General features: G+C 48.2%; 3 protein-coding genes across 3 annotated transcripts; all 3 read left to right on the plus strand.

The window, feature by feature from the left end:
• Window positions 1–2737: 2737 nt before the first annotated feature.
• LOC309347176 (maestro heat-like repeat family member 5) lies at window positions 2738–90885 on the plus strand (the record flags this gene model as incomplete). Its single annotated transcript, XM_081871514.1, has 11 exons — window positions 2738–2801; window positions 5877–6016; window positions 8259–8285; window positions 10406–10522; window positions 11892–12002; window positions 14686–14826; window positions 15952–16071; window positions 17802–17897; window positions 18650–18754; window positions 34611–34802; window positions 90727–90885. Exons 2-11 carry the CDS (start codon window positions 5921–5923, stop codon window positions 90883–90885), a joined length of 1164 nt encoding a protein of 387 aa, XP_081727640.1. The 5' UTR covers window positions 2738–2801; window positions 5877–5920.
• LOC309346395 (maestro heat-like repeat-containing protein family member 7) lies at window positions 34878–39171 on the plus strand. Its single transcript, XM_081870105.1, has 3 exons — window positions 34878–35754; window positions 36821–36970; window positions 38618–39171. The coding sequence occupies exons 1-3, from the start codon at window positions 35677–35679 to the stop codon at window positions 38774–38776; spliced, it is 387 nt and encodes a 128-aa protein (XP_081726231.1). The 5' UTR covers window positions 34878–35676; the 3' UTR covers window positions 38777–39171.
• A 35407-nt stretch (window positions 90886–126292) lies between the features above and the next one.
• On the plus strand, window positions 126293–135704 carry LOC309346319 (uncharacterized protein). Its single transcript, XM_081869944.1, has 5 exons — window positions 126293–126356; window positions 129432–129571; window positions 131814–131840; window positions 133955–134071; window positions 135441–135704. Exons 2-5 carry the CDS (start codon window positions 129476–129478, stop codon window positions 135561–135563), a joined length of 363 nt encoding a protein of 120 aa, XP_081726070.1. The 5' UTR covers window positions 126293–126356; window positions 129432–129475; the 3' UTR covers window positions 135564–135704.
• Window positions 135705–138104: the final 2400 nt, after the last annotated feature.

A 138104-nucleotide genomic window follows, 5' to 3' on the forward strand; every position in this document is an offset into this window, starting at 1 on the left:
ACCCTTTTTGTCTGGGATGCGGTACAGGCCGTGATTTGGGCTGACTTCCCAGAGACATCACATGAGCGGTGTGAGTTGTTCAACCACATTTTAAATGACACACAGCATTACCAAACCAATAAACAGAATATCCAGTCAATCTTCAGTACCTATAAAAGAACTTCAGGGATAGGACCAGAAGCATTAGCCTCATCCTTAGGATCAGAAGCTGAGGCTCCCACTGATGAGTTGTTGTTTTCAACACAACAAAAGGGATAGAGTTTCACTCCTGCATCTGCTGGAGAACCGCCCCCCCTTCCAACTAACTGAAAGTACAACCTGGGAATATACACAGAAGCCCAAATGATTATTTGGAGGCGGAACAGGTACTGCTCGAAGCTGATGGGGTGCGGCTCTTCCCATGCGCCGGCTTCTTGAAAGCGGATCGGTGTCCTGAAGCGACTGTCTGTTGTCCATGCCTTCCCCTTTCTCCGGGGGGGGGGGGGAGAAGCCAGGGAGTGAAGGAGGTGAGGACAGGTGACCCCCCTAGGCCCAAAGTCACCCCAGGCCTCAAAACCAAATTTCCCCTTTCTCTCGTCTACAACAGCTTTTCTCTGCTGTTCTCTGCTTTCTCACAAGATGCTGCTGCATAAGCAAAAGGTTATTTTTTATCAGTACAAGAAGCCTTCAAAAAGCTAATGAATAGGCTCTGTCAATGCCAGGAATAAGCAGGTCTGGGAACTGAGTCTTATCTCATCCAGTTGCAACACATCTTGGACACGCTGAACGCAAGGCTTCTCAACCCCCTTGGCTTCTCATCCCCCTTTCCTGGGAAGGGCGCCAAGAGTCCCAAGAGTCCCAGGACAGGAGCTTTCTGTTCATGCTCAGGGAAACTCATGAGGCAGGACTCCTGAGGAGGGGGAGAAGGGGGAGGGAACTGGAGGGGAATATATGCTCTGTGCAAATGGCTGTGAACTTGTGCTTGTTTGTGAAGTTATCACACTAGCTCCTTCTACCAAGCCCAGATGATAGAAATAAAGCTCTTTCTCTGAAATTATCCCTTGAGTGCCTGTTTGACTCCCCTTTCCCTCTCCCGGGTGCAATGCTCTTCCCATCCGAGGGCAAAGCCTGAAGAGGCTACAGGAGTTGTGGCATCCTCAGGCACAGAGGTTTTCCAGGTAGCTAGTCCCAGGGTCCACTTCTGCAGGCAGCGCGCCTCCACCCGCACACAAGACAAGCCGCCTGCAGGAGTCGACTCCTGCAAAGTGGCCCAGCAAGGGGAGATCCTTCCAGCAAGGTTTCAGGGCAGACCTTCAGCCAGACCTAGTCTGTCTTGGGATCCACCCATAATGAGAAAACGAAAACAAAACTGTTCACACAAAAGGCAGGCCTTACATCCAGGCTTTTACTGACCGTACATTAAAATACCTTTTCACAAGAGATATAAAACACAGCACCCAAAATTAGGAAGAGATAACCAGGCTGGAATAGTAGATCATGTCAGATCATTTTCCTCCACAAATTTTACAATATTCTTCTGCTGTATCCACTTCCTCCCCCCTTGGATCTACATGAGCTTGCTATTTCCAGGTCTGTCAAATATTTGGTCATCCTTCTCACTCTGAGTAAAAAGACTTCCTCATTTCAATGTTTACAAATAAAAATACAATACCAAATACTTTGAATCATTCCCAGATTCTGTCAATATCCAGGATAATATTTCCCAATTGCTAAATTTCCAGCAATCAAAACTGGAATATCATATTCCAGTCTTAATAGATTACCTAAAAATGACACTTGTTATCCAGAGATTCTATTTATTTTTAAAAAATAATTTTGTATTGATTTTTCCATGGATTCTACTTCTAACAATATATCTTTAACAATTTTTCATATTTCGACCCTCCTCCCCTGGACTTCCCTCGTACTCACATTTTGTTTTATTTCCCTATTGTTCACATTGCGTATTTGATGTTTCCCCAAAATTTCCTCAATACATATAGTCTTATTTTTTGTTGTAGACAGTTGTGATTGTTCACTGCCAATGAGTCCATTTCTTTATGTTGCCTCTTCATATTGTAAATGGTTCCCATTCTCTTTTAAAGTCTTTGTTGTCCTTTTCATGTAATTTTTCTGTTAGTTTTGCCAGTTCTGCATATTCCATAAGTTTCCCTTGCCATTGTTCTTTCGTTGGTATTTCTTCTGTCTTCCAAATTTGTGTTAATTAAATTCTTGCCGCTGTTGTTGCATGCATAAATAATTTCCAATTTTCTTTTTTTACATCTTGGTCTAAAATTCCTAGAAGGAATGCTTCTGGTTTCTTAACAAAAGTCTTTTTAAACAGTTTTTTCAATTCATTATATATCATTTCCCAATAATTCCTAATCTTTTTGCATCTTGCAGGATGGCTTTTTTTCTAAAAAGAAAAAAGAAGAACAAGATCTATCCCTCATATGAGGACGAGGCCCCTGCCCTACTGCCGGCATTGGCAAAGCCTTCAACATCAGCCACAGAGGGCAGGAGGAGAAATCAAAAGATCTACCCCTCATATGAGGAAGAGGCCCCTGCCCTACTGCCGGCATTGGCAAAGCCTTCAACATCAGCCACAGAGGGCAGGAGGAGAAATCAAAAGATCTACCCCTCATATGAGGAAGAGGCCCCTGCCCTACTGCCGGCATTGGCAAAGCCTACCCCATCAGCGGCAGAGGCCATACCGGCAGAGGCCAGACCCCTAGTCTTGCCAGGGCTGGTGAAGCAAGACCCAAGCCAGCAGCGGCCCTCAAAAAAGAAGAGCCTTGAGGACTCTGGGCCAGCGTTCCCAGGTGAGTAGGCAGAACCAGATCCCTCTTGGGTTGTTCCCCTTGGTCTTAGACCTGGTGTTTACCTCTACGGATGTTGGTGATCTGACACTAACTAAAAGCGAAACAAAAGAAGTGCCATGGTCAGATCACTTCCTGGTGCAACTGGACTTCTCCGCGACCCTTCCCCTCTGCAGGGAGGTGGGACCGATTCGGATGGTCCGCCCCTGCTACTTAATGGATCCAACTGGTTTCCAGAGAGCGGTAGGGGATGTTTTATCCCAAGTTGGTGGCCTCTCGGCTGATTCCCTGGTGGCCCGTTGGAATGCGGAGTTAACCAGGGCTATTGACTGTCTGGCTCCGAAGCGCCCTCTCTGATTGCAGAGCCTGGACAGCCCCGTGGTTTTCCCCAGAGCTGAGGGCGAATCGTTGAGACGGCTAGAGCGCCGGTGGCGGAAAACTCACTCTGAATCAGACTGGACACGGGCTAGAGCTCAACGTCGAGCCTACCAAGTGGCAATGCAGAAAACAGCAGCGGGAGACTTTTTCAGGTGGTTCACAATCTATCAGAACCACTTGCACCACCAGGGCCTGGTAGGGACCCCAAGATCTCCTGCAGTGCTTTTGCAAAGTTTTTTGCAGATAAAGTCGCTCAGATTCAGAAGGAGGTAGACTCCACCGTGGGAGCAGGGACAGGGCGGGAGAGTAGCACTGTCTAGTTCTGTCTAGTGCTGTTACATGGGATCAATTCCAATCTGTTACCTCCGAGGATGTGGACAGGCTGCTTGGACAAGTGAAACCAACCACCTGTCTCCTTGATCCTTGCCCATCCTGGCTGATAAAAACGAGCCGGGAAAGGCTGGGCGATGGGCTCTGCGGGGTAGTGAATGCTTCTCTCTGTGAGGCAGCCTTCCCAGACCCACTGAAAGAGGCGGTCATTAAACCACTTCTTAAAAAAACTTTTTTAGACCCAGCCAATTTGGCCAACTATCGCCCAGTCTCAAATTTACCATTCTTGGGCAAGGTGGTTAAGCGGGTGGTTGCCGAACATCTCCAAGCATGCCTGGAGGATACAGACCATTTGGATCCCTTCCAATCGGGATTCAGGCCTCACCATGGGACTGAAACTGCCTTGGTCGCACTGGTTGATGATCTCCGGCAGGCTAGGGACAAAGGTGAGAGCTGTTTCCTAGTTCTGCTGGATCTCTCAGCGGCCTTTGACACCATCGACCATAACATCCTTCTGGACCGTCTAGAGGGGCTGGGAGCTGGGGGCACTGTTATACGGTGCTTCCGCTCCTTTCTCCTGGGCCGTGCCCAGAAAGTGGTGTTGGGGAATGAGCGTTCAGACCCCTGGGCTCTCACGTGTGGGGTGCCTCAGGGTTCCGTCCTCTCCCCCATGCTTTTTAATATCTATATGAAGCCACTGGGAGAGATCATCAGGGGGTTTGGGCTGGGTGTTCATCAGTATGCAGATGACACCCAGCTTTACCTCGCCTTTAAATCAGAACCAGTGAAGGCGGTGAAGGTCCTGTGTGAGTGCCTGGAGGCGGTTGGAGGATGGATGGTGGCTAACAGATTGAGGTTGAATCCTGACAAGACTGAAGTCCTGTTTTGGGGGGACAGGGGGCTGGCGGGTGTGGGGGATTCCCTGGTCCTGAATGGGGTAACTGTGCCCCTGCGCAGCCTGGGAGTCACTTTGGACTCACAGCTGTCCATGGAGGCACAGGTTACTTCTGTATCCATAGCAGCTGTCTACCAACTCCACCTGGTATGCAGGATGAGACCCTCCCTGCCTGCAGACTGTCTCACCAGAGTGGTGCATGCTCTAGTTATCTCCCGCTTGGACTACTGCAACGCACTCTACGTGGGGCTACGTTTGACGGTGACCCAGAAACTGCCATTAATCCAGAATGCGGCAGCTAGACTGGTGACTGGGAGCGGCCGCCGGGACCAAATAACACTGGTTCTGAGAGATCTGCATTGGCTCCCAGTACGTTTCCGAGCACAATTCAAAGTGTTAAAGCCCTAAACGTCCTCGGTCCAGTATACCTGAAGGAGCCTCTCCACCCCCATCATTCAGCCAGGACACTGAGATCCAGCACCGAGGGCCTTCTGGCGGTTCCCTCATTGCGAGAAGTAAGGTTACAGGGAACCAGACAGAGGGCCTTCTCGGTAGTGGCGCCCACCCTGTGGAATACCCTCCCTTCAGATGTGAAGGAAATAAGTAGCTACCCTATCTTTAAAAGACATCTGAAGGCAGCCCTGTTTAGGGAAGTTTTTAACATTTAACGCTGTATTGTTTTTAATACTTGATTGGCAGCCGCCCAGAGTGGCTGGGGAAACTCAGCCAGATGGGCGGAGTATAAATAATAAATTATTATTATTATGATACAAGGTCAGGGTCTCTCTTGGTTTCCTTGATGTCTGGGTGGAAGTCCCCCCCCCCATCCCACCCCTCCTTGTTCAGAGGCGTGTAACATGGAGCAGGGACTTCCGGGTGGCTGCCCCTGTTCTGCATTGTTGGGGGTTGGACTGGGTGACCCCGCAGGTCCCCTCAGACGCTACAGTTCTATGATCCCTGTTCAGATATGGCATGCACCCGCTCATTGCAACAGGCGAGAAGCCACCTGAGAAAGAACTTGCCGTCTTTTCTCATGTATAAGACGAGGTTTTTTACCCCCCAAATCAAGTGTCAAATTGGGGCTCCTCTTCTACAGGGGGAGTGCTGAGGGGGGACGGGCGCTTGATTGTAGCCGCCAGGAAGAGATTCCCAGCTATGATTTCTTTGCTGTGGAAAGGGCTGTTGTCAACTGGCAGACGATAGGTGACTTGGTGGTTGATGCCTGCCTGCAATTGTGCAATTTGATTAATGGCTCCCTCCCCCCCAAAAAAGCTCAACCACTCTGGGCAACCCCTCCCCAAAAAAGCTTAGCAAGTCTTGGCAATCTGCCCCCGTTTTCTAAATTTTGAGTGCCCAGAAATAGGGGGCGTCTTATACATGGGGGCGTGTTATACATGGAAAAACACGGTACCTTTCCCTCTCATCCGCCTCATTTACTCACCTCTCTCTCTCTCTCTCTCTCTTTCTTTCTGAAGAACTCTCTGATGAAAACTTAGAGTACTTGTTGGTGGGTAAGAAAATGCTGGGAGGAAGAACCGTCAGAGAAGCTTTGGAGATGATGGATGAAAAGGAGATTTTGGAGACCATCCTCCAACACCTCCAGCCACCTCCCCAGGTGTGTGTGATGCAGGGTGGATTTGATTGAAATCAAATCGATTTAAAGCATCTTTTTACATTCTTGCTTGTATAATCTTAATATTTACAACCAGATGAAGGTTTCATTTTGGGAATAATAAATTTCCAGAGTAGTTTTTACTACTGATTTGGTTATACTGTTAGGAATGCATAGACACATAATTATGAAATTATTGTGGGGTATAATAAGTTAACTGCATACAGACGCTTCAGGTTACATACGCTTCAGGTTACAGACTCCGCTAACCCAGAAATAGTACCTCGGGTTAAGAACTGCCATCGGCTCAGGGGCGAGAGGGGAAAAGCCGGGTGGATTTCAGAGAGCCCCCAAAGATCGTGGGAAGCAGCACTTCCTCAGCGGAGGAAGGAGAGGAGATGCAGGGGTTGGAGGAGGCAAGGCGGTGCCAGGACACCTTGCCTGAGCAAAGCGGGGAGGAGGGGGGTCCCCCATTACCCAAGCCTTCCTTGCGCAGTAGGTTTCCGCGCAGAGAGGGGAGGCGCAGACTGGGCGCCAAGAAATTACTCTGCTGGGGAAGGTTGAAGGGCCGCCCACTCTCAGATTCTGCCCGTGAATGAGCAAGACATGGAATAGAGGTGCTCTGCATTCTGAAGGTTTTGATCACTAAGAAGAAAGCTGGAAAACCGACTCTTGAGCCATATTTCCTGATTGCTGTCAAGCAACCAACCGGTACCTCTAACAGTGGTGCTTCATGTTAAGAACAGTTTCAGGTTAAGAACGGACCTCCGGAAAGAATTACGTTCTTAACCTGAGCTACCACTGTATATTTGGACAACTTTTCTGCTGTACCTTATTGGAAGAAAAATAACCATTTTCTTAATTAGAATTTAAACAATTTATTTAACTAAAACAATAACATTATAGCATATATATCCATGTTTGTTAACTGATGTGGTTAACTTTTTTTAAAAAAATTCTTAGAATGAATTTTAGCATATATGAAAAACTTAAAATAAATCCTTACTTCCCAGTGAATAGCCGTTGGACTATAATGCAACTTAAAAAGAAAATATATTTTGGAAGATTTTTCCTCCAAAAGCATTTTATTTTAGAAATCCAAATTAATTTTTTAAAAAATGTGATTTAAATCAAAGAAATCCATTTTTAAAAAAGGGGGTCATTGATTTTTAGCCACCCTGGTCTGATGTTGCGCAGCGTGAACCAGGATTCCCCAACCTGGTGCCCTCTAAATGTTCTGGACCATATGCTGCCTGGGGCTGGTGGGAGCATGTAGAAGGGGAACTGCCATGAACTATCACAGGCAAAGGCAAACCCAGCCCTCCAGCTGTTTTGGGACTACAGCTCCCATCATCCCTAGCAAACAGGACCAGCGGGTCAGGGGTGATGGGCATTGGAGTCCCCAAACAGCTGGAGGGCCGTGTTTGCCTCCGCCTGAACTATTGGGAGCCCAGCTTGGAGGAAGGTCCTATTTGCAGATGCAAGAGACGACTTTCTCCTGGTGGGGCTTGAAAAGAGGACCAGGCAAATTTGGGGAAGCAGAGAAGGCGATCAGTGCAGCATCTGTAGACCGGAAGAAGAACCAATCCATGAACTTGATTTGGTGGGATGACTTGGACCCCAGGAAATGTTGCATGTTTTTTTCTTTAACTTTTGCAACTGATCGTTCCCGATATCTTGGAACGTTTGAGAATCCGATATTGTGCAGTAAAAGTTTTTGTGACTGTATTGTGCCTGATATGGCCAATATTTCCTCTTCGCTCTCAAGAGCAGTTAATTTGCCAGGCCTGGGCATTTGGCAGAGCAGGCAAGCAAATACTTTCTGCAACAGAAAATTTAATAAATAATCATACTGGGAGTGGTATTGTCTGTTTGTTATTATGGTATGTATTTTTGAGTTTTTATATTGTAAACCGGCCAGTGATCTTCGGATGAAGGGCAGTACAGAAATTTAATAAATAATAGTAATAGCCACAATGCCTAGATTCTGTTTGTTCATGGCAAGAAACAAAGTGCTTTAAATGAATGGTGTGTCTCCCAGTCCAGAGGATTTATTGAATCTTCTTTGGAGTGTTACTTTAAAAAAGAAGAAGAATTGATTGCAATAGATTTTACTCCAAATGATTTTTGCAAGAAGTCTATTTCTAGGCATGTGGGGTTTTTTTAGAGAAGACAAGTGGCAGATAGATGGCAACTGTTCTCTAGACAAGAAACATGACACTTTTCTTCATTTTATTCCCAGCAGAAGACATCCAAGCCTGGACACAACAAGGTAAGTCCTTGCCGCGAATTCCTCGCGGCACTTTTAGCGGAATGCTCAGAGTCCCAGGTTCTTTAGTGCAGTATTTATTATTGTGAGCTCAATATATATACAAATATCTACAGAAGCAGTTCATCTAATCAGACAGAGTACCTGCACCTTGAGGCAAAAGAAGACTCCACACTCATCTACACCACTCCACCACTATTGGACAGGCTTCCCTTTTAAACCGGTGACAGCCAATCACATTACTGCTGCGTCATTCTGACCCAGCACTTCCACAGAGAGTATTGGATCTGTAGCCTTATTGGAGTTCACTGATTGGGTCTGCGTTGCTCCGGGACAGGAGGAAGGAAGCCAAATGACACCAAGGTTGATTCAAAGAAGAAAGAGTTTATTCTGCTCTCCGGATAGCAGAAGGTACTTGCGTGATCAAGTCCACAGCAAGTCCAAAGGAATTTTAGGTGGTTCACCGGGGAGTCCCCCGGTGTCTTCCGACACCGGTACGTTCTCCTGGTCAGTGTTATCAGCAAGCCAGATGTCTCTCGCACATGGACAGCTTGAGCGCATCCCACGCCTCACTTGCTGTCACCTTATCAGCTACGTAGACTAGCTGGCTGTCGTCCATTCCAAGGATGATCATAGCCAAGGCTTTCTCATCCTTTTCATCCTCCTCAGGGGGCTGCGGTGGATCTTCCACCACTTTCCACAGGCCCTCACGCTTGAGGAAGTGTTGCATGCGGACTGACCAGATGCTGTAGTTCATGGCCGTCAGCTTCTCCAGCAGCACGCCAGCTCTGGACTGCTCCATTGCTGCAGCTCCCCTCCAGCACCCACGGCTAGATAACAGCCACCTGTACTCATGCGCAGCAGAAGTGTGCTGGGCCCATAACCCTGTCACGAATTCCTCGCAGCGCTTTTAGCAGAAAGCTCAGAGTCCTAGGTTCTTTAGTGCAGTATTTATTATTGTGAGCTAAATATATATACAAATATCTACAAAAGCAGTTCATCTAATCAGACAGAGTACCTGCGCCTTGAGGCAAAAGAAGACTCCACACTCATCTACACCACTCCACCACTATTGGACAGGCTTCCCTTTTAAACCGGTGACAGCCAACCACATTACTGTGGAGGGAGGCTGGGGACACCTGTAAGAGGCTGCAGGTGCAGGTATTAGTCCTCTAAAAAAGTGGGAAGAGCCTAGGGTCAGCGTATCTAGGACAAAAGTGTGTCATGAGAATGAAAGATGAGGCTGCTGGGTTAGACCAGCATCCTTATCTCACAGTGGCCAACCAGATGCCCATGGGAAACTGGAAAGCAGAATTCGAACACAGAGCACTCTCCCCTTCCTGTGGTTTCCAGCAACTGGTATTCAGAAGCATTCCTGCCTCCAACAGTGGAGGCAGAGCAATTAGGACATGCTGAACTTGTCAACTTTCAAATTCCCCAAATGAGGAGTACTAAAGAGTTGTAATAGGGACGCGGGTGGTGCTGTGGGTTAAACCACTGTGCCGTTTGGGCTTGCCGATTGGAAGGTCGGCGGTTCGAATCCCTGCGATGGGGTGAGCTCCCGTTGTTCGGCCCACCTAGCAGTTCAAAAGCACATAGTGCAAGTAAATAAAATAATAATAATAATAATAATAATAATAATAATAATAATAATAATAATAATTTATTTATATCCCACCCTCCCCAGCTGAAGCCAGTACTGCTCCGGCTGGAAGGTAAACGGCATTTCCGTGTGCTGCTCTGGTTTCGCCAGAAGCGGCTTAGTCATGCTGGCCACATGACCTGGAAAAACTGTCTGTGGAAGCGGACAAATGCCGGCTGCCTCGGCCTTAAAGCGAGATGAGCTTTAAGCCCAGAGTCGTTTGCGACTGGACTTAATTGTCAGGGGTCCCTTTACCTTTACCTTTAAAGAGTTGTAACGTGACTTGGGAATTCAGAAGATGTGTAAAATTGCATACAAATCATTAAAACAATTGCCTAGTACTTGCAATCTATTATTATTATTTAGTATTACCCGACATTTTCAGACGGTAAAATTGAATTTTTTTGGTTTTCCAAAAGCAGTTGATGTAGCTGGTGGGGTCTCCTCCCTGTGACTCACCCAAACCTTCCCCAACCCTTAGAACGCCCTCTATAGATACTATGGACTCAAGCTGCGGGATTCCAGGAGCGCAGAGACAGTCCACCAGTACCTGCACTTACTCCTGAGGTTGCCTCTCGAAGAGGAAGCAGACAGAGAGGTGAGTGAATGTGTGGGATGTCAGGGGGGAGGAGAGCCAGCGGGACTGGGACTGCGCTCACACGGAGACTGTCCTGGAAGAGCCTCCTCCTTCTGAACCCTCTTGATTCAAGCGCCTCCCCAGGCTGCTCCCCAGTGTCCCACCACCACAATCCAGGGTCCCCCACTCTTACTCATCCAGCCAGTCCCTGACATTACCCCACCAGCCCTCTGTCCTGATTTCCGGATTGGTCTCTGCTCATGACCTTCCTCCCTCCAAAGATTTTGTACCCACCCACTCACCCCCTCAAAGCCTCTTACAGGAGCAACTGCTTTTCAGCATTCAACATATCTGGGCAGATTTGTTTAGTTTTGGGTTAGATCAGAGCAGCCAGCAAGTGGCCCTCAATGCCTTTCTTGGCAGCCCTCAGCAAGCTTGGAGGCACCCCTACACACCTGTAGGCCTTGCACTGCCTTCCCAAAGCTGGGTAAGGAGGTGCTGGGCTTGGGGAAGGAGGCAGGTGTGATCTGTCAGGGTCCTAGGGTCCTCAGTTAGCTCTTTCCCACCTTTGGCAAGAAGGTGGGAAGGCTCTAGGTCCCGCCAGAGCCTCGTGCCTCCTTCCCAAAACCCAGCGCCTCACCTGCCTACCTTTGGGAAGGCAGCATGCGGGCCGGGGCGTGTGTGTCAAATTTTGGCCTTGCTCCCCTCTCCCACACGACAAGTCAGTGTGCGGCCCACAGGTTCTGTGCTGAACTACTCTTGTGGCCCACTTGGTATGAGAAACTGGAGCACCCTGGTTTAGATGGTGCATATTCCTGCTCTGGCGCCTTTGGGTGAGCGGTGGATTACAAATACTTCCAGGGAATAAATGATGCATTTTAATGTAGTTGAGTATTTAATGAAGCCAAGAACTGTATCACAAGATTTGAAAATGTCAGAATGCAAGGCATCCTTGCGTTGCAAGCTGCACGAGTCTGGGAGGTGTGGTCTGGTCAGTTCACATCAGAATCCACAGAAATATCGTTCTTCAAACCACCCCTATTATTATCCGGGATGAAAGGATCTCTTCAAATTGGTTCTCTAAGTGTCTCATTTCTCCATTCTTAAATTTGGTTCCCCACATTTCACAGGAATCTGCTTACAGAATCACATTTATCCTCCATCCCTCATGATCAGCTTAGCTTAATGGTTGCCATCAATTTCATTTTAATTGATTTTATTTAATTTTTATAATGAAATGTTTTTAGAATGTTGTACTATTTAATTGTTGTTAGCCGCCCTGAGCCCAGCTTTGGCTGGGGAGGGCGGGATATAAATAAGATTTATTATTATTATTATCACTAATTGCAATCAAGAAAATGACATGTTTGACGTGCCTCATTCTCCCTAGGGAATTTCTGAGGCTATCGGTGTGGCTTCAAGCACCCATATTTCACAGGTGCTGATGGCAGTGCGGGACTTCGGCCACGCAGCCATTGCAAGGAATACTGAGACGTCTGAGGTAAGGGTGTGAAGTGAGGAAGGAGCGTAGCAAGAGTGTAGGTCAGCCATCCCCAGCCTGGTGCCCCTTCCCCATCCGTGTGTTTTGAATTGGAACTCCCATCAGCCCCTGACAGCATGGCCAATGGTTAGACGAAGATCCTGGCGGATTGGATCCTTAGCGGCTCTTTACATCCACACCAAAGCATGTTGGAAAAGAACGAATCCTGCCCCATTTCCAAACATGCTCTTTTTCAAGGGATGGGATCCTTACCATTCCAAAAAGGCAATTGGATCTGCTCTCAGTATGGAAGCCAGACAGCTTCCTCTGTGGGTATGTCTCAGTCATCCTTCTGAAGTGGGCTCCAGCAGTCCTGTCTCTGTGGCTCCAGATCCTAGATCTGATCTGATCCCTTGGCTCAGTCAGTCAGTCAAACAAACAGATTCGTTAGAAACCATTGGTCACCCCCCAAAGTACACTGACCCCTGTTTTTAGGTTGGTTGTCAGATGGTTGGTTGGCATTTCTTCAATAGTGGAAGCTAATGGGGACCCCCAAGGGTCATCTAGTCCAACCCCCTCCAATGCAGGAATCTTAAGCATCCCTGGGAGATGGCCATCCAACCTCCAACGAAGGAGAGTCCACAACCTCCCAAGGGAGAGTGTTCTGCTGTCAGAAAGCTTTGAATGAAGAACCTCTTAGAGTTTGGAAGAGGGGACACCTCTCCAACTGAGGGGAGGGAGCAGAACCCAAGAGAGAAGGCAGGCGGCAGGCTGGGAGAGGCAGAGAGAAAGAGGGGAGAGGTTTCAGCTGCACCCCCTGCCCAATTTGCTCTCGTGCAAGGGTTCTTTTGCCTTACGGGAGTGCCTGCTGGCCCCATTCAACTATGTTCTAGAGTAGACCCACTGAATTTAATGAAGATGACGAGGCCCATTCATTTCGACAGGTCTACTTGAAGCAAAGCATAGTTGAGTGTCGCTCTCTGTGTTCACCTCCATATATTTGTCAATTAAGCGAATTATTACAAAGGCATGTGAGGAGAATCAGAACTTACAGGGTTAAACAGTTCTGTGTGACGTCTCACATTCTGAGGCGTGGTTATGTTCACATACGGGAATCTTTCTTTGTGTGTGAGTTTCCTTTCATTTTTGGCTGAGAGGCGAAAGGATGTCTGCTCTTTCGCCGGGCTGATTTATGATGTTTTTCTACTCATTAAAAGACTGTTGGAGTTTAGCAAGAAGCCTGCATTCAGTCTGATTTATTATCCACACACAAGGCAACAGTTTCTGCCGCTGCAAAACTCTGCTAAGGACTATGCTAAGAGAGCTAAGGGAGCTCAAGTTTTCTATCGGCACAGACGTCCATCGGCGCAGCAGAAGTGTACTGGGCGCCATCTTATCTCACAAGGCATAGTAACTGTGTGCGGATCTAACAGTTCCATAACCTGAGGGGGCCTTGGGGTCATGTGCCCCCGACTCTCCAATTCTCCAACCCAGCTGGAAGGAGATCAGATCCTTTTCCTTCCACTTTCAGTTAACTTCCCTCAAGCTTCCCTCAAGGGAGCAGGAGCCGATGAGTCCAAGGCTCATTCACACAATAATAAACCATAGTTTATCACAGAGGTAACCAAAATGGTGCCCTTCAGATGCTACAGACTGCAACTCCCATCCCTCCTGACCTCTGGCCATGCTGGCTGAGGCTGATGGGAGCTAGAGGCCAACCTATGTTGATGCCCTCTGGTTTATTGTTACATCTGAACGCAGCCCTGAACTCTCTTGTGCTCTGCCATCCAAGAGAAATGAAACCCAGGAGTGTGGTACCTCTGGATTTTTGCTGTGAGTTGGTAAATGACCAAGGAAATTTCCCAACCCTCACTATGGAGAAGATGAGCAGATCCACCTGGTTCATTTTAATTTTTAAAAAGCAGCTCCCATGGAAAAGAGCACCAGTGGTCAGTCTACCCTACACTGTCCTGCACTTTCTCCCTGGTTGACTGACCGAACCCAAAGAGAACACCTTCATGGTTCCTCATCATCCTGGGGGAAAAGTGACCAGTGGGGTGTCACAGGGTTCTGTCCTGGCCCGTTGTTGTTCCACTTTTTTAAAAATAAAAGACTTGGATGAAGGAATTGAGGGGATGCTCATCAAATTTGCAGATGACACCAAACTGGGAAGGGTAGCCAATGCCACAGAAGACAGAATCGGGATTCAAGATAACCTTAACAGATTGGAGAACTGGGCCCAAACTAACAAAATGAAATTCAATAGGGTCAAATGTCAGGCTCTATATTTAGGCAGGAAGAACCCGATGCACATATATAGGGTGGGGGAGCCCTGGCTTGCCAGCAGTTTGAGTTTCCTGGAGGAAAAAAAATACAAAATTTGTAAGTCTGCACAACAAGTTGTTGTTGCTTAGTCGTTTAGTCGTGTCCGACTCTTCGTGACCCCCTGGACCAGAGCACGCCAGGCACTCCTGTCTTCCACTGCCTCCCGCAGCTTGGTCAAACTCATGCTGGTAGCTTCAAGAACGCTGTCCAGCCATCTCGTCCTCTGTTGTCCCCTTCTCCTTGTGCCCTCCACCTTTCGCACAACAACTTACTGACTACTAATATTTTCCCAGCTGCTAAAAGGTCCCAACTAAATGGTGATTTGTCTCCAATTGCACTTAAGGTTCCCAAACTCACTTTCCCCATCCTTTCCCTCCAGAATACTAGCGAGACGAATGCCAGTATCACCGTCATCCTTTGCTGTGGTCAAATGGCATCCGGGGCACGGCAGGATGACCTCCCCCTTTTTATAGACCTCATCACAGAGGAGCTCCTCTTCCAATTCCAGAACAGCAGGAAGGTATGGCTCTGATTATCACACGGACTCCTGTTGTTTGTTCTCTCAGCTATACCATACTTTTCCGTGTATAAGACGAGGGTTTTTATTATTATTATTAAAAAATGATGTTTAAAAATGAGGGTCATCTTATACACAGAGAGTGCATTGGGGGGACGTGGGTTTGGTTGCCGCTGCAAGCCGGAGATAGTCAACAGCTATTGTGTGCGTTATTGGTGGCTGCAGCAAGGGGTGGTGTTGATTGGCTGTCGCTGCGGAAATTGGGAAGGCGATTGGCGGTTTCTGCCGGCGAGGGACAGACAATAGGTGGGTTTTGCGACATGTGTGAGTGGCAGCATAGGTTCAGCGGGTGAGCAATTTTTGGAATCCCCTCCCCCAAATAGCTGAACAACTGTGGGTAATCCTACCCCCGAAAAGCTCAGCAACTCTGGGCAATCCTTCCCCCATTTTCTTAATTTGGAGTCCCCCAAAATAGGGGGTGTCTTATACTCGAAAAAATATGGTATATTCTGCCTTTCTCCTGTCATACGTCTCCAGGAGGTGTGCAACCATTTCCCCCGTGGTCACCATCCAGGCACTGAGCAGACCTCCTGAGCTCCATCAAGGTCCTTGCACCACATGCCTTCAGACTGTGCCCTAGGGCAGGGTTTTTGGCTTCATCCACCGAAGGGTTGTAGACTGGGGTGTATACTGGCTCCACACTTAGGACCAGATGGGGCATTACAGCGGTACCTTGGTTCTCAAACTTAATCCATTCTGAAACCAAAGCGTTCCAAACCAAGGCATGCTTTCCCATAGAAAGTAATGCAAAATGGATTAATCTGTTCCAGACTTTTTTTAAAGAAACCCTAAAACAGCAATTTAACATGAATTTAACTATCTAACAAGACCACTTCTGGGTTAGGGTTAATTTTTGGATTGGTATCTGAAGAAGTGTGCATGCACACGAAAGCTCATACCTAGAACTAACTTAGTTGGTCTTTAAGGTGCTACTGGAAGGAATTTTTTGTTTTTGGATTGGGTTAGTGTTAGGGTAAGGATTAGAATTAGGATTAGGGTCAGTGTGGCTTTATGTTTCCTTGTGATTTTGATTCAAACTCAATTTTATAAAATCCCTTCTCCTTTCAGAATGAGGCTTTGAAGAAGAGCTTTATGAAGGCAGCAACTCTAACAACCAAGGCGCTTGTGCAATCGAATGTGGGATATGTCACCTTCCCCCACAAAGACGAGCTCACCTTCTGCATCACAGTGAGTAAAAAGAAAAAGAAAAAAAGAGGGGGAATCTCCTGGGGTTTCTTTTCAGAGCGTTTTTTCTTAAAAATAGCTGTGTAGGTCTAGCTCTGGGTTGCATGTTCTGATCATCTGGCCCCAAACCATTTCTGGGTGGTCACGTTCTGCTCCAACTCAAGTTTCCAAACCCACTTGAAAGGCAGCCCTACATTGTGGCAACCTCAGTAGGATGTCACCAGTGCCTAAGTAAAAGAGGCTAGGTTCTCCCAGGAGGAGAGGGCTGTCAATGGCTCCCAGCCATGATTGCTATGTTCTACCTCCACAGAGGAAGGAAGCAATGTTTCTGAATATAGTTGCTGGAAGCCACAGGCGGGGAGAGGGCTCTTGGGCTCATGGTCTGCTCCCTGGTTTCTCACAGACGTCTGGTTGGCCACTGTGAGAATGCTGTGAGGATGCTGGACTAGATGGGCCCTTGGCCTGGTCCAGAAGGCTGATCTTATGCTGTTCTTATGCGGTAGAGCTCTGCCCAGGAGAAAAAGGGATCTTATTCCCAGATCCAGGAAGCCCACTCTCCTCCCCTAGGAGGACCCACTTGCCAATTGCAAAGAAGTTGTCAAGTGGGCTGGATAGAGAGCACAACTCAGGGCTTGGTGTGGTGGTGGCAGGGATGGCGCCTCCAGTTCCCTGACATGCTGTGTGCTTCCCCACCACAGGAGGTCATCAAAGAGGAGCCAATGGCATCACTCACCATCTTACAGCCCGCAATGGAAACGATCATTCGCATGACGTAAGTACGGCCAGACACAGTACATATTTCTTCACCAGGTTTATGGACTGCTGGGTGCTGATCCTTTTCTCTCCCCTTCTTTCTCTTTTCAGTGCCTTGAGACCACGCATGGACCCCCTGCTCCGGTCTCAGCTGCTACAAAAAACCACCAGGAAGGTCTTCCAATTGCCATCATTGCAGGTTACGAAGGTCAAAGCCGGGAGCTCCGTGCCGGCAACACAGAGCCAGGTGACTGGACCTTCTGCTTCTGGAGGAAAATGGGGTTGCCAGGTTAAAGGATTTGAGGGCAAAGAGTCTGAGCCGTGTAAGCTGCAAAGAATGCTGCCCGAGACACTTGACCCATCACAATGATGTAACAGCCAGAGACTTGGGGTGTATATTTTTGATTTTAATCCTGTTTCCATATTTATTGCATTTCACCTTTGGCTAGAATGCATCCACGAATGATTCCTGCATGCCTGCATTTTGTGACTCTCATGCCTCCCTCCTACGCTGCATTTATTTTTATTTGTTTGCTTGTTTGTTTATATGCTGCCCATCTGACTGGGTTACTCTAGCCACTCTGGGCGGCTTCCAACAAATTAAAACACAGCCAGACATCAAATATTTAAAACTTCCCTATGCAGGGCTGCCTTCAGATGTCTTCAGATGGAAGTATAATGATGTATCTCTCTGACATCTGATAGGAGGGTGTTCCATGGGGTGGGCCCCACCACCAAGAAGGCCCTCTGCCTTGGAACACCCCAAGGAAGTTGAGCCCAGTGTGGAGTCCTGTATCTTTATATCGCATGACCTGTAACCTTATATACATCAAGAAACGTTTGATGTTTATGACTCTTTGTGTGCCTTGCTTGAACCCCTGCATAAGCTTTGTTACGAATTTGGACTAGAAGGCTCCAGAGCATATGGGATTTCCATGGGGGTCTTCAGCTTCTAACTGCTTTTGCTTCTCTCCTTCCAGGACTGTTATCACGAAACTATCGACATCTGGCTCAACATGCTCACCAGCTTGCTGTCGGAGGCCCCCTCTCTGGAGACGCTGCAGAAGATATTAGTGGTAAGGGAGTCCCCAAGGTGTCAGAGCAGGGGTAGCAGCAGCTCCCATGCCGGAGGACAGACCCTCTTGAAATGATTGCACGGGGGGCATCTGTGGCCAACTCGCTGGTTGTGGGTGCTGATGGTCAAGTGGGCCTCTGTTCTGCTAGCAATGCTTGTGCAAGGCACACAAGATATGTCCTCTGCTGATGGCCTGTGGGGAAGGGCCGTGGCTTGGGGCAGAGCATCTGTCTTGCATGCCCAAGGTCCCCGGTTCAGTCCTCAGCACTCCAGGTGGGGCTGTGAAAAGGCTCTCTGTCTGAAAGGCCAAAGGGCCAACTGCCAGTCCTCATTACCTGTGGATCAATGGCTGGGCTTGGTCTAAGGATGCTTCCTGCATTCCATTGCTATGGCTGTGGTGAGGTGTATGTTGTATTGTTGTAATTATCACACACACAAACACACCAATGACAGATTGCAGGGCAGTTCACAACATAAAAATACAAAATCAGAACAGAAAATGCATGATAAAGCAAAAGCAACCCAAGAGCCAATTAATATCTAATTCTACTAAGCTGCCTCGAGTCCCTGTCTGGGAAAAAGGTGGGCTATTATTATTATTATTATTAATAATAATAAACAAATTGCAGCAAACTTTCTCCTTTACAAAACAACCCCCTTTTGCAATTTGTCCCCTCTATGAAGCTTTGTGAATTTGCAAACCTGGATTAAGGGTTGTCCTTCCATGTGATGACGATGATTTCTCTCCCGCAGCACACAAATGGCTGGATTGACTCCACAAAAATCAGTGAGAGGCAAAGAGCAGTCAAGACCACCAACGTACTCCTGAAATATGTCTCCGAGCATTTGGACTTTGATGTGAGTGACCAAGGCTTAATGCTGCAATTTCAAATCGTATTGCGTTGGAAAGTTCAGGTGTGAACTAGATGAAAGCTGTATGGCATGGCCATTCCAGGGGAAGGTGCCAGCCAGTGCTATTTTTCTAGAAAAAGAGGTGCCAGGACTCACCATGAACTCACCACCCTTGTTCTCTTATAATGGCAATAGTGCCCACCTGAGAGGTGCCAGTGTTAGCTTTTTGCAGTATAGTAGCACTGCAGAGAGCTTGCTGGGGAGACAATGCATAAAAAGGGACTCAAAAATAACTTAAACAAGATTTTAATAACAAAAACAAAAACTCCTTATACACTAAATACACCAACAACAAACCAGACCCAACCACCAACCCATCCCCCAGGGTAATGGGAAAGCTAGGTGCTGCTCCTTATATACTACACCCAAATGCTGACACAGCTTAATCAATACAACTCAGCACCTGCTATGTTTCACAGCTGTAAAGCTGGGTCTCGTTATTTTGCTCTGGCCCCTTAAAGACATACACAACTGAGACCTGGGAGAGGAGACGGTGGAAGAAGATTGGAAGAAATTTAAGATTTACCTACAAAAATATTGTAAATTGTATGAATGTTAAGAAGGATGCTAGAGTATAAACAACTTGGCACCATTGAGTTCAAGGAAGGGAATTATGAAGATAAGATAAATTTAAGAAATGATAAAAATTTTGGAATATGTTGGTTATATCTAAACTTTTTAAGATTCGAATAAAATGATAGTTAAAATTAGAGGTATAACATTGAAAATTAGTTATGAAGACTAAAAACAAGGGGACAAATTTGCTGAATAAAATTATAACTAAGAACGCAGGAGCGGGAGATGTGAGGGAGTCCAAAGCAGTGAAAAGATCTATGTTAAGAGATGTGATATTGTATTGTTTTATTGGAATTGTGATTTACAAAAAATTGTTAATAAAAAATATTTTTTTAAAAAAAAAAGACATACACAACTGGTGGAACAATGATGAACCTTTACATTTAAAGAAACCATTCAACATTTCCCCTGCGGTTCATCATTGTGGAACAAAAACATAAAGCATATTTTGTACATGTCTTTCATGTGTAACCTTTGGAAGTGCTTTAGTAAAAATGTCTGCAATTTGATTGTCACCTGGAACATATTGAAATACAATCATTTCATCAGCAATTAGTTTCTTTACAAACTGTAAACGTAACCTTAAGACTCTAGTGTGCTGCGTATTGGTCTCTGAAAACAGGATAGCGAGTCCACTCTGGGAATCAAGGTAAACTCTTACTAGTAGTGTTACTTTCATCTGTAGGTCTGCAAATACTTGCAGATACCATTCCACATCACAAGTGGCCTGAACGCATGCACATAATTCACTCTCTGTTGTGGAGAGACAAATAATGGTTTGTGTCTGGGACTTCCATTCAAATGGACAACCTTTATAACAAAACACCATACCAGACACACCCCTGCAATTATTTTGTTCCACTGCATGAGATGCATCGCAGAAAATTTCAAAACCTTTGTCAATACATGATGTAAACTGCAACCTAGAATGTTTGGTATGTTTAAAGTACATTAAAACTCTCTTAAGAGCAGAGAAACATTGCGTAGTGGGCTTTTCCACAAATTTTGCCAGAAAGTGAAAAGCATAAGTTATATCTGGTCTTGAGATTCTTTGAATGAAATTTAGCTTGCCTATAGCAGAACGATACAAAGTTTTGTTAGGAAATGGCTTATCTTCACCTGTAAAGGTGAAACCACATACCATAGGCGTTTCCTTCCCATTTGCATTTTCTTAAACCCATTTTGAATCAATAAGTCTCATTTCTGGGGTTTGTGGTACAAGAGACCAGGTGTTATGCTCTTTTAAAGAAGCTATCTCAGAGTTGATAGCTTTATACCAATTTACTTGGTGCTTAGGTAAATTCTGAACATCATCGTAGCTTTTTGGCTCAAAAACCGCCTTATTGGCATACACAGTATTTAAAAGTTCATCTGCAAAACGTTGTGGCTTCTGTCTCTTTCTATCTGAACGTCTCAGTCCGGAAGGAGAGTCAGACTCCTCAGACTTAATGGGACTAAGTAAACTACTAGTTTCAGGTTGTAAATCATCATTGTCAGACTGAAGAGGTGCCTGTAGGCTAAGATCACGGTCAGAAAACTCAAGAGAATCTAACCTCCCCTCGGGTGCCTGTGACTTTAAATCATCAAACAAATTATCAGATTCAACAGGCTTTTTGTCTTGTTCCATTAATTCAGAAGCACCATTTCCTGCTGCTGCTGCTGCTGCTGCTTCCTCTTCTTCCTCAGTATCATTTATACCGTTAGTATCTTGGAAAACAGCAACGCCATTCCAATTTACAGTTTGTATCATGCTTCTGGTAATATGAAATTTGCCAGTTGCTGGTATGTAAATTCTGTACGCCCCCTTCTGGTAGCCCATTAATTTTCTCAGAACACTACACTCACCCAATTTCTGCTTAGCGGGATAATGCATAATTACATCTGAATCCCAAATGCGTAGGTATTTCAGATTAGGGCGTTTTTTAAACAGCTTCTCATAGGGGGTGACATCTAAACCAGAATGATAACTGCAATTTCTAACGTAACAAAAGGCATTGAGCGCTTCAGCCCAAAAGACTTTGGGCAGATTAGCATCGTACAGATAAGTTTTAACCCCTGCCTGCAGGTCATGCTGCACAACTTCAACAAGCCCATTTTGCCAGGGACTTCAGGGGCAAGATAACTCGTGAGTAGGCCCCTGTGCCTCAGAAGAAAATTCCCCGCCCCGGTCAGAAAACAGATACTTAATTTGTTTGTTAAAATGCATTTTTTACCCAGTTGCAAAAAGCTCTGTATTTCTCAAATGCTTGGGACTTCTCAGCTATTGCATAAGTCCAACAATATCTACTATACTGGTCTATCAGGGTAAGCCAGTACTTAGAACCTCCTAATGATGGTGGGAGTGGCCCAACTAAATCACAATGTACATGCTCAAATGGCTCAGTTATTTTCCTATCTGAGCACCTACCCTTGCGTGCAACCTTAATCTTATTCTTGCAACAGGATAGACATTGCATAAAGAATTTACATGGTTTTAAGTTTAGGCCATTAACAATATTCTTTGTCTTAATCACATCAGCAAAATTCAGGTGTCCCAGAATTCTGTGTGCTTCATGGACACACCCGGAATGTGGCCTTACACTCCTCAACCCCTGGCTTGACTGTGCTGCTCTGCAATTTATAGGCGATTGGGAGTAGGTGTGAAAATACAGTCTATATAATCAGAGTCCCGGGCATACAATAGACATTTGTTCCCATTGAAAAACTCACACATTGACTTTAAGAAACGCACAGTTATGCCTTGACGAGCAAAACTTCTTACTGACAATAAATTGTCCACTGACGGGCAGTAAATGCAGTTCGCTATCGTAATGTTTAAAGAGTCAAGTTTAATAGTACCCCTGCCAAGCGACTGCAAGACTTGTGAATTGGCTAAATGTACATTACCAATTTCCTCTTCGAAAGAAATAAACAAGCTTCGATTGTTGCAAATGTGCTGAGATGCTCCTGAGTCCACAATAAAAAACTTCCACTTGGCACCTTTAATTCTTTTACGATCTGTAGTCCGAGCATGAAAAGCTCGCGGCTCGTTTCTGTCTTTACGGTACAATGTCGGCTGCTGGGCTGATGACTGTGACTGACGAACAGAAACAGACTTGGGAGTACTTTGCTTTCTTTTGGATCTGCAGTCCTTTGCAAAATGTCCCTGCTTATTGCAGAACCAACAACGCTTTGCAGCTTTAAATGCAGTCGTATCAACACAAGTTTGCATATGGCGTTCCTCATTGTTTCTGGAAATAGGAGTGCTTATGGCACAAGCCTCCCTTCTATCCAACTCGCCCATTAATCGTGCCGTTATTTTTTTTAAATAATTTTTTATTAAGATTTTAAAGGTTACAAAAAAATAAGAAAAAATACAGTCAAAAAAGAAAATAAGAATAAAAAAAATACATATATCAAAATACAGAAAAAAGAAAGATAAAAAACAAAGGTAAAAAGAAAAAAAAGAAAAAAAGCAAATCAAACCTTTAACTCGCTTAGTTGCAATCACTTATTTCCTTGACTTCCTCGTGCCTCCCATTTTTGTATTCTAATTCTGTTAGATATTCTAGCAAATCCTTCCAACCTTGTTTTTATCCTAATAGTTTATCTTAACATACTATACTTCCCCTCTTTATATTTTAATTCATATAAATATTTCAACACATCCTTGATCTTAATTTTATCCTCATATCTTATCTTAATATACTGTAATTTTCCATTCTTTCCTTCACCAAGTTATCATCCACTTTAACTTTGTTTAATCTTATTTCCCATTAAAACTTATATATCTGTACTTATTCTTAAGACATTTCCCCTAAGGTCAAAGAAAAAATTCAATTCCGCGATTTTCCCATCTCTCATTTTAAAAAAAACAAATTTATATTATATATACTTTAGATTCCCAATTTTCTTTCACCAAATCCCCTCCCCGGTTTCAGCCCCTCAATAGTTCCATTAATCTCAGAAAACCATCAGCCCGGAGATCTTAAATCCGAGGCTCTTAAGTCTGTCCCCTCTGCCAGTCTTTTTGATAGTCTTTAATGTTGAAAATCAGATCTTGGGGAAGCCCCAACCCAACAGTCATCATATTACTTCCTGCCAAACTTCCATAGTTAAAAGTAGGGCCTATAAAGTATTCCAAATCTTGTTTCACACTCTTTTCAAATCCAAAGGCCCCCAAAGCTCCAATCTTCCAATCTCCACCTGGCTCGGATTTATATTCCAAAGGTCATTTGATCTCCACATAGGGTGATCTCTCCATCTTTCATCTTCCAGGCCAAACCAGGCTTCCATCTCCAAATATTTACTTCTCCTAGTTGTCATCATGTAGGGCCTCAAGTAGTAATCCACTATTGGCCTCTGTAGGGTTACGGCTCCCCCTTTCCTCACTTTGCTCACAACAAGATTCTCCTTTTCAAATGTTTCAATTTGTTCAGTTGAAAGAGGTTCCTGTGCTTGGTTCTTGTCCACTTCTTTGCCAAAACCTACTTTTGTTTCCAAGATTACCACGTTAGTAGCCATAACATTTATCTGGTCTTGCAGCTTTCCCAAGAGATAAAATGTCCTGTTCAGTTCACACTCGATTTCCTTCCTAACAGCCATACTTAAATAGTCCAAGGTCAAAAACTAGTTTCTCAAGGCTTTTATCTTTAGCTGCATCCTTACGACAATAACCCAAAGCTCCCTCTAGAGGGATTCAAATTCTTTTTCACTCCTTCCAGCACAGACCCAAAGGTCCCATACATTGAATTATAACAGTTCCTTTCTTCCTTTTAAACATAAAGTTGTAACAAAAACAGGCAGTAGAAACAAAGTCCTTCTTTTGTATCCTAACAGCTAACTTGACAGCTGTCAAATCACTGTCAACGGGCTCACACAGACCACTCCCGGGTCTGGGGATGTGGCACTTCAATTTCACGGATTTTAACCTTCTCCTGCAGGTTCCCCTGCTTTCAAAAAAGATATTGATGATAGTTTCAATCAATGGAATTTAGGTCCTTTACACAAAACTCTCCACGACCTTAGTTAACTGGTTCTTTGCTTCAGTTTATTTACAGAAAGGGGAGGCGGACTTCCTGTTTGGACCTTCCCTGATCGGTACCAATTATTTTTTTTTAAAAAAAAAAACTTTAAATACTTTAGAATTCCAATTTCCGTTCTACTCACGGGTTGTTGTTTAAAATCCATTTGTCCACAAGAAAAAGTCAGCGCGCTCTGGCAACGGCTACGCGGCTTCACTCCGTAAAAATAGCGGTCGATTCAAAACACCGCGCTGCTCACCCCACGTCACTTCGGAACCCCCGAAAAGGGGTTTCCCTGTGGGTAGGGGAGCGCTCCTGGTGTCAACCGAATCCCACGTTCCCAGGCTTCATCCACCTGGGATTTCTAAAGGGTCTCCGCCTTCGCCGCGGCGGTACGACCCGAATTCCACGGAGCGGGTTCCTCTCAGTCAGAGGAATGCTGCCATTGTCGATGGCGCTAACCCGGAAGTCCGCTAATCATGCCGTTACCCCTTCCACGGTTAATTGTGCTGGTGGAACGGCAGATATCTGGCTAGCTACACCATCAAAGTCCTCATTAAGGGAAGAAAGAATGATAAAAACATACTGAATATAAGGTATCTCCATGTCCCTTCGAATTAATTCGCAGTGTATTGCCTCCAGACGTCTCAAGTGTGCTGCCAAATCACTACCAGGCTGCAACTTGGTCTGGTACAGCTGCTTGAAAAACGTCAATGCAGACACTGACTCTTTTCTAATATGCACTGCTGCAAGACTGTCCCACATTTCTTTGGCAGTTTTCTTATTTCTTATATAGACTACTTGCTGGTCACTGACTGCCAAATTAATTATTGCCCTGGCTTTTGCATCTCCTTTCGACCAAGCATTAGTTACAGGGTCAGGAGGGTCATCAGTTACATAGGTCCATACTTCTCTAGAGGTCAAAAGCGCCTCCACCCGAAAAGACCATAAACTATAGTTCTCATCTGTTAGCTGTGGGAACACCAGAGCCTTCTCAGCTTCTGGAACCCGGTCAACCATTCTGGAACTCTTCCAGACCCACAGAAACTACACTAGCAGGAGAAGGAGTTTTCAAAGCTTTCTCAGAGTCCAAAATAAGGCAGTCATCCACTCAGCAGCTGGGCCCATAACCAAAGATGTTAGCTATTTGCAGTATAGTAGCACTGCAGAGAGCTTGCTGGGGAGACCATGCATTAAAAAAGGACTCAAAAATAACTTAAACAAGGTTTTAATAACAAAAACAAAAACACTAAATACATCAACAACAAACCAGACCCAACCACCAACCAATCCCCCAGGGTAATGGGAGAGCTAGGTGCTGCTCCTTATATACTACACCCAAATGCTGACACAGCCATTCAACATTCAACCATTCAACATTCAACCATTCAACAGCCAGAACTGAGTTCCAGTGAGTTCTGGCTGGGGAAAAAGCCCTGGGGCAAGCCTAGGGTGGGCCACCTAAGCACAGCTCTCTTGCCCTGTGCCCCTCTGCCACCTTTGCCGACTGAGAGCCAGTGTGGTGTAGTGGTTAAGAGTGGTAGTCTCCTAATCTGGGGAACCGGGTTCACGTCTCCGCTCCTCCACATGCAGCTGCTGGGTGACCTTGGGCCAGTCACACTTCTTTGAAGTCTCTCAGCCCCAGTCACCTCACAGAGTGTTTGTTGTGGGGGAGGAAGGGAAAGGAGAATGTTAGCCGCTTTGAGACTCCTTAAAGGGAGAAAAAGGCGGGATATCAAATCCAAACTCTTGGGGACTTTCGGGTTAGCGCCATCGGTAATGGCGGAATCCTTCTGACTAGGAGGATCTGCCTCGAGGAAATCGGGTCTGTACCGCTACGGCGAAGTGGAGACCCTTCAAAAATCACAGGCGGGAGAAGCCTGTGAGCGTGGGATTCGGTGGGCAACTTTTGGGCCCCCCCAATTCGCAGGGAATACCGATTACGGTTCCGGAGCGAAGCAGGGTGAGCGGCACGGTGCTGTGAATCAACTGCTTTTTCCTTGGAGCGAAGCCGCACAGCCGTTACCGGAGAGCGCTGACTTCTTCCTGTGACAATTCGACCTCAAAAGCAACTACCCGTGAATAGGAAAAATTGGAAGTATAAAAGGATGAAAAAGACTTAATTTGGCACCGATGCGGGGAGGTTTAAACAGGAAGTCCGCCTTCCGCTTTTGTAAATAGATCAAAGCAAAGAGACTACAAGCTAAAGTTTTGGAAATCCGACTGGAAAGGATTAATTTCCTAACACAAAAAGTATCAACCCCCCCCCCAGGAAGCAGGGGAAGGAGGGGGGAGTTTTGGACTATATATACCTGCAAGAGAGAGGGAAAGAAGTTAAAATCCACCGCTCAAAACTTGGGAACGGGCTGCCAATAGACAAAGACTGTTGTGCTTTGAACTGCGTATTAACTGTGAATAGACGACTTGCTGACAGCTAGCTCAGCAAGAGAGATACATTGTGGTTAGTTGTCCTCTTCTGCTCTTAAAAAGGAGGGAAAGTAACTGGAAAGTAACAAAAAATTGGAAGTGTTTATTTTTTTTATTTGAGTTTAAAAGGTGTCATTTTGGACTATTGCAACTGTTTCCACCTAGAGGAAGTTTCTGAAATCGATACTAGGGGAATTTTCCACTTGCAAAGAGAAACTGTGTAGTGTTATGGCACATGGGAAAGAAAAAGTAGACTCGTCATTCCCAGACAAAACAACAAGGTCTGGGAAGATTTGGCAGTGAAGACCATCAGCCGTTGGTCTCCCTACCCCATCTGCGACTGTACCAACACAATCTAAGCCTAGTGGAATGTCATCAGAAGATGTTTTAGTGATTGCACTGGCCAAGATTAATGAATCTTTGGAGCAACTTAATAAGAGGGTCGAAGAGACAAATAAGACGGTTGAAGAGACAAAGATGACAGTGGACGAGGCAAAAGTGAAGGTAGACGCAGCAACCACTAAAATTGACTTAAATACAGAAAGCTTAAATAGCTTGGGACAAAAGGTGAACACTAATACAGAATCTATTCAGAAATTGTTGCAGGAATCTACTTTGATCCGACAGACTGCAGATGAAGCTAAGGAAAAAGCTGCTGCTGTGGAATTTAAGATAACACAATTGGAAACAGAGAAAGTCCCAGATCTACAGAGGCAAATTGAGGACCATAAATTGACACTTTCTATGATTGAACTTAAGGAAAAACAGACGAATTTAAGGATTAGAGCTGTACCTGAATTAGAGAAGGGCAGTTTGATAGAATTTGCAGAGTTCTGGAAGTTGGATTTGAAACAAGAAGAATTCAAAATCGTGAGGGCCTTCAGACTTGGAAGAGGAGGAAACAAGAATAAAATAAGGGACTGTCTGATTACTCTCCGATCTAAAGAAGAGAGAGATAAAATTTTGGGTCTGTACTTTCAGAATTCTTTGACAATTCTGCAGTCAAGAGTGGAAATCTTTAAAGATATACCGAAACATCTGTAATGGTTATAAGGGGTTACTTGTGCGTAAGTTGCCGTCACTTTTGGCTAGATTGCCTGGCTAACCATGCTTTTGGCTGAAAGCCCTCACTCCGTGGCCGTTCAGTCGCTTGCAGAATCCGTCAGTGGGCGTTTCTTGAACCTCTTCCAGCATAAGAGCTGTTTGACGCCAAGTCTCCGCCTATCTCCCTGCGTGGGACTCTTCTGTGCAAGGAAGGAGTGGGCAGAGGCGTGCCCGTGCTCTCTCCACTGGTCTCAGATGAAGGGTCCCGGAGACCTCTCTCTGAATCCTCCATCTCCCTCCCTTCTCTATTGGTGTTACGTTGAATTCCTTCCCTCCTGCTGGTCCCCTCTCCTGCATCGCTTTGGAGCCCAGCCTCCACCTCACGCTCCAATGTCAGGTCCCTGACAACATCTTTTGGATCCTAGGTCCAACTTTGGAGATTTGGTTGCCCTGTTGAGAAGGAACAAAATCATCTTCAGGTGGGAATTTCCCCAAGGCCTATTCTTTAGCTTTAAAGGAAGAAAGATAAAGATAAGATCAGTGGAGGAAAAAGATAAGTTTTGGGGAAACCATGGAGAAGATCTGCAGAAAGAACTTGGAAAAGAGCCAGGAGTTTTGGACAGAAGTTCACCAAAAAGAGGGAAATCAACACCACTGACAGAAATAGATAAAGTACTAAGTGCTGTTGGAGGAGAAGCAGAGTAACTACATCATGGCACTGCAAGTATTAAGCTGGAATGTGAATGGACTCAACTCCCCGGAAAAAAGGCGAGAGTCTTTCATTTATTAAAAAAAGAACAATTGGATTTGATTTGTCTACAAGAAACACATGTGATAAGGCTACACAGGAAGATATTGAGCAATAAAAGATTGGGACATGAATTTATTTCATCAGACAAAGTTAAGAAAAGAGGAGTAATACTTTATGCAAAATGAAATTGATGAATCAGGAAATAGAATGGAAGATCAAACAGATGAGACCGAAGACATTTGAATCGGCAAATAAATGTGGGAAACTGCTGGCTTGGCAAATGAAAAAAAGACAAAAACTTAATACTATTACTAATTTGGAAGTGGAGGGAAAGAATATACAGAATCCAGTGGAGATCAGGAAGTGCTTTCAGAGGTATTTAAACATCTATATACACAGGAGACTCAGAAAGAAATGGACATTGATCGATTTTTGAAAATAAATGGATTACAAAAAATCTCTCAAGAAAATAAGCTAATGTTGAATTATAAAATAACAGAACAGGAGGTAGAAGGAGCCATTCAGAACATGCAATTGGGCAAATCCCCAGGGCTGGATGGTTTCACTTCAAGATATTATAGATCCTTGAAAGAATGGCTAGTACAGCCTTTAAAGGAAGTTTGCAATGAAATACTGGAAGGGAAAAAGGCACCAGAGTCGTGGAAGGAAGCTTATATTACACTTATACCGAAAACAGAGTCTGAGAAGACACAGCTTAAGAACTACCGCCCCATATCTTTGCTCAATGTGGATTACAAAATTTTTGCTGATATTATGGCTAAAAGACTAAAAAAAGGTACTAGTAGAAGAAATCCATAAAGATCAAGTGGGCTTTCTCCCGGGGAGACACTTGTCTGACAATACGAGGAATATAATTAACATTTTAGAAAAATTACAAGTGAATATTAACACCAAAGCAGTTTTGATATTTGTGGACGCGGAGAAAGCCTTTGACAATATTTCTTGGAGTTTCATGAAGAAAAATTTACAGGGAATGGGGGTAGGTCAAGGTTTTGAAAATGGTATAGGTGCAATCTATTCAGAACAAAAAGCTAAATTAATTGTAAACAATGTAGTCACAGAGGAGTTTAAGATTGAGAAAGGAACACAACAAGGTTGCCCAATCTCTCCATTGCTTTTTATATCGGTCCTGGAGGTTCTGCTTAATATGATTAGAAAGGACCAATTGATTAAAGGTATACAAGTCAGAGCTAAACAGTACAAATTGAAAGCATTTGCTGATGATTTGGTATTGACACTACAGGAGCCAGAATCTAGTACCAAAAGAGTATTGGAATTGATTCAAGAATTTGGTCATGTTAATAATAATAATAATAATAATAATAATAATAATAATAATTTATTATTTATACCCCGCCCATCTGGCTGGGCCTCCCCAGCCACTCCGGGCGGCTTCCATAAAAACCAAAAATACAGTAAAATATCACACGTTAAAAACTTCCCTGAACAGGGCTGCCTTAAGATGTCTTCTGAATGTCAGGTAGTTGTTTATCGCTTTGACATCTGCTGGAAGGGCGTTCCACAGGGCGGGGGCCACTACCGAGAAGGCCCTCTGCCTGGTTCCCTGTAGCTTTGCTTCTCGCAATGAGGGAACCGCCAGAAGGCCCTCGGCGCTGGACCTCAGCGTCCGGGCAGAATGATGGGGGTGGAGACGCTCCTTCAGGTATACTGGACCGAGGCCGTTTAGGGCTTTAAAGGTCAGCACCAACACTTTGAATTGTGCTTGGAAACATACTGGGAGCCAATGTAGGTCTTTCAAGACCGGTGTTATATGGTCTCGGCGGCCGCTCCCAGTCACCAGTCTAGCTGCCGCATTCTGGATTAGTTGTAGTTTCCGAGTCACCTTCAAAGGTAGCCCCACGTAGAGTGCATTGCAGTAGTCCAAGCGGGAGATAACCAGAGCATGCACCACTCTGGCGAGGCAGTCCGCAGGCAGATAGGGTCTCAGCCTGCGTACCAGATGGAGCTGGTACACAGCTGCCCTGGACACAGATTTAACCTGTGCCTCCATGGACAGCTGTGAGTCCAAAATGACTCCCAGGCTGCGCACCTGGTCCTTCAGGGGCACAATTACCCCATTCAGGACCAGGGAATCCTCCACACCTGCCCGCCTCCTGTCCCCCAAAAACAGTACTTCTGTCTTGTCAGGATTCAACCTCAATCTGTTAGCCGCCATCCATCCTCCAACCGCCTCCAGACACTCACACAGGACCTTCACCGCCCTCACTGGTTCTGATTTAAAAGAGAGGTAGAGCTGGGTATCATCCGCATACTGATGAACACCCAGCCCAAACCTCCTGATGATCTCTCCCAGCGGCTGCATGTAAATGTTGAAAAGCATGGGGGAGAGGACAGAACCCTGAGGCACCCCACAAGTGAGAGCCCAGGGGTCTGAACACTCATCCCCCCCCACCACTTTCTGAACACGGCCCAGGAGGAAGGAGCGGAACCACTGTATGACAGTGCCCCCAGCTCCCAGCCCCTCAAGACGGTCCAGAAGGATGTTATGGTCGATGGTATCAAACGCCGCTGAGAGATCCAGCAGAACTAGGAAACAGCTCTCACCTTTGTCCCTAGCCCGCCGGAGATCATCAACCAGTGCGACCAAGGCAGTTTCAGTCCCATGATGAGGCCTGAATCCCGACTGGAAGGGATCCAAATGGTCCGCTTCTTCCAGGCGTGCCTGGAGTTGTTCGGCAACCGCTCGCAGGATTTAAGTTGAATAAGTTGAAAACTAAGGTTTTAGAGAAAAATCTAACAGTGATTGAGAGAGAGAAGTTTCAGAAGGAGACAGGATTAACATTGGTTAAGAAAGTGAAATACTTAGGGGTTAACATGACTGCTAAGAATGTGAATTTATTTAAAGATAATTATGAAAAATGTTGGACGGAAGTGAAAAAGGATCTAGAAATATGGACAAATTTGAAGTTATCATTGCTAGGCTGAATTGCTGCGATAAAAATGAATGTATTGCCAAGGATGGTGTTTTTGTTTCAAACACTGCAAATTTTGGACAAAATGGATTGTTTCAAGAAGTGGCAGAAAGATATCTCTAGATTTGTCTGGCAGGGCAAGAAATTTAAGATACTAACTGATGCTAAAGAAAGAGGTGGTTTTGCCCTGCCAGACCTTAAGCTTTATTATGAATCAGCCGCATTTTGTTGGCTGAGAGAATGGCTGCTTCTTGAAAACATAGACATTTTGGACCTAGAAGGTTTTAATAATGTATTTGGGTGGCATGCATATCTGTGGTATGACAAGGTCAAAGCACATAAAGCGTTTAAAAACCATATTGTCAGGAAAGCACTGTTTAATGTCTGGATAAGATATAAGGATTTGCTTGAAAACAAAACTCCAAGGTGGTTGTCACCAATGGAAGCAAAGGCTCAGAAAAAGCTCAATATGGAGGCCAATTGGCCGAAATATTGGGAAATTTTGGAACAAGAAGGGGACAGATTAAAACTGCAGAGTTTTGAAAAACTAAAAAACAAAGTACGAGACTGGCTTCATTATTACCAAATAATGGAGGCTTACAATTTGGATAAGAAAATTGGCTTTCTGGTGGAAAAATCAAAATTGGAAACAGAACTGTTAGATCCTAAAACTAAGAATTTGTCAAGAATGTATAACTTGCTGTTGAAATGGAATACTCAGGATGAAATGAAATCTGCTATGATTAAATGGGCACAAGATGTTGGACATAACATTATGATGGCTGCCTGGGAACAGTTATGGACCACAGGCATGAAATTCACGGCATGTAATGCCCTAAGAGAAAACATAATGAAAATGATTTACAGGTGGTACATGACACCAGTCAAGCTTGCAAAAATTTATCATTTGCCCGATAATAAATGTTGGAAATGTAAAGAGACTGAGGGTACATTTTTTCACCTTTGGTGGACATGCCCAAGGATTAAGACTTTCTGGGAGATGATCTATAATGAAATGAAAAGGTATTTAAGTATACCTTTCAGAAGAAACCAGAGGCCTTTCTCCTGGGCATGGTTGGCCAATTGGTGTCAAAGAAGGATAGAACTTTCTTTATGTATGCCACAACAGCAGCAAGAATACTCATTGCAAAATATTGGAAGACACAAGGTCTACCCACCTGGGAAGAATGGCAGATGAAGGTGATGGACTATATGGAACTGGCAGAAATGACTGGCAGAATCCGAGACCAAGGAGAAGAGTTGGTGGAAGAAGATTGGAAGAAATTTAAAGTTTATCTACAGAAACATTGTAAAATTAAGGAATGTTAGAAGGATGTTGGAATGAAGTTATGTGGTTTTAGCAGAAATGATATAAAGGTCTAAGTAAAAATGGATTGTTAATTGGTGAAAGAAGAGAATGTAAAATTATAGTATGTTAAGATAAATTATTAGGATAAAAACGAAGATGGAAAGGATTTGCTGAAATATCTAATTGAACTAGAATACAAAAAAGGGAGGTGTGAGGAAGTCAAGGAAATAAGTAAAGGAAAGAAAGTTATTGTCAGAGCTGCCCGAGGTCCCAGCTCACAAAGGACCAACGCCAGTTCGTTGTTATATACAAAAGTCTTTATTGAAGTTCAGTTTCGATTTCAAAGCCGCGGCGCGTAGCTCTACGTCTCAAACTCTAGACCGCTGAAGCTCCGTCTGAATCTCCTTCCCCCCGACACCAGTTTAAGACTCTAGCCTTGCTCCACCTCTTCCTTTGCTCTTTTCTCCTCTGGGCCCGCCTGTCCGCTGGGGTCTCGCCCTTTCTAGACTCTTCTGACGCTGAGTCCCCTGAGTCTTCCCCCTCCCTCCGGCGAGCTTTAGGACCTGGTTCCCAATCCGGGTTTCCTGCTGTTCCGCGCGCCTGTACATTCGCACTTGGCGCGCGCGCCCAGCCGGCAACCTTCCTCCTGACCGTTACACTGCTCCTGTCACTGCTTCCCCCTTCGGAGAGGCTAGCTGGACCTGACTTCCCCTCCGTTCCCTCACTCTGCGATAGAGGCGTGGCCAGCCCTGATTCATCTTCTCTCCCTGCTGGAGGAGAAGCTGGCCCTGATACATGGGACTCTTTCCCCAAACCACGCTCTGGTGGAGGAGCTGGTCCTGATCTCCCGCTGCTGCTTTGGGAGTCCCCGCTGGCCCCTTGCTTCTGGTGTGTCCCCCCTGGGACCCCCCTTGCACTGGCCATCGGCGCCCCCCTCTGGGAATCTTCTGATTCGCTGGAGAAGCTCATGGAATCTCTCGGGCCACTTTCATACTCCCCTACGCTGCCCTCCGATTCTTCCCCTTCGCTCTCCATTTCCTCTCTCCCCTGTGCCTCTGCTCCTGAGCCCCTGACAGTTATTGTGGTAGTGTAATGGTTAGGAGAAAGGTCACTGGGTTGGCGCGAGAAGCAAGTTCAAATGTACAGGAGCGCGGGACAGCAGAGAGTGAGGATTGGGAACCGGGTCCTAAAGCACGCCGGAGGCAGGGGGAGGAGCTAAGCGACTCAGCGTCGGAAGAGTCCAGAAAGGGCAATGCCCCAGCGGGCAGGAGGACCCAGAGGAGAAGAGTGCAGCGCAGGAGGTGGAGCAGTGCTAGGATCTTAAACTGGTGTGGAAGGGGCGGAGACTCAGACGGGACTTCGCCGATCTAGAGTCTAGACGTAGGGCTGCACGCCCTGGCTTTGAAATGGAAATTAAACTTCAATAAAGACTTTTGTACATAACATCAGCCTGGCGTTGGTCCTCTGTGAGCTGGGACCTAGAGGCAGCTCTGACAGTTATGTAAAGGTTTGATTTGTTTTTTTTAATTGTCTGTTTTGTTTTTGTTTTTTGATTAAATTGATATTTGTTTATCTTTTTTTTCTAACCTTTAAAATCTTAATAAAAATCCATTAAAAAATAAATAAATCAAATCCAAACTCTTCTTCTTCTTCTTCTGAAAGCATGCCAGACAGTTTTCTCTTGCTGGGCTCTGTGGGACAAGGGCTGACTGTGCATCTCTCTCTCTCCACTTCTTAGGTATCCCAGGATTTCCCCCTTCTTGGACAGCTGGTGGCGCTCTTGTCCCTTCACCTCGCAGACAACGTGAAGGAGATTGGCCTGCAGTCAGCAGAGGCCTTGTACCATCTCCATTACATCATGATAGCCAAAATGGGTGAGGGGGATGCTGGGAAATGGCTGGTTTCTTGTAAGCCGCAGGGTGGGAGATCTGTAGCCCTCCAGAGGCTGCTCCAACTCCCATCATCCCTGAGTGTTGCCCATGCTGGCTGCTGCTGGGGTTGATCAGGGAGTTCAGGAGGGCCAGAATTGTGCTAGCACTGGCCTAACGCCAACACCCCGTTGGCCAGAGATGAGAGGGCAGTCTTGGGGGAGGAATTCACTGCTGATGTTCATCAGAAAAGCCTTCTGGACCTGACCAGTGGCCCAGCCCAGTCCAGCATCCTGTTCCCACAGGGGTTGATCAGATGCTTGTGGGAATCCAGCAAGCAGAATTCAAGCTCTTTCTACTCCTGTACTTTGCTGCCTCTGACCATGGAGGCAGAGCATAGCCATCCTGGCTAATAGCCATGGGTAGCCTTCTCTTCCATGAATTTGCCTCATCTTCTTTGAAAGCCATCTTGGTCCGTGGCCATCAGTGCCTCCTGTGGCAGGGAGTTCCAGAGTTTAGCTGTGCATTGCAAGAAGAAGGACCATCCTGAAACTTCAGTTTCATTGGAGGTCCAGTTGTTCTCATGTTATGAGGGCAAGAGAGAAAGCTTTCTCTCTCCACTTTCTCCAAGCCATACATTGTGTCTCCTCTTCCTCGCCGTTTTTCTAAACGGAACCGCCCCCCAAATGCTGCAACCAGCATTTGCTCCACAAGCACCCCAGTCCTTTTGGTTGCCCCCTTCTGAACCTTTTTTCCAATTCCGAATTATAATTTTTGAGGTGAAACCAATAATTGTTTTTGTTGGTCCCAGCGGGAAAACTGGAGGTTTTGAGCAGGGAGCACTAATGCTGGGTTCTTTTGCATGCATATTCCAAAACCCGACCCTGCTTAGGTAAGGAACTGGAGAAGAGGAGGAATAAAAATAAGAAAGGCAACATGGTCAGATGGGTCCGAGAAGACTTCTTCATCCCTGGGCCCTCTCTCTTCCACTACAACATCGCAAAAGTGGCCAAGGTAGGGGTGGCCTTTTGTACTCTTTATTGCTAAGACCGCAGCCACTCCCAGTTAGCAAAGATTTGCTCACTCGGGCCAACGGGGCCCTGCCCCACCAACTTCAGCCTGCCCTCAGGCAGCCCACGCCTTCTAGGGATGAGGGAGAGATTCAGAGCAGTTCACACTGGAAGCCAAAGCTATCAGATCAAGGCTTTCAGAAACAACAGGAGAACTGAAACACAACCCGCCTTTGAAATTCACATGTCCTTGAATTTCGCAATGCCAAACAGTGTGTAAAAAAATCCATGCGTGAGCTATTAGTGTAAATAACATTCAGAAATGCATTGTATTAGAATAAATTGCTCAAAGACAAGTGCCCGGTAGCCTAAACTGCATGCAGAATTCTACTTATTGAAATTCTACCAGGTGCTGGGAGACCTAGGGTTCAGATCCCCACTCACGAGTCAGTCACAGTCTCTCAGTCTAACCTACCTCATGAGACTAAAACGGGGAGGAGAGAGAACCATGCATTGCCACCTTGGGCTCCTCAGGGCGGAAAAAGAATAGGAAAAGTTGACTCATTCGATGCATCTTTCACAAGGCACTGCCAAGCCAATGGACTATGCCAACCTTGTGGTGGGTGTTTTTGTTGTATATTAAGAACAAAACACACAGCCGGCAGGTTCCCACCCAGTCTGTTAGGCATTGGTTATATAACGGATAGACACTATTATTCACCCTCTCTGTTCCTGGAGGGATTTTTTTTTTAAATTTTCTAGTCTGATTTTAGATTGAACCTCTTCATGTTCCAATGTCATAACCAATTTAAGATGTGGATCGAAAATAGCAAGGCGTCACCTGACTTTTAGTTTGGTTTGTTGTAAAATCTTTCAGCTACTTAAATAAACACATAAATAGAATCACCAAATTGTAGAGTTGGAAGGGACGTGGGGGTCACTTAGTTCAACCCTCTCAAGGCAGAGTGGAGATGTCTTTCACTTGGTTTGTGAAGGCACCCTTGGACTACTGAAACGTGGTCAGAGTGTGGAGCAGAAGAAAACTCCCTCTTCTTTCTTCTTTGTGCCAGGCTTTTGGGGAGCACCTCACGCCCAGCCAGATCAACGAAGTCGTGTTGAAGGCGATTGACAACCTGACAGTGGAAGACAGAGCCGTCTCTCAGGCTGCAGGAAAGCTCCTGAGGTCCTTCCTTGAGGAATGCGGCATGGAAATGGAGGACGTAAGGCTCAAAACGGAGGCAGGGGGAGCAGGTTTCCTCTAAATCAAACATTCTCTTCGGACTTAGAATTAGCTTGTTTCTGGGAAGTAAGAAGGCATTGTGTGGGAAGTAAGAAGAGCCAGTGTGGTGTAGTGGTTAAGAGTGGTAGACTCGTAATCTGGGGAACCGGGTTCGCGTCTCCGCTCCTCCACATGCAGCTGCTGGGTGACCTTGGGCCAGTTACACTTCTTTGAAGTCTCTCAGCCCCACTCACCTCGCAGAGTGTTTGTTGTGGGGGAGTTACAGATAGGTAGCCGTGTTGGTCTGCCATAGTCAAAACAAAAAATTCCTTCCAGTAGCACCTTAAAGACCAACTAAGTTAGTTCTAGGTATGAGCTTTTGTGTGCATGCACACTTCTTCAAATACACTGAAACAGAAGTCACCAGACCCTTTTATATAGTGAGAAGGTGGGGATGGGTATTACTCAGAAGGGTGGTGGGAATGGGTGATTGGCAGATAGCTGTGATGAGCCTGTTGACGACTCTTAACGACTGCAATAGGTCTTACAGGAAAAAGCAAGGGGTGAGAAGGTGAAAAATGGCTTTGTCATGTATAATGAGATAAGAATCCAATGTCTTTGTTCAGACCAGGTCTCTCCATGGTTTTAAGTTTGGTAATAAGTTGCAATTCAGCAGCTTCTCTTTCCAGTCTCTTTCCTGCTTTTTCCTGTAAGACCTATTGCAGTCGTTAAGAGTCGTCAACAAGAAGAGAACCCAAAATGAAAAAAAGGATAAAATCTTGGAAAAAATAAAGGAAGGAGAGAAGAAGCTGAGAGCAAAACCAAAATCACAGGAGATCCTGAAAGAGATAAAGTTATATCAAGTACAATATATGAAATTGATGAACCAGGAAATAGAATGGAAGATTACAAAATTTTTGCAGATATTTTGGCTAAAAGATTAAAAAGGGTGTTAGTAGAAGAAATTCATAAAGACCAAGCGGGCTTTCTCCCGGGCAGACATTTGTCTGATAATACGAGGAATATAATTTATATTCTAGAAAAATTACAAGTGAATATCAATACTAAGGCAGTTTTGATTTTTGTGGATGCAGAGAAGGCCTTTGACAACATTTCTTGGAGTTTTATGAAGAAGAATCTACAGGGGATGGGGGTAGGTCAAGGTTTTGAAAATGGTATAGGTGCAATTTATTCAGAACAAAAGGCAAAATTAATTGTGAACAATGCAGTGACAGAAGAGTTTAAGATTGAGAAAGGAACACGACAAGGTTGCCCAATCTCTCCATTGCTTTTTATATCGGTCCTGGAGGTTTTGTTAAATATGATCAGAAAGGACCAATTGGTTAAAGGCATACAAGTGGGTGCTAAACAGTACAAACTGAAAGCATTTGCTGACGATTTAGTATTGACTTTGCAGGAGCCAGAATCTAGTACCAAAAGGGTACTGGAATTGATTCAAAACAAAGATCACCACAAACAAACAACCACACCCTAGGCCAACCCCAACCTCTCTCACCACCAAAGGAACACAAGTGAACGGCAGAGAACCGGCACGAGTAACGCTGACACCAAACCCTACATACATTAAGCAAAATAGAAACAGGTTCACCACACTTTCTCATCCTGGTCTTCTTTTATCTTCTTCCAGCTGCCTATGGTTGTGAAGGAGATTTACAACCGTCTCCACCAGATCCCCGACACCCGCACTAAGGAAGTGACACTTTCGGCTCTTGTCAGCCTAGCCACCAAGCGCATGCAGCCGGTCGTAGACAGCCTGTTGGACTGTTCGATGGAGTGTGATGAGTAAGTTTTTGTGATGTGAAAATGGGGAGGGGTAGATTTAAGGGGTTTCTTAATTTATATTTATTTATATTGAATTTCGTACTTGCAAAAAATTGTGCTCCGAGTTGTGGTTTCTTTCTTTGCTAATGTATGTGCAATATAAAGAAAATATCAAAGGCCTGACTTTTTTTAAGAAAAGGAAAAGGGAAAAATTCTGTTTTGAAAAATTGCAGAAGTGCCACGGTGATCTGGAAGGCCTTGGTCGCTGATCAGTATTCCAGCGTCAAGCTGCTGAGACCTCTCCTGAAAAGGCTGCAGGATGAAGACCCCAAAGCGGAAGTCACTTCCAGGCGACGCAGCACTTCTCAAATGCCAATGGCGGTACGAAACCACTCAGTTTCTCTCTCCTGGATTGTTTTGAATGGGAGCTGGATGGGGCTGGGGGCTTCTTGCTGGGAGGGGGGTGCATCTTAATAAGTGGTCCATCCTGTGAGCACCTGCTTTGTATGCAGAAGGGCCCCAGCATCTCCATGTCGGGGAGTTCCTTGCCTGAAACCCTGGACAGCCACTGCTAGTCAGTGTAGACAACACTGAGGGAAATGGACCGGGGCTCTGAGTCGCGTCTGAGTCTGAGATCTTGATCTGACGATGACCTCTGCTGAATGCCGTTCTCCTGTCCTTGTCCCTCCAGGCTACCAACGCTCTGTGTCATATCCTGTCGTTCCCTGAGGCTGCAGGTATCCTGAAGAGCATGTTCCACCACCTGCTGTTTGCACTTAGCACTCAGATCTGTTTTGTCCATGAGGCGAGAAGAAGAGGTTCGAGGGCGGCAAGTCTAATCCCGGAGCCCTCTTCGCATCTCGATCCACTGATGTAAGGGACCTGCTAATGCATTTGGGGGGGGGGCCTCCCTTCTCTCTCTGACCCATAGTGGTGATGGCTCAGCTCTCCCCCAAGAGATAGGCTTCATTTGGACATGGAGGTTCTGCTTAGGTTAGATAGCTAGGAGACCCAGGCTTCCCCAACCCCTGTGCTCTTCAGTCACTTTGGACCACAACTCCCACCAGCCCCAGCCAGCACAACGGGGCTGAAGATGGGAGTTATTGTAGCCCAAAACATCTGAAGGACACTAGGATGGGAGAGGATGTTGGAGACTCTCCCGCACGATGGGCTGATTTGGGTGTGGTGGGACTCACGTGTCATGAAACCTTAAGTCTCCATCACAGCCGAAAGGTTGCCGCTTGTGCTGGAAACATGGGGGAGGCTGCAGGGGGTGATGGTTGGGGTTGGACTGCAAGATGTCAAGGACCTAAAACTCCCCAGATGAACCTACCCAGACCTTGCGCTCATCATCGGAAGCCCCTCTTCACATGCCTCCTCCACACAAGAAGGGGCCTTTTCTGTGGTGGCTCCCCATTAGTGGGTTGCTCTCCCCAGGGAGGCTTGCCTGGTGCCTTTAGATGCCAGGCAAAAATGGTCCTCTTCAATCAGGCCATTGGCTGATTAACCTCCTATGCCCTTTCAACTGTGTTTGTTAGAGGGAGAGGAGTTATTGGTTTGCTTTGGTTCTTGTTTTTATTCTGTATTTTGTGCTTTTTAACTTGCATTTTTATGTTGTGAACTGCCCGGAGATCTACGGGTGAAGGGCAGTATACAAATTTTTAAAATATAATATTCTTAATTCCTTCACTTGACTCAGGACCGCTGTGCAGGCCCTGAAACAACTGATTGGGCGTGTTGAATACCTTGACGATTTTGAGGTTTTGGGGTTGCAAAGCTGCTGGGATATGCTGTCAAGTCCAGAAAGCTTTTTCAAAGGCATTCGTCTTCTGGCAAGGTAAGAAGGTGAAAAGGACTGGCAGGTGAGGCATGAAGAGCAAGGCCTGCTTTCTGGGGAAATGGGGATAAACTTCTTATTTATTTCAGAAAATGTACCATATTGTTCACTCTATAAGACACACTTTCCCCCTCCTAAAAAGTAAGGGGAAATGTGTGTGCATCTTAGGGAGCGAATGCAGGCGGGAGGCTCTGCTCAGCGTTCAAGTAACCTGGTGGTGGTTGTTGTTGTGCAGGAACGCTGGGTGGTTCTTCCTGCCAGCTTCAGACTTGTGAATACTTTGTCTCTTACTCTTATGTTTCAGGACTTTGTTCACCTCCTCAACAGAACAGTATAATAGGATTGCCCGATTGGCACGGAAATATATGTGCTGTCCGAACAACAAGAAGAAAGCCATTGGCATGGCGTTTTACTTGGAGGTAGGAACTGGAAACAGGGAATGCCTGTTCTAATGTTTCTAATGGTTTCTTTATTCCTCACAATTTAACTGTCAAATGTTCTTTAGTATTTACACATTTTTTATTTAATTGTACAACTTCAACTGCATTCACTGCTATCATGTCTAATATATATGGACAGTGTTTTTTTGATAGAAGATGAATGTATACATAATAAAAGATGCACTTACAGTGGCTTTGCTCCAACTTAGGGGATGTCCGACTCTGATACAGACACTTCCATGACCTAGCGCGCAAGTTACTGCAGGCAGCAATCATACAGGTATTCCGTTAATGGATGAGCAAGTCTTCACCTTTGGAAGGCTAAGATTTTTCTTAAAATTACATTTTTATATGTACTATTGGAAACACCTTAAAGCTGGTATAAGTTCATATGTATTTATTTTTGCCTGCTTTAAAGATTGATTTTTGTATGTCTGCTGGTTTATTATATATCTTTTTTTCTCTTTGTTCCGCTATGTATCGGGGTGGGGAGACATAATAACAACAACAACAACAACAACAACAACAACAATAATAATTCTTTGCTCGTCCAAATAAGCTTTTTTCATATATTTATTGAGGCCACTAAGTCTTTGAACTGAAGAGATTTCTCCAGTTTCAAGCGTCATCTCATGCTCTTTATGAGCCAAGTCCAAACCCTCCTGCAGTTCAGACCCAGCTTAGGATGTGTTTGGTTCAGCATGATTCCAACCAGCTCATACTCTTTCCTTCCCTTTCCAACCAAAATGTACCTGACTGTGAGAGCAGAGGTGAGTTAGATTGGGAGGGCCATGCCCAGCCCTAGAGGTTGGAAGGCGGGGTCCAGGCCCACCAGAAACCAGCAGAGAACTCCATAGTTCCAAATGGAAGCACCAGCCTAGCTTCTGCTGCAGCCACGTTGGGATGAGAAGGGGCAGGAGGGGTCATGCGTGGTGGGTGCTTCTTGCTGGAGACCATTGATTTGAAGTGAGCTGCTTTGGGGGCCAACCTGAATCAATCCCAAAATAACCCGTTCAAGAGGTGCTTTTTAGAAACTGAGCTCACACTAAAACTGTAAAACCATGAAAATATATGCTTATGAAATACATGATATTTGTTGTCTGATAAGGGGGGGGGGCAGCAGCTCTATACCTTCCATGGGTCACAACAAGCCTGGGGGTCAAAACAAAGCACCACCATCTCAGGTGAATATCAGGATTGAGTCCATTGCTCAACTTTATCTGGTGTCACTTAGGCTCTGCCAGTGAGACCACTTGTGCTGCTGCTGCTGCCGCTGCCCTGTCTGGCTGTCAAAGCCTCAACGACCTGCGCTGCTGCTGCAGCACATTCTGACGGGCAAAGCCTCGATGACCTGCGCTGCTGCCGCTGCCCTGTCTGGCTGTCAAAGCCTCGACGACCTGCGCTGCTGCCTCTTCCTTTTCTGGCTGTCAAAGCCTCGAAGATCTGAGCTGCTGCCGCAGCCCCTTCTGGCTGTCAAAGCCTCGAAAATCTGCGCTGCTGCCTCTGCCTCTTCTGGCTGTCAAAGCCTCGACGACCTGCACTGCTGCCTCTTTCGTTTCTGGCTGTCAAAGACTCGACGACCTGCGCAATAGCCGCTGCCCCTTCTGGCTGTCAAAGCCTCAACGATCTGCGCTGCTGCCTCTTCCTTTTCTGGCTGTCAAAGCCCCGATGACCTGTGCTGCTGCCGCTGCCCCTTCTGGCTGTCAAAGCCTCGACGATCTGCGCTGCTGCTGCAGCACATTCTGACGGTCAAAGCCTTGACGACCTGTGCTGCTGCCGCTGCGCCTTCTGGCTGTCAAAGCCTCAACAATCTGCGCTGCTGCCTCTGCCTCATCTGGCTGTCAAAGCCTTGACAACCTGCGCTGCTGACGCTTCTGGCTGTAAAAGCCTCGACGACCTGCTGCCGCTGCCCCTGCTAGCTGTCAAAGCCTCGACGATTGGTGCTGCTGCCTCTGCCTCTTCTGGCTGTCAAAGCCTCGACAACCTGCACTGCTGCCTCCGCCTCTTCTGGCTGTCAAAGCCTTGACGACCTGCGCTGCTGACACTGATGCTTCTGGCTGTCAAAGCCTCGACGACCTGCGCTGGTGCCGCTGCCCCTTCTGGCTGTTAAAGCCTCGACGACCTGTGCTGCTGCCTCTGCCTCTTCTGGCTGTCAAAGCCTTGATGACCTGCACTGCTGCCTCTGCCTCTTCTGGGTGTCAAAGCCTCGACAACCTGCACTGCTGCCTCCGCTTCTTCTGGCTGTCAAAGCCTTGACGACCTGCGCTGCTGACACTGATGCTTCTGGCTGTCAAGGCCTCGACGACCTGCGCTGGTGCCGCTGCCCCTTCTGGCTGTTAAAGCCTCGACGACCTGTGCTGCTGCCTCTGCCTCTCCTGGCTGTCAACGCCTTGACGACCTGTGTTGCTGCCGCTGCCCCTTCTGGCTGTCAATGCCTCAACGATCTACGCTGCTGCCTCTGCCTCTTCCGGCTGTCAAAGCCTCGATGACCTGCACTGCTGCCTCCGCCTCCTCTGGCTGTCAAAGCCTTGACAACCTGCGCTGCTGACGCTTCTGGCTGTCAAAGCCTCAACGATCTGCGCTGCTGCCTCTGCCTCTTCTGGCTGTCAAAGCCTCGACAATCTGTGCTGCTGCCTCTGCCTCTTCTGGCTGTCAAAGCCTGGACGACCTGCACTGCTGCCTCTTCCTTTTCTGGCTGTCAAAGCCTCGACGACCTGCGCTGCTGCCTCTTCCTTTTCTTGTTGTCAAAGCCTCGAAGACCTCGGCTGCTGCCGCAGCCCCTTCTGGCTGCCAAAACCTCAACGATCTGCGCTGCTGCCACAGCCCCTTCTGGCTGTCAAAGCCTCAACGATATGCGCTGCTGCCTCTGCCTCTTCTGGCTGTCAAAGCCTCGACGACCTGTGCTGCTGCCTCTTCCTTTTCTGGCTGTCAAAGTCTCGACAACCTGCTCTGCTGCCGCTGCCCCTTCTGGCTGTCAATGCCTCAACGATATGCGCTGCTGCCTCTGCCTCTTCTGGCTGTCAAAGTCTCGATGAGCTGAACTGCTGCCTCCGCGTCTTCTGGCTGTCAAAGACTCGACAACCTGCGCTGCTGCTGCTGCCCATTCTGGCTGTCAAAGCCTCAGCGACCTGCGCTGCTGCCTCCGCCTATTCTGGCTGTCAAAGCCTCGACGACCTGCACTGCTGCCGCAGCCCCTTCTTGTTGTCAAAGCCTCGACAACCTGTGCTGCCGCCTCTGCCCCTTCTGGCTGTCAAAGCCTCGACAACCTGTGCTGCTGCCTCGGCTTCTTCTGGAAGTCAGAGATTCGATGACCTTTGCTGCTGCCACTGCCCCGTCTGGCTGTCAAAGCCTCAACGACCTGCTCTGCTGCCGCTGCCCCTTCTGGCTGTCAAAGACTCGACGACCTGTGCTGCTGCCTCTGTCGCTTCTGGCTGTCAAAGCCTCAACGATCATCGCTGCTGCCTCTGCCTCTTCTGGCTGTCAAAGCCTCGACGACCTGCACTGCTGCCTATTCCTTTTCTGGCTGTCAAAGCATCAACGATCTGCGCTGCTGCCACAGACCCTCCTGGCTGTCAAAGCCTCAAGGTCCTGCACTGCTGCCTCTTCTTTTTCTGGCTGACAAAGCCTCGATGACCTGCGCTGCTAACGCTTCTGGCTGTCAAATCCTCGACGACCTGCTGCCGCTGCCCCTTCTGGCTGTCAAAGCCTCGACGATCTGCGCTGCTACCTCTGCTGCTTCTGGCTGTCAAAGCCTCGACGATCTGCGCTGCTGCCTCTGCCTCTTCTGGCTGTCAAAGCCTCAAGGTCCTGCACTGCTGCCTCTTCTTTTTCTGGCTGTCAAAGCCTCAATGACCTGCGCTGCTGCCTCTTCCTTTTCTTGTTGTCAAAGCCTCAATGACCTGCGCTGCTGCTGCAGCCGCTTCTGGCTGTCAAAGCCTCAACGATCTGCGCTGCTGCCACAGCCTCTTCTGGCTGTCAAAGCCTCAACGATATGCGCTGCTGTCTGCCTCTTCTGGCTGTCAAAGCCTCGACGACCTGCACTGCTGCCTCCGCCTCCTCTGGCTGTCAAAGCCTTGACAACCTGCGCTGCTGACGCTTCTGGCTGTCAAAGCCTCAACGATCTGCGCTGCTGCCTCTGCCTCTTCTGGCTGTCAAAGCCTCGACAATCTGTGCTGCTGCCTCTGCCTCTTCTGGCTGTCAAAGCCTGGACGACCTGCACTGCTGCCTCTTCCTTTTCTGGCTGTCAAAGCCTCGACGACCTGCGCTGCTGCCTCTTCCTTTTCTTGTTGTCAAAGCCTCGAAGACCTCGGCTGCTGCCGCAGCCCCTTCTGGCTGCCAAAGCCTCAACGATCTGCGCTGCTGCCACAGCCCCTTCTGGCTGTCAAAGCCTCAACGATATGCGCTGCTGCCTCTGCCTCTTCTGGCTGTCAAAGCCTCGACGACCTGTGCTGCTGCCTCTTCCTTTTCTGGCTGTCAAAGTCTCGACAACCTGCTCTGCTGCCGCTGCCCCTTCTGGCTGTCAATGCCTCAACGATATGCGCTGCTGCCTCTGCCTCTTCTGGCTGTCAAAGTCTCGATGAGCTGAACTGCTGCCTCCGCGTCTTCTGGCTGTCAAAGACTCGACAACCTGCGCTGCTGCTGCTGCCCATTCTGGCTGTCAAAGCCTCAGCGACCTGCGCTGCTGCCTCCGCCTATTCTGGCTGTCAAAGCCTCGACGACCTGCACTGCTGCCGCAGCCCCTTCTTGTTGTCAAAGCCTCGACAACCTGTGCTGCCGCCTCTGCCCCTTCTGGCTGTCAAAGCCTCGACAACCTGTGCTGCTGCCTCGGCTTCTTCTGGAAGTCAGAGATTCGATGACCTTTGCTGCTGCCGCTGCCCCGTCTGGCTGTCAAAGCCTCAACGACCTGCTCTGCTGCCGCTGCCCCTTCTGGCTGTCAAAGACTCGACGACCTGTGCTGCTGCCTCTGTCGCTTCTGGCTGTCAAAGCCTCAACGATCATCGCTGCTGCCTCTGCCTCTTCTGGCTGTCAAAGCCTCGACGACCTGCACTGCTGCCTATTCCTTTTCTGGCTGTCAAAGCATCAACGATCTGCGCTGCTGCCACAGACCCTCCTGGCTGTCAAAGCCTCAAGGTCCTGCACTGCTGCCTCTTCTTTTTCTGGCTGACAAAGCCTCGATGACCTGCGCTGCTAACGCTTCTGGCTGTCAAATCCTCGACGACCTGCTGCCGCTGCCCCTTCTGGCTGTCAAAGCCTCGACGATCTGCGCTGCTACCTCTGCCTCTTCTGGCTGTCAAAGCCTCAAGGTCCTGCACTGCTGCCTCTTCTTTTTCTGGCTGTCAAAGCCTCAATGACCTGCGCTGCTGCCTCTTCCTTTTCTTGTTGTCAAAGCCTCAATGACCTGCGCTGCTGCTGCAGCCGCTTCTGGCTGTCAAAGCCTCAACGATCTGCGCTGCTGCCACAGCCTCTTCTGGCTGTCAAAGCCTCAACGATATGCGCTGCTGTCTGCCTCTTCTGGCTGTCAAAGCCTCGACGACCTGCACTGCTGCCGCAGCCCCTTCTGGCTGTCAAAGCCTCGACAACCTGTGCTGCCGCCTCTGCCCCTTCTGGCTGTCAAAGCCTCGACAACCTGTGCTGCTGCCTCTGGTTCTTCTGGAAGTCAGAGACTCGATGACCTTTGCTGCTGCCGCTGCCCCGTCTGGCTGTCAAAGCCTCAACGACCTGCTCTTCTGCCACAGCCCCTTCTGGCTGTCAAAGCCTCGATGACCTGCACTGCTGCCTCCGCCTCTTCTGGCTGTCGAAGCCTTGACAACCTGCGCTGCTGACGCTTCTGGCTGTCAAAGCCTTGACGACCTGCTGCTGCTGCCCTTTCTGGCTGTCAACGCCTCATCGATCTGCGCTGCTACCTCTGCCACTTCTGGCTGTCAAAGCCTCGACGACCTGCGCTGCTGCCTCTTCCTTTTCTTGTTGTCAAAGCCTCGATGACCTGCGCTGCTACCGCAGCCCCTTCTGGCTGTCAAAGCCTCAACGATCTGCACTGCTGCCACAGCCTCTTCTGGCTGTCAAAGCCTCAACGTTATGCGCTGCTGTCTCTGCCTCTTCTGGCTGTCAAAGCCTTGATGTCCCGTGCTGCTGCCGCTGCCCCTTCTGGCTTTCAAAGCCTCAACGATCTGCGCTACTGCCGCTGCCCCTTCTGGCTGTCAAAGCCTCAACTTCCTGCGCTGCTGCCACTGCCCCTTCTGCCTGTCAAAGCCTCGACGATCTGCACTGCTGCCTCTGCCTCTTCTAGCTGTCAAAGCCTCGACAACCTGTGCTGCTGCCTCTTCCTTTTCTGGCTGTCATGGCCTTGATGACCTGCGCTGCTGCTTCTTCCTTTTCTTGTTGTCAAAGCCTCGATGACCTGCGCTGCTAACGCAGCCCCTTCTGGCTGTCAAAGCCTCAACGATCTGCACTGCTGCCACAGCCTCTTCTGGCTGTCAAAGCCTCAACGTTATGCGCTGCTGTCTCTGCCTCTTCTGGCTGTCAAAGCCTTGACGTCCCGTGCTGCTGCCGCTGCCCCTTCTGGCTTTCAAAGCCTCAACGATCTGCGCTACTGCCGCTGCCCCTTCTGGCTGTCAAAGCCTCAACTTCCTGCGCTGCTGCCACTGCCCCTTCTGCCTGTCAAAGCCTCGACGATCTGCACTGCTGCCTCTGCCTCTTCTGGCTGTCAAGCCTCGACGATATGCGCTGCTGCCTCTGCCTCTTCTGGCTGTCAAAGCCTCGATGTCCTGCGTTTCTTCCGCTGCCCCTTCTGGCTGTTAAAGCCTCAACGATATGCGCTGCTGCCGCTGCCTCTTCTGGCTGTCAAATCCTTAATGAACTGTGCTGCTGCCTATGCCTCTTCTGGCTGTTAAAGCCTCGACGACCTGTGCTGCTGAGTCTGCCTCTTCTGGCTGTCAAAGCCTCGATGACCTGCACTGCTGCCTCTGCCTCTTCTGGGTGTCAAAGCCTCGACAACCTGCACTGCTGCCTCCGCCTCTTCTGGCTTTCAAAGCCTTGACGAACTGCGCTGCTGACACTGATGCTTCTGGCTGTCAAGGCCTCGACGACCAGCGCTGGTGCCACTGCCCCTTCTGGCTGTTAAAGCCTCGACGACCTGTTCTGCTGCTTCTGACTCTCCTGGCTGTCAACGCCTTGACGACCTGTGCTGCTGCCGCTGCCCCTTCTGGCTGTCAATGCCTCAACGATCTACGCTGCTGCCTCTGCCTCTTCTGGCTGTCAAAGCCTCGATGACCTGCACTGCTGCCTCCGCCTCCTCTGGCTGTCAAAGCCTTGACAACCTGCGCTGCTGACGCTTCTGGCTCTCAAAGCCTCAACGATCTGCGCTGCTGCCTCTGCCTCTTCTGGCTGTCAAAGCCTCGACAATCTGTGCTGCTGTGTCTGCCTCTTCTGGCTGTCAAAGCCTGGACGACCTGCACTGCTGCCTCTTCCTTTTCTGGCTGTCAAAGCCTCGACGACCTGCGCTGCTGCCTCTTCCTTTTCTTCTTGTCAAAGCCTCGAAGACCTGCGCTGCTGCCGCAGCCCCTTCTGGCTGTCAAAGCCTCAACGATCTGCGCTGCTCCAAAGCCTCTTCTGGCTGTCAAAGCCTCAACGATATGCGCTGCTGCCTCGGCCTCTTCCGGCTGTCAAAGCCTCGACGAACTGTGCTGCTGCCTCTTCCTTTTCTGGCTGTCAAAGTCTCGACAACCTGCTCTGCTGCTGCTGCCCATTCTGGCTGTCAAAGCCTCAACGATATGCGCTGCTGCCGCTGCCCCTTCTGGCTGTCAAAGTCTCAACAATCAGCGCTGCTGCCTCTGCCTCTTCTGGCTGTCAAAGTCTCGATGAGCTGAACTGCTGCCTCCGCCTCTTCTGGCTGTCAAAGACTCGACAACCTGCTCTGCTGCCTCCGCCTCTTCTGGCTGTCAAAGCCTTGACGACCTGCGCTGCTGACACTGATGCTTCTGGCTGTCAAGGCCTCGACGACCTGCGCTACTGCCGCTGCCCCTTCTGGCTGTCAAAGACTCGACGACCTGTGCATCTGCCTCTGTCGCTTCTGGCTGTCAAAGCCTCAACGATCATCGCTGCTGTATCTGCCTCTTCTGGCTGTCAAAGTCTCGATGAGCTGAACTGCTGCCTCCGCCTCTTCTGGCTGTCAAAGACTCGACAACCTGCGCTGCTGCTGCTGCCCATTCTGGCTGTCAAAGCCTCAGCGACCTGCACTTCTGCCTCTGCCTCTTCTGGCTGTCGAAGCCTTGACAACCTGCGCTGCTAACGCTTCTGGCTGTCAAAGCCTCGACGACCTGCTACCTCTGCTGCTTCTGGCTGTCAAAGCCTCGACGATCTGCGCTGCTGCCTCTGCTGCTTCTGGCTGTCAAAGCCTCGACGATCTGCGCTGCTGCCTCTGCCTCTTCTGGCTGTCAAAGCCTAGACAATCTGTGCTGCTGCCTCTTCTTTTTCTGGCTGTCAAAGCCTCGATGACCTGCGCTGCTGCCTCTTCCTTTTCTTGTTGTCAAAGCCTCAATGACCTGCGCTGCTGCCGCAGCCGCTTCTGGCTGTCAAAGCCTCAACGATCTGCGCTGCTGCCACAGCCTCTTCTGGCTGTCAAAGCCTCAACGATATGCGCTGCTGTCTGCCTCTTCTGGCTGTCAAAGCCTCGACGACCTGCACTGCTGCCGCAGCCCCTTCTGGCTGTCAAAGCCTCGACAACCTGTGCTGCCGCCTCTGCCCCTTCTGGCTGTCAAAGCCTCGACAACCTGTGCTGCTGCCTCTGGTTCTTCTGGAAGTCAGAGACTCGATGACCTTTGCTGCTGCCGCTGCCCCGTCTGGCTGTCAAAGCCTCAACGATCTGCGCTGCTGCCACAGCCTCTTCTGGCTGTCAAAGCCTCAACGATATGCGCTGCTGTCTGCCTCTTCTGGCTGTCAAAGCCTCGACGATCTTCGCTGCCGCTGCTGCCCCTTCTGGCTGTCAAGCCTCGACGATATGCGCTGCTGCCTCTTCCTCTTCTGGCTGTCAAAGCCTTAATGAACTGTGCTGCTGCCTTTGCCTTTTCTGGCTGTCAAAGGGTTGACGACCTGCGCTGCCGCCGCTGCCCCTTCTGGCTGTCAAAGCCTCGACGGCCTGCACTGCTGCCGCTGCCTCTTCTGGCTGTCAAAGCCTTAATGAACTGTGCTGCTGCCTATGCCTCTTCTGGCTGTCAAAGGGTCGACAACCTGCGCTGCTGCCGCTGCCCCTTCTGGCTGTCAAAGCCTCGACGGCCTGCACTGCTGCCGCTGCCCCTTCTGGCTGTCAAAGCCTCGAAGTCCTGCGCTGCCGCCGCAGCCCCTTCTGACTGGGAATCTGGAGACCCATTAAAAATCACAGGCGGGTGAAGCCTGTGAACATGGGATTCGGCGGGCACCCTTTGCACCTCCCCTACCCGTGGGGAAACCCGGTTTCAGGTATCCGGAGCGACGTGGGGTGAGCGGCACGGTGCTTAGATTCGACTGCTTCTTCCACGGAGCGAAGCCGCTATGCTGTTGCCGGAGAGCGCTGACTTTTTTCTTGTGGACAATTTGACTTTAAAGCAACTACCCATGAGTAGAGCTGAAGCAGGAGAATTGAATTTTTAAACGTCTAATTTGGTATCGAAACGGGGAGGTTCAACACAGGAAGTCCGCCTTCCCCTTTTGTAACTAGACTGAAGCAACGAGGCTGCAAGCTGAAGTCTTTGAAAGCCTATTGTAAAGGACTAAATTTCCATTGGTAAAAAACATTAAACCCCCCTTGGAGGCCGGAGAAGGGGGGAGGGAGTTTTGGACGGAGCATGTCTGCAGGAGAGAGCGAAGAGAGTTAAAATACCACTGCTCCGACCCTGGAAACGGGCTGGTAGCAGGACTGACGTTCATTGACAGTGATTAGAATGTTCATTGACAGCTAGCTAAATAAGAGAAATACATTGTTTCCACTGTCTCTGTCTGCTCTTAAAAAGGAGTAAAAGTAACTGAAAATTGAAACTAACTTCATTGTTTGAACTGTGTTTAAAAGGGGACATTACGGATTAATATAAATAGAAACTGTTTCCCCCTAGAGGAAGCTTTTGAAACTGTTACAAGTGCTGGGCTGGGGGAATTTCCAGCTGCAAGATAAAAAACTGTGTGACTCTGGGACTGACCTTGAATCTTTTAAGTGTTATGGCAAATGGAAAGGAAAAAACAGACCAGTCAATTCCTGAAAAAACATTAAGGTCTGGGAAGACTTTGCAGCAACCCAGGAGAGCCTCAACATCAGCCCCCCTGCCTCTTCAGCTGCTGTACCAGCATACTCAAAATCAAGAGGAATGTCAACAGAAGAGGCCTTAGCGGTTGCATTAAGCAAGATAAATGATTCATTGTAACAGCTTAACAAGAAAGTGGATGTGGCAACCACTAAAATTGATTTAGTATAAATAATCTGGGTCAAAAGGTGAATACCAGTACAGAAACCATTCAGAAATTGATACAGGAATCTACTTTGATACAGCAGACTGCGGAGGAAGCCAGGGAAAAAGCTGTTGCTGTGGAATGTAAAGTAACACAACTGGAGAGAGAGAGAGTCCCAGCCCTACAGAGGCAACTTGATGACCATAAGTTGAAGCTTGCTATGATTGAACTTAAAGAAAAACAGACAAATCTGAGGATCAGAGCTTTACCTGAATTGGAGAAGGAAAGTTTGATCAGAGCTTTACCTGAATTGGAGAAGGAAAGTTTGATAGACTTTCTCACGCAGGAATTTGCCAACTTTTGGGACTTGGACTTGGGCCGAGAAGAGTTTAGAATTGTGAAGGCCTTCAGACTTGGAAGAGGAGGGAAAAAAGAGAAGAATAGAATAAGAGATTGCTTGATTACCCTCCAAATCAAAGAAGAGAGAGACAGAATATTGGGTTGGCACTACCAGAAGAACTTAGAAGTACAACAGTCAAGAGTGGAAATTTTTTAAGACATCCCGAAATATCTCTTGGATCTTAGGCCTAACTACAGAGACTTGGTTGCCCTGCTGAGAAGGAATAAAATCATCTTTAGGTGGGAGTTTCCCCAAGGTCTATCTTTCAGTTTCAAAGGAAGGAAAATAAAAATAAGATCAGTAGAAGATAAAGTAAAGTTTTGTATAAATACGAAGAAGATCTGCAGAAGGAACTTGGAAAAGGGCCACGAGCATCGGATAGAAGATCACCAGATAGAGGACTAGAGCAAAGAGCATCGGATCACCAAATAGAGGAATATTGGATATATCAGCATTACCCTTTGGATTGGATCCCCCAGTGAACGTGTCACCAACACCACCAACAGAAGAGCAAGCATTGGGCGCAGTTGGAGGAATATCAGTGTAATTACATCATGGCGTTGCAAGTTTTGAGCTGGAATGTAAATGGACTGAACTCCCCAGAAAAAAGGCGGAGAGTCTCATTTATTGAAAAAAGAACAATTGGACTTGAACTGTTTACAAGAAACACATGTGATAAGGCTACACAGGAAGATATTGAGTAATAAAAGATTGGGCCATGAATTTATCTCATCAGATAAAGTTTAAAAAAGAGGAGTGGTCCTTTATGCAAAGGAGAGCCTATCACCGAAATTTATATTCAAAGATGACCAAGGAAGATTTGTTGCAATTGAAATTCAATCACAAGGAGAGCAGTTCTTGATAGTAGGCATCTATGCACCAAATGAAGGAAAATCGGAGTTCTTTAAGAAGTTACATGAGACTCTGATGGATTATATGGACTATAATATGATTTTGATGGGAGATATGAATGGAGTGGTGTCTACAAATATGGACAAGGCACAGAGACAGGTAGTCACTAAAGATGGTAGACTACCAAAAACCTTTTTTGACATGACTGAAAATATGGACTTAGTTGACATTTGGAGAATGAAGAGTCCTCGGGGAAGAGAGGGAACTTTCTTCTCTGAGGCTAAAATGACATGGACAAGAATTGACCAAATTTGGATAACTAGAGGACTGGTTCCGAAGACTAGCAAAGTGGAGATTTGCCCCAAAACTTGTTCTGACCATAATGCTGTGAAGATGGAAATTAAATTGACGCCAATTGGTTCCTTTAGATGGAGGATGAACGATACATTGTTCAGGAATGAAGAAGTGACCAAGAAGGCCCAAAAAAGTCTGAGAGACTATTTTGAGATAAATATGACTACTACAGTGGAAAAAAAGAATAATTTGGGACGCAAGTAAAGCGGTTATGAGAGGATTTTTAATACAACAGAATGCAGTTAAGAAGAGAACTCAAAATGAAAAAAAGGATAAAATCCTGGAGAAAATAAAGGAAGGAGAGAAGAAACTGAGAGCAAAACCAAAGTCACAGGAGATCCTGAAAGAGATAAAGTTATACCAAGTACAATATACGAAGCTGATGAATCAGGAAATAGAATGGAAGATTAAACAGATGAGGCAAAAGACATTTGAATCGGCAAATAAGTGTGGAAAATTGTTGGCCTGGCAAATGAAAAAAAGACAAAAACTTAATACTATTACTAATTTGGAAGTGGAAGGAAAGAATATACAGAACCCAGTGGAGATTAGGAAGTGTTTTCAGAGGTATTTTAAACAACTTTATACACAGGAGAAGCAGAAAGAAATGGATATTGATCGATTTTTGAAAATAAATGGACTACATAAAATCTCTCAGGAAAGCCAGCTAATGTTGAATTACAAAATAACAGATCAGGAAGTGGAAGGGGCCATCCAGAACATGCAATTAGGTAAATCTCCAGGACTGGATGGTTTGACTTCAAGATATTACAGACCTTTGAAAGAATGGTTAATACAACCATTGAAGGAAGTCTGTAATGAAATATTGGAGGGGAAAAGGGCACCAGAGTCGTGGAAGGAAGCTTATATTACACTTATACCGAAAACAGAGACTGAAAAGACACAGCTTAAGAATTACCGCCCCATATTGCTGCTTAATGTGGATTACAATTTTTTTGCAGATATTTTGGCTAAAAGATTAAAAAAGGTGTTCTCCCGGGCAGACATTTGTCTGATAATACGAGGAATATAATTAATATTCTAGAAAAATTACAAGTGAATATCAATACTAAGGCAGTTTTGATTTTTGTAGATGCAGAGAAGGCCTTTGACAACATTTATTGTTTTATGAAGAAGAATCAACAGGGGATGGGGGTAGGTCAAGGTTTTGAAAATGGTATAGGTGCAATTTATTCAGAACAAAAGGCAAAATTAATTGTGAACAATGTAGTGACAGAAGAGTTTAGGATTGAGAAAGGGACACGACAAGGCTGCCCAATTTCTCCATTGCTCTTTATATCGGTCCTTGAGGTTTTGGTAAATATGATTAGAAAGGACCAAGAGGTTAAAGGTATACAACTGGGATCTAAACAGTACTAAACAGTACAAACTGAAAGCATTTGCTGATGATTTAGTATTGACTTTACAGGAGCCAGAATCTAGTACTAAAAGAGTACTGGAACTGATTCAAGAATTCAGACAGGTAGCAGGTTTTAAGTTGAACAAGATGAAAACTAAGGTTTTAGAGAAAAACTTAACTGTGAATGAGAGAGAGAAGTTTCAGGAGGAGACAGGACTAACATTGGTTAAGAAAGTGAAATATTTAGGGGTTAACATGACTGCTAAGAATGTGAACTTATTTAAGGATAATTATGAAAAATGTTGGATTGAAGTGAAAAGGGACTTAGAAATATGGTCAAATTTGAAGTTATCATTGTTAGGCCGAATTGCTGTGATAAAAATGAATGTATTGCCAAGTTGTTTTTGTTTCAAACATTGCAAATTCTGGACAAGATGGATTGTTTCAAGAAGTGGCAGAAAGATATTTCTAGATTTGTCTGGCAGGGCAAGAAGCCTAGAATAAAATTTAAGATATTAACTGATGCTAAAGAAAGAGGTGGATTTGCCCTGCCAGACCTTAAACTTTACTATGAATCAGCTGCTTTTTGCTGGCTGAGAGAATGGCTGCTTCTTGAAAACACTGACATGCTGGATCTAGAAGGTTTCAATAATGCATTTGGTTGGCATGCATATTTGTGGTATGATAAGGTAAAAGCACATAAAGCGTTTAAAAACCATATTGTTAGAAAAGCACTGTTCAATGATTGGATAAGATATAAGGATTTGTTAGAAAAGAAAACCCCAAGATGGTTGTCACCAATAGAAGCGAAGGCACAGAAAAAACTCAATATGGAGGACAAATGGCCGAAATATTGGGAAATTTTGGAACAAGATGGTGACAGAATAAAATTGCAGAGCTTTGAAAAATTGAAAAATAAAGTGCGAGATTGGCTCCATTATTACCAAATAATGGAGGCATAAAATTTGGACAAAAAAGTTGGCTTCCAGGTGGAAAAATCAAAATTGGAAACAGAATTATTAGATCCAAAAACTAAGCATTTGTCAAGAATGTATAACTTGTTGCTGAAATGGAACACTCAGGATGAAACGGTGAAATCTGCTATGATTAAATGGGCAAAAGATGTTGGACATAACATAATGATGGCTGACTGGGAACAGTTATGGACCACAGGTATGAAATTTACGACATGTAATGCCCTAAGAGAGAATTTAATGAAAATGATTTACAGGTGGTACATGACACCAGTCAAGCTTACAAAAAATTATCATTTACCCGACGATAAATGTTGGAAATGTAATGAGACTGATGGTACATTCTTTCACCTTTGGTGGACATGCCCAAGGATTAAGACATTCTGGGTAATGATTTATAATGAAATGAAAAAGGTATTCAAATATACCTTCCTGAAGAAACCAGAGGCCTTTCTCCTGGGCATGGTTGGCCAATTGGTGCCAAAGAAGGATAGAACATTTTTAATGTATGCAACAACAGCAGCAAGAATACTCATCGCAAAGTATTGGAAGACACAAGATTTACCCACCCGGGAAGAATGGCAGATGAAGTTGATGGACTACATGGAATTGGTGGAAATGACTGGCAGAATCCGAGACCAGGGAGAAGAGTCGGTGGAAGAAGACTGGAAAAAGTTTAAAGACTATTTACAGAAATCCTGTAAAATTAATGAATGTTAGGAAAATGTTGGAATGAAGTTATATGGCTTTAGTAGAAATGTTATAAGGAACTAAGTACAAATAGATTATTAGTGTATTAAAGGGAAAAATAAGGTTAGAATATGTTAAGATAATTACAGGACAGAAAACAGAGGAAGATGGAAAGGAATTGCTGAAACAATTAACAGAAGTGGAATACAAAAAGGGAGGTGCGAGGAGGTCGCGGAAATAAGTGAATGAAAGATAAGATACTGAATTTGTTTGATGTGTTTTAAATTGTGTTTGTTTGTTTTTTAGTTTAGTGTGTTACTGTTATGTAGTGTTTTTGTATTGTATTGTATTTTTTTTTATTGTATTGTATTGTTTTTTTATTTGTAGTGTTTAAATTGTTGGAAAAGTAATAAATATTATTTATTTTTTTAAAAAAAGAAAAAAAACACTGACGTGTTGGATCTAGAAGGTTTCAATAATGTTTTTGGTTGGCATGCATATTTGTGGTATGATAAGGTAAAAGCACACAAAGCTTTTAAAAATCATATTGTTAGAAAAGCATTGTTTGATGTTTAGATAAGATATAAGGATTTGTTAGAAAAGAAAACCCCAAGATGGTTGTCACCAATGGAAGCGAAGGCACAGAAAAAAACTCAATATGGAGGACAAATGGCCGAAATATTGGGAAATTTTGGAACAAGATGGAGACAGAATAAAATTGCAGAGTTTTGAAAAATTGAAAAATAAAGTGCGAGATTGGCTCCATTATTATCAAATCATAGAGGCATACAATTTGGACAAAAAAGTTGGCTTCCAGGTGGAAAAATCAAAATTGGAAACAGAATTGTTAGACTCAAAAATCAAGAATTTGTCAAGAATGTATAACTTGCTGTTGAAATGGAACACTCAGGATGAAATGGTGAAATCTGATATCATTAAATGGGCACAAGATGTTGGACACAACATAATGATGGCTGACTGGGAACAGTTATGGACCACAGGCATGAAATTCACGGCATGTAATGCCCTAAGAGAAAACTTAATGAAAATGATTTACAGGTGGTACATGACACCAGTCAAGCTTACAAAAAATTATCATTTACCCGACGATAAATGTTGGAAATGTAATGAGACTGATGGTACATTCTTTCACCTTTGGTGGACATGCCCAAGGATTAAGACATTCTGGGTAATGATTTATAATGAAATGAAAAAGGTATTCAAATATACCTTCCTGAAGAAACCAGAGGCCTTTCTCCTGGGCATGGTCGGCCAATAGGTGCCAAAGAAGGATAGAACATTTTTAATGTATGCAACAACAGCAGCAAGAATACACATCGCAAAGTATTGGAAGACACAAGATTTACCCACCCGGGAAAAATGGCAGATGAAGTTGATGGACCACATGGAACGGGCGGAAATGACTGGCAGAATCCGAGACCAGGGAGAAGAGTTGGTGGAAGAAGACTGGAAAAGGTTTAAAGATTATTTACGGAAATATTGTGAAATTAATGAATGTTAGAAAAATGTTGGAATGAAGTTATATGGCTTTAGTAGAAATGTTATAAGGAATTAAGTATAAACGGATTAATAGAGTATTAAAGGAAAAAATAAGGTTAGAATGTGTTAAGATAATTATAGGATAGAAAACAGAGGAAGATGGAAAGGAATTGCTGAAACAATTAATAGAAGTGGAATACAAAAAGGGAGGTGTGAGGAGGTCGCGGAAATAAGTGAATGAAAGATAAGATACTGAAATTATTTGATGTGTTTTAAACTGTTTTTGTTTTGTTTTGTTAGTTTAATGTGTTAGTGTTATGTAGTGTTTTTGTATTGTATTGTATTGTTTTTCTGTTTTGTAGTGTTTAAATTGTTGGAAAAGTAATAAATATTATATTTTTAAAAAATGAAGAAAGTAGGAAAAACCACTGGGGCGGTAAGATACAATCTAAATCAAATCCCTTATGAATACACAGTGGAAGTGAGGAACAGGTTTAAGGATTTAGATTTGCTGGACAGAGTGCCTGAAGAACTATAGATGGAGGCTCGCAACATTATACAGGAGGCAGCAACGAAAAACATCCCAATGAAAAGGAAATGCAAGAAAGCAAAGTGGCTGTCCAACAAGGCCTTACAAATAGTGGGGGAGAGAAGGCAAGCAAAATGTGAGGGAGATAGTGAAAGATACAGGAAATTGAATGCAGATTTCCAAAAAATAGCAAAGAGAGACAAAAAGGCCTTCTTAAATGAGCAATGCAAAGAAATAGAGGAAAACAACAGAATGGGAAGAACCAGAGATTTGTTCAAGAAAACTGGAGATATGAAAGTAACATTTCGTCCAAAGATTACCATAATAAAGGACAAAAGTGGTAAGGATGCTAGCAAGGTTATGCTTAAAATTCTACAAGGAAGACTCCCAGAAGTGCAGGCTGGATTTAGAAGAGGTAGAGGAACCAAAGACCCAGTTTCAAACATGCGCTGGATTATGAAGAAAGCTAGAGAGTTCCAGAAAGACATCTACTTCTGCTTCATTGACTATGCAAAAGCCTTTGACTGTGTTGACCACAGCAAACTATGGCAAGTTCTTAAAGAAATGGGAGTGCCTGATCACCTCATCTATCTCCTGAGAAATCTCAATTGGTTCAAAATTGGGAAAGGAGTACGACAAGGCTGTATATTGTCTCCCTGCTTATTTAACTTATATGCAGAATTCATCATGTGAAAGGCTGGGCTGGATGAATACCTAGCCGGAATTAAGATTGCCGGAAGAAATATCAACAACCTCAGATATGCAGATGAAACAACACTGATGGCAGAAAGTGTGCAGGAATTAAAGAACCTTTTAATGAGGGTGAAAGAGGAGAGCGCAAAATATGGTCTGAAGCTCAACATCAAAAAAACGAAGATCATGGCCACTGGGCCCATCACCTCCTGGCAAATAGAAGGGGAAGAAATGGAGGCAGTGAGAGATTTTACTTTCTTGGGCTCCATGGTGACAGCAGCCATGAAATTAAAAGCTGGAGAAAGATGGGGAAAGATGGAGGATGCAAGGAGAAGGGGACAACAGGACGAGATGGTGGGACAGTGTTCTTGAAGCTATGATCATGCGGGAGGCAGTGGAAGACAGGAGGGCCTGGCGTGCTCTGCTCCATAGGGTCACGAAGAGTAGGACATGACTAAATGACTAAACAACAAAAATCCATTAGTCTTCAAAGCAGGGGTTGCGAATCTTTGGCTTGTGAGCCAAATTTCAGCCAGCACAGGTCTCAATTTGACATGTAAGGCTCTTTTTTCCAAACCACAAACCTGTCCTATAATATGCGACATCAGGTGTGCGGCAAAGGCAGCAGCACAGGTTGTCGAGTCTTTGACAGCCAGAAGAGGCAGAGGCAGCAGCACAGGTTGTTGAGGCCTTGATAGCCAGAAGGGGCAGTCGCAGCAGCACATGTCGTTGAGGCTTTGACAGCCAGTAGGGCAGTCGCAGCAGCACAGCTCGTTGAGGCTTTGACAGCCAGAAGGGTCAGAGGCAGCAGCGCAGGTAGTCAAGACTTTGACAGCCAGAAGAGGAAGAGGCAGCAGCGCAGGTCATCGAGGCTTTGACACCCAGAAGAAGCAGAGGCAGCTGCGCAGGTCGTCGAGGCTTTCACAGCCAGCAGACGCAGAGGCAGCAGCACAGGTCGTCGAGGCTTTGACAGCCAGAAGTGGCAGTTGCAGCAGCGCAGCTTGTCAAGTCTTTGACAAGCAGAAGAGGCAGAGGCAGCAGCAGAGGTCGTCGAGGCTTTGACAGCCAGAAGTGGCAGAGGCAGCAGCGCACGTTGTCGAAACTTTGACAGCCAGAAGTGGCAGTCGCAGCAGCACAGGTTGTCGAGGCTTTGACAAGCAGAAGAGGCAGAGGCAGCAGCACAGGTTGTCGACTTTTTGCCAGCCAGAAGAGGCAGAGGAAGCACCACAGGCCATCAAGGCTTTGACAGCCAGAAGACGCAGACGCAGCAGCACAGGTCATCGAGGCTTTGACAGTCAGAAGGGGCTGCGGCAGCAGCACAGGTCATGCAAGCTTTTAAAGCCAGAAGAAGTAGAGGCAGCAGCACAGGTTGTCGAGTCTTTGACAGTCAGAAGAGGCATAGCAGCAGCACAGGTCGTTGAGTCTTTGACAGCCAGAAGGGGCTGTGGCAGAGGCAGCAGCACAGGTCGTCGAGGGATTGACAGCCAGAAGGGGCGGTCGCAGCAGTGCAGGTTGTCGAGTCTTTGACAGCCAGAAGTGGCAGAGGCAGCAGCACAGGTCGTCGAGACTTTGACAGCCAGAAGGGGCAGTCGCAGGAGCGCAGGTTGTCGAGTCTTCGACAGCCAGAAGAGGCAGCGGCAGCAGCTCAGGTCTTGGAGCCTTTGACAGTCAGAAGTGGCTGCGGCAGCAGCACAGGTCATCGAGGCTTTGACAGCCAGAAGGGGCTGTGGCAGCAGCGCACGTACTCGTGGCTTTGAAAGCCAGAAGAGGCAGAGGCAGCAGTGCAGGTCGTTGAGGCTTTGACAGCCAGAAGAGGCAGCGGCAGCAGCACAGGTCGTTGAGGCTTTGACAGCCAGTAGAGGCAGAGGCAGCAGCACAGGTTGTCGAGTCTTTGACAGCCAGAAGAGGCAGAGGCAGCAGCACAGGTTATCGAGGCTTTGACACCCAAAAGAAGCAGAGGCAGCTGCGCAGGTCGTCGAGGCTTTGACAGCCAGAAGAGGCAAGAGGCAGCAGCACTGGTCGTCGAGGCTTTGACAGCCAGAAGTAGCAGTCGCAGCAGCGCAGTTTGTCGAGTCTTTGACAAGCAGAAGAGGCAGAGGCAGCAGAACAGGTCGTCGAGGCTTTGACAGCCAGAAGAAGCAGAGGCAGCAGCACAGGTTGTCGAGTTTTTGACAGCCAGAAGAGACAGAGGCAGCAGCGCAGGCCATCGAGGCTTTGACAGCCAGAAGAGGCAGAGGCAGCAGCGCAGGTCATCGATGCTTTGACAGCCAGAAGGGGCTGCGGCAGCAGCGCAGGTCATCGAGGCTTTGACAGCCAGATTGGGCTGCAGGAACAGCACAGGTCATGCAGGCTTTTAAAGCCAGAAGAAGCAGAGAAACAGGTTGTCGAGTCTTTGACAGCCAGAAGAGGCAGAGGCAGCAGCACAGGTTGTTGAGGCTTTGATAGCCAGACGGGGCAGTCGCAGCCGCACATGTCGTTGAGGCTTTGATAGCCAGAAGGGCAGTCGCAGCAGCACAGCTCGTTGAGGCTTTGACAGCCAGAAGGGGCAGAGGCAGCAGCGCAGGTTGTCGAGTCTTTGACAGCCAGAAGAGGAAGAGGCAGCAGCGCAGGTCATCGAGGCTTTGACACCGAGAAGAAGCAGAGGCAGCTGCGCAGGTCGTCGAGGCTTTCACAGCCAGCAGACGCAGAGGCAGCAGCACAGGTCGTCGAGGCTTTGACAGCCAGAAGTGGTAGTCGCAGCAGCGCAGCTTGTCAAGTCTTTGACAAGCAGAAGAGGCAGAGGCAGCAGCACATGTCGTCGAGGCTATGACAGCCAGAAGAAGCAGAGGCAGCAGCACAGGTTGTCGAGTCTTTGACAGCTAGAAGTGGCAGAGGCAGCAGCGCACGTTGTCGAAACTTTGACAGCCAGAAGTGGCAGTCGCAGCAGCGCAGGTCGTCGAGGATTTGACAGCCAAAAGTGGCAGTCGCAGCAGTGCAGGTTGTCGAGTCTTTGACAAGCAGAAGAGGCAGAGGCAGCAGCACAGGTTGTCCACTTTTTGCCAGCCAGAAGAGACAGAGGAAGCACCACAGGCCATCAAGGCTTTGACAGCCAGAAGAGGCAGAGGCAGCAGCGCAGGTCATCGAGGCTTTGACAGTCAGAAGGGGCTGCGGCAGCAGCACAGGTCATGCAAGCTTTTAAAGCCAGAAGAAGTAGAGGCAGCAGCACAGGTTGTCGAGTCTTTGACAGCCAGAAGAGGCTGTGGCAGAGGCAGCATCACAGGTCGTCGAGGGCTTGACAGCCAGAAGGGGTGGTCGCAGCAGTGCAGGTTGTCGAGTCTTTGACAGCCAGAAGTGGCAGAGGCAGCAGCACAGGTCGTCGAGGCTTTGATAGCCAGACGGGGCAGTCGCAGCAGCACATGTCGTGAGTCTTTGACAGCCAGAAGGGGCAGTCGCAGCTGCGCAGGGCTTCGAGGCTTTGACAGCCAGAAGGGGCAGAGGCAGCAGCGCAGGTTGTCGAGTCTTTGACAGCCAGAAGAGGAAGAGGCAGCAGCGCAGGTCATAAAGGCTTTGACAGCCAGAAGAGGCAGAGGCAGCAGCGCAGGTCATCGCGGCTTTGACACCCAGAAGAAGCAGAGACAGCTGCGCAGGTCGTCGAGGCTTTCACAGCCAGCAGACGCAGAGGCAGCAGCACAGGTGGTCGAGGCTTTGACAGCCAGAAGTAGCAGTCGCAGCAGCGCAGTTTGTCGAGTCTTTGACAAGCAGAAGAGGCAGAGGCAGCAGAACAGGTCATCGAGGCTTTGACAGCCAGAAGTAGCAGTCGCAGCAGCGCAGTTTGTCGAGTCTTTGACAAGCAGAAGAGGCAGAGGCAGCAGAACAGGTCGTCGAGGCTTTGACAGCCAGAAGAAGCAGAGGCAGCAGCACAGGTTGTCGAGTTTTTGACAGCCAGAAGAGACAGAGGCAGCAGCGCAGGTCATCGATGCTTTGACAGCCAGAAGGGGCTGCGGCAGCAGCGCAGGTCATCGAGGCTTTGACAGCCAGATTGGGCTGCAGGAACAGCACAGGTCATGCAGGCTTTTAAAGCCAGAAGAAGCAGAGAAACAGGTTGTCGAGTCTTTGACAGCCAGAAGAGGCAGAGGCAGCAGCACAGGTTGTTGAGGCTTTGATAGCCAGACGGGGCAGTCGCAGCAGCACATGTCGTTGAGGCTTTGATAGCCAGAAGGGCAGTCGCAGCAGCACAGCTCGTTGAGGCTTTGACAGCCAGAAGGGGCAGAGGCAGCAGCGCAGGTTGTCGAGTCTTTGACAGCCAGAAGAGGAAGAGGCAGCAGCGCAGGTCATCGAGGCTTTGACACCCAGAAGAAGCAGAGGCAGCTGCGCAGGTTGTCGAGGCTTTCACAGCCAGCAGACGCAGAGGCAGCAGCACAGGTCGTCGAGGCTTGGACAGCCAGAAGTGGTAGTCGCAGCAGCACAGCTTGTCAAGTCTTTGACAAGCAGAAGAGGCAGAGGCAGCAGCGCATGTCGTCGAGGCTATGACAGCCAGAAGAAGCAGAGGCAGCAGCACAGGTTGTCGAGTCTTTGACAGCTAGAAGTGGCAGAGGCAGCAGCGCAGGTTGTCGAAACTTTGACAGCCAGAAGTGGCAGTCGCAGCAGCGCAGGTCGTCGAGGATTTGACAAGCAGAAGAGGCAGAGGCAGCAGCACAGGTTGTCCACTTTTTGCCAGCCAGAAGAGACAGAGGAAGCACCACAGGCCATCAAGGCTTTGACAGCCAGAAGAGGCAGAGGCAGCAGCGCAGGTCATCGAGGCTTTGACAGTCAGAAGGGGCTGCGGCAGCAGCACAGGTCATGCAAGCTTTTAAAGCCAGAAGAAGTAGAGGCAGCAGCACAGGTTGTCGAGTCTTTGACAGCCAGAAGAGGCTGTGGCAGAGGCAGCATCACAGGTCGTCGAGGGCTTGACAGCCAGAAGGGGTGGTCGCAGCAGTGCAGGTTGTCGAGTCTTTGACAGCCAGAAGTGGCAGAGGCAGCAGCACAGGTCGTCGAGGCTTTGATAGCCAGACGGGGCAGTCGCAGCAGCACATGTCGTGAGTCTTTGACAGCCAGAAGGGGCAGTCGCAGCTGCGCAGGGCTTCGAGGCTTTGACAGCCAGAAGGGGCAGAGGCAGCAGCGCAGGTTGTCGAGTCTTTGACAGCCAGAAGAGGAAGAGGCAGCAGCGCAGGTCATAAAGGCTTTGACAGCCAGAAGAGGCAGAGGCAGCAGCGCAGGTCATCGCGGCTTTGACACCCAGAAGAAGCAGAGACAGCTGCGCAGGTCGTCGAGGCTTTCACAGCCAGCAGACGCAGAGGCAGCAGCACAGGTGGTCGAGGCTTTGACAGCCAGAAGTAGCAGTCGCAGCAGCGCAGTTTGTCGAGTCTTTGACAAGCAGAAGAGGCAGAGGCAGCAGAACAGGTCATCGAGGCTTTGACAGCCAGAAGTAGCAGTCGCAGCAGCGCAGTTTGTCGAGTCTTTGACAAGCAGAAGAGGCAGAGGCAGCAGAACAGGTCGTCGAGGCTTTGACAGCCAGAAGAAGCAGAGGCAGCAGCACAGGTTGTCGAGTTTTTGACAGCCAGAAGAGACAGAGGCAGCAGCGCAGGTCATCGATGCTTTGACAGCCAGAAGGGGCTGCGGCAGCAGCGCAGGTCATCGAGGCTTTGACAGCCAGATTGGGCTGCAGGAACAGCACAGGTCATGCAGGCTTTTAAAGCCAGAAGAAGCAGAGAAACAGGTTGTCGAGTCTTTGACAGCCAGAAGAGGCAGAGGCAGCAGCACAGGTTGTTGAGGCTTTGATAGCCAGACGGGGCAGTCGCAGCAGCACATGTCGTTGAGGCTTTGATAGCCAGAAGGGCAGTCGCAGCAGCACAGCTCGTTGGGGCTTTGACAGCCAGAAGGGGCAGAGGCAGCAGCGCAGGTTGTCGAGTCTTTGACAGCCAGAAGAGGAAGAGGCAGCAGCGCAGGTCATCGAGGCTTTGACACCCAGAAGAAGCAGAGGCAGCTGCGCAGGTTGTCGAGGCTTTCACAGCCAGCAGACGCAGAGGCAGCAGCACAGGTCGTCGAGGCTTGGACAGCCAGAAGTGGTAGTCGCAGCAGCACAGCTTGTCAAGTCTTTGACAAGCAGAAGAGGCAGAGGCAGCAGCGCATGTCGTCGAGGCTATGACAGCCAGAAGAAGCAGAGGCAGCAGCACAGGTTGTCGAGTCTTTGACAGCTAGAAGTGGCAGAGGCAGCAGCGCACGTTGTCGAAACTTTGACAGCCAGAAGTGGCAGTCGCAGCAGCGCAGGTCGTCGAGGATTTGACAGCCAAAAGTGGCAGTCGCAGCAGTGCAGGTTGTCGAGCCTTTGACAAGCAGAAGAGGCAGAGGCAGCAGCACAGGTTGTCCACTTTTTGCCAGCCAGAAGAGACAGAGGAAGCACCACAGGCCATCAAGGCTTTGACAGCCAGAAGAGGCAGAGGCAGCAGCGCAGGTCATCGAGGCTTTGACAGTCAGAAGGGGCTGCGGCAGCAGCACAGGTCATGCAAGCTTTTAAAGCCAGAAGAAGTAGAGGCAGCAGCACAGGTTGTCGAGGGCTTGACAGCCAGAAGAGGCTGTGGCAGAGGCAGCATCACAGGTCGTCGAGGGCTTGACAGCCAGAAGGGGTGGTCGCAGCAGTGCAGGTTGTCGAGTCTTTGACAGCCAGAAGTGGCAGAGGCAGCAGCACAGGTCGTCGAGGCTTTGACAGCCAGAAGTGGCAGTCGCAGTAGCGCAGGTTGTCGAGTCTTTGACAGCCAGAAGAGGCTGTGGCAGAGGCAGCACCACAGGTCGTCGAGGCTTTGACAGCCAGAAGTGGCAGTCACAGTAGCGCAGGTTGTCGAGTCTTTGAAAAGCAGAAGAGGCAGAGGCAGCAGCACAGGTCGTCTAGGCTTTGACAGCCAGAAGGGGCAGTCGCAGGAGCGCAGGTTGTCGAGTCTTCGACAGCCAGAAGAGGCAGCGGCAGCAGCTCAGGTCTTGGAGCCTTTGACAGTCAGAAGTGGCTGCGGCAGAAGCACAGGTCATCGAGGCTTTGACAGCCAGAAGGGGCTGTGGCAGCAGCGCACGTACTCGTGGCTTTGAAAGCCAGAAGAGGCAGAGGCAGCAGTGCAGGTCGTTGAGGCTTTGACAGCCAGAAGAGGCAGCGGCAGCAGCACAGGTCGTTGAGGCTTTGACAGCCAGTAGAGGCAGAGGCAGCAGCACAGGTTGTCGAGTCTTTGACAGCCAGAAGAGGCAGAGGCAGCAGCACAGGTTATCGAGGCTTTGACACCCAAAAGAAGCAGAGGCAGCTGCGCAGGTCGTCGAGGCTTTGACAGCCAGAAGAGGCAAGAGGCAGCAGCGCAGGTTGTCGAGTCTTTGACAGCCAGAAGAGGAAGAGGCAGCAGCGCAGGTCATAAAGGCTTTGACAGCCAGAAGAGGCAGAGGCAGCAGCGCAGGTCATCGCGGCTTTGACACCCAGAAGAAGCAGAGACAGCTGCGCAGGTCGTCGAGGCTTTCACAGCCAGCAGACGCAGAGGCAGCAGCACAGGTGGTCGAGGCTTTGACAGCCAGAAGTGGCAGTCGCAGCAGCGCAGTTTGTCGAGTCTTTGACAAGCAGAAGAGGCAGAGGCAGCAGAACAGGTCATCGAGGCTTTGACAGCCAGAAGTAGCAGTCGCAGCAGCGCAGTTTGTCGAGTCTTTGACAAGCAGAAGAGGCAGAGGCAGCAGAACAGGTCGTCGAGGCTTTGACAGCCAGAAGAAGCAGAGGCAGCAGCACAGGTTGTCGAGTTTTTGACAGCCAGAAGAGACAGAGGCAGCAGCGCAGGCCATCGAGGCTTTGACAGCCAGAAGAGGCAGAGGCAGCAGCGCAGGTCATCGATGCTTTGACAGCCAGAAGGGGCTGCGGCAGCAGCGCAGGTCATCGAGGCTTTGACAGCCAGATTGGGCTGCAGGAACAGCACAGGTCATGCAGGCTTTTAAAGCCAGAAGAAGCAGAGAAACAGGTTGTCGAGTCTTTGACAGCCAGAAGAGGCAGAGGCAGCAGCACAGGTTGTTGAGGCTTTGATAGCCAGACGGGGCAGTCGCAGCAGCACATGTCGTTGAGGCTTTGATAGCCAGAAGAGCAGTCGCAGCAGCACAGCTCGTTGAGGCTTTGACAGCCAGAAAGGGCAGAGGCAGCAGCGCAGGTTGTCGAGTCTTTGACAGCCAGAAGAGGAAGAGGCAGCAGCGTAGGTCATCGAGGCTTTGACACCCAGAAGAAGCAGAGGCAGCTGCGCAGGTTGTCGAGGCTTTCACAGCCAGCAGACGCAGAGGCAGCAGCACAGGTTGTCGAGTCTTTGACAGCTAGAAGTGGCAGAGGCAGCAGCGCACGTTGTCGAAACTTTGACAGCCAGAAGTGGCAGTCGCAGCAGCGCAGGTCATCAAGGATTTGACAGCCAGAAGTGGCAGTCGCAGCAGTGCAGGTTGTCGAGTCTTTGACAAGCAGAAGAGGCAGTCGCAGCAGCACAGGTCGTCGAGGATTTGACAGCCAGAAGTGGCAGTCGCAGCAGTGCAGGTTGTCGAGTCTTTGACAAGCAGAAGAGGCAGTCGCAGCAGCACAGGTCGTCGAGGCTTTGACAGCCAGAAGGGGCTGCGGCAGCAGCACAGGTCATGCAAGCTTTTAAAGCCAGAAGAAGTAGAGGCAGCAGCACAGGTCGTCGAGGGCTTGACAGCCAGAAGGGGTGGTCGCAGCAGTGCAGGTTGTTGAGTCTTTGACAGCCAGAAGTGGCAGAGGCAGCAGCACAGGTCGTCGAGGCTTTGACAGCCCGAAGTGGCAGTCGCAGTAGCGCAGGTTGTCGACTTTTTGCCAGCCAGAAGAGGCAGAGGAAGCACCACAGGCCATCAAGGCTTTGACAGCCAGAAGAGGCAGAGGCAGCAGTGCAGGTCGTTGAGGCTTTGACAGCCAGAAGAGGCAGCGGCAGCAGCACAGGTCGTTGAGGCTTTGACAGCCAGAAGAAGCAGAGGCAGCAGCACAGGTTGTCGAGTTTTTGACAGCCAGAAGAGACAGAGGCAGCAGCGCAGGCCATCGAGGCTTTGACAGCCAGAAGAGGCAGAGGCAACAGCGCAGGTCATCGATGCTTTGACAGCCAGAAGGGGCTGCGGCAGCAGTGCAGGTCATCGAGGCTTTGACAGCCAGATTGGGCTGCGGGAGCAGCACAGGTCATGCAGGCTTTTAAAGCCAGAAGAAGCAGAGGCAGGCTTTTAAAGCAGAAGAAGCAGAGAAACAGGTTGTCGAGTCTTTGACAGCCAGAAGAGGCAGAGGCAGCAGCGCAGGTCATCGCGGCTTTGACACCCAGAAGAAGCAGAGACAGCTGCGCAGGTCGTCGAGGCTTTCACAGCCAGCAGACGCAGAGGCAGCAGCACAGGTGGTCGAGGCTTTGACAGCCAGAAGTAGCAGTCGCAGCAGCGCAGTTTGTTGAGTCTTTGACAAGCAGAAGAGGCAGAGGCAGCAGAACAGGTCGTCGAGGCTTTGACAGCCAGAAGTAGCAGTCGCAGCAGCGCAGTTTGTTGAGTCTTTGACAAGCAGAAGAGGCAGACGCAGCAGTGCAGGTCATCGAGGCTTTGACAGCCAGAAGGGGCTGCGGCAGCAGCACAGGTCATGCAACCTTTTAAAGCCAGAAGAAGTAGAGGGAGCAGCACAGGTTGTCGAGTCTTTGACAGCCAGAAGAGGCTGTGGCAGAGGCAGCATCACAGGTCGTCGAGGGCTTGACAGCCAGAAGGGGTGGTCGCAGCAGTGCAGGTTGTCGAGACTTTGACAGCCAGAAGTGGCAGAGGCAGCAGCACAGGTCGTCGAGGCTTTGGCAGCCAGAAGTGGCAGTCGCAGTAGCGCAGGTTGTCGAGTCTTTGACAAGCAGAAGAGGCAGAGGCAGCAGCACAGGTCGTTGAGGCCTTGACAGACATAAGAAGCAGAGGCAGCAGCACAGGTTGTCGAGTTTTTGACGGCCAGAAGAGGCAGAGGCAGCACCGCAGGCCATCGAGGCTTTGACAGCCAGAAGACGCAGACGCAGCACCGCAGGTCATCGAGGCTTTGACAGCCCGAAGGGGCTGCGGCAGCAGCAGAGGTCATGAAGGCTTTTAAAGCCAGAAGAAGCAGAGGCAGCAGCCCAGGTTGTCGAGTCTTTGACAGCCAGAAGAGGCAGAGGCAGCAGCGCAGGTCGTCGAGGCTTTGACACCCAGAAGAAGCAGAGGCAGCTGCGCAGGTCGTCGAGGCTTTGACATCCAGAAGAGGCAGAGGCAGCAGCGCAGGTCATCGAGGCTTTGACACCCAGAAGAAGCAGAGGCAGCTGCGCAGGTCATCGAGGCTTTGACAGCCAGAAGAGGCAAGAGGCAGCAGCACAGGTCGTCGAGGCTTTGACAGCCAGAAGTAGCAGTCGCAGCAGCGCAGTTTGTCGAGTCTTTGACAAGCAGAAGAGGCAGAGGCAGCAGCACAGGTTGTTGAGGCTTTGATAGCCAGACGGGGCAGTCGCAGCAGCACATGTCGTTGAGTCTTTGACAGCAAGAAGGGGCAGTCGCAGCAGCACAGCTCGTTGAGGCTTTGACAGCCAGAAGGGGCAGAGGCAGCAGCGCAGGTTGTCGAGTCTTTGACAGCCAGAAGAGGAAGAGGCAGCAGCGCAGGTCATCGAGGCTTTGACACCCAGAAGAAGCAGAGGCAGCTGCGCAGGTCGTCGAGGCTTTCACAGCCAGCAGACACAGAGGCAGCAGCACAGGTCGTCGAGGCTTTGACAGCCAGAAGTGGTAGTCGCAGCAGCGCAGCTTGTCAAGTCTTTGACAAGCAGAAGAGGCAGAGGCAGCAGCACATGTCGTCGAGGCTATGACAGCCAGAAAAAGCAGAGGCAGCAGCACAGGTGGTCGAGTCTTTGACAGCTAGAAGTGGCAGAGGCAGCAGCGCACGTTGTCGAAACTTTGACAGCCAGAAGTGGCAGTCGCAGCAGCGCAGGTCATCAAGGATTTGACAGCCAAAAGTGGCAGTCGCAGCAGCGCAGGTTGTCGAGTCTTTGACAAGCAGAAGAGGCAGAGGCAGCAGCACAGGTTGTCCACTTTTTGCCAGCCAGAAGAGACAGAGCAAGCACCACAGGCCATCAAGGCTTTGACAGCCAGAAGACGCAGACGCAGCACCGCAGGTCATCGAGGCTTTGACAGCCCGAAGGGGCTCCGGCAGCAGCAGAGGTCATGAAGGCTTTTAAAGCCAGAAGAAGCAGAGGCAGCAGCCAAGGTTGTCGAGTCTTTGACAGCCAGAAGAGGCAAGGGCAGCAGCGCAGGTCGTCAAGGCTTTGACACCCAGAAGAAGCAGAGGCAGCTGCGCGGGTCGTCGAGGCTTTGACATCCAGAAGAGGCAGAGGCAGCAGCGCAGGTCATCGAGGCTTTGACACCCAGAAGAAGCAGAGGCAGCTGCGCAGGTCATCGAGGCTTTGACAGCCAGAAGAGGCAAGAGGCAGCAGCACAGGTCGTCGAGGCTTTGACAGCCAGAAGTAGCAGTCGCAGCAGCGCAGTTTGTCGAGTCTTTGACAAGCAGAAGAGGCAGAGGCAGCAGCACAGGTTGTTGAGGCTTTGATAGCCAGACAGGGCAGTCGCAGCAGCACATGTCGTTGAGTCTTTGACAGCCAGAAGGGGCAGTCGCAGCAGCACAGCTCGTTGAGGCTTTGACAGCCAGAAGGGGCAGAGGCAGCAGCGCAGGTTGTCGAGTCTTTGACAGCCAGAAGAGGAAGAGGCAGCAGCGCAGGTCATAGACGCTTTGACAGCCAGAAGAGGCAGAGGCAGCAGCGCAGGTCATCGCGGCTTTGACACCCAGAAGAAGCAGAGACAGCTGTGCAGGTCATCGAGGCTTTCACAGCCAGCAGACGCAGAGGCAGCAGCACAGGTGGTCGAGGCTTTGACAGCCAGAAGTGGCAGTCGCAGCAGCGCAGCTTGTCAAGTCTTTGACAAGCAGAAGAGGCAGAGGCAGCAGCACAGGTCGTCGAGTTTTTGACAGCCAGAAGAGGTAGAGGCAGCAGCGCAAGTCACCGATGCTTTGACAGCCAGAATGGGCTGCGGCAGCAACGCAGGTCATCGAGGCTTTGCCAGACATAAGAAGCAGAGACAGTAGCACAGGTCGTCTAGGCTTTGACAGCCAGAAGGGGCAGTCGCAGGAGCGCAGGTTGTCGAGTCTTTGACAGCCAGAAGAGGCAGCGGCAGCAGCTCAGGTCTTGAAGCCTTTGACAGTCAGAAGTGGCTGCGGCAGCAGCGCACGTCGTCAAGGCTTTAAAAGCCAGAAGAGGCAGAGGCAGCAGTGCAGGTCGTTGAGGCTTTGACAGCCAGAAGAGGCAGCGGCAGCAGCACATGTCGTTGAGGCTTTGATAGCTAGTAGAGGCAGAGGCAGCAGTGCAGGTTGTCGAGTCTTTGAAAGCCAGAAGAGGCAGCGGCAGCAGCACAGGTCGTTGAGGCTTTGACAGCCAGAAGAGGCAGAGGCAGGAGCACAGGTTGTCGAGTCTTTGACAGCCAGAGGAGGCAGAGGCAGCAGCGCAGGTAATCGAGGCTTTGACACCCAGAAGAAGCAGAGGCAGCAGCGCAGGTCATCGAGGCTTTGACACCCAGAAGAAGCAGAGGCAGCTGCGCAGGTCGTCTAGGCTTTGACAGCCAGAAGAGGAAGAGGCAGCAGCACTGGTCGTCGAGGCTTTGACAGCCAGAAGTAGCAGTCGCAGCAGCGCAGTTTGTCGAGTCTTTGACAAGCAGAAGAGGCAGAGGCAGCAGAACAGATCGTCGAGGCTTTGACAGCCAGAAGAAGCAGAGGCAGCAGCACAGGTTGTCGAGTTTTTGACAGCCAGAAGAGACAGAGGCAGCAGCGCAGGCCATCGAGGCTTTGACAGCCAGAAGAGGCAGAGGCAGCAGCGCAGGTCATCGAGGCTTTGACAGCCAGAAGGGGCTGCGGCAGCAGCACAGGTCATGCAAGCTTTTAAAGCCAGAAGAAGTAGAGGCAGCAGCACAGGTTGTCGAGTCTTTGACAGCCAGAAGAGGCTGTGGCAGAGGCAGCATCACAGGTCGTCGATGTATTGACAGCCAGAAGGGGCGGTCGCAGCAGTGCAGGTTGTCGAGTCTTTGACAGCCAGAAGTGGCAGAGGCAGCAGCACAGGTCGTCGAGGCTTTGACAGCCAGAAGTGGCAGTCGCAGTAGCGCAGGTTGTCGAGTCTTTGACAAGCAGAAGAGGCAGAGGCAGCAGCACAGGTCGTTGAGGCCTTGACAGACAGAAGAAGCAGAGGCAGCAGCACAGGTTGTCGAGTTTTTGACAGCCAGAAGAGGCAGAGGCAGCAGCGCAGGTCATCGAGGCTTTGACCCCCAGAAGAAGCAGAGACAGCTGCGCAGGTCGTCGAGGCTTTGACAGCCAGAAGTGGCAGTCGCAGCAGCGCAGCTTGTCAAGTCTTTGACCAGCAGAAGAGGCAGAGGCAGCAGCACAGGTCATCGAGGCTTTGACAGCCAGAAGAAGCAGAGGCAGCAGCACAGGTTGTCGAGTTTTTGACAGCCAGAAGAGGCAGAAGCAGCAGCGCAAGTCACCGATGCTTTGATAGCCAGAATGGTCTGCGGCAGCAGCGCAGGTCATCAAAAGCTTTGACAGCCAGAAGGGGCTGCGGCAGCAGCGCAGATCATCGAGGCTTTGACAGACATAAGAAGCAGAGACAGTAGCACAGGTCGTCTAGGCTTTGACAGCCAGAAGGGGAAGTCGCAGGAGCGCAGGTTGTCGAGTCTTCGACAGCCAGAAGAGGCAGCGGCAGCAGCTCAGGTCTTGGAGCCTTTGACAGTCAGAAGTGGCTGCGGCAGCAGCACAGGTCATCGAGGCTTTGACAGCCAGTAGGGGCTGTGGCAGCAGTGCAGGTCGTTGAGGCTTTGACAGGCAGAAGAGGCAGCGGCAGCAGCACAGGTCGTTGAGGCTTTGACAGCCAGTAGAGGCAGAGGCAGCAGTGCAGGTTGTCGAGTCTTTGAAAGCCAGAAGAGGCAGGGGCAGCAGCACAGGTCGTTGAGGCTTTGACACCCAGAAGACGCAGAGGCAGCTGCGCAGGTTATCGAGGCTTTGACAGCCAGAAGAGGCAGAGGCAGCAGTGCAGGTCATCGAGGCTTTGCCAGACATAAGAAGCAGAGACAGTAGCACAGGTCGTCTAGGCTTTGACAGCCAGAAGGCGCAGTCGCAGGAGCGCAGGTTGTCGAGTCTTTGACAGCCAGAAGAGGCAGCGGCAGCAGATCAGGTCTTGGAGCCTTTGACAGTCAGAAGTGGCTGCGGCAGCAGCACAGGTCATCGAGGCTTTGACAGCCAGAAGGGGCTCTGGCAGCAGCGCACGTCGTCAAGGCTTTAAAAGCCAGAAGAGGCAGAGACAGCAGTGCAGGTCGTTGAGGCTTTGACAGCCAGAAGAGGCAGCGGCAGCAGCACATGTCATTGAGGCTTTGATAGCCAGTAGAGGCAGAGGCAGCAGTGCAGGTTGTCGAGTCTTTGAAAGCCAGAAGAGGCAGCGGCAGCAGCACAGGTCGTTGAGGCTTTGACAGCCAGAAGAGGCAGAGGCAGGAGCACAGGTTGTCGAGTCTTTGACAGCCAGAGGAGGCAGAGGCAGCAGCGCAGGTAATCGAGGCTTTGACACCCAGAAGAAGCAGAGGCAGCAGCGCAGGTCATCGAGGCTTTGACACCCAGAAGAAGCAGAGGCAGCTGCGCAGGTCGTCTAGGCTTTGACAGCCAGAAGAGGAAGAGGCAGCAGCACTGGTCGTCGAGGCTTTGACAGCCAGAAGTAGCAGTCGCAGCAGCGCAGTTTGTCGAGTCTTTGACAAGCAGAAGAGGCAGAGGCAGCAGAACAGATCGTCGAGGCTTTGACAGCCAGAAGAAGCAGAGGCAGCAGCACAGGTTGTCGAGTTTTTGACAGCCAGAAGAGACAGAGGCAGCAGCGCAGGCCATCGAGGCTTTGACAGCCAGAAGAGGCAGAGGCAGCAGCGCAGGTCATCGAGGCTTTGACAGCCAGAAGGGGCTGCGGCAGCAGCACAGGTCATGCAAGCTTTTAAAGCCAGAAGAAGTAGAGGCAGCAGCACAGGTTGTCGAGTCTTTGACAGCCAGAAGAGGCTGTGGCAGAGGCAGCATCACAGGTCGTCGATGTATTGACAGCCAGAAGGGGCGGTCGCAGCAGTGCAGGTTGTCGAGTCTTTGACAGCCAGAAGTGGCAGAGGCAGCAGCACAGGTCGTCGAGGCTTTGACACCCAGAAGAAGCAGAGGCAGCTGCGCAGGTCGTCGAGTCTTTGACAAGCAGAAGAGGCAGAGGCAGCAGCACAGGTCGTTGAGGCCTTGACAGACAGAAGAAGCAGAGGCAGCAGCACAGGTTGTCGAGTTTTTGACAGCCAGAAGAGGCAGAGGCAGCAGCGCAGGTCATCGAGGCTTTGACCCCCAGAAGAAGCAGAGACAGCTGCGCAGGTCGTCGAGGCTTTGACAGCCAGAAGTGGCAGTCGCAGCAGCGCAGCTTGTCAAGTCTTTGACCAGCAGAAGAGGCAGAGGCAGCAGCACAGGTCGTCGAGGCTTTGACAGCCAGAAGGCGCAGTCGCAGGAGCGCAGGTTGTCGAGTCTTTGACAGCCAGAAGAGGCAGCGGCAGCAGCTCAGGTCTTGAAGCCTTTGACAGTCAGAAGTGGCTGCGGCAGCAGCACAGGTCATCGAGGCTTTGACAGCCAGAAGGGGCTCTGGCAGCAGCGCACGTCGTCAAGGCTTTAAAAGCCAGAAGAGGCAGAGACAGCAGTGCAGGTCGTTGAGGCTTTGACAGCCAGAAGAGGCAGCGGCAGCAGCACATGTCATTGAGGCTTTGATAGCCAGTAGAGGCAGAGGCAGCAGTGCAGGTTGTCGAGTCTTTGAAAGCCAGAAGAGGCAGCGGCAGCAGCACAGGTCGTTGAGGCTTTGACAGCCAGAAGAGGCAGAGGCAGGAGCACAGGTTGTCGAGTCTTTGACAGCCAGAGGAGGCAGAGGCAGCAGCGCAGGTAATCGAGGCTTTGACACCCAGAAGAAGCAGAGGCAGCAGCGCAGGTCATCGAGGCTTTGACACCCAGAAGAAGCAGAGGCAGCTGCGCAGGTCGTCTAGGCTTTGACAGCCAGAAGAGGAAGAGGCAGCAGCACTGGTCGTCGAGGCTTTGACAGCCAGAAGTAGCAGTCGCAGCAGCGCAGTTTGTCGAGTCTTTGACAAGCAGAAGAGGCAGAGGCAGCAGAACAGATCGTCGAGGCTTTGACAGCCAGAAGAAGCAGAGGCAGCAGCACAGGTTGTCGAGTTTTTGACAGCCAGAAGAGACAGAGGCAGCAGCGCAGGCCATCGAGGCTTTGACAGCCAGAAGAGGCAGAGGCAGCAGCGCAGGTCATCGAGGCTTTGACAGCCAGAAGGGGCTGCGGCAGCAGCACAGGTCATGCAAGCTTTTAAAGCCAGAAGAAGTAGAGGCAGCAGCACAGGTTGTCGAGTCTTTGACAGCCAGAAGAGGCTGTGGCAGAGGCAGCATCACAGGTCGTCGATGTATTGACAGCCAGAAGGGGCGGTCGCAGCAGTGCAGGTTGTCGAGTCTTTGACAGCCAGAAGTGGCAGAGGCAGCAGCACAGGTCGTCGAGGCTTTGACAGCCAGAAGTGGCAGTCGCAGTAGCGCAGGTTGTCGAGTCTTTGACAAGCAGAAGAGGCAGAGGCAGCAGCACAGGTCGTTGAGGCCTTGACAGACAGAAGAAGCAGAGGCAGCAGCACAGGTTGTCGAGTTTTTGACAGCCAGAAGAGGCAGAGGCAGCAGCGCAGGTCATCGAGGCTTTGACCCCCAGAAGAAGCAGAGACAGCTGCGCAGGTCGTCGAGGCTTTGACAGCCAGAAGTGGCAGTCGCAGCAGCGCAGCTTGTCAAGTCTTTGACCAGCAGAAGAGGCAGAGGCAGCAGCACAGGTCATCGAGGCTTTGACAGCCAGAAGAAGCAGAGGCAGCAGCACAGGTTGTCGAGTTTTTGACAGCCAGAAGAGGCAGAAGCAGCAGCGCAAGTCACCGATGCTTTGATAGCCAGAATGGTCTGCGGCAGCAGCGCAGGTCATCAAAAGCTTTGACAGCCAGAAGGGGCTGCGGCAGCAGCGCAGATCATCGAGGCTTTGACAGACATAAGAAGCAGAGACAGTAGCACAGGTCGTCTAGGCTTTGACAGCCAGAAGGGGAAGTCGCAGGAGCGCAGGTTGTCGAGTCTTCGACAGCCAGAAGAGGCAGCGGCAGCAGCTCAGGTCTTGGAGCCTTTGACAGTCAGAAGTGGCTGCGGCAGCAGCACAGGTCATCGAGGCTTTGACAGCCAGTAGGGGCTGTGGCAGCAGTGCAGGTCGTTGAGGCTTTGACAGGCAGAAGAGGCAGCGGCAGCAGCACAGGTCGTTGAGGCTTTGACAGCCAGTAGAGGCAGAGGCAGCAGTGCAGGTTGTCGAGTCTTTGAAAGCCAGAAGAGGCAGGGGCAGCAGCACAGGTCGTTGAGGCTTTGACACCCAGAAGACGCAGAGGCAGCTGCGCAGGTTATCGAGGCTTTGACAGCCAGAAGAGGCAGAGGCAGCAGTGCAGGTCATCGAGGCTTTGCCAGACATAAGAAGCAGAGACAGTAGCACAGGTCGTCTAGGCTTTGACAGCCAGAAGAGGCAGCGGCAGCAGATCAGGTCTTGGAGCCTTTGACAGTCAGAAGTGGCTGCGGCAGCAGCACAGGTCATCGAGGCTTTGACAGCCAGAAGGGGCTCTGGCAGCAGCGCACGTCGTCAAGGCTTTAAAAGCCAGAAGAGGCAGAGACAGCAGTGCAGGTCGTTGAGGCTTTGACAGCCAGAAGAGGCAGCGGCAGCAGCACATGTCATTGAGGCTTTGATAGCCAGTAGAGGCAGAGGCAGCAGTGCAGGTTGTCGAGTCTTTGAAAGCCAGAAGAGGCAGCGGCAGCAGCACAGGTCGTTGAGGCTTTGACAGCCAGAAGAGGCAGAGGCAGGAGCACAGGTTGTCGAGTCTTTGACAGCCAGAGGAGGCAGAGGCAGCAGCGCAGGTAATCGAGGCTTTGACACCCAGAAGAAGCAGAGGCAGCAGCGCAGGTCATCGAGGCTTTGACACCCAGAAGAAGCAGAGGCAGCTGCGCAGGTCGTCTAGGCTTTGACAGCCAGAAGAGGAAGAGGCAGCAGCACTGGTCGTCGAGGCTTTGACAGCCAGAAGTAGCAGTCGCAGCAGCGCAGTTTGTCGAGTCTTTGACAAGCAGAAGAGGCAGAGGCAGCAGAACAGATCGTCGAGGCTTTGACAGCCAGAAGAAGCAGAGGCAGCAGCACAGGTTGTCGAGTTTTTGACAGCCAGAAGAGACAGAGGCAGCAGCGCAGGCCATCGAGGCTTTGACAGCCAGAAGAGGCAGAGGCAGCAGCGCAGGTCATCGAGGCTTTGACAGCCAGAAGGGGCTGCGGCAGCAGCACAGGTCATGCAAGCTTTTAAAGCCAGAAGAAGTAGAGGCAGCAGCACAGGTTGTCGAGTCTTTGACAGCCAGAAGAGGCTGTGGCAGAGGCAGCATCACAGGTCGTCGATGTATTGACAGCCAGAAGGGGCGGTCGCAGCAGTGCAGGTTGTCGAGTCTTTGACAGCCAGAAGTGGCAGAGGCAGCAGCACAGGTCGTCGAGGCTTTGACACCCAGAAGAAGCAGAGGCAGCTGCGCAGGTCGTCGAGTCTTTGACAAGCAGAAGAGGCAGAGGCAGCAGCACAGGTCGTTGAGGCCTTGACAGACAGAAGAAGCAGAGGCAGCAGCACAGGTTGTCGAGTTTTTGACAGCCAGAAGAGGCAGAGGCAGCAGCGCAGGTCATCGAGGCTTTGACCCCCAGAAGAAGCAGAGACAGCTGCGCAGGTCGTCGAGGCTTTGACAGCCAGAAGTGGCAGTCGCAGCAGCGCAGCTTGTCAAGTCTTTGACCAGCAGAAGAGGCAGAGGCAGCAGCACAGGTCGTCGAGGCTTTGACAGCCAGAAGGCGCAGTCGCAGGAGCGCAGGTTGTCGAGTCTTTGACAGCCAGAAGAGGCAGCGGCAGCAGCTCAGGTCTTGAAGCCTTTGACAGTCAGAAGTGGCTGCGGCAGCAGCACAGGTCATCGAGGCTTTGACAGCCAGAAGGGGCTCTGGCAGCAGCGCACGTCGTCAAGGCTTTAAAAGCCAGAAGAGGCAGAGACAGCAGTGCAGGTCGTTGAGGCTTTGACAGCCAGAAGAGGCAGCGGCAGCAGCACATGTCATTGAGGCTTTGATAGCCAGTAGAGGCAGAGGCAGCAGTGCAGGTTGTCGAGTCTTTGAAAGCCAGAAGAGGCAGCGGCAGCAGCACAGGTCGTTGAGGCTTTGACAGCCAGAAGAGGCAGAGGCAGGAGCACAGGTTGTCGAGTCTTTGACAGCCAGAGGAGGCAGAGGCAGCAGCGCAGGTAATCGAGGCTTTGACACCCAGAAGAAGCAGAGGCAGCAGCGCAGGTCATCGAGGCTTTGACACCCAGAAGAAGCAGAGGCAGCTGCGCAGGTCGTCTAGGCTTTGACAGCCAGAAGAGGAAGAGGCAGCAGCACTGGTCGTCGAGGCTTTGACAGCCAGAAGTAGCAGTCGCAGCAGCGCAGTTTGTCGAGTCTTTGACAAGCAGAAGAGGCAGAGGCAGCAGAACAGATCGTCGAGGCTTTGACAGCCAGAAGAAGCAGAGGCAGCAGCACAGGTTGTCGAGTTTTTGACAGCCAGAAGAGACAGAGGCAGCAGCGCAGGCCATCGAGGCTTTGACAGCCAGAAGAGGCAGAGGCAGCAGCGCAGGTCATCGAGGCTTTGACAGCCAGAAGGGGCTGCGGCAGCAGCACAGGTCATGCAAGCTTTTAAAGCCAGAAGAAGTAGAGGCAGCAGCACAGGTTGTCGAGTCTTTGACAGCCAGAAGAGGCTGTGGCAGAGGCAGCATCACAGGTCGTCGATGTATTGACAGCCAGAAGGGGCGGTCGCAGCAGTGCAGGTTGTCGAGTCTTTGACAGCCAGAAGTGGCAGAGGCAGCAGCACAGGTCGTCGAGGCTTTGACAGCCAGAAGTGGCAGTCGCAGTAGCGCAGGTTGTCGAGTCTTTGACAAGCAGAAGAGGCAGAGGCAGCAGCACAGGTCGTTGAGGCCTTGACAGACAGAAGAAGCAGAGGCAGCAGCACAGGTTGTCGAGTTTTTGACAGCCAGAAGAGGCAGAGGCAGCAGCGCAGGTCATCGAGGCTTTGACCCCCAGAAGAAGCAGAGACAGCTGCGCAGGTCGTCGAGGCTTTGACAGCCAGAAGTGGCAGTCGCAGCAGCGCAGCTTGTCAAGTCTTTGACCAGCAGAAGAGGCAGAGGCAGCAGCACAGGTCATCGAGGCTTTGACAGCCAGAAGAAGCAGAGGCAGCAGCACAGGTTGTCGAGTTTTTGACAGCCAGAAGAGGCAGAAGCAGCAGCGCAAGTCACCGATGCTTTGATAGCCAGAATGGTCTGCGGCAGCAGCGCAGGTCATCAAAAGCTTTGACAGCCAGAAGGGGCTGCGGCAGCAGCGCAGATCATCGAGGCTTTGACAGACATAAGAAGCAGAGACAGTAGCACAGGTCGTCTAGGCTTTGACAGCCAGAAGGGGAAGTCGCAGGAGCGCAGGTTGTCGAGTCTTCGACAGCCAGAAGAGGCAGCGGCAGCAGCTCAGGTCTTGGAGCCTTTGACAGTCAGAAGTGGCTGCGGCAGCAGCACAGGTCATCGAGGCTTTGACAGCCAGTAGGGGCTGTGGCAGCAGTGCAGGTCGTTGAGGCTTTGACAGCCAGAAGAGGCAGCGGCAGCAGCACAGGTCGTTGAGGCTTTGACAGCCAGTAGAGGCAGAGGCAGCAGTGCAGGTTGTCGAGTCTTTGAAAGCCAGAAGAGGCAGGGGCAGCAGCACAGGTCGTTGAGGCTTTGACACCCAGAAGACGCAGAGGCAGCTGCGCAGGTTATCGAGGCTTTGACAGCCAGAAGAGGCAGAGGCAGCAGTGCAGGTCATCGAGGCTTTGCCAGACATAAGAAGCAGAGACAGTAGCACAGGTCGTCTAGGCTTTGACAGCCAGAAGGCGCAGTCGCAGGAGCGCAGGTTGTCGAGTCTTTGACAGCCAGAAGAGGCAGCGGCAGCAGATCAGGTCTTGGAGCCTTTGACAGTCAGAAGTGGCTGCGGCAGCAGCACAGGTCATCGAGGCTTTGACAGCCAGAAGGGGCTCTGGCAGCAGCGCACGTCGTCAAGGCTTTAAAAGCCAGAAGAGGCAGAGACAGCAGTGCAGGTCGTTGAGGCTTTGACAGCCAGAAGAGGCAGCGGCAGCAGCACATGTCATTGAGGCTTTGATAGCCAGTAGAGGCAGAGGCAGCAGTGCAGGTTGTCGAGTCTTTGAAAGCCAGAAGAGGCAGCGGCAGCAGCACAGGTCGTTGAGGCTTTGACAGCCAGAAGAGGCAGAGGCAGGAGCACAGGTTGTCGAGTCTTTGACAGCCAGAGGAGGCAGAGGCAGCAGCGCAGGTAATCGAGGCTTTGACACCCAGAAGAAGCAGAGGCAGCAGCGCAGGTCATCGAGGCTTTGACACCCAGAAGAAGCAGAGGCAGCTGCGCAGGTCGTCTAGGCTTTGACAGCCAGAAGAGGAAGAGGCAGCAGCACTGGTCGTCGAGGCTTTGACAGCCAGAAGTAGCAGTCGCAGCAGCGCAGTTTGTCGAGTCTTTGACAAGCAGAAGAGGCAGAGGCAGCAGAACAGATCGTCGAGGCTTTGACAGCCAGAAGAAGCAGAGGCAGCAGCACAGGTTGTCGAGTTTTTGACAGCCAGAAGAGACAGAGGCAGCAGCGCAGGCCATCGAGGCTTTGACAGCCAGAAGAGGCAGAGGCAGCAGCGCAGGTCATCGAGGCTTTGACAGCCAGAAGGGGCTGCGGCAGCAGCACAGGTCATGCAAGCTTTTAAAGCCAGAAGAAGTAGAGGCAGCAGCACAGGTTGTCGAGTCTTTGACAGCCAGAAGAGGCTGTGGCAGAGGCAGCATCACAGGTCGTCGATGTATTGACAGCCAGAAGGGGCGGTCGCAGCAGTGCAGGTTGTCGAGTCTTTGACAGCCAGAAGTGGCAGAGGCAGCAGCACAGGTCGTCGAGGCTTTGACAGCCAGAAGTGGCAGTCGCAGTAGCGCAGGTTGTCGAGTCTTTGACAAGCAGAAGAGGCAGAGGCAGCAGCACAGGTCGTTGAGGCCTTGACAGACAGAAGAAGCAGAGGCAGCAGCACAGGTTGTCGAGTTTTTGACAGCCAGAAGAGGCAGAGGCAGCAGCGCAGGTCATCGAGGCTTTGACCCCCAGAAGAAGCAGAGACAGCTGCGCAGGTCGTCGAGGCTTTGACAGCCAGAAGTGGCAGTCGCAGCAGCGCAGCTTGTCAAGTCTTTGACCAGCAGAAGAGGCAGAGGCAGCAGCACAGGTCGTCGAGGCTTTGACAGCCAGAAGAAGCAGAGGCAGCAGCACAGGTTGTCGAGTTTTTGACAGCCAGAAGAGGCAGAAGCAGCAGCGCAAGTCACCGATGCTTTGACAGCCAGAATGGGCTGCGGCAGCAGCGCAGGTCATCAAAAGCTTTGACAGCCAGAAGGGGCTGCGGCAGCAGCGCAGATCATCGAGGCTTTGACAGACATAAGAAGCAGAGACAGTAGCACAGGTCGTCTAGGCTTTGACAGCCAGAAGGGGAAGTCGCAGGAGCGCAGGTTGTCGAGTCTTCGACAGCCAGAAGAGGCAGCGGCAGCAGCTCAGGTCTTGGAGCCTTTGACAGTCAGAAGTGGCTGCGGCAGCAGCACAGGTCATCGAGGCTTTGACAGCCAGAAGAGGCAGCGGCAGCAGCACAGGTCGTTGAGGCTTTGACAGCCAGTAGAGGCAGAGGCAGCAGTGCAGGTTGTCGAGTCTTTGAAAGCCAGAAGAGGCAGGGGCAGCAGCACAGGTCGTTGAGGCTTTGACACCCAGAAGACGCAGAGGCAGCTGCGCAGGTTATCGAGGCTTTGACAGCCAGAAGAGGCAGAGGCAGCAGTGCAGGTCATCGAGGCTTTGACACCCAGAAGAAGCAGAGGCAGCTGCGCAGGTCGTCAAGGCTTTGACATCCAGAAGAGGCAGAGGCAGTAGCTCAGGTCTTCGAGCCTTTGACAGTCAGAAGTGGCTGCGGCAGCAGCACAGGTCATCGAGGCTTTGACAGCCAGAAGAAGCAGAGGCAGCAGCGCACGTCGTCGCGGCTTTGAAAGCCAGAAGAGGCAGAGGCAGAACTGCAGGTCGTTGAGGCTTCGACAGCCAGAAGAGGCAGCGGCAGCAGCACAGGTCGTTGAGGCTTTGACAGTCAGTAGAGGCATAGGCAGCAGCACAGGTTGTCGAGTCTTTGACAGCCAGAAGAGGCAGAGGCAGCAGCGCAGGTCATCGAGGCTTTGACACCCAGAAGAAGCAGAGGCAGCTGCGCAGGTCGTCGAGGCTTTGACATCCAGAAGAGGCAGAGGCAGCAGCGCAGGTCATCGAGGCTTTGACACCCAGAAGAAGCAGAGGCAGCTGCGCAGGTCGTCGAGGCTTTGACAGCCAGAAGAGGCAAGAGGCAGCAGCACTGGTCGTCGAGGCTTTGACAGCCAGAAGTAGCAGTCGCAGCAGCGCATTTTGTTGAGTCTTTGACAAGCAGAAGAGGCAGATTCAGCAGCACAGGTCGTCGAGGCTTTGACAGCCAGAAGAAGCAGAGTTAGCAGCACAGGTTGTCGAGTCTTTGACAGCCAGAAGAGACAGAGGCAGCAGCGCAGGCCATCGAGGCTTTGACAGCCAGAAGGGGCTGCGGCAGCAGCGCAGGTCATCACAGGCTTTGACAGCCAGAAGGGGCTGCGGCAGCAGCGCAGGTCATCGAGGCTTTGACAGCCAGAAGAGGCAGAGGCAGCAGTGCAGGTCGTTGAGTCTTTGACAGCCAGAAGAGGCAGCGGCAGCAGCACAGGGGGTTGAGGCTTTGACAGCCAGTAGAGGCAGAGGCAGCAGTGCAGCTTGTCGAGTGTTTGAAAGCCAGAAGAGGCAGAGGCAGCAGCACAGGTCGTTGAGGCTTTCACACCCAGAAGAAGCAGAGGCAGCTGTGCAGGTGGTCGAGGCTTTGACAGCCAGAAGAGGCAGAGGCAGCAGCGCAGGTCATCAAGGCTTTGACAGCGAGAAAGGGCTGCGGCAGCAGCACAAGTTGTCGATTCTTTGACAGCCAGAAGAGGCGGACGCAGCAGTGCAGGTCATTGAGGCTTTGACAGCCAGAAGGGGCTGCAGCAGCATCGCACGTTGTCGCAGCTTTGACAGCCAGAAGAGGCGGAGGCAGCAGCGTAGGTTGGTGAGGCTTTTACAGCCTGAAGAGGCAGAGGCAGCAGCGCAGGTTATCAAGGCTTTGACAGCCAGAAGAGGCTGCGGCAGTAGCGCATGTAATCAAGGGTTTGACAGCCAGAAGGGGATGCGGCAGCAGCACAGGTCATCGAGGCTTTTACAGCCAGAAGAAGCAGAGGCAGCAGCACAGCTTCTCATGTCTGTGACAGCCAGAAGAGGTAGAGGCAGCAGCACAGGTCGTTGAGGCTTTCACACCCAGAAGAAGCAGAGGCAGCTGTGCAGGTGGTCGAGGCTTTGACAGCCAGAAGACGCAGAGGCAGCAGCACAGGACGTCGAGGCTTTGACAGCCAGAAGGGGCAGTCGCAGGAGCGCAGGTTGTCGAGTCTTCGACAGCCAGAAGAGGCAGCGGCAGCAGCGCAGGTCATTGAGGCTTTGACAGTGAGAAGGCGCTGCGGCAGCAGTAGAGGTTGTCGATTCTTTGATAGCCAGAAGGGGCTGCGGTAACAGCGCACGTCGCCGCAGCTTTGACAGCCAGAAGAGGCGGAGGCAGCAGCACAGGTCGTTGAGACTTTGACAGCCAGAAGAGGCAGAGGCAGCAGCGTAGGTTGTCGAGTCTTTGAAAGCCAGAAGAGGCACAGGCAGCAAGCAGCACAGGTCATTGAGGCTTTCACACCCAAAAGAAGCAGAGGCAGCTGTGCAGGTGGTCGAGGCTTTGACAGCCAGAAGGGACAGCGGCAGCAGCACAGGTCACCGAGGCTTTGACAGCCAGAAGAGGCAGAGGCAGCAGCGTAGGTTGTCGAGTCTTTGACAGCCAGAAGGGGCTGCGGCAGAGGCAGCATAACAGGTCGTTGAAGGTTTGACAGCCAGATGGGCTGTCGCAGCAGCGCTGGTTGTCGATTCTTTGACAGCCTGAAGGAGCATAAGCAGCAGCGAAGGTCGTCGAGTCTTAGAAAGCCAGTAGAGGCAGAGGCAGCAGCACAGGTCATCGAGGCTTTGACAGCCAGAAGAAGCAGAGGCAGCAACACAGGTTGTCGAGTGTGTGACAGCCAGAAGAGGCAGAGGCAGCAGCACAGGTCATCGGGGCTTTGACAGCGAGAAGTGGCTGCGGCAACAGCACAGGTTGTCAATTTTTGACAGCCAGAAGAGACAGAGACAGCAGCAAAGGTCGTGGAGGCTTTGACAGCCAGAAGGGGCTGCGGCAGCAGCGCATGTCGTGGCGGCTTTGACAGCCAGAAGAGGCGGAGGCAGCAGTGCAGATCGTTGAGGCTTTGACAGCCAGAAGAAGCAGAGGCAGCAACACAGGTTGTCGACGCTTTGACAGGCAGAAGGGGCAGTCGCAGCAGCGCAGGTCGTCGAGGCTTTGACAGCCAGAAGAGGCAGAGGCAGCAGCACAGGTCGTCGAGGCTTTGACAGCCAGAAGGGTCTGCGGCAGCAGCACAGGTCTTCGAGGCTTTGACAGCCAGAATGGGCAGAGGCAGCAGCGCAGGTTGTTGAGTCTTTTACAGCCAGAAGAGGCAGAGGCAGCAGCACAGGTCGTTGATGCTTTGACAGCCAGAAGAGGCAGATGCAGCAGCACAGGTCATCGAGGCTTTTACAGCCAGAAGAAGCAGGGGCAGCAGCACAGGTTGTCAATTCTTTGACAGCCGAAAGAGGCAGAGGCAGCAGCACATGTCGTTGAGGCTTTGACAGCCAGAGGGGCAGCGGCAGCAGCACAGGTCATCGAGGCTTTGACAGCCAGAAGAGGCAGAGGCAGCAGTGCAGGTTGTCGAATCTTTGACAGCCAGAAGGGGCTGCGGCGGCAGCGCTGGTCGTTGAGGCTTTGACATCCAGACGGGGCAGCGGCAGCAGCACAGGTCGTCGAGTCTTTGGCAGCCAGAAGAGCCAGAGGCAGCAGCGCAGGTCATCAAGGCTTTGACAGCCTGAAGAGGCAGAGGCAGCAGCGCAGGTCGTCGAGGCTTTGACAGCCAGAAGGGGCAGAGGCAGCAGCACAGTTTGTTGTGTCTTTGACAGCCAGAAGGGGCGGAGGGAGCATCGCAGGTCATCGAGGCTTTTACAGCTAGAAGAGGCAGAGGCAGCAGCGCAGGTCATTGTGGCTTTTACAGCCAGAAGAGGCAGAGGCAGAGCGCAGATCGTCGAGACTTTAAACTTTTCCAGTCTTCTTCCACCGACTCTTCTCCCTGGTCTCGGATTCTGCAAGTCATTTCCGCCAATTCCATATAGTCCATCAACTTCATCTGCCATTCTTCCCGGGTGGGTAAATCTTGTGTCTTCCAATACTTTGCGATGAGTATTCTTGCTGCTGTTGTTGCATACATTAAAAATGTTCTATCCTTCTTTGGCAACAATTGGCCGACCATGCCCAGGAGAAAGGCCTCTGGTTTCTTCAGGAAGGTATATTTGAATACCTTTTTCATTTCATTATAAATCATTTCCCAGAATGTCTTAATCCTTGGGCATGTCCACCAAAGGTGATGGAATGTACCTTCAGTCTCATTACATTTCCAACATTTATTGTCGGGTAAATGATAATTTTTTGCAAGCTTGACTGGTGTCATGTACCACCTGTAAATCATTTTCATTAAATTCTCTCTTAGGGCATTACATGTCGTAAATTTCATACATGTGGTCCATAACTGTTCCCAGTCAGCCATCATTATGTTATGTCCAACATCTTGTGCCCATTTAATCATAGCAGATTTCACCGTTTCATCCTGAGTGTTCCATTTCAGCAACAAGTTATACATTCTTGACAAATGCTTAGTTTTTGGATCTAACAATTCTGTTTCCAATTTTGATTTTTCCACCTGGAAGCCAACTTTTTTGTCCAAATTTTATGCCTCCATTATTTGGTAATAATGGAGCCAATCTCGCACTTTATTTTTCAATTTTTCAAAGCTCTGCAATTTTATTCTGTCACCATCTTGTTCCAAAATTTCCCAATATTTCGGCCATATTGAGTTTTTTCTGTGCCTTCGCTTCCATTGGTGACAACCATCTTGGGGTTTTCTTTTCTAACAAATCCTTATATCTTATCCAATCACTGAACAGTGCTTTTCTAACAATATGGTTTTTAAACACTTTATGTGCTTTTACCTTATCATACCACAAATATGCATGCCAACCAAATGCATTATTGAAACCTTCTAGATCCAGCACGTCAGTGTTTTCAAGAAGCAGCCATTCTCTCAGCCAGCAAAAAGCAGCTGATTCATAGTAAAGTTTAAGGTCTGGCAGGGCAAATCCACCTCTTTCTTTAGCATCAGTTAATATCTTAAATTTTATTCTAGGCTTCTTGCCCTGCCAGACAAATCTAGAAATATCTTTCTGCCACTTCTTGAAACAATCCATCTTGTCCAGAATTTGCAATGTTTGAAACAAAAACAACTTGGCAATACATTCATTTTTATCACAGCAATTCGGCCTAACAATGATAACTTCAAATTTGACCATATTTCTAAGTCCCTTTTCACTTCAATCCAACATTTTTCATAATTATCCTTAAATAAGTTCACATTCTTAGCAGTCATGTTAACCCCTAAATATTTCACTTTCTTAACCAATGTTAGTCCTGTCTCCTCCTGAAACTTCTCTCTCTCATTCACAGTTAAGTTTTTCTCTAAAACCTTAGTTTTCATCTTGTTCAACTTAAAACCTGCTACCTGTCTGAATTCTTGAATCAGTTCCAGTACTCTTTTAGTACTAGATTCTGGCTCCTGTAAAGTCAATACTAAATCATCAGCAAATGCTTTCAGTTTGTACTGTTTAGTACTGTTTAGATCCCAGTTGTATACCTTTAACCTCTTGGTCCTTTCTAATCATATTTACCAAAACCTCAAGGACCGATATAAAGAGCAATGGAGAAATTGGGCAGCCTTGTCGTGTCCCTTTCTCAATCCTAAACTCTTCTGTCACTACATTGTTCACAATTAATTTTGCCTTTTGTTCTGAATAAATTGCACCTATACCATTTTCAAAACCTTGACCTACCCCTATCCCCTGTAGATTCTTCTTCATAAAACTCCAATAAATGTTGTCAAAGGCCTTCTCTGCGTCCACAAAAATCAAAACTGCCTTAGTATTGATATTCACTTGTAATTTTTCTAGAATATTAATTATATTCCTCGTATTATCAGACAAATGTCTGCCCGAGAGAAAGCCCGCTTGGTCTTTATGAATTTCTTCTACTAACACCTTTTTTAATCTTTTAGCCAAAATATCTGCAAAAAAATTGTAATCCACATTAAGCAGCAATATGGGGCGGTAATTCTTAAGCTGTGTCTTTTCAGTCTCTGTTTTCGGTATAAGTGTAATATAAGCTTCCTTCCACGACTCTGGTGCCCCTTTCCCCTCCAATATTTCATTACAGACTTCCTTCAATGGTTGTATTAACCATTCTTTCAAAGGTCTGTAATAGAATCATAGAATCATAGAGTTGGAAGAGACCACAAGGGCCATCGAGTCCAACCCCCTGCCAAGCAGGAAACACCATCAGAGCATTCCTGACATATGGTTGTCACGCCTCTGCTTAAAGACCTCCAAAGAAGGAGACTCCACCACACTCCTTGGCAGCAAATTCCACTGTCGAACAGCTCTTACTGTCAGGAAGTTCTTCCTAATGTTTAGGTGGAATCTTCTTTCTTGTAGTTTGGATCCATTGCTCCGTGTCCGCTTCTCTGGAGCAGCAGAAAACAACCTTTCTCCCTCCTCTATGTGACATCCTTTTATATCTTTGAACATGGCTATCATATCACCCCTTAACCTCCTCTTCTCCAGGCTAAACATGCCCAGCTCCCTTAGCCGTTCCTCATAAGGCATCGTTTCCAGGCCTTTGACCATTTTGGTTGCCCTCCTCTGGACACGTTCTAGTTTGTCAGTGTCCTTCTTGAACTGTGGTGCCCAGAACTGGACACAGTACTCCAGGTGAGGTCTGACCAGAGCAGAATACAGTGGCACTATTACTTCCCTTGATCTAGATGCTATACTCCTATTGATGCAGCCCAGAATTGCATTGGCTTTTTTAGCTGCCGCGTCACACTGTTGGCTCATGTCAAGTTTGTGGTCAACCAAGACTCCTAGATCCTTTTCGCATGTACTGCTCTCAAGCCAGGTGTCACCCATCTTGTATTTGTGCCTCTCATTTTTTTTTGCCCAAGTGCAATACTTTACATTTCTCCCTGTTAAAATTCATCTTGTTTGTTTCGGCCCAGTTCTCTAATCTGTCAAGATCATTTTGAAGTGTGATCCTGTCCTCTGGGGTGTTAGCCACCCCTCCCATTTTGGTGTCATCTGCAAATTTGATCAGGATGCCCTTGAGTCCATCATCCAAGTCGTTGATAAAGATGTTGAATAAGACCGGGCCCAAGACAGAACCCTGTGGCACCCCACTAGTTACTCTTCTCCAGGATGAAAAGGAACCATTGTTGAGCACCCTTTGGGTTCGGTCAGTCAGCCAGTTACAAATCCACTGAGTGGTAGCATAGTCAAGACCGCATTTTACCAGCTTCTTTACAAGAATATCATGGGGCACCTTGTCAAATGCCTTGCTGAAATCAAGGTAGGCTACATCCACTGCATTCCCTTCATCTACCAGGCTTGTAATTCTGTCAAAAAACGAGATCAGGTTAGTCTGACATGACTTAATTTTCAGAAATCCATGCTGACTATTGGTGATAACAGCATTCCTTTCTAGGTGCTCACAGACTGTTTGCTTAATGATCTGCTCCAGAATCTTCCCTGGTATTGATGTCAGACTGACTGGGCGGTAATTATTTGGGTCCTCTCTTTTCCCCTTTTTGAAAATAGGGACAACATTTGCCCTCCTCCAGTCTGCCAGGACTTCGCCTGTTCTTCAGGAATTCTCAAAGATGACTGCCAGTGGTTCTGAGATCACATCTGCCAGTTCTTTTAATACTCTTGGATGCAGTTCATCTGGCCCTGGAGACTTGAATACATCTAAACTAGCCAAGTATTCTTGTACTATCTCCTTAGTTCTTCTGGGCTGTGTTTCCTCTGCTGAATCATTTGCTCCAAATTCTTCAGGTCGGGCATTGTTTTCTTTATCAGAGAAGACTGAGGCAAAGATGATGATGATGATGATTAATTAAATTGATATACTGCCCTTCATCTGAAAATCATAGGGCGGTTTACAACATAACAATTACAAAATGAAGACACAAAATCCTAATCTTAATAATAACCCCAATAAGCCCCCTACCCCAAACACATTTTAAAGGGCATAGCATGTTGTTCATCCCAACACCTGGTTGAAGAGGACCCTTTTCGCCTGGTGCCTAAACATGTGTAATGGAGGTGCCAGGTGAACTTCCCTGGGGAGAGCATTCCACAAGCCACCACAGAAAAGGCCCTGTTCTCATGGGGCCACCCCTCTTGCGGAGCAGGCACACGACAATGGGCCTCAGAAGATGATCTTAGGATCCAGGTCGCTTCACGTGGGGAATATTGTGGTCCTGAGCCATTTCAGGCTTTAGAGGTCAAAAGCGGCGCTTTGAATGATGCCCGGAAACTAAGTGGCAGCCGGTGCAGTCAGGAAAGGATCGGTGCAATAGCCTTAAACCATCTTGCCCCAGTGATTAAACTAGCCACTGAATTCCCAAAGCGGCAACTTTCCCCCCATAAAACGCTGCAGCCTCAATGCCTCCAGATGCTTTTGAGATCAGAGGCAGCTCTGCTTTGGAAGGCCAGGAGGTGGGAAAGATGCTCTTGTGCTCGGATCCTGCCTGTGGGTTTCGCTCAGGGGCATTTGGTCAGCCACGGTGAGAACAGGATGCTAGACTGGATGGGCCCCTTTCTCTTTTATATATATAAATTTTTATTAGTTTTTTAACGTCATTTTCAACAGTAATTAAACATACTTTTACATCTTCTTCAATTTTTTTGACTTCCTTCCATCAGTCCTGCCTGAAAATTTTCCAATCTAATCTCTTAGTATGAATTTCTTATTTTCCCTATTGCATTTCAAACTCATAACCAATATCTCTATCTTTTTCTACTTTGTAACACTTTGTATATTTCTCCTTACAAAACTTCTTGTAGTCCTACTAGCGTAATTTGTTGATTACAGTTGCTCTTCAAATAATTCATATACTTCTTCCAATCTTCTGTAAATCTCTGGTCCCGCAGGTTTCGAATCCTTCCTGTCATTTTGTCCAGTTCTGCATAGTCCATTCTGCCATTCTTCTTTTGTCGGAATTTATTCTTGCTTCCATTTCTGGGCTAACAATGCTCTTGCCGCTGTTGTTGCATATAAGAACAGTTTGACGCCTTGTCGATTAATGCCTTGGACTATAATATCAAGTAAAAATGCTTCTGGTGTTTTTAAGAATGGATGGGCCCCTTTCTCATGCTCCCATGTTCTTCTTGGTAGTGGTGCCCGCCCTGTGGAACCGCCCTCCCTTCAGATGTGAAGGAAATAAGTAGCTATCTTATCTTTAAAAGACATCTGAAGGCATCCCTGTTTAGGGAACTTTTTAATATTCAATACTGTATTGTTTTTAACACTTGATTGGAAGCCGCCCAGTGTGGCTGGGGAAATTATTATTATTATTATTATTATTATTATTATTATTATTGGCAGGATGGCATCCTACAGAACCACCACCTCTGGCTTCTGATCAAGGCCCTCTTCCGCTTCCGCTCCTCCAGCCAGTACCGGAAGCTGCAGTGGCAGCTGGAGGAGGACGCAAAGTGGCTGCCCACCAGCCAGAAGGACTTTGCAGAAGAGCCCAAGAGTGGCACTTACGTCAACCCCGTCTATGATGAGGCGGGAGAGAACTAGCTGGGGAGGCTGCAGGCTGGCCCAGGAGGACTTGTCAAAAAGGACTTTTTGTGTGCGGAGAGACTGATGGAAACCCACAGGAGATTGTGCTCCTAGGAAGCCCCTCTGATGGTGCGCACAGAGCCTGCCTTTGCTCATCCAGCTCAAGGAGGTTTGCCGGGGGGCATTTTGCTGTTGGCTCTGCCTGAGTGGGGAAATCTAGGGCTTGATCCCTGTGTCCATGCAAGAGATCTCAGCCTCTTCCATGGGGATCCAGGCAGCTCCAGCGGAAGGGACACACGAAGGAACTGTTGGGATACTGCCCGGGAGACAAAAGCCATCACTGCCTCCGCGTCGACTCCGGACGTCCATCGACCTCCCGTAGATACAGTATCAGCAATTAGCGACATGAGCTCCAGAAAATACCTTTCCACATTCCAGAACTGATGCACGCTCTATCAGCAGATAATGTACAGCGAAAGTTGCACTAAGGAGAGTCTCATATAGAATGTTTATTCAGCGTTGGTCAGAACAAAGAAAAACATGACTGACTGTTACCGTGTTCTGGCGCAGAGAGAGAGAGACAGACAACAGCTCTATCTAAACACAAACATCCTGTGAACAGGAAATACGCAGACTCTGTGACTCACATAGCCTGCTCCCTTTTAAGGTGGAAGGGAAATATCCTAACAGGAACACCGTCCGCCATGTGGAAAACAAAGACAACTCTGTCTTTTTGCTTTCCAAAAGAGAATAAAGTGGGGTTTTCTTTTCTTTTATGATCGTTGCCAGCCATTTATTTGAGGTTCTGCTACTTGCAAAAATGTGCCGCAGAGTTGGTGCATCTGTGTGTATATGGAGGGCAGGACAAGATTTGGGGGGTTTGGGGAGGAGAGGGAAGACTTCACGGGCATTAAGATGAACGTCATTGAGTTGTCGGGTTGGAAGGGATCCCAAGGGTTATCTAGTCCAACCCCCTGCAAGGCAGGAATCTCAGCGACAGAATCCCTGAGAGATGGCCATCCAACCTCTGCTTAAAAGCTTCCAAGGAAGGAGAGTCCTTCATCTCCCAAGGTCATTCGCTCCGCTGTCAAACAGCAATCACTGTCAGAAGCCTATTCTTGATGTTGGGTCGGAATCGCCCTTTTTGTAACTTGAAGCCCTGGGTTCAGGTCCTGCCTTCTGGGGCAGCAGAAAACCTTCCAAGAGCCAGTCCTTGAAGTGTTTGAAGACACTGGCTCTCGTCCTGCCTCCCAGACTGCTTTTCTCCAGGCTTATCCTGACCCGACTCCCTCGACCATTCCTAATAAGGCTTCAGTAATTCTCTCTCAAACAGCCAGAAAGTTGGTGATTAACATGCTCATCCTCTGTGTAGAAATTCAAGGGTCTCAAATATAGAATAGGTAAAGGTAAAGGGACCCCTGACCATTAGGTCCAGTCGTAGCTGACTCTGGGGTTGCGGCGCTCATCTCGCTTTACTGGCCGTGGGAGCCGGCGTACAGCTTCCGGGTCATGTGGCCAGCATGACTAAGCCGCTTCTGGCGAACCAGAGCAGCACGCGGAAACGGCGTTTACCTTCCCGCCGGAGCGGTACCTATTTATCTACTTGCACTTTGACATGCTTTTGAACTGCTAGGTTGGCAGGAGCAGGGAGCTCACCCTGTCGCGGGGATTCGAACGGCTGACCTTCCGATCAGCAAGCCCTAGACTCTGTGGTTTTATCCACAGCGCCACCCGCATTGATAATTGCACAAGGCAAACACACATACATAAGTATATAAACCACATGTCTAGAGCAGTGCAGCAGAGAAATCCAAAAGCCATCTTGGCTCTCCGAAAGACCCCACGGAGGCAGAAAGCCATCCAGGGAAGTTCCTGAAGGGATTCCTCTCCTAAATCGAGGGACCTCCTCGGCCTTAATGGTTGTGGTTTGCCCATTGCAAATGTTTTGTGTAAACTGTGGCTGGAACTAGGTGAAACTTGCTTAATCCTCAGGAATATCACCCCTTGGCCTGCCTGAGCAACAGGAACCTGGTGTGCGATGTGCTTTCTGACTCTCCAGGCCAAAATGCCAAAGCCAACTGTTATAAGAAACAAAATAAAAAAAAAATCCTTCCAGCTAAGTTTGTTATTGGTATGAGCTTTCGTGTTCATGCACACTTCTTCAGATACACGCACATGAAAGCTCATACTAATAACTAAGCTAGTTGGTCTCTAAGGTACTACTGGAATCAGTGGCGTAGCGTGGGTTGTCAGCACCCGGGGCAAGGCAAGTAATTTGCACCCCCTAACCCATGGATTTGCGCCCCCTAACCCGTGGATTTGCGCCTCCTAACCCGTGGATTTGCGCCCCTAACCCTAACCCCCAGATGTTGTGCCCGGTGCGGCCGGCCCCCCCTGCACCCCCCACGCTACGCCACTGACTGGAATGATTTTTTTTATTTTCTTTTGACTATGGCAGACCTACCTGTTATAAGAAAAAAAAACTTCTCCTTTATCCCTTATTAGAGCCTGTATAGAGTCCTTATGTAGGTTCTCTATCAGTAAGAGAAAAGAGGCCAACTAGAGAATATGGTTTTGTTAAACACAATTGAAAGTTGATACCAGTGACTGGGGTGATAAGACAATGGGTCAAGGTCGGAAATATGAAATTGGGGAAAAATAAGAGAGGAAAAAGTAGGAACAAGTAAAAAAAATATTTCTCCCGATCAGCCAGAACATGGGATGTCCCCTCAAAAATTTTAATTTGGAATGTATAATTGTCTTTATTATTTGTATTATGATGTGGCAAGATTTGATAGGTGATTAATTGGAATGTTATGAATGAAAAATGATGATGATTATTATTATTTTAAACCACTTTCCACATCACCACGTAACTCTTCCCACAAGGAATTTGGGGGAAGACGCTTTCACAGTTTCCCCCCACAACAACCCGGTGAGGTAGTGTTGCAAAGATTTTAGAAAGGTACCAGTGACCAACTCAAATAGAGTCCAAGAATTGACAGATGCAGGAAATGGAGAAAAAGAAGGTGAGGTTTATTGCTGAGCAGTAACTGACCCAGTTGGAATCCTTTCCAAAAGACTGGGCCCCAGAGACTTCCGGTCGGCGCCAGCGTTTAATGGCGGTCCTTGCTTCGAGCTCCGAAGCAGGACTGCTCCGCGAGTTCGGGTATGACCCGCTACGGCGAGCGGGGGACCCCTAAAATCACAGGCGCTGAAGCCTGTGAACAAGGAGATTCGGTGGGCACCTTTGCGCCCCCCGGTATCGCGAAAGAGCCTTTTTAAAGGCTCCGGAGCGGCATCGGGTGTGAGCGCGGTGCTGAGGATCGCAACCCAGCTCACGGAGCGAAGCCGCATCGCCATTGACGGAGAGCGCCGATTCCTTCTTGAAACTACCGATTGGCAACAATACCCGTGAGTAAGAACTGCAAAACAAGTTGAACGGGACTTTTAAATTAAGAAGATTTGGCTGAAAACGGGAAAGGCAAAATTAAGGAAGTCAGCCTCCCGGAACTGCACGATTGACGGAGCAATGAAAAGAGCAAGCTGTATTTAAAGGGGACACTTTTTAAATTTTGCTAAACCTGACATTGAAAGGGACTCCCCCCCACTGAGCGGGAGAAGGGGGGAAGAAAATTGATCTAATTTAACCCGCTAGAAGAAGAAAGTTGTGAACGGGAAACTCTCCGCTGCCGATACCTCTGGCCAGGCTGCCTGAGCGGTGAGCGCCTGGAAGTGAACTGTCAAAAAGGAGAGGACTGTGGATACAAAGTAAGATTTTATTTGAAATATAATAACGGGACTTTATGGGACAAAACCTGTAATATTTTAAATTGCAACAAAGTAAGGCTTTGGGTTGGACTTTAACTTTTTTGGAACTTTGTATGGCTATTTGCTTCCCTGCTTCTTTGTTACTCCTGCCTGGATACAATCTCTCCCTCTAGAGGACTAAAAGAGAGACTGCTGTACTGACATAAAGAAGTGGGATTTTCCACTTGCAACTTTCCTGTGTGAACGACCTTGAGTTATGAGCACTCCACTGGATGAAATATCAACAAGAAGCAAAACAAAACAGGCTCAAAAGCAGGCTCAGAAAAGAAGCTCTGTATCAGGAGCAGCAGCTGCACAGGAAAAAGTAACAACAGCATCAATGGATTCTATGACACAGGCACTGCTCAGAATAAATCAATCTTTAGAAGCACTTACTAAGCAATCTACAGAGAACTCTAAGAAACTGACAGAATTGACAACAAGATTGGATTTGAACACAACGACAATATCATCTAATACAGATTCTATAAATCATCTAATTCAAGAAAGTACGGAAACAAGGAAAATAGCTGAGATCGCTAAGAGCACTGCCGAGGAAACCAAGGGAAAATTTGCGCCTATTGCAAAGAAGGTAAACGAACATGATGCAACTTTGGCCCTTATGGAATTGGAGAGGAAAGGTAAAAACTTGAAATTGAGATTGGTACCAGAAGAGGAAGAGGACAACCTTGGGGAATTTCTCACAGATAAGTTTCAAGAATTTTGGACTGACGAGCTAGAAGGAGAAGAAGATGAAATTGCAATAACTACAGCTTTCCGGATTGGCAGAAAGCAAGGCAAGAAACCGAGGGATTGTTTAATCACTTTGAGATCCAAGGAAGAAAGAGACAAAATATTGAACCTACATTTCCAGAAGGCCTTGATTATTAAAAACTCCCAAATACAGATTTTTAAAGATATTCCTAAATATTTTTTGGAGGTTAGGACTCAATTCAAAGATTTAGTGGATTTATTGAAACAAAATAACACTCCATTCAGGTGGGAGTTCCCACAAGGGTTGTCCTTTAACTTTAAAGGGAAGAAAATTAAAATAAAAACAATTCAAGATAAAGAACACTTTTTGGAGAGAAATTTCGAGGACTTTCAGAAAGGAACTGTGAGTGAGAGGGAAATACCGGATATTGCAAACTTATCATTTGGATTGACTCCAGCACCGACCGATCAGGAACAAGAACTTGGAGCAGTCGGTGGAAAAGATACCCAGTAACAAAAATGTCTCTGCAACTTCTGAGTTGGAACTGCAATGGTCTTAACCATCCCCGAAAAAGGGCCCAAGTGTTTCATATATTAAAGAAAGAACATTTAGATATAATATGTTTGCAAGAAACTCATATTGCCAGGATACATAGAAAACTTTTGACAAACAAGAGATTAGGACTAGAATTTATTTCTTCAGACAAAGTTAAGAAAAGAGGGGTGGTGATTTATGTTAAGGAAAAATTGGAACCAAAAATGACTTTTAAGGATGAACAAGGAAGATTTCTGGCGGTGGAAATTCAAATCCAAGGAGAAAAGATTTTGATTGTAGGAGTTTATGCACCTAATGAGGGGAAGGCTGAGTTCTTCAAGAAGTTGCATGAGACTTTAATGGACTTTATGGACTATAAAATCATAATGATGGGTGATATGAATGGAGTTGTCTCCACGAATATGGACAAAGCGCAAAGACAAGTAATTTCTAAGGATGGGAGACTACCAAAGACCTTTTTCGAACTGACTGACACTATGGACTTGATAGACATTTGGAGAACAAGGAACCCTCTGGAATGAGAGGGGACCTTTTTCTCTGAAGCAAAAATGACATGGACCAGGATTGACCAAATATGGACTTCTAGCAATCTGGCACCAAGGGTTAAAAAAACAGAAATCTGCGCAAAAACCTGCTCTGACCATAATGCAGTAAAGATGGAAATGAAATTGACAACAGCTGGAACCTTCAGATGGAGAATGAATGACACTCTTTTTAGAGATGAAGCAATTTATAAAAAGGCCCAAAAGACGTTGAAAGATTACTTCGAGATAAACCTAAGAACAGATGTGGAAAGAAGAAGAATATGGGATGCAAGCAAGGCCGTGATGCGTGGTTTTCTAATCCAGCAGAATTCGATAAAGAGGAAACAACAGAATGAGAAGAAGGAAAAAATCTGGAATCAAATGAAAGAAGGAGAGAAAAAACTGAGATCAAAACCTAAATCTCAGGAGATTTTAAGAGAAATAAAGTATTACCAGACTCAATACATGGAACTGATGAACCAAGAAATAGAATGGAAAATAAAACAAATGAGGCAAAAGACTTTTGAATCAGCAGATAAATGCGGGAAACTGCTGTCATGGCAATTGAAAAAGAGACAAAAATTGAATACTGTAACATCCCTCGAAATAGATGGAAAATCTATCAACAAACCAAATGAAATTAGTAATTGTTTTCAAAGTTTTTTTAAGAAACTGTATGCACAAGGGCCAAAAAATGAACAAGAGATAGAAGAATTTATTAAAAAATATGGACTGTCAAAGATTTCGGAAAAAAATAAAAGGACTCTAAATGAGAAAATTATGAACCAGGAAATAGAGGGTGCCATCCAGAATATGCAATTGGAAAAATCACCAGGACCAGACGGGCTGACGGCGAGATACTATAAAGCAATGAAGGAATGGCTAATACAACCATTGAAAGAAGTTTGTAATCAAATTTTGGAGGGGGAAAAGGCTCCCGAATCGTGGAAAGAAGCATTCATCTCACTTATACCCAAGACAGAAGTTGAGAAACATCAAGTTAAGAACTACCGCCCTATATCACTCTTGAATGTGGATTACAAAATTTTTGCAGACATTTTAGCAAAAAGATTTAAAAGAGTGTTGCTAGAGGAGATTCATAAGGACCAAACAGGCTTTCTCCCAGGGAGACATATGTCAGACAATGTAAGGAACATTATAGATATTTTGGAACTATTGGAGACTGACATAAATAGAAAAGCAGTTTTGATTTTTGTGGATGCGGAGAAAGCCTTTGACAATATCTCCTGGAGCTTTATGAAGAAGAATCTCCAGGGGATGGGGCTGGGCCAAAACTTTGAAAACGGTATAAGTGCAATATACTCTGAGCAAAAAGCTAAATTAATTGTGAATGGTGCAGTTATGGATGAGATCCCAATAGAAAAAGGGACACGACAGGGATGCCCAATATCCCCTCTATTGTTTATATCGGTCCTGGAGGTGTTGTTAAACATGATTAGAAGGGACCAGCTGGTTAAAGGAATACAGCTCGGAGCTAAACAGTATAAGTTAAGAGCATTTGCAGATGACCTAGTTCTGACTTTGCAACAGCCAGAAGCTAGCACAAAAAGAGTTTTAGAACTAATTGAAATATTTGGTCAAGTGGCAGGTTTTAAATTAAATAAACAGAAGACAAAGGTGCTGGAAAAAAACTTAACGATGGGGGAAAAAGATAGTTTCCAAAGGGAAACTGGTTTGGAAATAACAAAAAAAGTGAAATATCTGGGGGTGAACTTAACATCTAAGAATGTGAATTTATTTAAAGACAATTATGAGAAATGTTGGTTGGAAGTGAAGAAAGATCTTGACATATGGTCTAGGTTGAGACTATCCTTGTTAGGCCGAATTGCTGTTATCAAGATGAATGTATTGCCGAGATTGTTGTTCTTATTTCAGACATTACAAATTCTAGATAAGATGGATTGTTTCAAGAAGTGGCAGAAAGATATATCTAAATTTGTCTGGCAGGGCAAAAAGCCCAGAATAAAATTTAAGATTTTGACTGATGCAAAAGATAGGGGGGTTTTGCTCTGCCGGACTTAAGACTTTACTATGAAGCTGCAGCTTTCTGCTGGTTGAAGCAATGGCTACTTCTTGAAGATACAGATATTTTAGACCTGGAAGGGTATGATAATAATTTTGGCTGGCATGCATATTTATGGTATGACAAGGCAAAGGTTTATAAAGGCTTTAAAAATCATATTGTCAGGAAAGCTTTGTATAATGTTTGGAATCGATATAAGGATTTGTTGGAAAGTAAAACACCCAGATGGTTGTCACCAATGGAAGCTAGAGCGGTGAAAAAACTTAATATGGACTCTAAATGGCCAAAATATTGTGAAATTATAGAATATGACGGTGAAAAAGTTAAATTACAGAGCTTTGAGAAATTAAAATCCAAAGTTCGAGATTGGTTACATTATTATCAGATAAATGAGACTTTTAAGCAGGACAGGAAATTAGGATTTCAGAAGGAGAGGTCAAAATTGGAAACAGAACTGTTAGAGACCAATACTAAGAATCTGTCTAAGATGTATAACTTGTTGCTGAAATGGAATACACAGGATGAAACGGTTAAATCAGCTATGATTAAATGGGCACAAGACTTAGGTCATGATATTATGTTTGCTGACTGGGAACAGTTATGGACCACAGGCCTTAAATTTACGGCATGTAGTGCCTTGAAAGAAAACATAATGAAAATGATCTATAGGTGGTACATGACCCCAGTCAAGCTTGCAAAGATATACCATTTGCCCAATAATAAATGCTGGAAATGTAACGAATGTGAAGGAACTTTCTACCATCTTTGGTGGACCTGCCCAAAGATTAAGGCCTACTGGGAAATGATCTATAATGAAATTAAGAAGATCCTTAAGTGGACATTTGCAAAGAAACCGGAGGCTTTTCTCTTGGGCATGGTCGGCCAATTGGTACCAAAGAAAGATAGGACATTTTTTATGTATGCGACTACAGCAGCAAGAATCCTTTTGGCAAAGTATTGGAAGATGCAAGAACTACCTACTCTGGAAGAATGGCAGACGAAGGTGACTGAATTTATGGGACTGGCAGAGATGACCGGCAGAATCCGTGACCAGAGGAGAGAGACAGTGGAAGAGGACTGGAAGAAATTTAAAATATATCTTAAGAACTGTTGTAAAATTTCAGATTGATAAAATGTCAAGGGGTAAGAAACAGAGAATTACAGCTGTAAATGTTTAAGTTAAGATAATCCGAGGGAAGTTAAATATAAAAATGGAAGGAAGGATTGCTAAAAAATTGGAAACAAGGGTGCAGTGAAGGGGAGGTATGGGGAAGTCATGTGTTGTTTGTGTATGTTGTTATTTTTGTGTGTTTTTGTTTATGAAAATCAATAAAAAATATTTTTTTAAAAAAAAAAAAAGACTGGGCCCCAAGCTCTGTCACTCTGGGGTTTTATACCTGAGTACAACATCACCTGCCAACCTAGCAGTTTGCCTGCCAACCTAGCAGTTCGAAAGCACCCCCGGGTGCAAGTAGATAAATAGGGACCGCTTACTAGCGGGAAGGTAAACGGCGTTTCCGTGTGCTGCGCTGGCTCGCCAGATGCAGCTTTGTCACGCTGGCCACGTGACCCGGAAGTGTCTCCGGACAGCGCTGGCCCCCGGCCTCTTGAGTGAGATGGGCGCACCAACCCCAGAGTCTGTCAAGACTGGCCCGTACGGGCAGGGGTACCTTTAGCCAGTGTGGTGTAGTGACTGTGTGGTGTAGTGCAGCTGCTGGGTGACCGTGGGCCAGTCACACTTCCTTGAAGTCTCTCAGCCCCACTCACCTCACAGAGTGTTTGTTGTGGGGGAGGAAGGGAAAGGAGAATGTTAGCCGCTTTGAGACTCCTTAAAGGGAGTGAAAGGCGGGATATCAAATCCAAACTCTTCTTCTTCTTTACAACATCACAGATCATGACATAATCAAATACAATTGCAAACAGTAGCAAAAATAAGCTAATGAGCGCATTTGATCCTGGCTCCTGATTGTACTGTTAAGGAAAAATCTAGGTGTGAGGCTGCTCAGTCACCCAGCTCGTCGGGCAGAGCCTGCGGGTCCCTGCGGAATAAAGGAAGGAGTCCAGCCACCAACCGGAGGAAATAGCTGTAGACCAAAGTTTATTGCGCAATAGGTTCAAAGAGCAAATTTTGAACCCCGAGGATGGAGTGACAAAGACTTTTAAAACTTTCCCACCACATCCCAGAATACAGTTCGAAGGGGAGGGGTTAACCTTGGCAAACATGTTCAGACAAGTCCTTGGTACAAGATTAGCATAAGCAGACATGGCAGGGCAAGACTCAGGTATAAGATAAGCATAGACAAATATGTCTTAAGTGCCCACCACCCAAAAGTACAATAGAAGTTCCTTTGCATGTCTGGAGCCTGAGGCGAGTCAGGTGATGAGATTTGGCTTCCTTTGGCTAACAATGAGCCCACCATCTACATAGAAAGAAGAATCTTGGATGTCGCTTATTTCAAGTCGTCTTCTTTGGTGTAAATGCACATTGACCCAGAAATCGCAAAGTGTTTTGGGTTCCATCTACACAGAAAGAAGAATCTTGGATGTCGCTTATTTCAAGTCGTCTTCTTTGGTGTAAATGCACATTGACCCTGAAATGGCAAAGTGTATGTAATGAGACCAAAATAACAAAACACTGTCTTTTCGCTTCCATATGCGTAGAAAGAAGACGACTAAGCTATGATTGGGCTCATTTCAATTCTCATGGTGTTTTTTGAGTGTGCACCAGAATCGCCCCCAACCCAAGCAAAAAGACATTTTGGGTTCCATCTACATAAAAAGAAGATGATAAAGCTCTGATTGGGCTTATTTCCAATTGTTGCTTTTGGGGTTAGAATGCACACTCACCCAAAAATCACAAAGTGAAATATATGTTATCAGCCCAAATAAAGCATAGGTCTTTTGGTTCCAATCCAATAAAAAGAGGACGATTAAACTTTGATTTTTCTTTCGTTGTTCATTCAGCCACAAATAGCAAAGCGAAGTGTAATAAGTCTAAACAAAGCAAAACCTGTTGTTTTGGGTTCCATCTACATAGAAAGAAGAATCTTGGATGTCGCGTATTTCAAGTCGTTTTCTTTGGTGTAAATGCACATTGACACAGAAAAGGCAAAGTGTATGTAATGAGACCAAAATGACAAAACAGCCTCTTTTTGCTTCCATATGCGTAGAAAGAAGACGAATAAGCTTTGATTGGCCTTCTTTCAATTCGCATGGTGTTTTTTGGGTGTGCACCAGAATCTATCCCAAACAAAGCAAAAAGGAGTTTTGGGTTCCATCTACATAAAAAGAAGATGATAAAGCTCATTTCCAATTGTTGTTTTTGGGGTTAGAATGCACATTCACCCAAAAATCACAAAGTGAAAAATATGTTATCAGCCCAAATAAAGCATAAGAGTTTTGGTTCCATCTCAATGGAAAGAGAACGAATAAGCTTTAATTGTTCTTTGATTGTTCTTTCGGTGTTCATTCATCCACATATCAAAGCAAAGTGTAATAAGCCTAAACAAAGCAAAACCTGTTGTTTTGGGTTCCATCTACATAGAAAGAAGAATCTTGGATGTCGCTTATTTCAAGTCGTCTTCTTTGGTGTAAATGCACATTGACCCAGAAATCGCAAAGTGTATGTAAAGAGACCAAAATAACAAAACAGCGTCTTTTTGCTTCCATATGTGTAGAAAGAAGACGAATAAGTTTTGATTGGCCTTCTTTAAATTCGCATGGTGTTTATTGGGAGTGCACCAGAATCTACCGCAACCAAAGCAAAAAGGAGTTTTGGGTTCCATCTACATAAAAAGAAGATGATAAAGCTCTGATTGGGCTTATTTCCAATTGTTGCTTTTGGGGTTAGAATGCACATTCACCCAAAAATCACAAAGTGAAATATATGTTATCTGCCAAAATAAAGCATAGGTCTTTTGGTTCCAATCCAATAGAAAGAGGACGAATAAACTTTGATTTTTCTTTCGTTGTTCATTCACCCACAAATAGCAAAGCGAAGTGTAATAAGTCTAAACAAGGCAAAAGAGGTTGTTTTGGAGTCCATCTACATAGAAAAAAGAATCTTGGATGTCGCGTATTTCAAGTCGTGTTCTTTGGTATAAATGCACATTGTCAGGGGCTCAGGAGCTGAGGCACAGGGAAGATGGGAGATGGAGAGCGAGGGGGAGGAATCCGAAGGGAGCGTAGGAGGGGACAGTGGTCCGAGGGATTCCATGAGCCTCTCCAGCGAATCGGAAGATTCACAGAAGGGAGCGCCAGTGGCCAGGGGCAGGGGGGTCCCAAGGGGAACGCCCCAGGAGCAAGGGGGCAGCAGGGACTCCCAGAGCAGTAGTTGGAAATCAGGACCAGCTTCCCCACCAGAGCAGAGTGGGGGGGAAGAGTCCCAGGCATCGGGGCCAGTGCTTTCCCCACCAGGGAGAGGAGACGAGGCAGAGTCTACCACGCCTCCCTCAGAGCGTCGGACAACGGAAGGGAGGTCAGATCCGGCCAGTGTCACGGAAGAGGGAAGCAGTGATAGATGTAGTGTAACGGTTAGGAGAAAGGTCCCTGGGTTGGCGCGAGAAGCAAGTTCAAATGTACAGGAGCGCGGGACAGCAGAGAGTGAGGATTGGGAACCGGGTCCTAAAGCACGCCGGAGGCAGGGGGAGGAGCTAAGCGACTCAGTGTCGGAAGAGTCCAGAAAGGGCAATGCCCCAGAGGGCAGGAGGACCCAGAGGAGAAGAGAGCAGCGCAGGAGGTGGAGCAGGGCTAGGATCTTAAACTGGTGTGGAAGGGGCGGAGACTTCGCCGATCTAGAGTCTAGACGTAGGGCTGCACGCTCTGGCTTTGAAATGGAAATTAAACTTCAATAAAGACTTTTGTACATAACATCAGCCTGGCATTGGTCCTCTGTGAGCTGGGACCTAGAGGCAGCTCTGACAATAGGACTTTTGGTTCCATCTCAATAGAAAGAGGACGAATAAGCTTTAATTGTTCTTTCAGTGTTCATTCACCCACATATCAAAGCAAAGTGTAATGAGCCTAAACTAAGCAAAACCGGTTGTTTTGGGTTCCATCTACATAGAAAGAAGAATCTTGGATGTCGCTTATTTCAAGTCGTCTTCTTTGGTGTTGTCAGGGGCTCAGGAGCAGACACACAGGGGAGAGAGGAAACGGAGAGCGAAGGGGAGGAATCTGAGGGCAGTGTGGGGGAGTATGACAGTGGCCCGAGAGATTCCATGAGCTTGTCCAGTGATTCAGAGGATTCCCAAAGGGGGCCGCCGATGGCCAGGGCGAGGGGGGTCCCAGGGGGACACACCAGAAACAAGGGGCCAGCGGGGACTCCCAAAGCAGCAGTTGGAGATCAGGGCCAGCTTCCCCACCAGAGCGGAGTGAGGGGGAAGAGTCTCATGTATCAGGGCCAGCGTCTCCCCCAGCAGGGAGAGCAGATGAGGCAGGGCTGATCACGCCTCCATCAGAGAGTGAGGGAACGGAGGGGAAGTCAGGTCCAGCTAGCCTTCCCGAAGAGGGAAGCAGTGACAGGAGCAGTGTAACGGTCAGGAAGAAGGTCACTGGCTGGTCGCGAGCACCAAGTTCAAATGTACAGGCGCGCGGGACAGCAGAGAACCCGGATTGGGAACCGGGTCCTAAAGCCCGCCGGAGGCAGGGGGAAGAGTCAGGGGACTCAGCGTCAGGAGTCCAGAAAGGGCAAGACCCCAGGGGACAGGAGGACCCAGAGGAGGAAAGAGCAGAGGAAGAGGTGGAGCAAGGCTAGAGTCTTAAACTGGTGTCTGGGGGGAGGAGACTCAGACGGAGCTTCGGCGGTCTAGAGTTTAAGACGTAGAGCTGCACACCATGGCTTTGAAATAGAAACTGAACTTCAATAAAGACTTTTGTATATAACAAGAACTGGCGTTGGTCCTTTGTGAGCTGGGACCTGGGGCAGCCCTGACAGTAAGCTCCGTCTGACAATAAAACCCTCGCAGCATGAGTTGGCGCAGCGAGGGGCAAAACTTGGTGTTTTGCGAGCTCACGAACATTGGCAAGGATGACTACAGAGGACAAGGTGAAAGAGCTGACAGCAGCAGTCACGGCACTTTACGCAGACGTAGCAGCTTCCAGAAAGAGAGAGGAAGAAGCAACAGCGCTCTGCCGGGATCTGCAAGCCAGGTTGGAACGTTTGGGCAAAGAGGGGCTGCCGGGACCCAAGCCGGAGGGAGTTTGCCTCGGGAAAAGGGGGGGCAGCATAGTAGCCCACTTCGATGGGAACCTGCAGCAGTATCCTAACTTCAGAGCAGACATAGTTTTCGCGCTCAATTTGCTTGGGAAAGACTTTAGAGATGAGGAGGAGAAAGTAGGCTTCATAATAACTCATCTGCATGGGGAAGCTAAATCGTGGCTGCGCAATTTATGGCGCGAAAATGATCCCGCCCTCAAAGATTCAAAAGCCTTTATTACGGCTATGGACAGTTGTTTTAAATCAACGGTAGATGTGGACGTGGCCAGGAGGGAAATGCATGGGCTGAAACAGGGCAAAGCCACTGTGAGACAATATCACTCCCGCTTTTTTGCGTTGGTAAATGCGCTGGGCTGGGAGAAGGACTCCGCTGCCGTCCGAGATCTGTTCTGGGAGGGGCTAAATGGGGCTGTAAAAGATGAAATAGTGAGAGGGGAAAGACCCAACAGCACCACTGAAGTCGTCCAAAGAGCGCTGGCCATAGGGGTGCATCTGGAAGAACGCCCTTGGAGCAGGGATGAGGGACATATGGGACGCACACCAGCCAGAACAACTCCTTTCCTACCCAGAGAGACAGCGCGCGCACAGTCCACGCCTCCAGTGGGAGGGGGAGAAGAGCCGATGGAGATAGGTGGTGCCAGGGCTCAGACAGCAGCCAGAGCCCAAACACCAGGAGCAGTCAAGGCGAAGGCTCCTAGAGGGAGCAGGAAGTGTTATATCTGCGACAGTGCACAGCACATGGCCAAAGAGTGTCCCCAGAGGCTCCAGAAGCACACTGCAGCCTCAGTGACAGTAAAGGGAGCAGTTCAGCAGGGGGAACAGCTGCAGGAAAACGACAAAGCCTGGCTGGAGGCAGAGGCACTGGGGCCCAGCCAGGCGAGTCAGTGAAGCAGCCCCCAGAGATTTTACAGCCCACAGACCCCCTCCCGCCCAAACCAGTGGTGCAACTCACCGCATCGCTCCAGCTGCCCAATGGACTCACCCTGGAAGTCCCTATTACCATTGACTGCGGTAGTAATGCAGACTTTGTAGGGGTGGATTTCATCAAGCAACATCGCATAGCGCTCCTACCAGCCACGATGCCCCTAAACGTCATCACGGTCGATGGCAGAGAGCTACTGGGAGGACAGGTGGTACAGCAAACACCACCAATGGTGATGCAAATTGGAAATCACCGTGAAGTCATCAGCTTCAACGTCACCCACCTATCGGACACGCCCATAGTGTTGGGCATGAGTTGGCTGGACAGGCACAGCCCGGCTTTAGCATGGTACCAGCGTCAATTGACCTTCTGCTCCTCCTACTGCGCAGAACACTGCATCCTGCCCAGCCAGGAAGATGAAGGGCAAGAAGATGACCCACGGCTGCACTTAGGCATGGTGCAAGCAGTACCCAACAAGTACAAGGCGTTTTTGGAGGTCTTCTGCGAGAAGGAAGCGGACAAGTTGCCTCCCCACAGGCCCTACGATTGCAAGATTGACCTCCTGCCGGGGGCGACGTTGCCGACTGGGAAACTGTATTCCATGTCTGAAGACGAACTGCAAGAACTCAGGGAGTTCATAGATCACAACTTGAAGCGGGGATTCATCCAAGAGTCCAAAGCAGTGGGGGGCAGTCCCGTGTTTTTCGTGAAGAAAAAAAACACGTCCCAGCGGAGGTTGATAGTTGATTACAGGGTCATTAATTCCAGAACAAAGCCCACGGCATTCCCCATGCCCAAGATCGACGACCTGCTCGCGACGGTGAGGAAGGGACGCATCTTAACCAAGTTGGATCTTCGAGGGGCATACAACCTTATACGCATGCGGGAGGGCGATGAGTGGAAGACGGCCATGTTTACGCCTTTAGGCACCTATGAATATATAATTATGCCGTTTGGTTTACAAAATGGCTCCCATTGTTTTCAAGCCTTCATGCATCACGTGTTAGCAGGACTCCTCTACAAGAAGTGCGTCTGCTTCCTGGACGACATCCTGATCTTCTCGGAATCGCAGGAGGCTCACGAGAGAGATGTCAAGGAGGTCCTGCAGAGACTACGGGAGAACAGACTCTACGCCAAACTGGAGAAGTGCCAGTTCGACATGATGGAGGTGGATTTCCTGGGCTACAAGCTGTCCGACAAGGGACTTGCCATGGACAGCACCAAGGTCCACTCGGTGTCGGACTGGAAGAGCCCGCGCAATCGGAAGGAGGTCCAGAAGTTCGTCGGCTTCGCCAACTTTTACCGCAAGTTCATCAAGGTGTTCGCCATGGAGACGGTGGCCATCACGGAGACCCTCAGCTCTAAGAAGAAGAAGTTCACCTGGACGGACCAGGCGGAGCAGTCCTTTCAGGGACTCAAGCGTCTCTTCACGTCCGAAGAACAGCTGTTACACGTCAACCCCTGCAAACCAATGAGGGTTGAGATGGACGCCTCGGACAGAGTGGTGGGGGCAGTCCTGTTGCAGCAAGATCCGCAAGGGGACTGGAGGCCATGCACATTCTACTCCAGGAAACTCAGCAAGTCGGAGCAGAACTACACCATCTGGGACAGGGAGTTGCTGGCCATTCATGCAGCCTTCAAGGCGTGGCGGCACTTCCTCATCGGAGTCAAAGACACAGTGCAGGTCCGCACGGACCATAAGAACCTGGAGTACTGGCACACGGCGAGGTTCCTGAACCAGAGACACATCCGCTGGGCGGAGTTCTTTGCGGATTTCGACTTCAGGATAGAATACATCCCGGGAGACAACAACGTCATGGCGGATGCGCTATCCAGGAAGCCGCAGTATCTCGAGGAAGCGGCACCAGTGGCGGCCAAACACATTTTCGCACCGAAAGCGTGGGCGTGCGCCTCAGCCATCGTGGACCTGGACGCGGTACGGCGCGCGGTGCAGACAGATTCGTTCGCACAATCCAAGATGGAGGAGGTGCGGAGAGGCACAGCGAAGGACGACGAGTTCCAGATAGGCGACAGACTGCTTATCCGCAAAGGGGCCCTCTACGTGCCGGGAGACGACCTCCGCGCGAAAGTACTGCAACAGTTACACGACGCGCCCAGCGCCGGGCACTTCGGCAAGGACAAGACGGCGGAATTAGTAGCCAGAGACTTTTGGTGGCCCAAGATGAGGGGAGAAGTCGCGGATTACGTCACTAGGTGCGACACATGCCAAAGGGCTAAGCCAGTACACAGACCGCCGGCGGGGCTGCTGGAACCGCTACAGACGCCGCTTGAGCCGTGGGAGAAAGTGGCCCTGGACTTTGTCACAGATCTGCCCAGCTCGCGAGGCAAAACAGCGGTACTCGCGGTCGTAGACCTGTTCACCAAGATGGCGCACTTCATTCCTTGCGCGAAGGTGGCCACAGCGGAACAGACCGCCAAGCTGTTCATAGACCACGTGTTCAAGGTTCACGGCTTGCCGCGGTCCATCCTGTCCGACCGAGGTCGCCAATTCATCTCAAGCTTCTGGCAGAAGTTGCTGGGCATCCTGAACGTCAAGATAAACTTAGCGTCGGCACGACACCCGCAGACCAACGGACAAGCGGAGAGGGTCAACGCCATCATGCAGCAGTACCTGAGATGCTACGCGAATCAACAGCCCGCGACCTGGGTGGACTACCTACCGCTGGCCGAGTTTGCCTACAACAACACGAAGCACGTATCCACGGGGGTGACACCGTTCTTCGCCAACAATGGGCGGAATCCCAGAACCTTCCTGGGGTTAGAGAAAGTGAGGGAGGGGGAGCCACGGGGGGCAGAAGCCTTGGCAGCGGAATTACAGGAGGTCCACGAGCAACTCCGAAGGCACTTAGAACTAGCAAAACACGCCTACAAAATGCAGGCAGACAGGCACAGGAGAGTGGGGGAAGACATCCAGGTGGGGGACTGGGTCTGGTTAGCAGCCCAGGCAGTGCCGGGCAGAATGTTAGCTAAGAAGAAGCTCAGACACAAGCAGCTAGGGCCTTACCAAGTCGTGGCACAGATCAATCCGGTAGCCTTCCGGCTGGCACTCCCGGAGGACTCCAGAATGCACCCGGCTCACACCCTACAAGGAACCCCACAGGTTTCAGGCGCCAGGGAACGCACCAGACCCACCCCGCAAATCGCCAACAAGGGGGGGTCACCGGGGGCGGGGCCACTCAACGAGGTCACAGAGATTTTAGACTCGAGATGGGGGGAAGAGGGGGTTGAATATCTACTCGCCAGGGAAGGTACCCCAGCCAGCGCCAACAGGTGGGTACCGTACTATGCCGTAGAGGAGCCCTACCTCAAAGACGAGTTCCATGCACTCTTCCCACACAGACCTATGCCGGCAGATTATTTCGACGACTACCTTTTCACACCCACACTTTCAGCCAGCACGTTCCAGGGATTCTCATCAGCCGAGGAAACGGCGCCAGAAACAAGCTCCCCAGAAGGATCACTCTCGGGGTTTGCCACAGAACGCTCTTATTGGTGGGACGATCAACCGGAAGTGGGTTGGAGGGGGCCTTTACAGGCAGCATCCCCTGAGGCAACGGGGGGGAGACGGACATGGACGTGTTGGGGGAGGATCCTGGGTTCGAGCACAGCTGCAGAGAGATGGAAGCAGAGGAGATCGACGTCGACGAGCCCATTCCGGACTGGCCGGACCCAGCCGGCCAGCTGCACACCAGAGGGGAAGACCTGTACCCCGCGCTCACCCCCACAGCGCTGGAGCACCCGGAACCCGCACCCGAAGAGGGGGAGGGGGGAAGGGGGGGCTTCGAGGGGGGATGGATGCCAGGGGCTCAGGAGCAGAGACACAGGGGAGAGAGGAAACGGAGAGCGAAGGGGAGGAATCTGAGGGCAGCGTGGGGGAGTATGACAGTGGCCCGAGAGATTCCATGAGCTTGTCCAGTGATTCAGAGGATTCCCAAAGGGGGGCACCGATGGCCAGGGCGAGGGGGGTCCCAGGAGGGACACACCAGAAACAAGGGGCCAGCGGGGACTCCCAAAGCAGCAGTTGGAGATCAGGGCCAGCTTCCCCACCAGAGCGGAGTGAGGGGGAAGAGTCTCATGTATCAGGGCCAGCGTCTCCCCCAGCAGGGAGAGCAGATGAGGCAGGGCTGATCACGCCTCCATCAGAGAGTGAGGGAACGGAGGGGAAGTCAGGTCCAGCTAGCCTTCCCGAAGAGGGAAGCAGTGACAGGAGCAGTGTAACGGTCAGGAAGAAGGTCACTGGCTGGTCGCGAGCACCAAGTTCAAATGTACAGGCGCGCGGGACAGCAGAGAACCCGGATTGGGAACCAGGTCCTAAAGCCCGCCGGAGTCAGGGGGAAGAGTCAGGGGACTCAGCGTCAGAAGAGTCCAGAAAGGGCAAGACCCCAGGGGACAGGAGGACCCAGAGGAGGAAAGAGCAGAGGAAGAGGTGGAGCAAGGCTAGAGTCTTAAACTGGTGTCTGGGGGGAGGAGACTCAGACGGAGCTTCGGCGGTCTAGAGTTTAAGACGTAGAGCTGCACACCATGGCTTTGAAATAGAAACTGAACTTCAATAAAGACTTTTGTATATAACAAGAACTGGCGTTGGTCCTTTGTGAGCTGGGACCTGGGGCAGCCCTGACAGGTGTAAATGCACATTGACCCTGAAAACGCAAAGTGTATGTAATGAGACCAAAATAACCAAACACTGTTGTTTTGCTTCCATAGGCGTAGAAAGAAGACGACTAAGCTTTGATTGGCCTTCTTTCAATTCGCATGGTGTTGAGCTTATTCTTCTTTCTATGCTTATGGAAGCGAAAAAACGGTGTTTTGTGATTTTGGTCTCTTTCCATACACTTTGCGATTTCTGGGTCAATGTGCATTTATACCAAAGAACACGAATTTAAATACGCGACATCCAAGATAGGAGTTTTGGTTTCATCTCAATAGAAAGAGGACGAATAAGCTTTAATTGTTCTTTCGGTGTTCATTCACCCACATATCAAAGCAAAGTGTAATGAGCTAAAACAAAGCAAACCCGGTTGTTTTGGGTTCCATCTACATAGAAGAAGAATCTTGGATGTCGCTTATTTCAAGTCGTCGTCTTTGGTGTAAATGCACATTGACCCTGAAATGGCAAAGTGTATGTAATGAGACCAAAATAACAAAACAGCGTCTTTTTGCTTCCATATGCGTAGAAAGAAGACGAATAAGCTTTGATTGGCCTTCTTTCAATTTGCATGGTGTTTATTGGGTGTGCACCAGAATCTCCCCCAACCAAAGCAAAAAGGAGGTTTGGGTTCCATCTACATGAAAAGAAGATAATAAAGCTCATTCACCCAAAAATCACAAAGTGAAAAATATGTTATCAGCCCAAATTAAGCATAGGAGTTTTGGTTCCATCTCAATAGAAAGAGGACGAATAAGCTTTAATTGTTCTTTTGGTGTTCATTCACCCACATATCAAAGCAAAGTGTAATGAGCCTAAACAAAGCAAAACCGGCTGTTTTGGGTTCCATCTACATAGAAAGAAGAATCTTGGATTTCGTCTTCTTTGGTGTAAATGCACATTGACCCTGAAATGGCAAAGTGTATGTAATGAGACCAAAATAAGAAAACACTGTCTTTTCGCTTCCATATGCGTAGAAAGAAGACGACTAAGCTATGATTGGGCTCATTTCAATTCTCATGGTGTTTTTTGAGTGTGCACCAGAATCGCCCCCGACCCAAGCAAAAAGGCATTTTGGGTTCCATCTACATAAAAGGAAGATGATAAAGCTTGATTGGGCTTATTTCCAATTGTTGCTTTTGGGGTTAGAATGCACATTCACCCAAAAATCACAAAGTGAACAATATGTTATCAGCCCAAATAAAGCATAGGTCTTTTGGTTCCAATCCAATAGAAAGAGGACGAATAAACTTTCATTTTTCTTTCGTTGTTCAGCCACAAATAGCAAAGCGAAGTATAATAAGTCTAAACAAGGCAAAAGAGGTTGTTTTGGGGTACATCTACATAGAAAGAAGAATCTTGGATGTTGCGTATTTTAAGTCGTTTTCTTTGGTGTAAATGCACATTGACACAGAAATCGCAAAGTGTATGTAATGAGACCAAAATAACAAGCGTCTTTTTGCTTCCATATGCGTAGAAAGAAGACGAATAAGCTTTGATTGGCCTTCTTTCAATTCGCATGGTGTTTATTGGGTGTGCACCAGAATCTCCCCCAACCAAAGCAAAAGAGTTTTGGGTTCCATCTACATAAAAAGAAGATGATAAAGCTCATTTCCAACTGTTGTTTTTGGGGTTAGAATACACATTCACCCAAAAATCACAAAGTGAAAAATATCTTATCAGCCCAAATTAAGCATAGGAGTTTTGGTTCCATCTCAATAGAAAGAGGATGAATAAGCTTTAATTGTTCTTTCGGTGTTCATTCACACACATATCAAAGCAAAGTGTAATGAGCCTAAACAAAGCATAAACCGGCTGTTTTAGGTTCCATCTACATAGAAGAATCTTGGATGTCGCTTATTTCAAGTCTTCTTTGGTGTAAACGCACATTGAGCCTGAAAACGCAAAGTGTATGTGTCAGAGTTGCCTCTAGGTCCCTCTCCAGCGAATCGGAAGATTCACAGAAGGGGGCGCCAGTGGTCAGGGCAAGGGGGGCCCCAAGGGGGAAACCCCAGGAGCAAGGGGCCAGCGGGGATTCCCAGAGCAGCAGCTGGAAATCAGGACCAGCTTCCCCACCAGAGCGCAGTGGGGGGGGGAGTCCCAGGTATCGGGGACAGCGCATTCACCACCAGCAAGAGAAGATGAGTCGGAATTGACCACGCCTCCATCGGAGAGCGGGGGAACGGTCAGGAGGAAGGTTGCCGGCTGGGCGCGCGCGCCAAGTTCAAATGTACAGGCAAGCGGCACGGCAGGTGAAGCTTGGCAGAACTGAATGGAGCATTTTCCAAAACCTTGCCCCAGCCTTTTGCCTCGCAGCCACGCTCAGCTCCATGCCCCTCTGTCTATGGAGCGCAACCTTCTTCCACTTCAATCAGGCCTTATGGTTGCTTAAGAACAGAAGAAAAGGCTGTGCTGGGTCAGGCCAATGGCCCATCTAGTCCAGCCTCCTGTTATCACAGTGACCAACCGGATGGCCGTGGGAAACCAGCAAGCAGCACCCGAGCGCGTGAGCCCTCCCCGCTCCTGAGGTTTCCAGCAACTGGGATTCAGAAGCATGGAGGCAGAGCAAAGCATTTCGCATGCGCAGAGGTATTTGTCTGCTTGCACATGTGAGGAAACGCTTGTATCAGGTGGTCCGCCAGAAACAAAAGGGTCTCCTTGTGCTCAGGTCAGGAGCAAATACAAGGAGCAGGTGCGGCAACAAGAGAGCACTCAACAAAATACCCCCCCCCCACAAAACTGGCTGACTGACCGAACCCAAAGGGTGCTCATCAATGGTTCCTCTTCATCCTGGAGAAGAGTGACTAGTGGGGTGCCACAGGGTTCTGTCTTGGGCCCGGTCTTCTTCAACATCTTTATCAACGACTTGGATGATGGACTCAAGGGCATCCTGATCAAATTTGCAGATGGCACCAAACTGGGAGGGGTGGCTAACACCCCAGAGGACAGGATCACACTTCAAAACGACCTTGACAGATTAGAGAACTGGGCCAAAAGAAACAAGATGAATTTTAACAGGGAGAAATGTAAAGTATTGCACTTGGGCAAAAAAAAATGAGAGACACAAATACAAGATGGGTGACACCTGGCTTGAGAGCAGTACATGTGAAAAGGATCTAGGAGTCTTGGTTGACCACAAACTTGACATTAGCCAACAGTGTGACGCGGCAGCTAAAAAAGCCAATGCAATTCTGGGCTGCATCAATAGGAGTATAGCATCTAGATCAAGGGAAGTAATAGTGCCACTGTATTCTGCTCTGGTCAGACCTCACCTGGAGTACTGTGTCCAGTTCTGGGCACCACAGTTCAAGAAGGACACTGACAAACTGGAACGTGTCCAGAGGAGGGCAACCAAAATGGTCAAAGGCCTGGAAACGATGCCTTATGAGGAACGGCTAAGGGAGCTGGGCATGTTTAGCCTGGAGAAGAGGAGGTTAAGGGGTGATATGATAGCCATGTTCAAAGATATAAAAGGATGTCACATAGAGGAGGGAGAAAGGTTGTTTTCTGCTGCTCCAGAGAAGTGGACACGGAGCAATGGATCCAAACTACAAGACAGAAGATTCCACCTAAACATTAGGAAGAACTTCCTGACAGTAAGAGCTGTTCGACAGTGGAATTTGCTGCCAAGGAGTGGGGTGGAGTCTCCTTCTTTGGAGGTCTTTAAGCAGAGGCTTGACAACCATATGTCAGGAGTGCTCTGATGGTGTTTCCTGCTTGGCAGGGGGTTGGACTCGATGGCCCTTGTGGTCTCTTCCAACTCTATGATTCTATGATTCTATGTGTTGTGTATTGAGTCAAATGATTTTATATCTGTATTATTATTGTCTGTAATTGCATTAGGGTAAAGTAACTGCCTTTTGGTTCCAGAGGGTACAGCTACTATTGGTTCATTTAAGCTGCTGTATTTGGATCCTCTGTCTTATTGGTTGCCTCCAAAAGGCAGGACTGTGATTGCCTGATATTGTTCCCTCCAAAATGTATCCTTTCTAGCTAGTTCCCTGTCCCTATAAATGTAGCTCTCCCCTCTTCAGGTCTTAGCCTTGTTGCTTTAATAAAGAAGTGTTACTAGAGAACTGTCGCCAGCATATTATGTCAAGAGAGCTGAAATCACAAACCCCACGTCACAACACAATGATTCTATGATTCTATGATTCTATGAAAAAACCCCCAGGGGTAGACTTTGGTGATATGGCGCCCTGAGCTAGGAAACAGCAGGGCTTGAGCTGACCTCTTTGAATTCCGAGGTGCCAGGAGAGAGCCCAGCTTCCATCTACCATAAGGCCTATTATGGGCTGGCATTGAAGTTACAGTGGCCTCTGCCAAAGCTGGCTTCTTCAAAGTACATTTGCAAGCCATTCTGAGGCTGCCTACCCAGAAGCTTAAAAATGGTTACAACGTCTTCTTTTTTTACAATTATATTTTATTGTTTCAATATTTTAAAAATCATATACAGTCAAAACACAATTTTGACTTTTCTCTTAATTTTCGTCAACTTCCCACCCTGTTTTCCATGGAGTTGTTTCTCTCCTGCTGCACCCCGTCTTCTGTTTGTCAAATCATAACCCCAGTATTATAATCCAATTACTTACGTTGCTCATAGCTCAAATCCTCCTTACGAGTTCAGCGTACTATAATCCGAAAAAGGCCTATTTGCCCACAAAACTGCTAATTTTGCCAGTTCTGCATAGTCCATTATCTCACTTATCCCTTCTTTGGAACTTCTTTTTCCTTCCATTTCTGCGCATATAGAATCCTAGCTGCTGTTGTTACATATAGAAACATCTTTAACTAATTATATCAAATAGCAGGTCACCACAACCAAAAACTGCAGTATCTAGCTCACCATTGCAATGATAAACTCTAAAAATATAATTGAGACAAGACAATTAATCAGAAATTAATCAGAAACTATTTACTTTGGTTATTGTTAGTGGCTGTGGACATGCCATAACATTACAGCACATGACTCCTTCCCCCCTAGAATCATGGGAACTGTAGTTGACCTCTAAACACAGTGCTATAGGTCCCAGTGCAACACATGCCTGGCTTATCCTAGAGATCACTGTGTGCAAAATTTGCGATGCCACTTGAGCCTAATATTTACCCTGCAATGCCAACCACCTTTGCCCAGGACAATGTACGACACCCTGGACTCAGCTCTTCAAAAATTATTAGAATTTGGACTAAGAAACAGGAGAGTGTTCTGGAAGGAAGGATATTTTAAAATGACTGGAAGATCAGAATTATGAAATGGGGGGGGGGGGAGGAATATATTTAAAAAACTCTTCCAAAAATCCCTTTAAAAGAATCAAGTCTTTTTTTAAAAAAGTCCTGAAAAGTATTTAAAAGAATCCTTTCCAAAAAATAAAAAAATTGTACCGTAGCCCCTTAGAGGTAGGTAGTTGGTCTACCTAGCTGAATCTGGGGGGAAACAAGAGAGAAGAACGCAGGAACAAGTGAAAGAAACTTTCTCCCGACAGCGAGAACATGGAAAGGCCTCCCCAAAATTTTTAGTTTGGAATGTATAATTTGCTTTATTGTTTGTATTATGATGTGGCAAGAATTGATTTGATTTGTTATCATTGGAATGTTACTAATGGAGAATTAATTTTAAAAATATTCAATCCATTAAGAAGTTCTTAGTTCATCTTCGATGAAGGTTTGCCGGATCATAAATCAGCAAATATAATGTCAATAGAAAAAGAGATGAGCAAGAGGTCTCCTTTCCACTGACATCATCATTGCATTCTGTTGTCATAGTGCTGTGACCTCATGTCTCCAGGGGCTTGGGGGCCCTTAGCAACGCTGGTACACAGCGACCTCCATAGAGAGTGAGTGTGTTTTCTTTTTCTCCCCCAAGTCAGTGTGGTATATTTAGTTTTCACTTGACATTTGTGTTCCCTTTTAATAAGAATAAGAATGAGAATTTTTTATTTGTATCCTGCCCTCCCCGGCTGAGGCCGGGCTCATAAAAAAACCCCAGGAAGGACCTTTTAGGCAGAATTTTGTTCCAAAGCCAGAACCATTCAGCTCTTTCAGGGGTTGGCCAGGGTAAAATGTAGAAATTGGAGACAGAGGCCTGTTCAGAGCTATTTGTGGTGGTATCATTACTACTCATGGAATTCCTTACTAATTAAAGTCTCCCTGATTTCACAAGAGGAATAACCATGCTCTATATAGCTCATGTCTGGGAAAAGGTGGCATTTTCCCAAGGTCTTACCAGGAGGGTGCAGTAAATGAGAATTGGCCCTTAACAGCTTGCTTGGTTCCCTCCCCTGTACGTTTTAGGCTCACGTTCCCTTTTTCTCTGGGATGCGGTGTAGGCTGTGATTTGGGCTGACTTCCCAGAGAGCCTCTGTTGTAAATAAAAATGGCCCTTTTTCCTTATGGGGTATCCAAGAGCCCATATAGAGTCCTTACATGGGTTCCTTATTGGTAGGAGAAGATAACAGAGGCCAACCAGAGAATATTGAGAAGCAAGGCAGCTAGTAAGCTTGATCTTTCTTGATCTGTTGCAACAGGGGGCTCCCCTCACCCGCAGGAGAGACGAGGAACCCAGAACAATGGTGCGCAAGGCCTTACATGGACTCTTGAAATTGCCACCCTGTAGACCAAGACCACCCCTGGAACATCATACATACATCACAGAAGGGGTGTAACCTAAGGCCACCCCTCAGATACATCACACCTACATCACAGAAAAGGCGGCCTAAACAGAAATTTAATGTTGTTTTTGTCCTTGTTTATCTCCTGTCTGGCAGGTTACTTGATTGAATTGCCTGGGGAGCCTGGCCAGTCTTTTGTAATGATAAATAGTTCCTGAGCCAGGTCACAGGCTCACCCTATTCAAACACAGACATACCCTTAAGACAGGATTTGTGAAGGAAAAGACAATGGGGAGGCTTTTCCAATTTGACCTTGCAGAGAAAACATTTGCTCAGTTTAGGAATCAAAATGGCTTCAGGTCCAGTTAAAAAAGATTTAGAAATATGGTCTAATTTGAAGCTTTCCTTGTTGGGTCGAATTGCAGTTATAAAGATGAATGTATTGCCAAAAATGTTATTTTTGTTTCAAACTTTACAGATTGTGGACAAGATGGATTGCTTCAAGAAGTGGCAGAGAGAAATCTCTAGATTTGTCTGGCAGGGCAAAAAGCCCAGAATAAAATTTAAAATATTAACTGATGCGAAGGAAAGAGGGGGGTTTGCCCTGCCGGACTTTAAACTTTATTATGAATCAGCAGCATTCTGCTGGTTGAAAGATTGGCTGCTTCTTGAGAACACTGACATTTTGGATTTGGAAGGCTTTAATAATGCTTTTGGATGGCATGCATATTTGTGGTACGACAAGGTTAAAGTGCACAAAAACTTCAAACACCATATTGTCAGGAAAGCATTGTTTAATGTCTGGATTAGGTACAAAGATTTATTGGAAAATAAGACCCCAAGGTGGTTGTCACCCATGGAAGCAAAGGCTCTGAAAAGACTCAATATGGAGGCCAAATGGCCGAAGTATTGGGAGATATTAGAACAGGAAGGAGATAAAATGAATTTGCAGAGTTTTGAGAAATTAAAAGACAAAGTGCGAGATTGGCTTTATTATTATCAAATAAGGGAGGCCTATAATTTGGATAAAAAATTGGGCTTCCAGGTAGAAAAATCGAAACTGGAGACAGAATTGTTAGAACCTAAAACTAAGATCCTTTCAAGAATGTATAACTTGCTGTTGAAATGGAACACTCAGGATGAAACAGTTAAACAGCCATGATTAAATGGGCACAGGACATAGGTCATAACATTTTGTTTGCTGACTGGGAAAAATTGTGGACCACCGGTATGAAATTTACGGCATGTAATGCCCTAAGAGAGAATATTATGAAAATGATCTATAGGTGGTACATGACCCCAGTCAAGCTTGCTAAAATTTATCACCTGCCTGATAACAAATGTTGGAAATGTAAAGAAACTGAGGGTATTTTCTTTCACCTTTGGTGGACGTGCCCGAAGATTAAGGCTTTCTGGGAGATGATATATAATGAACTGAAAAAGGTATTTAAATATACCTTCCTTAAGAAACCAGAGGCCTTTCTCTTGGGTATAGTCGGCCAATTGGTGTTAAAGACAGATAGAACGTTTTTTATGTATGCGACAACAGCAGCAAGAATACTTATTGCAAAGTATTGGAAGACACAAGATTTGCCCACCTTGGAAGAATGGCAGATGCAAGTAATAGACTGGCAGAACTGGCAGAAATGACTGGCAGAATCCGAGACCTGGGAGAAGAAGCGGTGGAAGAGGACTGGAAGAAGTTAAAGAACTACCTGCAGAAACACTGCAAAGTTTATGAATGCTAAAATGTTGTTGGACATAAAAATAATATGGCATTAGTGATACAGTGTTAAAAAGTATGCAAAAATGCAATAGAAATAGGGTGAAAGACTAAAGTTATATTATGTCAAAAGTAAACAATATGCTAAAGGTGTTTAAACATAAGGAGGAAAGATCGGAGACATAATAGAAGTGATTTTAATAATTAGAAATGAGTTTTTAAAGAGGGTAAGGATTTGCTGTATTTGATTGGACAAAGAGGAACACAAAAAAGGGAGGCGTGAGGAAGTCAAGAAAGAAAGTTTTGTAAACATGAATTTAAAAATTGGAGTTTTTATTTTTTATTTTTTATTTTTTTCTTGATGTGTATCTGTGATTGCTTTTGCTGTTCTGTATTTTTCTGGTGTTTCTTCTTTTTCTATAAAAACAAATAAATATATTTTAAAAAAACAAAACAAAATGGCTTCAGGTCGGTCTTCCTGTGCTGATCTTGTATGTGCGCCTATCACACCATCCCATGAGGGGTGTGAGTTGTTCAACTGCATTCTAAATGACATGCAGCATTACCAAACCAATAAACAGAATATCCAGTCAACCTTCAGCTGAGGCTCCCACAAATGAGAGTTGTTGTTTTCAACACAACAAAGCCACTTCCGAACCTGGCGAGGAGTTGGGGTTGTGGGTTTCATGCCCACTCCTTGTGCGCGGGGGCTGGTTCCAGCCCCCGTGAGACTGAGGGAATCCCAGCTGCGTCGTCAACCCAGCCAGCCAGTTGGGTGGCTGGGGGGGCGTAGCCTGCCCTATTTAGGGCCGGCGCGGCCGGGGCTCACCCTCTTTTCACCTGGCCAGCCATCCCGCTTTGGTTTGTATTAATGTTGTTTTGTCTCTTGCTTACCTTTTCTTTAGGCTGTGTATCTCAATTCCTTCGGTGATCGATTTTCACTTGGATTTACCCGTGCATCGGTGTTGTGCCTCCCATCAGATTGCCTGCCTCAAGCCCACCCGTGTTCCAGGCAGCCGCTTCGGCACCAGAGCCATTTAGCTCCGAAACAGCAGGGCTGAAACTGCGCTGGAAAACCCCATCGACCGGGTGTTCTGTTCTCTCTGGGTGGCTTCTCTGCAGCGGAGCTTTGCGGAACGCGGTTTGCACGTTCAACGCCAGCCCATCGCCATTTAGTCCTTTTACTTGGAAGCGCACAGCTCGCCCGACAGATCAGGTTTGGCTGGGGGTTCTTATTTCTAGCCGCATTCGCAGGGTGGTGGGGCACCTTTAACGTTTTGGGGGGGCTTGGTGGAGCAAAAGGAGGGAGGCTTAAAAGGACACGTCTTTGTCGCTACCCCTTTGCATTTGGTACTGGCCGCGTTGCCTTTGCGTTCCAACGGTTGCTTCTTCACCATTATACCTTTCCAAGAACTTCAGCCAGACTTCCAGATCGGATTTTACCTCTTTAGATAGGCGAACCCTGTGATGGGGTGACCGCAAGCCTGCTGACAACCTCACGAGGCAGCCGCAAAATGGGTGGCCTGGGGAAACCACCCGGCAAGCAATGTTCAAATGGCCTAACAACGGCTGAATCTGCCTGAGCGTAACTTTTCTTTTCTTTTTTTTTAATGAATATTTATTGGCATTTTCAAAAAACCACACAAAAACAAAAGTAGACAAAAATAACAAAAATACAAAAATCCAATTCTTAAAAAAACAATTAAAAACACATAAAATTTCAGTTACATATTTTCATTTAACTTGTTTCTCAGACCTCCTTACACCTCCCCTTCTTGTATTCCAATTTAAATTATTAACTCAGCAAGTCCTTATTACTTATTTCTCAACTTTAACTTAATAATTTAATTTTAGCATGTTGCTATTTTACTTTTCCTCCTTCCATTTCCTCAATTTATTTTTGCAAACCTTATTTTCATTTAATTTAGACCATTTTAGAAACCAATTTTAACTTATCCAAACTTAAACCTCAATACTTATACATCATTACTCATTCTTAAACATTTTTCCTAAAGTCGACCAAAATTTCCCTTCCACGACTTTCCCAATTTCCATACAGATAGCAAAACAAAATAAAAACAGAGCAAGTTATAATTATATACCCTTTGGATTCCCAAACTCCACCCACCCCTTTCCCGGTTTCAGTCCCCAACAAGTGTCCATCAGTCTCAATATACTGTTTAGCCTGGAGATCTCACATCCGAGGCTCTTAAATCTCTTTCAATTCCTCTCTGCTGGTCTTTTTGATAGTCCTTAATGTTAAACCCCAAATCTCGGAGAGGCTCCGGCCCAACAGGATCCATGTTTCTTCCAGCCAGATCCCCATACTTAAAAGTAAAGTCTATGGGGTACTCCAAATCTTGTTTCATACTCCTTTCAAATCCAAATGTCCCCAAAGCTTCAACTTCCATCTTAATCAAATTTATAATCCGTCGGTATTCAGATCTCCACACAAGGAGATCTCTCAGTTTTCCGCTCTCCAATTCAGGCCAGACTTTCCACATCAGGTTTTTATTTTCCTTTGTTGCCATCATGTCAGGCCTCAAATTGCAGCTCTCCTTTAACATCTGCAAAATTACAGCTGCTCCTACCTTTTCTTCAGGGGCAACATATATCTCCTCCATATTCTCATGGCTCTCAAGTTTCTCTATTTGTTTAATTGAATGGGCTTCCTGCTTCAAATCCTTATCAGATTCAACAATGTTATTTACTGTTAAGTCCAAAGTTGTGACGTTTATAGCCAAAACATCGATTTGGCCTTGTAACTTTCCCAAGAGAACAAATGTTCTATCCAATTCAGCCTCGATTTTCCCTCCTCCAGCCATTCTTGTAATGTCCCTAAACCCCCTTTAGGGGGATTTTGGTTCCTTAATGTTCCTTTCAGCTCAAATCCAAAAATCAAGTTAGTTTGTATCAGCCCTTCCTTATTTTCAACAAATTGTAACAAATATAACCAGCAGAAACAACAGAAACAAAGTTCTCTTTTTCCTTCTGACAGCTAACTTGACAGCTGTCAAACTCTTCAATACTTCATCAACAGGCTCTCTTGCAGGACGCTCCCGGGTCCGGGGGGGGGTGGAACTTCAGCTCCCAAAGTTAATCTTTTATCCTCCAGTAAAATTTCTTATAATGTCAGAACGTGAAAGTTAAAGTCTTTTAGAAAAAAGAAAGAAAAGATTCTCTCAACCTTAGTTAGCAGGTCCTTTGCTTTAGGTTATTTACAAAGGGGGGGGGGGCGGACTTCCTTTTTAACCCTTCCCTGCTCGTTCCTGATTCAACAAAATTTTCTTTAAATTCCAATTTCCGTACTACTCACGGGTTGTTACTTTAGAGTCCAATTGTTCCAAGGAAAAAGTCAGCGCTCTCCGACAATGGCTTGCGGCTTCACTCCGCAGAAGGAGCAGTCTACTCACAGCACCGCACCGCACCCCGTCCCCGTTCCGGAGCCTTTAAAAAGGCTCCTTCGCAGATTGGGGGGCGCAAATGGTGCCCGCCGAGTCACCACGCTCACAGGCATCCACGCTTGTGATTTTTAAGGGTCCCCGCGTGGCTGCCGCGGACAAGACCCAATCCTGCGGAGCCGGTTCCCTCCGGAGCTCGGAGGGAATCCGCCATTAGACGATGGCGCTAACCCGGAAGTCCCTGAGCGTAACTTTTCTTAGAGGGAGAAGTTGCTGAATGAGGTCCCTAAGCGCAACCATTTTTTCACTAGGAAGTTTTGAAGTTTGGGCGACTGTGTCCAACTCAATGCCTAGGTAAACCATAGTTGTAGCGGGGCCCTCCATTTTATCTGCAGCCAAAGGTACTCCCAGCTGTCCTGCTAAAGATGTGAAGGCTTCTAGAAGGGCCGAGCACTTATGCCTACTATCAGCTACGAGAATAAAGTCGTCCAAGTAGCACGACACACCCTCAGAGCCTATTCTAAAACGAAGCGCCCAGTCCAAAAAGGTACTAAATGCCTCAAAGGCTGCACAGGCCACTGAGCAACCCATAGGCATTGCTTTGTCTACAAAGTAAGTAAAGGTAAAGGTACCCCTGCCCGTACGGGCCAGTCACGTCCAACTCTGGGGTTGCGTGCCCATCTCGCTTAAGAGGCTGGGGGCCAGCGCTCTCTGGAGACACTTCCGGGTCATGTGGCCTGCGTGACGAAGCTGCTTTGGCGAGCCAGCACCAACACAGCACACGGAAACGCCGTTTACCTTCCCGCTATAAAGTGGAGCCTATTTATCTACTTGCACTTAAGAGTGCTTTCGAACTGCTAGGTGGGCAGGAGCTGGGACCGAACGACAGGAGCTCACGCCACCGCGGGGATTCGAACCGCCGACCATACGATCGGCAAGTCCTAGGTGTTGAGGTTTTACCCACAGCGCCACCCGCGTTCTGTGTCTACAAAGTATGCCCCGTCAGATTTAAAACCCAGCCACCGGAAAACTTCCGGGTGGACTGGCAGGAGTCAGAAAGCAGACTCTATATCACATTTCGCCAGCAACGCGCCTTTTCCAAATTTGCGAATAAGTTTAACCGCTTGGTCAAATGAGGCATACCTCACAGAGCAAAGTTCCTGAGGTATCGCATCATTGACGGACCCTCCCTTTGGGTAGGATAGGTTGTGAATCATGTGAAACTCACTGGGTGCCTTTTTGGGGACGATGCCTAATGGGGAGATATGCAAACCCTCTATGGGAGGGACAGAAAAGGGGCCGGCTGCCCTCCCTGCCTTAATTTCTTTAAGTATTTTCTTGCGCGCCACTTTGGGCATCTCTCTAACTGACTTCTGATATGGTGGGTCACCTGAATTGGGGGGCAAGGCAACTGGGATCCTAAAACCTAAACTAAAACCTTCCCAGAGAAATAATGCAGCTGTTCTGTTGGGATAGAGATCCAAAAGGGTTTTTAAGGCTCACGTACCCTTTTTGTCTGGGATGCGGTACAGGCCGTGATTTGGGCTGACTTCCCAGAGACATCACATGAGCGGTGTGAGTTGTTCAACCACATTTTAAATGACACACAGCATTACCAAACCAATAAACAGAATATCCAGTCAATCTTCAGTACCTATAAAAGAACTTCAGGGATAGGACCAGAAGCATTAGCCTCATCCTTAGGATCAGAAGCTGAGGCTCCCACTGATGAGTTGTTGTTTTCAACACAACAAAAGGGATAGAGTTTCACTCCTGCATCTGCTGGAGAACCGCCCCCCCTTCCAACTAACTGAAAGTACAACCTGGGAATATACACAGAAGCCCAAATGATTATTTGGAGGCGGAACAGGTACTGCTCGAAGCTGATGGGGTGCGGCTCTTCCCATGCGCCGGCTTCTTGAAAGCGGATTGGTGTCCTGAAGCGACTGTCTGTTGTCCATGCCTTCCCCTTTCTCCGGGGGGGGGGGAGAAGCCAGGGAGTGAAGGAGGTGAGGACAGGTGACCCCCCTAGGCCCAAAGTCACCCCAGGCCTCAAAACCAAATTTCCCCTTTCTCTCGTCTACAACAGCTTTTCTCTGCTGTTCTCTGCTTTCTCACAAGATGCTGCTGCATAAGCAAAAGGTTATTTTTTATCAGTACAAGAAGCCTTCAAAAAGCTAATGAATAGGCTCTGTCAATGCCAGGAATAAGCAGGTCTGGGAACTGAGTCTTATCTCATCCAGTTGCAACACATCTTGGACACGCTGAACGCAAGGCTTCTCAACCCCCTTGGCTTCTCATCCCCCTTTCCTGGGAAGGGCGCCAAGAGTCCCAAGAGTCCCAGGACAGGAGCTTTCTGTTCATGCTCAGGGAAACTCATGAGGCAGGACTCCTGAGGAGGGGGAGAAGGGGGAGGGAACTGGAGGGGAATATATGCTCTGTGCAAATGGCTGTGAACTTGTGCTTGTTTGTGAAGTTATCACACTAGCTCCTTCTACCAAGCCCAGATGATAGAAATAAAGCTCTTTCTCTGAAATTATCCCTTGAGTGCCTGTTTGACTCCCCTTTCCCTCTCCCGGGTGCAATGCTCTTCCCATCCGAGGGCAAAGCCTGAAGAGGCTACAGGAGTTGTGGCATCCTCAGGCACAGAGGTTTTCCAGGTAGCTAGTCCCAGGGTCCACTTCTGCAGGCAGCGCGCCTCCACCCGCACACAAGACAAGCCGCCTGCAGGAGTCGACTCCTGCAAAGTGGCCCAGCAAGGGGAGATCCTTCCAGCAAGGTTTCAGGGCAGACCTTCAGCCAGACCTAGTCTGTCTTGGGATCCACCCATAATGAGAAAACGAAAACAAAACTGTTCACACAAAAGGCAGGCCTTACATCCAGGCTTTTACTGACCGTACATTAAAATACCTTTTCACAAGAGATATAAAACACAGCACCCAAAATTAGGAAGAGATAACCAGGCTGGAATAGTAGATCATGTCAGATCATTTTCCTCCACAAATTTTACAATATTCTTCTGCTGTATCCACTTCCTCCCCCCTTGGATCTACATGAGCTTGCTATTTCCAGGTCTGTCAAATATTTGGTCATCCTTCTCACTCTGAGTAAAAAGACTTCCTCATTTCAATGTTTACAAATAAAAATACAATACCAAATACTTTGAATCATTCCCAGATTCTGTCAATATCCAGGATAATATTTCCCAATTGCTAAATTTCCAGCAATCAAAACTGGAATATCATATTCCAGTCTTAATAGATTACCTAAAAATGACACTTGTTATCCAGAGATTCTATTTATTTTTAAAAAATAATTTTGTATTGATTTTTCCATGGATTCTACTTCTAACAATATATCTTTAACAATTTTTCATATTTCGACCCTCCTCCCCTGGACTTCCCTCGTACTCACATTTTGTTTTATTTCCCTATTGTTCACATTGCGTATTTGATGTTTCCCCAAAATTTCCTCAATACATATAGTCTTATTTTTTGTTGTAGACAGTTGTGATTGTTCACTGCCAATGAGTCCATTTCTTTATGTTGCCTCTTCATATTGTAAATGGTTCCCATTCTCTTTTAAAGTCTTTGTTGTCCTTTTCATGTAATTTTTCTGTTAGTTTTGCCAGTTCTGCATATTCCATAAGTTTCCCTTGCCATTGTTCTTTCGTTGGTATTTCTTCTGTCTTCCAAATTTGTGTTAATTAAATTCTTGCCGCTGTTGTTGCATGCATAAATAATTTCCAATTTTCTTTTTTTACATCTTGGTCTAAAATTCCTAGAAGGAATGCTTCTGGTTTCTTAACAAAAGTCTTTTTAAACAGTTTTTTCAATTCATTATATATCATTTCCCAATAATTCCTAATCTTTTTGCATCTTGCAGGATGGCTTTTTTTCTAAAAAGAAAAAAGAAGAACAAGATCTATCCCTCATATGAGGACGAGGCCCCTGCCCTACTGCCGGCATTGGCAAAGCCTTCAACATCAGCCACAGAGGGCAGGAGGAGAAATCAAAAGATCTACCCCTCATATGAGGAAGAGGCCCCTGCCCTACTGCCGGCATTGGCAAAGCCTTCAACATCAGCCACAGAGGGCAGGAGGAGAAATCAAAAGATCTACCCCTCATATGAGGAAGAGGCCCCTGCCCTACTGCCGGCATTGGCAAAGCCTACCCCATCAGCGGCAGAGGCCATACCGGCAGAGGCCAGACCCCTAGTCTTGCCAGGGCTGGTGAAGCAAGACCCAAGCCAGCAGCGGCCCTCAAAAAAGAAGAGCCTTGAGGACTCTGGGCCAGCGTTCCCAGGTGAGTAGGCAGAACCAGATCCCTCTTGGGTTGTTCCCCTTGGTCTTAGACCTGGTGTTTACCTCTACGGATGTTGGTGATCTGACACTAACTAAAAGCGAAACAAAAGAAGTGCCATGGTCAGATCACTTCCTGGTGCAACTGGACTTCTCCGCGACCCTTCCCCTCTGCAGGGAGGTGGGACCGATTCGGATGGTCCGCCCCTGCTACTTAATGGATCCAACTGGTTTCCAGAGAGCGGTAGGGGATGTTTTATCCCAAGTTGGTGGCCTCTCGGCTGATTCCCTGGTGGCCCGTTGGAATGCGGAGTTAACCAGGGCTATTGACTGTCTGGCTCCGAAGCGCCCTCTCTGATTGCAGAGCCTGGACAGCCCCGTGGTTTTCCCCAGAGCTGAGGGCGAATCGTTGAGACGGCTAGAGCGCCGGTGGCGGAAAACTCACTCTGAATCAGACTGGACACGGGCTAGAGCTCAACGTCGAGCCTACCAAGTGGCAATGCAGAAAACAGCAGCGGGAGACTTTTTCAGGTGGTTCACAATCTATCAGAACCACTTGCACCACCAGGGCCTGGTAGGGACCCCAAGATCTCCTGCAGTGCTTTTGCAAAGTTTTTTGCAGATAAAGTCGCTCAGATTCAGAAGGAGGTAGACTCCACCGTGGGAGCAGGGACAGGGCGGGAGAGTAGCACTGTCTAGTTCTGTCTAGTGCTGTTACATGGGATCAATTCCAATCTGTTACCTCCGAGGATGTGGACAGGCTGCTTGGACAAGTGAAACCAACCACCTGTCTCCTTGATCCTTGCCCATCCTGGCTGATAAAAACGAGCCGGGAAAGGCTGGGCGATGGGCTCTGCGGGGTAGTGAATGCTTCTCTCTGTGAGGCAGCCTTCCCAGACCCACTGAAAGAGGCGGTCATTAAACCACTTCTTAAAAAAACTTTTTTAGACCCAGCCAATTTGGCCAACTATCGCCCAGTCTCAAATTTACCATTCTTGGGCAAGGTGGTTAAGCGGGTGGTTGCCGAACATCTCCAAGCATGCCTGGAGGATACAGACCATTTGGATCCCTTCCAATCGGGATTCAGGCCTCACCATGGGACTGAAACTGCCTTGGTCGCACTGGTTGATGATCTCCGGCAGGCTAGGGACAAAGGTGAGAGCTGTTTCCTAGTTCTGCTGGATCTCTCAGCGGCCTTTGACACCATCGACCATAACATCCTTCTGGACCGTCTAGAGGGGCTGGGAGCTGGGGGCACTGTTATACGGTGCTTCCGCTCCTTTCTCCTGGGCCGTGCCCAGAAAGTGGTGTTGGGGAATGAGCGTTCAGACCCCTGGGCTCTCACGTGTGGGGTGCCTCAGGGTTCCGTCCTCTCCCCCATGCTTTTTAATATCTATATGAAGCCACTGGGAGAGATCATCAGGGGGTTTGGGCTGGGTGTTCATCAGTATGCAGATGACACCCAGCTTTACCTCGCCTTTAAATCAGAACCAGTGAAGGCGGTGAAGGTCCTGTGTGAGTGCCTGGAGGCGGTTGGAGGATGGATGGTGGCTAACAGATTGAGGTTGAATCCTGACAAGACTGAAGTCCTGTTTTGGGGGGACAGGGGGCTGGCGGGTGTGGGGGATTCCCTGGTCCTGAATGGGGTAACTGTGCCCCTGCGCAGCCTGGGAGTCACTTTGGACTCACAGCTGTCCATGGAGGCACAGGTTACTTCTGTATCCATAGCAGCTGTCTACCAACTCCACCTGGTATGCAGGATGAGACCCTCCCTGCCTGCAGACTGTCTCACCAGAGTGGTGCATGCTCTAGTTATCTCCCGCTTGGACTACTGCAACGCACTCTACGTGGGGCTACGTTTGACGGTGACCCAGAAACTGCCATTAATCCAGAATGCGGCAGCTAGACTGGTGACTGGGAGCGGCCGCCGGGACCAAATAACACTGGTTCTGAGAGATCTGCATTGGCTCCCAGTACGTTTCCGAGCACAATTCAAAGTGTTAAAGCCCTAAACGTCCTCGGTCCAGTATACCTGAAGGAGCCTCTCCACCCCCATCATTCAGCCAGGACACTGAGATCCAGCACCGAGGGCCTTCTGGCGGTTCCCTCATTGCGAGAAGTAAGGTTACAGGGAACCAGACAGAGGGCCTTCTCGGTAGTGGCGCCCACCCTGTGGAATACCCTCCCTTCAGATGTGAAGGAAATAAGTAGCTACCCTATCTTTAAAAGACATCTGAAGGCAGCCCTGTTTAGGGAAGTTTTTAACATTTAACGCTGTATTGTTTTTAATACTTGATTGGCAGCCGCCCAGAGTGGCTGGGGAAACTCAGCCAGATGGGCGGAGTATAAATAATAAATTATTATTATTATGATACAAGGTCAGGGTCTCTCTTGGTTTCCTTGATGTCTGGGTGGAAGTCCCCCCCCCCATCCCACCCCTCCTTGTTCAGAGGCGTGTAACATGGAGCAGGGACTTCCGGGTGGCTGCCCCTGTTCTGCATTGTTGGGGGTTGGACTGGGTGACCCCGCAGGTCCCCTCAGACGCTACAGTTCTATGATCCCTGTTCAGATATGGCATGCACCCGCTCATTGCAACAGGCGAGAAGCCACCTGAGAAAGAACTTGCCGTCTTTTCTCATGTATAAGACGAGGTTTTTTACCCCCCAAATCAAGTGTCAAATTGGGGCTCCTCTTCTACAGGGGGAGTGCTGAGGGGGGACGGGCGCTTGATTGTAGCCGCCAGGAAGAGATTCCCAGCTATGATTTCTTTGCTGTGGAAAGGGCTGTTGTCAACTGGCAGACGATAGGTGACTTGGTGGTCGATGCCTGCCTGCAATTGTGCAATTTGATTAATGGCTCCCTCCCCCCCAAAAAAGCTCAACCACTCTGGGCAACCCCTCCCCAAAAAAGCTTAGCAAGTCTTGGCAATCTGCCCCCGTTTTCTAAATTTTGAGTGCCCAGAAATAGGGGGCGTCTTATACATGGGGGCGTGTTATACATGGAAAAACACGGTACCTTTCCCTCTCATCCGCCTCATTTACTCACCTCTCTCTCTCTCTCTCTCTCTTTCTTTCTGAAGAACTCTCTGATGAAAACTTAGAGTACTTGTTGGTGGGTAAGAAAATGCTGGGAGGAAGAACCGTCAGAGAAGCTTTGGAGATGATGGATGAAAAGGAGATTTTGGAGACCATCCTCCAACACCTCCAGCCACCTCCCCAGGTGTGTGTGATGCAGGGTGGATTTGATTGAAATCAAATCGATTTAAAGCATCTTTTTACATTCTTGCTTGTATAATCTTAATATTTACAACCAGATGAAGGTTTCATTTTGGGAATAATAAATTTCCAGAGTAGTTTTTACTACTGATTTGGTTATACTGTTAGGAATGCATAGACACATAATTATGAAATTATTGTGGGGTATAATAAGTTAACTGCATACAGACGCTTCAGGTTACATACGCTTCAGGTTACAGACTCCGCTAACCCAGAAATAGTACCTCGGGTTAAGAACTGCCATCGGCTCAGGGGCGAGAGGGGAAAAGCCGGGTGGATTTCAGAGAGCCCCCAAAGATCGTGGGAAGCAGCACTTCCTCAGCGGAGGAAGGAGAGGAGATGCAGGGGTTGGAGGAGGCAAGGCGGTGCCAGGACACCTTGCCTGAGCAAAGCGGGGAGGAGGGGGGTCCCCCATTACCCAAGCCTTCCTTGCGCAGTAGGTTTCCGCGCAGAGAGGGGAGGCGCAGACTGGGCGCCAAGAAATTACTCTGCTGGGGAAGGTTGAAGGGCCGCCCACTCTCAGATTCTGCCCGTGAATGAGCAAGACATGGAATAGAGGTGCTCTGCATTCTGAAGGTTTTGATCACTAAGAAGAAAGCTGGAAAACCGACTCTTGAGCCATATTTCCTGATTGCTGTCAAGCAACCAACCGGTACCTCTAACAGTGGTGCTTCATGTTAAGAACAGTTTCAGGTTAAGAACGGACCTCCGGAAAGAATTACGTTCTTAACCTGAGCTACCACTGTATATTTGGACAACTTTTCTGCTGTACCTTATTGGAAGAAAAATAACCATTTTCTTAATTAGAATTTAAACAATTTATTTAACTAAAACAATAACATTATAGCATATATATCCATGTTTGTTAACTGATGTGGTTAACTTTTTTTAAAAAAATTCTTAGAATGAATTTTAGCATATATGAAAAACTTAAAATAAATCCTTACTTCCCAGTGAATAGCCGTTGGACTATAATGCAACTTAAAAAGAAAATATATTTTGGAAGATTTTTCCTCCAAAAGCATTTTATTTTAGAAATCCAAATTAATTTTTTAAAAAATGTGATTTAAATCAAAGAAATCCATTTTTAAAAAAGGGGGTCATTGATTTTTAGCCACCCTGGTCTGATGTTGCGCAGCGTGAACCAGGATTCCCCAACCTGGTGCCCTCTAAATGTTCTGGACCATATGCTGCCTGGGGCTGGTGGGAGCATGTAGAAGGGGAACTGCCATGAACTATCACAGGCAAAGGCAAACCCAGCCCTCCAGCTGTTTTGGGACTACAGCTCCCATCATCCCTAGCAAACAGGACCAGCGGGTCAGGGGTGATGGGCATTGGAGTCCCCAAACAGCTGGAGGGCCGTGTTTGCCTCCGCCTGAACTATTGGGAGCCCAGCTTGGAGGAAGGTCCTATTTGCAGATGCAAGAGACGACTTTCTCCTGGTGGGGCTTGAAAAGAGGACCAGGCAAATTTGGGGAAGCAGAGAAGGCGATCAGTGCAGCATCTGTAGACCGGAAGAAGAACCAATCCATGAACTTGATTTGGTGGGATGACTTGGACCCCAGGAAATGTTGCATGTTTTTTTCTTTAACTTTTGCAACTGATCGTTCCCGATATCTTGGAACGTTTGAGAATCCGATATTGTGCAGTAAAAGTTTTTGTGACTGTATTGTGCCTGATATGGCCAATATTTCCTCTTCGCTCTCAAGAGCAGTTAATTTGCCAGGCCTGGGCATTTGGCAGAGCAGGCAAGCAAATACTTTCTGCAACAGAAAATTTAATAAATAATCATACTGGGAGTGGTATTGTCTGTTTGTTATTATGGTATGTATTTTTGAGTTTTTATATTGTAAACCGGCCAGTGATCTTCGGATGAAGGGCAGTACAGAAATTTAATAAATAATAGTAATAGCCACAATGCCTAGATTCTGTTTGTTCATGGCAAGAAACAAAGTGCTTTAAATGAATGGTGTGTCTCCCAGTCCAGAGGATTTATTAAATCTTCTTTGGAGTGTTACTTTAAAAAAGAAGAAGAATTGATTGCAATAGATTTTACTCCAAATGATTTTTGCAAGAAGTCTATTTCTAGGCATGTGGGGTTTTTTTAGAGAAGACAAGTGGCAGATAGATGGCAACTGTTCTCTAGACAAGAAACATGACACTTTTCTTCATTTTATTCCCAGCAGAAGACATCCAAGCCTGGACACAACAAGGTAAGTCCTTGCCGCGAATTCCTCGCGGCACTTTTAGCGGAATGCTCAGAGTCCCAGGTTCTTTAGTGCAGTATTTATTATTGTGAGCTCAATATATATACAAATATCTACAGAAGCAGTTCATCTAATCAGACAGAGTACCTGCACCTTGAGGCAAAAGAAGACTCCACACTCATCTACACCACTCCACCACTATTGGACAGGCTTCCCTTTTAAACCGGTGACAGCCAATCACATTACTGCTGCGTCATTCTGACCCAGCACTTCCACAGAGAGTATTGGATCTGTAGCCTTATTGGAGTTCACTGATTGGGTCTGCGTTGCTCCGGGACAGGAGGAAGGAAGCCAAATGACACCAAGGTTGATTCAAAGAAGAAAGAGTTTATTCTGCTCTCCGGATAGCAGAAGGTACTTGCGTGATCAAGTCCACAGCAAGTCCAAAGGAATTTTAGGTGGTTCACCGGGGAGTCCCCCGGTGTCTTCCGACACCGGTACGTTCTCCTGGTCAGTGTTATCAGCAAGCCAGATGTCTCTCGCACATGGACAGCTTGAGCGCATCCCACGCCTCACTTGCTGTCACCTTATCAGCTACGTAGACTAGCTGGCTGTCGTCCATTCCAAGGATGATCATAGCCAAGGCTTTCTCATCCTTTTCATCCTCCTCAGGGGGCTGCGGTGGATCTTCCACCACTTTCCACAGGCCCTCACGCTTGAGGAAGTGTTGCATGCGGACTGACCAGATGCTGTAGTTCATGGCCGTCAGCTTCTCCAGCAGCACGCCAGCTCTGGACTGCTCCATTGCTGCAGCTCCCCTCCAGCACCCACGGCTAGATAACAGCCACCTGTACTCATGCGCAGCAGAAGTGTGCTGGGCCCATAACCCTGTCACGAATTCCTCGCAGCGCTTTTAGCAGAAAGCTCAGAGTCCTAGGTTCTTTAGTGCAGTATTTATTATTGTGAGCTAAATATATATACAAATATCTACAAAAGCAGTTCATCTAATCAGACAGAGTACCTGCGCCTTGAGGCAAAAGAAGACTCCACACTCATCTACACCACTCCACCACTATTGGACAGGCTTCCCTTTTAAACCGGTGACAGCCAACCACATTACTGTGGAGGGAGGCTGGGGACACCTGTAAGAGGCTGCAGGTGCAGGTATTAGTCCTCTAAAAAAGTGGGAAGAGCCTAGGGTCAGCGTATCTAGGACAAAAGTGTGTCATGAGAATGAAAGATGAGGCTGCTGGGTTAGACCAGCATCCTTATCTCACAGTGGCCAACCAGATGCCCATGGGAAACTGGAAAGCAGAATTCGAACACAGAGCACTCTCCCCTTCCTGTGGTTTCCAGCAACTGGTATTCAGAAGCATTCCTGCCTCCAACAGTGGAGGCAGAGCAATTAGGACATGCTGAACTTGTCAACTTTCAAATTCCCCAAATGAGGAGTACTAAAGAGTTGTAATAGGGACGCGGGTGGTGCTGTGGGTTAAACCACTGTGCCGTTTGGGCTTGCCGATTGGAAGGTCGGCGGTTCGAATCCCTGCGATGGGGTGAGCTCCCGTTGTTCGGCCCACCTAGCAGTTCAAAAGCACATAGTGCAAGTAAATAAAATAATAATAATAATAATAATAATAATAATAATAATAATAATAATTTATTTATATCCCACCCTCCCCAGCTGAAGCCAGTACTGCTCCGGCTGGAAGGTAAACGGCATTTCCGTGTGCTGCTCTGGTTTCGCCAGAAGCGGCTTAGTCATGCTGGCCACATGACCTGGAAAAACTGTCTGTGGAAGCGGACAAATGCCGGCTGCCTCGGCCTTAAAGCGAGATGAGCTTTAAGCCCAGAGTCGTTTGCGACTGGACTTAATTGTCAGGGGTCCCTTTACCTTTACCTTTAAAGAGTTGTAACGTGACTTGGGAATTCAGAAGATGTGTAAAATTGCATACAAATCATTAAAACAATTGCCTAGTACTTGCAATCTATTATTATTATTTAGTATTACCCGACATTTTCAGACGGTAAAATTGAATTTTTTTGGTTTTCCAAAAGCAGTTGATGTAGCTGGTGGGGTCTCCTCCCTGTGACTCACCCAAACCTTCCCCAACCCTTAGAACGCCCTCTATAGATACTATGGACTCAAGCTGCGGGATTCCAGGAGCGCAGAGACAGTCCACCAGTACCTGCACTTACTCCTGAGGTTGCCTCTCGAAGAGGAAGCAGACAGAGAGGTGAGTGAATGTGTGGGATGTCAGGGGGGAGGAGAGCCAGCGGGACTGGGACTGCGCTCACACGGAGACTGTCCTGGAAGAGCCTCCTCCTTCTGAACCCTCTTGATTCAAGCGCCTCCCCAGGCTGCTCCCCAGTGTCCCACCACCACAATCCAGGGTCCCCCACTCTTACTCATCCAGCCAGTCCCTGACATTACCCCACCAGCCCTCTGTCCTGATTTCCGGATTGGTCTCTGCTCATGACCTTCCTCCCTCCAAAGATTTTGTACCCACCCACTCACCCCCTCAAAGCCTCTTACAGGAGCAACTGCTTTTCAGCATTCAACATATCTGGGCAGATTTGTTTAGTTTTGGGTTAGATCAGAGCAGCCAGCAAGTGGCCCTCAATGCCTTTCTTGGCAGCCCTCAGCAAGCTTGGAGGCACCCCTACACACCTGTAGGCCTTGCACTGCCTTCCCAAAGCTGGGTAAGGAGGTGCTGGGCTTGGGGAAGGAGGCAGGTGTGATCTGTCAGGGTCCTAGGGTCCTCAGTTAGCTCTTTCCCACCTTTGGCAAGAAGGTGGGAAGGCTCTAGGTCCCGCCAGAGCCTCGTGCCTCCTTCCCAAAACCCAGCGCCTCACCTGCCTACCTTTGGGAAGGCAGCATGCGGGCCGGGGCGTGTGTGTCAAATTTTGGCCTTGCTCCCCTCTCCCACACGACAAGTCAGTGTGCGGCCCACAGGTTCTGTGCTGAACTACTCTTGTGGCCCACTTGGTATGAGAAACTGGAGCACCCTGGTTTAGATGGTGCATATTCCTGCTCTGGCGCCTTTGGGTGAGCGGTGGATTACAAATACTTCCAGGGAATAAATGATGCATTTTAATGTAGTTGAGTATTTAATGAAGCCAAGAACTGTATCACAAGATTTGAAAATGTCAGAATGCAAGGCATCCTTGCGTTGCAAGCTGCACGAGTCTGGGAGGTGTGGTCTGGTCAGTTCACATCAGAATCCACAGAAATATCGTTCTTCAAACCACCCCTATTATTATCCGGGATGAAAGGATCTCTTCAAATTGGTTCTCTAAGTGTCTCATTTCTCCATTCTTAAATTTGGTTCCCCACATTTCACAGGAATCTGCTTACAGAATCACATTTATCCTCCATCCCTCATGATCAGCTTAGCTTAATGGTTGCCATCAATTTCATTTTAATTGATTTTATTTAATTTTTATAATGAAATGTTTTTAGAATGTTGTACTATTTAATTGTTGTTAGCCGCCCTGAGCCCAGCTTTGGCTGGGGAGGGCGGGATATAAATAAGATTTATTATTATTATTATCACTAATTGCAATCAAGAAAATGACATGTTTGACGTGCCTCATTCTCCCTAGGGAATTTCTGAGGCTATCGGTGTGGCTTCAAGCACCCATATTTCACAGGTGCTGATGGCAGTGCGGGACTTCGGCCACGCAGCCATTGCAAGGAATACTGAGACGTCTGAGGTAAGGGTGTGAAGTGAGGAAGGAGCGTAGCAAGAGTGTAGGTCAGCCATCCCCAGCCTGGTGCCCCTTCCCCATCCGTGTGTTTTGAATTGGAACTCCCATCAGCCCCTGACAGCATGGCCAATGGTTAGACGAAGATCCTGGCGGATTGGATCCTTAGCGGCTCTTTACATCCACACCAAAGCATGTTGGAAAAGAACGAATCCTGCCCCATTTCCAAACATGCTCTTTTTCAAGGGATGGGATCCTTACCATTCCAAAAAGGCAATTGGATCTGCTCTCAGTATGGAAGCCAGACAGCTTCCTCTGTGGGTATGTCTCAGTCATCCTTCTGAAGTGGGCTCCAGCAGTCCTGTCTCTGTGGCTCCAGATCCTAGATCTGATCTGATCCCTTGGCTCAGTCAGTCAGTCAAACAAACAGATTCGTTAGAAACCATTGGTCACCCCCCAAAGTACACTGACCCCTGTTTTTAGGTTGGTTGTCAGATGGTTGGTTGGCATTTCTTCAATAGTGGAAGCTAATGGGGACCCCCAAGGGTCATCTAGTCCAACCCCCTCCAATGCAGGAATCTTAAGCATCCCTGGGAGATGGCCATCCAACCTCCAACGAAGGAGAGTCCACAACCTCCCAAGGGAGAGTGTTCTGCTGTCAGAAAGCTTTGAATGAAGAACCTCTTAGAGTTTGGAAGAGGGGACACCTCTCCAACTGAGGGGAGGGAGCAGAACCCAAGAGAGAAGGCAGGCGGCAGGCTGGGAGAGGCAGAGAGAAAGAGGGGAGAGGTTTCAGCTGCACCCCCTGCCCAATTTGCTCTCGTGCAAGGGTTCTTTTGCCTTACGGGAGTGCCTGCTGGCCCCATTCAACTATGTTCTAGAGTAGACCCACTGAATTTAATGAAGATGACGAGGCCCATTCATTTCGACAGGTCTACTTGAAGCAAAGCATAGTTGAGTGTCGCTCTCTGTGTTCACCTCCATATATTTGTCAATTAAGCGAATTATTACAAAGGCATGTGAGGAGAATCAGAACTTACAGGGTTAAACAGTTCTGTGTGACGTCTCACATTCTGAGGCGTGGTTATGTTCACATACGGGAATCTTTCTTTGTGTGTGAGTTTCCTTTCATTTTTGGCTGAGAGGCGAAAGGATGTCTGCTCTTTCGCCGGGCTGATTTATGATGTTTTTCTACTCATTAAAAGACTGTTGGAGTTTAGCAAGAAGCCTGCATTCAGTCTGATTTATTATCCACACACAAGGCAACAGTTTCTGCCGCTGCAAAACTCTGCTAAGGACTATGCTAAGAGAGCTAAGGGAGCTCAAGTTTTCTATCGGCACAGACGTCCATCGGCGCAGCAGAAGTGTACTGGGCGCCATCTTATCTCACAAGGCATAGTAACTGCGTGCGGATCTAACAGTTCCATAACCTGAGGGGGCCTTGGGGTCATGTGCCCCCGACTCTCCAATTCTCCAACCCAGCTGGAAGGAGATCAGATCCTTTTCCTTCCACTTTCAGTTAACTTCCCTCAAGCTTCCCTCAAGGGAGCAGGAGCCGATGAGTCCAAGGCTCATTCACACAATAATAAACCATAGTTTATCACAGAGGTAACCAAAATGGTGCCCTTCAGATGCTACAGACTGCAACTCCCATCCCTCCTGACCTCTGGCCATGCTGGCTGAGGCTGATGGGAGCTAGAGGCCAACCTATGTTGATGCCCTCTGGTTTATTGTTACATCTGAACGCAGCCCTGAACTCTCTTGTGCTCTGCCATCCAAGAGAAATGAAACCCAGGAGTGTGGTACCTCTGGATTTTTGCTGTGAGTTGGTAAATGACCAAGGAAATTTCCCAACCCTCACTATGGAGAAGATGAGCAGATCCACCTGGTTCATTTTAATTTTTAAAAAGCAGCTCCCATGGAAAAGAGCACCAGTGGTCAGTCTACCCTACACTGACCACTACCCTACACCCAAAGAGAACACCTTCATGGTTCCTCATCATCCTGGGGGAAAAGTGACCAGTGGGGTGTCACAGGGTTCTGTCCTGGCCCGTTGTTGTTCCACTTTTTTAAAAATAAAAGACTTGGATGAAGGAATTGAGGGGATGCTCATCAAATTTGCAGATGACACCAAACTGGGAAGGGTAGCCAATGCCACAGAAGACAGAATCGGGATTCAAGATAACCTTAACAGATTGGAGAACTGGGCCCAAACTAACAAAATGAAATTCAATAGGGTCAAATGTCAGGCTCTATATTTAGGCAGGAAGAACCCGATGCACATATATAGGGTGGGGGAGCCCTGGCTTGCCAGCAGTTTGAGTTTCCTGGAGGAAAAAAAATACAAAATTTGTAAGTCTGCACAACAAGTTGTTGTTGCTTAGTCGTTTAGTCGTGTCCGACTCTTCGTGACCCCCTGGACCAGAGCACGCCAGGCACTCCTGTCTTCCACTGCCTCCCGCAGCTTGGTCAAACTCATGCTGGTAGCTTCAAGAACGCTGTCCAGCCATCTCGTCCTCTGTTGTCCCCTTCTCCTTGTGCCCTCCACCTTTCGCACAACAA

Source organism: Podarcis erhardii (assembly GCF_964252035.2).
Source record: "Podarcis erhardii genome assembly, chromosome: 7".
NCBI classification, from domain to species: Eukaryota; Metazoa; Chordata; class Lepidosauria; order Squamata; family Lacertidae; genus Podarcis; species Podarcis erhardii.

What these genes read in the sequence shown, in the direction of transcription:
- LOC309346395 (XM_081870105.1), top strand. Translation starts at nt 35,677, where the DNA reads ATGGTCAGATGGGTCCGAGAAGACTTCTTCATCCCTGGGCCCTCTCTC. An exon ending in ACATCGCAAAAGTGGCCAAG is followed by an intron (nt 35,755 to 36,820) that starts GTAGGGGTGGCC and finishes TCTTTGTGCCAG; the next exon opens with GCTTTTGGGGAGCACCTCAC. An exon ending in GCGGCATGGAAATGGAGGAC is followed by an intron (nt 36,971 to 38,617) that starts GTAAGGCTCAAA and finishes ATCTTCTTCCAG; the next exon opens with CTGCCTATGGTTGTGAAGGA.
- LOC309346319 (XM_081869944.1), top strand. Translation starts at nt 129,476, where the DNA reads ATGCTGGGAGGAAGAACCGTCAGAGAAGCTTTGGAGATGATGGATGAA. An exon ending in ACCTCCAGCCACCTCCCCAG is followed by an intron (nt 129,572 to 131,813) that starts GTGTGTGTGATG and finishes TATTCCCAGCAG; the next exon opens with AAGACATCCAAGCCTGGACA. An exon ending in CCAAGCCTGGACACAACAAG is followed by an intron (nt 131,841 to 133,954) that starts GTAAGTCCTTGC and finishes CCCAACCCTTAG; the next exon opens with AACGCCCTCTATAGATACTA.